This window comes from Henckelia pumila, chromosome 2, assembly GCF_033568475.1.
Source record: "Henckelia pumila isolate YLH828 chromosome 2, ASM3356847v2, whole genome shotgun sequence".
NCBI lineage: Eukaryota > Viridiplantae > Streptophyta > Magnoliopsida > Lamiales > Gesneriaceae > Henckelia > Henckelia pumila.
In genome coordinates this window covers 21014824-21159002 of record NC_133121.1, presented here as the reverse complement: position 1 = coordinate 21159002, position 144179 = coordinate 21014824, and the positions used below count along the sequence as shown (strand labels likewise).

At 35.3% G+C, this 144179-nt stretch overlaps 6 protein-coding genes across 21 annotated transcripts in view; 3 read left to right on the top strand and 3 right to left on the bottom strand.

The window, feature by feature from the left end:
* LOC140883716 (chromatin modification-related protein EAF1 A-like) overlaps window positions 1–7188 on the bottom strand; it is a 19404-nt gene extending 12216 nt beyond the window's left edge. For 4 of the 6 annotated variants that reach the window (XM_073290296.1, XM_073290291.1, XM_073290290.1 and 1 more), the window contains exons 1-5: window positions 6941–7188; window positions 1512–1704; window positions 1369–1423; window positions 1189–1283; window positions 1–1108 (exon numbers count right to left, since the gene is read on the bottom strand). The exon at window positions 1–1108 is cut by the window's left edge and continues 300 nt beyond it. In XM_073290296.1, the coding sequence (XP_073146397.1) occupies window positions 1–1108; window positions 1189–1283; window positions 1369–1423; window positions 1512–1600 (1347 nt within the window). In that variant the 5' untranslated portion in view covers window positions 1601–1704; window positions 6941–7188. Of the gene's footprint in view, window positions 1109–1170; window positions 1284–1368; window positions 1424–1511; window positions 1705–6940 lie in introns of all 6 variants that reach the window. The other 2 variants (XM_073290293.1, XM_073290294.1) reach the window with 2 other exon arrangements.
* Window positions 7189–96838: 89650 nt separating this feature from the next.
* LOC140877346 (uncharacterized) lies at window positions 96839–97786 on the top strand. The gene has a single exon (XM_073280882.1). It carries the CDS (start codon window positions 96839–96841, stop codon window positions 97784–97786), a length of 948 nt encoding a protein of 315 aa, XP_073136983.1.
* Window positions 97787–115140: 17354 nt separating this feature from the next.
* Window positions 115141–117323, bottom strand: LOC140883715 (chloroplast envelope quinone oxidoreductase homolog). The gene is made up of 4 exons (XM_073290289.1): window positions 117083–117323; window positions 116255–116396; window positions 116045–116136; window positions 115141–115907 (listed from the first exon to the last, which is right to left on the bottom strand). Exons 1-4 carry the CDS (start codon window positions 117146–117148, stop codon window positions 115218–115220), a joined length of 990 nt encoding a protein of 329 aa, XP_073146390.1. The 5' UTR covers window positions 117149–117323; the 3' UTR covers window positions 115141–115217.
* A 4538-nt stretch (window positions 117324–121861) lies between these two features.
* LOC140881861 (ubiquitin-like-conjugating enzyme ATG10) lies at window positions 121862–124989 on the top strand. Its single transcript, XM_073287493.1, has 6 exons — window positions 121862–122047; window positions 122129–122179; window positions 122268–122339; window positions 123233–123332; window positions 123810–123907; window positions 124752–124989. The coding sequence occupies exons 1-6, from the start codon at window positions 121901–121903 to the stop codon at window positions 124938–124940; spliced, it is 657 nt and encodes a 218-aa protein (XP_073143594.1). The 5' UTR covers window positions 121862–121900; the 3' UTR covers window positions 124941–124989.
* A 10-nt stretch (window positions 124990–124999) lies between these two features.
* Window positions 125000–129836, bottom strand: LOC140881859 (uncharacterized). Of its 11 annotated transcripts, none has more exons than XM_073287491.1 (10): window positions 129684–129836; window positions 129130–129252; window positions 128746–128850; window positions 128550–128636; window positions 128334–128372; window positions 128101–128194; window positions 127921–128005; window positions 126726–126787; window positions 126530–126610; window positions 125000–125713 (listed from the first exon to the last, which is right to left on the bottom strand). In XM_073287491.1, exons 1-10 carry the CDS (start codon window positions 129729–129731, stop codon window positions 125700–125702), a joined length of 738 nt encoding a protein of 245 aa, XP_073143592.1. In that variant the 5' UTR covers window positions 129732–129836; the 3' UTR covers window positions 125000–125699. The 11 variants fall into 11 exon arrangements, 4 of the variants coding, with proteins under 4 accessions (XP_073143592.1, XP_073143590.1, XP_073143591.1 ...); XM_073287489.1 differs by having other exon boundaries at window positions 128322–128372; window positions 129684–129834; XR_012150071.1 differs by lacking the exons at window positions 126530–126610; window positions 126726–126787 and having other exon boundaries at window positions 125000–125428; window positions 125490–125713; window positions 128322–128372; window positions 129684–129834.
* An 11059-nt stretch (window positions 129837–140895) lies between these two features.
* On the top strand, window positions 140896–143394 carry LOC140882328 (U-box domain-containing protein 9-like). The gene is made up of 2 exons (XM_073288271.1): window positions 140896–141462; window positions 142112–143394. Exons 1-2 carry the CDS (start codon window positions 141163–141165, stop codon window positions 143195–143197), a joined length of 1386 nt encoding a protein of 461 aa, XP_073144372.1. The 5' UTR covers window positions 140896–141162; the 3' UTR covers window positions 143198–143394.
* Window positions 143395–144179: the final 785 nt, after the last annotated feature.

Below are 144179 nucleotides of genomic sequence, written 5' to 3'. Positions count from 1 at the left end.
TGTTTCTTCCTTAGGCTGGGCAGGGGGACCATTTTGCCCATGACTTAGACATGCAGAGGCACTCTCTTCGTTACCAGAAAAATTATCAATAAGCTTGGCCTCTTTAGTTTCTCTCGCCCCTACTACCAAGTCTTCTGGCATTAAATTTTGACTGTCTACGTCTCCATTTGAGTCAATGGTACTGATTTTAGTACCTATTTCGGTATCATTATTTCTATCAACATCTAGGTTGGTTTGGGAACAGGACCCGGAATCGAAGGCATTTCCGTGACGTGCTGCATTGCCATTATAAGCATCATTTGTTATCGCATCACCCTTTTTATTGACAAAACCATTCATCTGACAAGAACTATGATTCTCAACTTTTCCAGCAGCTGCTCTTGGCTCATGCTCAACTACCGCAGAAGCCATCTCTTCCATTGATTGCAACGCAGCAGGTTCGTTACAATCCATTTTCATGGGAGTTTTTACAGCATTCGAGAATGATGGTTTATCAAGTCCTTGGGGATTTTTTGAAGCAGTAGCATCTAAAGCAGAGTGGCTAGAAACACCTTGGATCAGATCCTTAGTTGATCCCACAGCCTTTGCATCATTCAACTCCACAAACTGATGATCATCTACACATACATCTGGACAGAGGGTACCATCTACTGGCCTTCCAGGCTTTGAATTACAGTTTGAGGATACATCTAGGTTTTCTACATCAGACAACGGTCCTACTACATTTCCGAGGCCGTGGTGTGAAGGTAAAGAAGATCCATGAGAGCCAAGCGCTGGATTTACATCACTCGAGCCAGACCTAGCCCCATCACGATTTGAGCGTGATCTATAACGTCTCTTGTATGCTTTTCTAGGGAGCCCAAAAGCAGATGAATCCCCATGTTCCCTGGTTTTATGGCTCCTTTCCGATGATTGCTCTGGTGGCACAACATTACCCCTAGTGGGATGAAAAGAATTTCGATCACCTTCAGAATATTCATGTTCAGCATCAAATAACATGAGATTATCAGCACTATTCGGTTCACAGAGAGCAGCTGCAAGTCTACCACTACTTTCCACAGAGTCTCCATAAAGCGATGCGGTAAATGCAAAACTATCCTTTGGTTCACTAAAATATCATTGAAAAGAATTAAAGAAATCCAGATTCATAGAAACGTGAGAACATCTTACCATACAAATTCACAATACCTGGTCACAAGATCAGGTTGCAAGTTTGTAAACGAAGTTGATTGCACACTAACTGAAGCAGCATTCCCAAGCTTAAAATCTAGAGGATCTCCACCCTATTTAAAAAAGAAAAAAGAAAATCAATCATGGCAAAAAGTTCAACATTCATTCAGAAAAGGCAAGCGACCGACGGTTACATACTTTTTCAAGAAATTCCAATTCTCTTTTTCTTTCCTCCCGAACATCATACTCTTTCCTGTTAACACAGACAATGTAAATACCTATGACAATAAAATAAAACCGACCTGTTATATTGTAAAAGGTTGGGAGCATAAGAACGTTACCTAAGCTCTGCTTGAACTTTCTCAATTGATGCTCGATACGGAGAAGATTTGTTAGCAATACCAACTCCGCCTTCGAGAATGCCTCCCATAGAATCAACCTCGGCGCTGACTACGAGAACTGGCTTGAAGAACAATATGCACTCCTAAATCAACAGCTACAGATTATCTACACCATGTACTCAAGAATAAAATCCTGTGAAACAGGTAAAAAAAACCTTATTACAAGCAAACAAGAGGAGAAGAGATACAAAAACAGAAGAGACTTCATTTATCGAGAAGGGGAATGAGCGGAGACCACACCAAAAACTGTAAGATGATTCCGCTAAAGCATAGGGTTCACCAACATAACAAACTTACATTCAAAAGCCCGACTAACTTTAAAACAGCAATAAAGAAAACTAGCAAATGGAAAAACAAAAGTTCTTCGCCTTTTGACTTGCATAACCCTTCCATATTTTGTTTCCATGACTTGCCTTGTTTACAGAACCCAGCTCAAGTTGTCATTTTTCCTACTAAAACCAATTTCACACACGTAAAGCACTTCTGGAACACCAATTGTCAACAACCAAAGATGGCAACACAGCTAAAAGGAGCAACTTCATAATCAGTTCAAAAGGTGTTAATCCTCTAAGGAAAGTAAAAGTAACGTGAGGGCAACATTTACTGGTATTCAGCTGTCCAGTGTAAGATAAGACCATACATTCATCACAATTCAAGCACTACCATGGTGAGGAATGGTCTAAAAAGTATCAACACAAAATAGATAAAATGAACTGCTACAATTAATTCAATTTCTTTAAACCAGAAAAAAAAAAATCAAACTCAAAGAGAAAAGCATCCTTTTGAAAACCCTAACCAAACCCAACTATCTCTACAAAATGAAGGGAATAATTCATGACAAGGTGTGAAAACAAATCAAGATAGAGCATTTCAAGCAGGCTCAATTAAAGTTTCACTTGATATCCCTACATTCGAACATAATTTATTTTGTTTAATAGCTAGTGTGTAATCCTTGTTCCATAACGGTTGAAGATGAGTTAAAAATAGCTTATAATGAGATACAATGTACTCTCATAGCTACTTGAGTTAACCATTTTCTTAAAGCGAAGACGGATACAAAGTTGCTATAAGATCCAATTGAAGGAGTTGGGCATGGCGTGGTTTGGGTAACTCTGAGGTCAACGAAGGACTTATTCCATTCTGATCTTGGACGTGACCTTGGAAGGAGGGGTAGAATTTTTCGGACGGTGGTGGTTCATTGCATTTGCTGGTCGGTTTGGTTGGAGAGGAATAGCAAGAGTTTTGACAATATAACAAAGTTGGTTGAAGGATGTTGGGAGAAGATTAAGAATCGGACTTCTGCATAGATAAGCGGAAGGATTTTAAGACATTCTCGGTTTCAAATTTATTAAGGGATTGGAGTTTAATATGTTGTTGAGATGATCCGACCTTTTGTCTAGACTCTAGAGCGCGGACCTCCTGTCCACCTTTTGTAATTAATAACTATTTATAATTTAATATAACATGTTTCCTATAAAAAAAACAAAAAAACACAAAAAAAAAGAGTCTCTTGTGCAGTCGTGTTTGCGCGGACCTGAGACATAAGCATGACAAAGTGGTATCAGAGACGGTTGTCAGTAGGAACTCCGTGATATAAGTGCAAGGTAAAGTGCTAAGTGTGTGTGAGCCATCTCTTGAACATGTGAACATGCGGGGCAAAGCTCTACATGCCAAGGGCGGAACCACATTATAGCTCACCCGGGCTTTAGCCCGGGCGGGCCCGAATTTTTTTTGAATTTTGCATATAAAAATTTTGAATAATTTTGGCTTAATTTGGTGGTAGCCCGGGTAGTTCAATTCAAAATATTAAAGGATACCAGGGCTTATAATTTTAGCCCGGGTAGACTAAAAATCCTGGGTCCGCCATTGCTGAGTACATGCACAGGAGCCACCTCTTCAACACGTAAGAGTCACTTCTAGATTCCTAGAACTGGTGGATCAAGGGTTCAGGGCTCATCAAGGACGTCGCATTCTAAAGGAGGGGTAATTGTGATACCCTTGCCCCACATTGGTTGAAGATAAGTTAAAATGGTTTATAATGAGATGTACTGTACTTTTATAGCAGCTTGTGTTTACTATTTTCTTAAAACAAGGCGGAACATGAAATAGTTGTTATAGAAGCTCATTTTGCAGTCATTCTTGCGTGGTCTGGGCCCAAGGTGTGATAGTTAATGAGCCAAGGACAAACATCAAATATTACAAGCTTAAGCATGGATAACTAAAACTCAAGCATAAAGATGTGCATCTGACTTTTAATATAATTTTAATAACCTCGAGCCAAATATATATATAAAATGTAAAGATACAAAAAGTTAAAGATTAAATGCATAAGATTTACATTGGCCAAAATTAACGAGCCCTGAAGATTCTTCGCGAGCAAAGTTTTCAAATTGTACAAAAATCAACAAAAAGGTTTGATATTTTATTTTATTAAAAGTATTTGATTGTTGTGATATAATAATACCGTAGGAAAGCTCACTCTTTTTTGCGCACTAAGCAAGTTCAATACGATCAACTATGACTTTGGGTGCTCTTTCCATGTGTTCAACCGAAACATTGTGTTTTACTCACCTTTCACGCTTAACCTCGCTTTTCTATTACAATGCTAATTTACTATTTTTTTTAACTTAAATGCCACAGAGAAATAAAGGGCATGTGTACAAAATCCATTACATTACTCTAAGGCATAATTTCGAAGTATAAAAAAGTGGAGTCTGAAATAGCATGATGTGAGATGAATTGTTATCAAAATGATCTCAAGTTCAACTACTAATTTGAGCACGATCAAACTCAAAAAATTAGCCCTTTTGATATTCGAATCAAGCTTGGACTGGAGCTTAAAATTTTGCACATTTTTGGCGTAAATTGGTTTGCTTGTACCACTATGAATGACAAAACTAAAATGGACATTTTGCACCCGTATATTGAATTTCATGCAATTATCAAACTTTGTAAATCTAGCAGAGATTCTATTTTCATTCTAGTTCTATACATTATATGTAACAATCAAATTTTCATAAGACAACTCAATATTTAATAAATATATATCCCTTATTTTAACAATTGGATTATGGGATTGGATGATTGCTATTATAGCAAAAATAAGAGACAATGCTAACGATGCAACTCAAATACATTGAATTTTACAGCAGCTTAAATATTACATTTCAACCATCATCCACATGGATTGCCACTAAAAAAGTCAAGGTCAATTTATGATACACATAATCCTCCTCCAGACTTCTTCTCTAACTTGCAAAATTTTCCTAACGCACAAGTCATTCTCATGACTTGCTTCAACACTAATCAAAAACCAGGTGTATGTTGCTATACTGAAAACTACTGAATATGCCAATAATACAACTAAAAATATTCTAAATTGTACAACTACCTCAAAGTTAAGTTTCAACCTTTTTGATTCTACAAAAAAAGTTTCATCCTTTGTGAGGATGGAAATGAAGGCACCCCAACATTACATATTTCATCAAATTGTAGAACAACAACACCACAAAAACCTTTATCTCTTATGTGGGATCGGCTATGTGGTTCCTCCTGCACCATTGTATTCTATCTCCTATTATATCTTCATCTATGTATTTAGATAATGCATACCATGCTTAATCGTTATTATCCAAGTCTATTTTGAATTCCCTATTTGTTTATTAATATGGGTACTAGTCTTGGTCTCGCATCTCCTAACTGGAGCTTCTATTGGTCATCTTTGTACGAGTCAATACCATCTCAAGCGTGTCTCCGTCAAATAGTAGAAAATAATTCAAATTCTAAATTTCCTATTTTTTTCCCACTGGTCATTGCTCAACGTAACAACTGATTACACTATAAGTGAGGGTCAATACGAATCTATATTTTATCAATTCATTTAGAAACATCAGTTGAATATCACACTAATTTAAACTATGCAATTTTCTAAGTGGTTTAATTTATAAATATAAAAAAGAAAACTATTCCAAATAAGTGTGAATTAAAACATGAACTAAAATACAACAAAATCAACACATTGAGGGTTGAATTACCATTAAACAACATATCATTAGAATTTATCCATGATTCCATAAAAGTGCTGTGAAAGAAACAGAAGGTATTTCTGTCATTTGGAAAAAAACATGGCTATGTGTAATTGTTTCTAAAAACTGCTCTCTAATCTTTAAAAACAAAAAACATTAGTACCAGATCTTTTTTTCATTTCTACCACACGGCCATAAATTTAACTTAAACTTTCATCCCTCGTAAAAAAAAACACCAGATTATTATTTCGTGACGCAAGATGTCAATGCATATTTTCAAATTGTAGTAATCCATGTCTCATTAACTATAAAAATCAAATGTCAGACAAAAAACTTAAAAACAATATTATAGTCACAGTAATTTTTTCCCCGAAAGGAAACAAAACATAAACCTCATTCCACAACACATTTTTAAAATCTCACTTTTTCAAAGTACACTGTAAATATAAACAAGTGTCCTATGAATGTTTAATCAGAGTTTCCTCCACAAATATTTTAGAAAAATGAAAGGCTAAGTGTCAAAATGCGATGGTATGGGGAAGGTGAGAAAGGAAATACTCATCCTAAAATGTATTGATTCAACTAATTACAGATTATAATAATTTAAGAAATGCACTGCAGAAGCTTAATACATATAAAAAACCATGAAGCAAGCAGACTATTCATGACCCTGTTGCACCAATTGAGATGGGTGAAGACAAAATAGGAATTCTAACCTACGGTCCTGCTAATGAAAGACAAAAGCAAAAACATTTTTTCGTGTGAGATGAAGCATGAAATGAACACAATGGAATTGTATTTGACTTCTCTCCTACTAAGTAAATTATGGCTTCTGTAATTTCTGGATCTTATAACATAATGTACATCACTTATCATCGTCTATGACCTAAAAAAACAAGTCAGAGTTTGTTCAAGCCGTCTGGGGATGAGCAGCCTAAGTAGCACACTCGTGAAGAGTGAGTTCGTGACTATCATCTTAAGCTAATCAACAAAAACGTTCTGAAAGAAGAGAATTCAAGTCAATCAACATGCAACCAAATGAAATTCCCAAACAACTCAAATGCCACAACAGGGAAGCTCACATGCACCACACAACTCGACACCATGAGAACACGTAGCAGCTCAGCCAAAACGCATAAGACGCATTGCGTTAGAAACAGTTTCGTGTTGTTTCCCCCCAAAAACAAACCCTAAATTCGATTTTAAAAAAACGCGCGGAATAAGAATCTAGGGTTAGCGCACATTTTGAGCAGAGCTCCAAATTCTAGGGTTTCAAGAACTGATAATGTGATAATATTACCAGAATAGCAAATAAAATCAAATGAAATGAAATCAGAAGGGCACCTGAGTTGGCTAGGGTTTTTGCTTCTGGCGCACAAGGTACCTCAAGAGGGGTGAAAATTTACCCCAGAATTCCCAAAAATAATCAGGAAAACCCCCAAAACACGAATATGGAGGTGTATTCATACATACAGATACTTGTATGCGTATGTAACTGTGTGTTCTTCGTGTAATTCCTCGTACAAAATGCTGCTCCCCCCCTTCGTGTTCGTCAATTTTTCTCCCTCCGTCTCTTAAAAACTCATTTCGGGTTGTTGAGTCTGTCGTGTATGAATATGGGCTGGGCCTGCAATTTAGAAAAGGACCTTTTCAGATTATCCAGTTACCATCAATTCCAGTGACTTTTGTTCACCTAATTAAAATATTTATTAACGTTTTTTTCTTTTTTAAAATTTTAAATTTAAATTTTAAAATATTATTTATATATATATACATATATCACTTGATATAAGATGGAATATAGGTATATGTGTGTGTGTATATATATATGAAGAAACTAGAAAGTAGTAATCTAGTGTTTTTTTTGAAGTTAATACCTTTTATTTACAAGAAAACAAAACATATATATTTCATTCACCTATAAACATCTTCTTACATAAAATTAAGGATCCCATCCTAGAAATCAAAATATGTCTAGGAGTGTTCACGGTTCGGATAACTTCCCAAACCGAACCAAAATCGAAAATTCAGTTTGAACCGAAAACCGAACCGTTAATTCGGTTTGGTTTTCAATTTTTGGATTTTCAATTTTCGGTTCGGTTTGATTTTTTCTTGCGGTTAACCGAACCGAACCGAAAAACCATTTTTTATATATATTTGAATTTTTTTATTAATCAATTAATATTTGGAATGAATCAATGGCTGATCAGAAAATTAATTGCGTGAGAAAATGAATTGAGCAAAAGCCATCATTCGTTCTTTTAAAAAAAAGACATAGTTGATTTAATTACTCATCTAATTAGTCAAACATGCATGACTCGAATTATGGATTCAACTTGAAAAATGTATTGATTTTAAATTGCATTCATAAACTCCAAGTAGAATCGGGTGACTGGGCTTCGGAGGACAATGAGATGGCCAATATTGCGGTAAATTATTTCCAATCTCTATTTTTATCTAATCACCCTTCGTCTCAGGATATTAGTGAAGCTATCGAGTTGATACAGCCACGAGTTACATCCGAGGTGAACAATTTCCTAATGGCACCATTCATGGCTAAGGATGTCTGTAGAGCTGTGTTTGATATGCACCAATCGAAAGCTCTGGGACCTGACGATTATACGGCGTTATTCTATCAGAAATCGTGGGAGTTTATTGGAGAGGATATTACTGATGTTGCCCTTCGAATTTTGAATGACCAGGGGGATCTCACATTGTGGAATACAACTCTTATCATCCTTATTTCGAAGATTGTTGATCCAATATCTCTCAATGATTATAGGCCTATCAGTTTGTGCAACGTGTGTTACAAGATTGTGTCCCGAGCTCTAATTAACAGATTTCGATCAGTGCTGGATAAGTTGATCGATCAAACTCAAAGTGCATTTTTGTCGGGACGGTTAATCACAGACAATGTGGTAATAGGATTTGAATGTATGCATTGGATACGACATCACACCAAGAGGAAAATCGGGTATGGAGCGCTAAAACTCGATATGAGCAAGGCGTACGATAGAGTTGAATGGTGTTTTTGAGAATCGCTTATGCTGAAAATGGGCTTCCATCATGATTGGGTCAGCCTCATTATACGGTGTGTATCCACAGTATCATTTTTAGTTCGAATTAATCAAGACATATTCGGGGAGTTCAAACCTGAATGTGGGCTACGACAGGGGGACCCTTTATCTCCATACATATTCACAATATGTGCTCAAGGGCTCTCTATTATCTTGAATTGTGCGGCGGAGAGAAGGCTGTTCAAAGGCGTCCAAATTGCTCAAAACAGTCTCATGGTGTCCCATTTATTATTCGCCGATGGTAGTCTCATTTTCTTCTGAGTTACTTTTCAGGATTGTTTGCAGATAAAAAATTTCTCCAACGATATGAAAAGGCATCGGGACAGGCGGTTAACTATGAGAAATCTGCCATTACCTTTTGCCCAAGCTCAACATCAGATCTCATAGACAGTATTACAAATATTCTAGGCATGCCGATTGTCAGGAGACATGAGCTATATTTAGGTCTACCCACATTATCTCTTCGGAGCAAGAGGATACCATTTACATCGCTTTAGGACAAAATATTTAAGCGCATTAATGGTTAGGCTTCCAAACTCTTCTCGGCAGGAGGAAAGGAGACTCTTATCAAGGCATTTCTTAAAGCAGTACCATCTTATGCGATGTCTTTTTTTAAGATGGCTATTAGTCAAACATGCATGACTCCTAGAAAACGGGGTCTCTTTTCGTTTTGAGCCGCTATGGAGGAATGAGAATAATTTTACACAAATATTACATGCGTGTTGGACACAAAATGATGGGGTGATTGGGTGTAGTATTGCTAGGATGAAGGAAAAACTGGCTCATTGTGGACAGTACATTTCCCGATGGGGTCGTCAAACTTTTAAACATATTCCAACAGAGATACGAAAACTCCAGCAAACTATAACTCATATGAATTCACAAACATATGACCCAATGTTTACTGCAGAGGCGAGGATATTAGAAAACAAATTGGACCAACTCTTGTCCATACAAGAGTACTATTGGAAACATAAATCTAGGGCAGACTGGTTGGCGGGTGGGGATCGCAACACTAAATTTTTCCTTCATAAAGATATTATTCGGAGAAAAAAAATTATATCAAGGGTATTTTCTCAGATGAAAATGTTTGGATGATAGATCACAGTGGGTTGGACTGCATACTTGAAAATTATTTTGGTAACTCTTCTCTAAGTTATATCCATCAATGGAGAGCGTGACTAATGGACTTTCAGGACTAGAGGGCCGAATTAGCGAGAACATGCGGAGCCTTTTAGATGCTTCATACTCTCCAGAGGAGGTCTACACTGCTCTGTTTGCTATGAACCCGTGGAAATCCCCCAGACCGATTGTTTTCATGCTGGATTTTTCCAAGAAAATTAGGATTTGGTGAGGGAGCAGATTACTAATGTATGCTTAGACATATTAAAATGGCCGCATTTTTATTGGGTGATGAATGAAACTTATATTGCCCTTATACCGAAAATAAAGCATCCTAAAACTGCAGTAATTTTTAGGCCCATCAGCCTTTGCAACGTATTGTTGAAAATTGTGGCAAAATATATGGCTGACCGTCTTAAGAGTTGTATCCATAATATTATATCCCCAGAACAAAGCGCTTACGTGTCGAGTCGCCTCGTCACTGATAATAACTTAGTTTCCTTCGAGTGTCTTCATACTCTAAGACGATACACAAAGGGTAGGACGAGTCTCATGGTTTGAAGTTAGATATGAGCAAGGAATATGATCGTGTGGAATGGTCTTTCCTAATTGCAGTTATAGCTTGTATTGGATTTTCCAGACAATGGATAGATAGGGTTATGGACTATCTTTAAAATTTTCAATATTGATTAATGGCAAATAGTCCAGCACCATTCGACCTACTCGGGGTCTTCGACAAGGATGTCCATTATCTCCATATCTGTTCTTATTATGTTTTGAGGGATTTTCAAGTTTGCTTCATAGTTGAGCACTCTTGGGCTGCTTACAAGGAATCTGGTGTTCCATAAATTCACCAGATATTACACACCTCTTTTTTGCTGATGACACACTTATATTTGGGCATAATGATCAGGATAGTTGTGAGTTGATTTGTAATATTCTTCAGATTTATGAAGCTTTCTCAGAAAAATGGTTAATCTTCAGAAGCCAAGTATCAATTTGAGTCCAAACGTCACATTAGGAACAAAAGCTCAGGTGTTCTCGACTTTAGGCATGAGCTACAATGAATTCCATGAGGTTTATCTTGGTCTTCCAGCTTTTGTGGGAAGAAGTAAAAACAGAATTTTTGATGGTATTCGTGAATGAGTTTGGAACAAATTTCAAGCCTGGGAAGGGAATTTATTTTCAGTCGGTGGTTGCGAAATATTAATCAAGCCTGTTGCACAAGCCATTCCTACATACACAATGAGTGTCTTCAAACTCTCTCATGTTTTATGTAGTAAGGTCCAGGCTATGATTGTAAATTGTTGGTGGAGCTCTACAAAAGGAGAGAAATGCATTCACTGGCTCAAATGGTGTTTCATATACCGACCAAAATTTCACTGGAAGTATGGGTTTTAAGGATCTGATTGCTTTTAATCAGGTGCTTATAACAAATCAAGTTTGGCATTTGCTTACTCTCCCAGACTCTATTGTTGGTTGTGTTTTTGCAGCAATATATTCCCCCCAGGTGATTTCCTTGAAGCTTAGCTTGGCTTTAACCCATCATATATTTATTATGGGGACGCGATTTATTATTGAAATGATTACGTTGGCATATTTGATCGGGAAGTACAGTCTCAGTTTTCAAAGACCCTTGGCTTTTGCGTCCTCATTCTTTCAAACCTATCACAACTCTTTTTCCAAGTCAAGCACCTTTAAAGGTTAGTGATTTGATGACGACTTTTGGAGAGTGGGATTGGGATGTTATTGCTATTTGCTAGTACTTTATGGAATATTGATCACAATTAATTACGTCGAATACCAATTCACTTTCAATCACCAAACATCCTCATTTAACATTACTCAAATACTGGAAAATATACGGTGAAGTTTGGTTATAAGGTGGCCACAACTAGTATCGAGCATGGAAGAAATGAATCTGCTCATGGGCTACATTTGGGGATCTGAAAATTATGGAATTTGAATTTACCACAAAAAATGAAAATACATCAGTGGAGGGTATTATTCAACGCTCTTTCCGTTCGTGTTAATCTTATTGGGAGGCAAATTCAGGTACCACTTGATTGCCCTTTATGTAATTTATCTTATGAAGATTGCTTTCATATATTTCGGTATTGCAAATAGGTTTGTGAGGTTTGGAAATTATCAGTTATATGGCATCTGTTGGATCAGTTTCGTAGAGGTAGCGTGGTGGAACTTTTTTGTAAGGTGATGTATTTTGTCAAAGGAGATTATCTTGGTTGTTTGTTATGGTTTCTTTGAGAACTTGGGTAGCCTGCAACAAGATGGTTTTTTTTGGAAATGTTGCACCGTGTCGAGAAGTATTTGATCGTCCAAGATGGATTTGGGGAGATTTTTTGATGTTTTCCCACCTACAGGTACACAGATTTCCCCAAAGAAATCTGCATCACTCATGGATTCCACCGTCTATTGGGCATATCAAGATAAATGTATACATCGATGTTATTCCGTCCTTACAATATTTCAGTGTGGGGGTTGTGGCGAGAGATCATATAGTGACCCTTACCGAGATTACCTACTAATCAGAAACTTAAGCATGCAATTAACTTAATTAAAACAGTAAACCAGAATAAACTGCGGAAGCAATAAACATTAAAAAATCACAAGGAAAAAAATCTGTAAATACCCAAATAATTATACAACTTGTTATAAATCATAATAGAAACAGAGAGATGAGTAGAGAGAATTTATGACATGAGAGAGAATTCATATGAGTCAATACTCAGGTGCAATTATTATTGAACTCAATCACCCTATTTATAGGAAAAGATTACAAGATACAAATCTTTACAAATATTATCTTTACATATTTATCTTGATCACACATCTTTAATAAGATAATCATCTATAATAATAATATATTTATAACACTCCCCCTTAGATGATTATTTGCACAAGCAATCGATTCTTCAAAATCTCCATTTGGCAAGATGTATGTCTGAGAACTTCATCGGGACTCAAGTGCTGCCTCATTAAAACCTTGACAGTAAAACCCCGTGGGAAAAATCTGAACGAAGGAAAAAGAGTACATCAACATATACTTTGTTTGGATGTCTTTCCAATGATAGATGCGCCTCATTAAAACCTTATCAGGAAAAACACAATGGGACAAAATCCTAATGAAGGAAAAAGAGTACGACATCTCGCGATACTTGTTAATTGCCTCATTAAAAACCTTGTTATGAAAAACCACGTGGAAAAAATCATATACAAGGAAAAAAAGTACAACTTTAATTATTCCCCCTCTTGCAAGCATCACTTTAAATTATTAACTCTTAATATTTCAATCTTATACACTGATTTTCCAAAAATTGATTCAGATGCTGATTTTGTTATATATATGGTACTTCAATACCACATATCTTTTCTTCTTCTTCAAGTTGGTAAAAACAATATTTTGAGCATCGAATCATTCGAGGATGTTTCTATATGTATCACCACCAAATCAGTGCATCCGTGATAAGTGCAAATATTTTCTCATAATCCGCTTGAAATACTTTGAGAAACTTTGCTAATATTTGCTCATATTGCCACATATCATTGTTATTGAAAGTTCAACAAATTGCAGTTTAAAATAATCATCATTTTGCATAATAGCAAAACACATGAATGATTATATCATTTCGATCCCAAATAATTTGCGAAATCTCATATTTTGATATACTTGTTATTCTTTATGAATAACATAATCCAAATTGGATTCATTGAAATAATTGGTCGTTCACGCTTCTAGTGTGCTTTTTCATTTACTTGCAAGTAATATAAAATATGGTCCTGCAGGACGTCGATTTATTTCGTAACGACCAGCCTCCATTGTTCTTTTTACATTGAGATGTTCACTCATTTTCTTTAAAGGGGTTCTTTGTCACTAAAGATGATTTAAATTATTCATCTTGAACATAAATGAAGCTAAATGATCTTATACACAAGATCAAATAATGTATTTGAGATTTAAACTTTGAACATCATGTTCACTTTATATTTCATTGGGATCGATCTCAAATATTATTGTAGCTTTTATTTCCTCCCCCTCAATGTTGGAAACATTGTTTTACAAGAATAATAAATGAGAATGTCGCGTCATAAAATCTCATTTCTCAAGATAATTGATCATAAGATTCAATATATTTCCAACATATTTACAATCCCTTCAAGAGATTTATTGTAGTGCATTTCTCGCACAAATATTAACTTTCAGTACATAAGCATTTGGCATAATATTTATAATATATCTTTCAGATATCCCCAAATATGACGTATTTATTCTCATGGTTTAATAGTTGATTGGAGGCAAAATAAATCAACTAAACCAATGTATTTATAATCATGAAATTGATATGCATATCCTCTTTTGATCAAGCTTGTCTTGATTACATATTCTGGAAATTTTCTCAATACGTATTTTGCGCTTCGTGGGCCCACGTTATTTATTCATTCCAGATAATATGGGGATTCTCTACCGATTTGAGCTAATGATAGTGATATCAAATTTGATAAGCCAATAAGAATTCATAAAATCTTCTGGATCTTTGATTAAAAAACATCCATATTTATCGATCCAGGAACTTTTGGCTTGTTCATTAACAACTTTGTGCACTATCAATAGTTTTTCAACTATTTATATAATTTTAATGCTCAATTCAGTCCATTATGCCGAACTCTGAAAGTATTTATATCAATGATATTTTTGGAGCTCTTTAGCTCTTTTAGAAATATTGATTTGTAATATACTATTTAAACCAAATCAATATCTACTAGATTCAAAAATACATATACGTCATTATTGTGAATCACTATTTTATAATATCAAGCACATCATCTTTTTTCATCGTCAATCAAGCGATCTTATAGATCTTTCAAACATTCAATCAACATACGATGAAACATATGATTTGGATAGACATCAATGGTCTCCACAAACTTTTATATCTTGCTTGATAGATAACAATAAATTTCTTTTACGTACTTCAAGTACGACATCATTTAAATAGTGATATGAGATAACAATGTACATTTAGTACAATAATTGATTATGACGTATATCTCAATATTTTGTGCCGAATTTATAATTCATGTCTCGCTTTATACGAGATGACATATTCTTCCTTGAAGAATTAAACTACAGTGTATCAACTGTGTTCATTGGCACTGTCACATTCACTTAAAAGAATGGACCACATTAATCAGACAACTTTCATAATTGTCTTTCTTTGAACAAAATACTATAAATAAGATATTGTAATTAAAAAATAAAAAATCGAACGTACCTTTTCAAATACCTGTATGCATCAAGTAGATCGTTTACCTTCAAAAGTAACATTCGATCTACCACGAATATCGTTTTACATTAAATTCATGTTCCTACATGTAAGATAATAACATGTGATAAAAATACTCTATCATTCATTTAAAAAATGATAGCTTAATCAAATGATTGAAAAAATTCAAAATTTATATCCACAATCAAAATTGAGGAATTTAAAATCCATAATCAAAATTTTATGAAATAAAGATGTAACAACCCAATATATCCTTAAAATATAAAATTTCTCAAATAAGAAAATTTATCACCAAATTGCATAATCAATATCTCATGCAATATATTGACTAATAGATTCACAAAATTTGTAGTTCTTATTTTATATCATCAAAATAATTTATGTGAATCAAAACACATGCTAGAGTTTTTCAAAATTTAGTTTAAACATAAATAAAAACTCAATTTGTCAAAAATAAATTAGTTCAATATATAAATAAAATGACTTGAAGTTAGTCATATATTAACCCCTTAATATAATCATGCATAGACTACCATCAATCTATCGTCGTCGTTGCCCAATATAGATGATGATCCAATTCATTGGGTTTAACGTTTATTTTTCTTTTTCGATTGATAGTGTTGCGATCTTACTACCGCACATTCATAATCGTCAATCAATAGCCTATGCAGTTCATCATTAAACATCAAGTCGCTATTCATAAAAATAGTGACAAATAATATATCATGCTTCTTCTAGAGCATTAAAAACAAATATATGATTTGAATCGATATCAAGTCAATATCTTTTGATATATATATCTCACATATATCTTTAATAATATTTTCTTATGAATATTGACAATTTTAGATCATATATCGATATTCATTGAGAAATTGTACTAAATTTTAGATCTTATATTAATATTCTTCATGAATATTATCAAATCTTGCATCTTTTTATCAATATTTCAATATTGATATATTATGACATGAGAACAATTTCTTCAATGATATTTATAGATATTTGATATCATATCAGATATCAATCACGATTTATTCACTTTCTCAATATACGAAATCATATATCTCATCTTTATCATGAATCTATTCAGATTCTTAATATATTATATTATAACTAGGAATCTCTTTAGATTCTCAATATATTTGATCTTATGTCAGATCTTAATCTTGAATATCTCAATATTCAATATATTATATCATGAATTCATGAATATCTTTTGATATATCAAAATTGTAATCAGGAATCTCTCAAAATTCTCAATATATTATATCATGATCATGAATTTCTTCAAATTCTCAATATAAAATCATGTTGTGATACTTTATAGCCATCAACATATTCATGATATTTCATGGACACCAATATATCAATTATTTTCATTATGCTACTTCTAGAGCACCAATGAATATCTCTCATAAATTTGAGTATTGACAACACGTTGTGCTATTCCAATAACACCAATAAAACAAGAATTATTTTCATTCTCAGTTGGTTACAACATCGTGCTGATAACGTGCTATAAATTATAATAGAAACATAGAGATGAGTAGAGAGAATTTATTACATGAGAGAGAATTCGTATGAGTCAATACTCAGATGCAATTATTATTGAACTCAATCACCCTATTTATAGGAAAAGATTACAAGATACAAATCTTTACAAATATTATCTTGATCACATATCTTTAATAAGATAATCATCTATAATAATAATATATTTATAACACAACCAAATCGAATAATTTATTATCCCAAATACATCAGAAAAATAAGGACCAAGGCAAAAATCCCAGCTGGCCATCCACTGCCTAGTCCCTCCTGGATCAGCCCGCCTCATCCAATCGCAAACATGCCCCCATGGAATAGGGTGTCCAGATACACAAAGTACGAGACATGAGCATAAAACGCTCAGCACGAGAGTATGAGTATACCGTATTATATAGATGCATGAATGCAAGTGTATCTCCTACTAAAACTAGAGGTCAAGGATCATATAACAAAGACAGACCGGGCCCTGATATGTAGCACGTTGTGCCGTCGCTTCAAGAGATGGCTCCCATACCAATACCAGTGGATACTCCGGACCCAAATCGATGAAAGTCCATCCACTAATCGAATAGGGTAAAACCCTATAATATCCCAAGGATATAGCTTGAAGTATAATATGCATGCAGCATACAATCATGTCATAAAATATGCACATAAAATCATGCAAGCACATAATACATGCATACTCAATCAGGATATCTCGAACTGTACTTTCGTACCTTACACTAGTCAAGCTCTACTAGCTCTAGGTCCACGCCTATAGTCCTCACTACACAGCGAAATGATACTAATATCATTATATTACTCCAAAAGCCTTAACTAAGCTATTGCATACTCCTAAATATTTTTAGGAAGCAAAAACTATATTTGTGTCCATCGTCAGCCTGTTGCTGTCGCTTGCCTCAAAACTAGGCCACAGCTTCGCTACGACGCCTGGACCGCTATGCCACTTCCGGATTCCAAATGGGACGCCTAGAATTCCCTAGATCTAAGTTAGAAGGCTAAGAAATCGAGAGAGAAGAGAGGAAAATGCAAATTGCAAATGAGCCTCGGCACCTCCATTTATAGACGGAGTTCGGATCGTCCGAACCCCACTTCGGAGCATCCGAAGTCCCATCCACACGTCAGCCATGACATCATTTTGCTGACGTAGCCAATGACTTAATATCCAGCCCTGTTCGGATCGTCCGATCCTTGACGACGGACCGTCCGAACCAGTTCGGAGCCTCCAAAGCCTCATCGGATCATCCGAACTCTTTCGGACCGTCCGATCTCCTTCTTCGAGCCATCCGATCTTAGGATGTTTAATTGTGATTAGTTCCTTAATCACCTTACTTGGTTACGGGCTACTGCAGATCATTTTGGAATTGTATTTTATGCTAAGATTAGATGTATTGAGGGAAAATTATCTTCAAAACTTGCAGAAACTTATGTCGTTTATGAAGGGATACTCACTGTTGAGCAATGCCAATGACATAATTGGGTTATTGAAACTGATGTAACAACTATTCTTCAAGTTTTTCATCAACCATCTATTTCCTCTATGAAAGCACCACTACTTTCTGAGATCCAAAATGCTTGCGACCAAGTTTCAGGGGCTTTAATTCTTTTTTTTTTCCAACAAGCAAATCGAGTGGCGTACTCTCTAGCCCAGAGGGGCACACAAGTTAATGGAAATATCGAATATAAATTACCGATCCCTTTATTTTTGCATGCGGTTGTAAAAGAGGACCTTCACTCTATTTAATGAAATCTTTGTTATTTTAAAAATATGTCTTCAGACTTCTCTTTCAAAGATTGAAGCAAATCTGTTATCTCTATAATATTGTGCATCAAATATAAGATAAATACAAAATCAAATTATCTAAAAGCAATCAAATAACATGTAGCTTCTCCCCACATAGATTTAAAGATGTTTCTCTACCATGTGCTCAAGCACAATAATCACAGAGTTGTACTTATCTATCATACTACAAATTCGCTCAAAATGAAAACTGTAAACTCCAAAATTTCACAAAACCCGCTCACGGGGATTTAAGTAATTATTAATGAAAATTATGTGTTTAAATGTTTAGATTATGAATTTTTATGCAAAATTTAGTTTTTGAATTTTTTTAGATATAGGTTTAATTACGATGACGAAAGGAATCGGGGCTAGCCCATGGACAATGTTTAAGAAATTTTAAGTCAAATATGTTTATGTGCAGATTTTTATTTTTTTTAAAAAAATTTATGGACGATATTTAATTTTAAAAGTTTAGAAAGAAATATTTTTTAAGGAGGTATTTTATGTTTAATGGGCCAGCTTTTGGCCCATAAGTTTTATATAAAAAAACTTTGCGTCAAAGTTCCTCTTTCTTTCTCACGTTAGCAGTTGCCACTCTCCCCTCACATTTTCAAAAATAAAATGAAATTTTTGGGTGAAAGAACTCCCATTCGTTGTGTGAAGACTAGATCTCATCTCCAAAGTTCGGATTATTCCATAACGTCGAAAAAAGGTAAGTTTATTCAATTTGAACTATCATCCAAGTGATAATATATATTTCTGATATGATTGTGTGTATTATAATCATATGATGTTTTCTTTCCAAGAATTCTCACGTTTTATAAAAAAAAATGATGTATGATGTCATGTTTTCATGAAGCATAAGCCGTCCTCAACAATTTGGAACGTGAGTTTTGGGTTGCAAGAGGGGATGAAAACCTAGTTTGAATCATAAAAGTATATTTTCATGTGATTTTGAATTCAAAGTTGGAGATAAATCGTTAGAAGGGTTCTATGTTGTGTTTTTTTGAGGTTTATTCAATGGGAGATGTCGATTCTTAGGCCATAGGCGGCTCCAAGGAGAGGCCATCTAGGCAGCCGCCCAGGGCCTCTCCATGGCGGGGGCCTCAATTTTTTCAAAATATATTATTGTTTTTTTTGTTGTTTTTATTGTTGTTATTGTTGTTGTTGTTTTCCTATTAAAACCTTGGAGATTTTCGTACTTATTTTTCAAAAAATTGAAATGATGGCTAATTTTTTGTATTATTTTTTTTTTAAAAAAAACCATCTTTATTCGTTAAATTGCTCCACTCATGTGAATTAAGTTGTGTTAAGTAATTTAGTTTTGGTGATGATAATCAGTAGCAGTAGACACCTTCAGTAGACAAACAAAATCAGTAGTAATAACTAATAAAGCACATAAAACTAATCAGCAGGCTAAGTTCGCATATCTAGGTATATCAGAAACCAGTAATAAAGTAAACTTAACATCATTACAATTTCAGTAGACATTGTCCAGCCATCCAGAACATAGTTTCAGAAGGCTTACTTAAGTTAAATCTTGTTGACTACTATGCAGTAGACACCTAATTTATTTAGTCATTCTAAACTCATAGTACACTTCATTTAATGCCGCAAACTAGAATTAAATAACACATTTATTGCACATCTCTTTTGAGTATGAGATATGTGATATACTAAGAAAACACATTCCCTACTTTACAGGTATAATAAATGAAGGAGTTAATAGAGCTATTTATTAACGTTAGACCAAATCAATATATAAAGATCATCGGCACTTTTGAGAAGTAGAGAGAGTGAGAGAGAGAGAGAGAGAGTCCGTTTTCAAGCAAATATACATCAGCCTCAAATACTCTACACTCAAAGAAAAAAACTCTTGCACACTCTACATAGATATATCAAATCTGTTAAGATCATTTGTGTACTCTGATTCATTGTGTTGTAAATCAGAATTTATGCATTGCAAACTTTTGGAAGAAGTTCTTTCAAAATGTGTGAGTTGTAAAAGTGTTGAGAGTACTAGGAGTTTCAGTAGGCAGGAGATAAGCCCTACTGAAACGGGTTTGTGCCAAAGTTAGTGTATAAATCAAATCTTCTAGTGATACTTTTTGGAAACAAAAGAAGGAGAGACGTAGAAAGTTTTATCCTTCGAACTTCCATAAACAAATCTCGTGTTGTTACTGCTTTACTTTATCACTCAATCTTCAACAATTTTCAGTAGCCTGTTTTTGCACTTTACAAGTAGACTACTGTTTGCCATCCAGAATGAGATTCGCCTGCAAAGCTTTTAATTCAAGTTTCAGGCCTTGGAGAAAAAGAATTATTGGAGTGTTCATTCACTTCCCTCTAAACACTCCGCACCGATCCTAACAAGTTGTTCAAATTGGGTCAACTATCTGTCATTTTTTTTAATTGAATATGATTTTCTTATCTAGTTGTGTATTTTTGTTGTTCAAATTGGCTAAACTTAGAGCATCTCCAATGATGAACCCAAAAAATGGGTTCATTTTTGTCACCTGTACTGCCACATCAAAAGTTTAAAACTCATTACTTTTTAAATCTTTCATCCTCAATCATAAACCCAAAAATACAACTGTTGATAGTCTCACTAACCAATCACACATTCAATCTTTCATTTTAATTTACTACTTATTTAAAATAATAATTTTTATTCATGTAATTAGTTAATGAATCATATATATTTATTTTTTAAATAATTTATTAATATTTTTAAAATTATAAAAATAATACTAAAACGACGAGACTATCAAAATTTTATTTATAACTTCAATAAAAAAGAGTAGACTAAAAAAATAAAAAAACAACTCATAAAATAAAATATAAAGATAATTAATTGTTGGTGTAGTGTTCCCATATGTATTCAAGTAAGTCAGATCGAAGTTGGTGATGTATTTCTCTATCACGTATGTCACTATTTGTGGGGCCTCGGGTTGCTAATCTCATTTTTAGGGTAATTAGTAATTAAACATCATTAATTAAACAAAGGAAGGAAGAAGATCAAACAAAAAAAATTTTCAAATGGGGGTGCGCGGGGTCCGTCAAAAACAGCGGACCGAGTGCCCTCCTCTAGCCCAACTCTCGGGTTGGGAAAAATTGGGATGCGCTCGGTCTGCTAAAAAGAGCAGACCGAGCCCAACTTTGGGCAGTCTTGTGCTCTGGTTTTCCTCAGCTGATTTTGATCCTTCCAATCATTTCTAATCCATCAAATTTAAGTCTAAAACATGAAGAATCATACAGAACAAAGTCTAAGCATGATAACAAGAATTTGATACATCAAACTAGTTGCTTAAAGTCGATCAAAATTTGCCAACTATACACAACGTTTGCTAAGTTCTTCAAGAACCACACGCATATGTTTTCTAACATACATAACAACTTTCAAGTACATCGATTCGACTTCTACAACCCGAGTCCACGTCTAATCTTCTCTCGGGAGCTACCCACGTCGACTTTGGCCAGCTCCTGCCCCATCTGTTGTCATGCACACATACAAAACAAGACAACAGCAGGATAAACTCCGGTGAGAAATCATTCCCAGTATAATCGACATATAAAAAGTTAAATAAATCATATCAACTCTACTCATAATCGACTCAAAAATAGAGTAACTAACGCATATATCGATTAAGAATTGATTCATAAAACATCGTTGTCATCAAGAATCGTAAACGATCTTGACATGGATATCCATCTATCGTAGTAATTCTGGACTAGAAAATAAGGTCACCTCAGACCTCTGCATAGAATCAATTCAATAGCATATCATATCGTAATCATGTCGACTCAAACTCAAAGATCCACTACCTGAGATGGATCGACAACATCAAAATCAAATCAAAACAATAAACAAGTATGTGATTTTGGCGGGACAACTAAAGAAGTTTCATTCTCGAATTTCAAATCCCTGACTTGCGATGTCGGCTTATACCTTCTCGTTTTGTCGGTTCTTGTAGCTTCAAATTTGAAACATAACAATAAGAACACATATATTAAACTCTAACCAACTTCCCAACTCCATCATCATTCATTCTTCACAATCAAACAACTTCAAACCTAGCTCAACTTCTTCGTCGGTTCGAAAGCGTCAATCTCGAGTTGTCAAGCTCATATAAAATCTGAAATGACATATATTCAAGCTACATACATCAGTAACGACTCAATTCCAATTCAGCTCAATCATAGGCTATCAAAACGGCCTCAAATCATAAACCGACGGCATAGCGATTGAAAATCGATAACCGAAACGATATCGACTTCGAGCCAACAATCATACACCGCATATATCAGCATATTAACAGCATAAACCAGAATAACAGAGGCTATTTAGTTTCAAACACATGCTGGAAATCATATTAAACTCATACGATGCTCGTTCTTCGATTCGATTTCGATACGATACAATACATAATCTCAAGAACACGTGCATAGAAGAAAATTCTGATCTCTACCATATTTAAATCTTCAAAACATGCTGAAATAAATAAATACTTACACCAAATCGAAGCCCTTGTCGCAAGGATTCCGGAACTATGCTCGAAATTAAATTCGGACAACCAGATCAAAAGATACGAAGGTTTGAAAATCAAGTTCACAAAAGAAAATGAAGATATCGGCTTTTCCTCTGAAGTTTCTGAATGAAATCTCATATTTACACGTATACAAGCTGATAAATCACATAATAATCGGATAACTTCCATTATAATTGCAATTTAACCCCTAGAACTTCATAAATTTCAATTTAGTCCTCGACCCTCTTTTTAATTCAATTTCAATCCTAAATAATTTAAGAATATTATAATTTAAATCTAAACTCTAAAAATTCTTAAATTAAATATTCCTGGATTAAAATTAAATAATCTCTGATTAAATCAAATAATCCCGGGCCTTACATTTCTCCCCCACTAAGACATGAGTTCGTCTTCGAATTCATAAGCAATCTAAAAATGCAGTCTGTATCCACATAAGAATAAAGAATAACAAAAAACTGAATAAGACTCACATCAATGAAAGAGATAGGGAAATCTCTGTCTCATATCATCTTTAACTTCCCAAGTAGCCTCTTAACTCCATGCCGATTCCACTGAATTTTCACCAATGGAATGGTCTTGTTTCGGAGTTGCTTTTCCTTTCGATCAAGTATCTGAATTGATTTCTCAAAGTAACTAAGAGTTTCATCGAGTTCAGCTTCATCAGGTTGCAAGATATGAGATTCATCAGGTTGATACTTTCAAAGCATCGTTACATGAAATACATCGTGTATACCAGATAAAGATGTAGGAAGAGCGAGTCGATAAGCAAGATTGCCTATCTTCTCGAGTATCTCATACGGCCCAATAAATCGCGGAGATAATTTTCCTCGCTTGCCAAATCTGATTGTGCCCCTGAATGGTAAAATCTTCAAGAACACTCTATCACTCTGTTCAAAAGATAACGGCCATCGTCGAACAATCGCATATCTGGCTTGTCTATGCTGTGCTGTTCTCATTCTCTGCTGAATCAACTTTACTTTCTCAGTCATCTGTCTGATCATATCCGGTCCCAATTTAGGCACCTCTGACACATCTTCCCAATACAATGGCGATCGACACTTCTTTCCATATAACGCTTCGAATGGAGCCATCTCTATACTCGTCTGATAACTGTTGTTATAAAAAAATTCCACAAGTGGTATAGAATCTTGCCATGTAATACCAAAATCAAGTATCACAGCTCTAAGCATATCCTCGAGAGTCTGAATAGTTTGTTCAGATTGACCGTCAGTTTGAGGATGGTAAGCGGTACTCAATAGTAACCGCGTACCTAGAGCTTGCTGTAGGCTATACCAAAAGTGCGAAGTAAATATAGGATCTCGATCAGATACAATCAACTTTGGCACACCGTGTAGTCTTACCACTTCTCGAATATAGAGATATGCCATCTGATCATGAAGATAAGTCATTCGATATAGAATAAAACATGAAGATTTCGTCAACCTGTCAATGATCACCCAAATAGAATCGCATCCTCGGGATGATCGTGGCAATTTCATCACAAAGTCCATGGAAATGTGGTCCCATTTCCATTCAGGAACAGATAGACTCTGTAATAAGCCACCTGGTTTCTTTCTCTCAGTCTTCACCTGCTGGAAATTCAGACATTTTGATACAAATTCAGTCACACCGAACTTCATTTGTTTCCACCAATACTGATTCTTCAAGTCGTTATACATTTTTCTGCCTCCAGGGTGAATACTGAATCGACTACAATGGGCTTCTTTCAAAATGTTCTATCTCAAATCTGAAATATCGGGAACGACAACTCGGTTATTCACATATAAAACATAATCGGTACTAACCTGATATTCAGATTGATGTCCAGATTTAATCATTTCAATCGACTTCTGAACACTTAAGTCTGCTTTATGTGCTTCTTTGATTTGAATCAATAATTCAGGCTCAACACTGATAGCACAAATTCTCATTGGTCTTCTATCTGTCTCAAATACATATCCAGAAATACAACAATCTTCAATCAAATTAGATACACATATAGTAGACAAGGATAAAACACATACCTTCCTACTTAGGGCATCTGCTGCTGCATTTGACTTCCCTGGATAACATTTGATTTCACAATCGAAATCTTTCAGTAAATTGAGTCATCTTCTTTGTCGCATATTCAGTTCAGATTGTGAAAACAGATACGTCAAACTCTTAAGATTTCAAACTTTTCACCATACAGATAATGTCGCTAGATCTTTAATGCAAAGACGATAGCTGCCAATTCAAGATCATGAATTGGATATTTGACTTCATGTGGTTTCAGTTTTCGAGAAGCATAAGCAACAACATGTCCTTTCTGCATCAAAATACAACCCAAACCTTGGTAAGAAGCATCACAATACACAACAAAATCACCCGTACCTGAAGGGATTGTCAAGACTGGTGTTGTAGTCAATCTTTTATTCAGCTCAAGAAAACTAACTTCATAGGCTTCTCAACAAAAAAATGGTGCATTCTTCTGTGTAAGCCGAGTAATAGGCTTTTCAATAGACGAGAAGTCTTTGATAAATCGACGGTAATAACCTGCTAAGCCCATAAAACTTCGAATTTTTGGCACAGATGTCGGTCTCTGCTAACTGATCACTGCTTCAACTTTGCTTGGATCAACTAAAATACCATCTACTGATATAATATGACCGAGAAAAACCACATGTCTCAACGAAAACTCACATTTCGATAGTTTAGCATACAACTTCTCCTCTCTCAATGTCTTCAAAACTATTCTCAAGTGGTCAGCATGATCACACAAGTTCTTAGAGTATATCAAAATATCATTGATAAAGATAATAACAAAATCATCTAGATACTTTTGAAATACTCTGTTCATCAATCCCATAAAGACAGTTGGTGCATTCGTTAGACCAAAAGGCATGACTATAAATTCTTAATGGCCATACCTGGTTCTAAATGTAGTCTTAGGGATATCTTCATCTCTTACCCTCAGTTGATGATAGCCAGATCGTAAATAAATTTTCTAATATACTGATGAACCCTGCAATTGATCAAATAAATCATCGATACGAGGTAAAGGATAGCGATTCTTTACCGTTGCTTTATTCAACTGCCGGTAGTCAATACATAGCCTCATTGATCCGTCTTTCTTTCTAACAAACAAAACCGGAGCGCCCCAAGGAGAAACACTCGGTCTGATATATCCTTTGGCTAACAAATCTTCAAGCTGCTCTTTCAGTTCTTTCAATTCAATTGGTGCCATACGGTAAGGTGCTTTCGATATAGGCTGTGTACCTGATATCAATTCTATACTGAAGTCTACCTCTCGAAATGGAGGCAATCCCGGAATCTCGTCAGGAAAAACATCAGCGAATTCACTAACCACTGGCAAGTCAACCAATTTTGGGCTAGTATTCAGTACATCAATTGCATAAATCAGAAATCCCTCTGCTCCTTTCTGCAACAAATCAGTCATAACAAGAACATATATCAAAGAAATTCTGGCTCGTGAACCCTTACCATAGAATTTTCATTCGTCAGCCATCTCAGGTCTGAATCTTACAATCTTCTGAAAGCAGTCAACTGTAGCTCTGTACTTGGTTAGCATATCGATACCGATTATACAATCAAAATCAGAGAAACCAATCACAATACAATCCAACTCAATCTCACTACCATCATACTGTAGCACACAATTTCTGACAGGCTTTACAGATACTATACATTTTCCCAACGGTGAAGATATAGACACTACAGTAGCTAACAGTTCAACAGGTAATTCATGTAATGCAACATATTGCTCAGATATAAATGTGTGTGAGGCACCTGTATCGACTAACACTTAAGCAAGATAACCATAAATAGAGCAGTTACCTGCAATCACATCATCAGGTGCGGCTTGTGCTTGCTCCTCGGTCAATGCAAACACTCGAGCTTGTTGCCTTGGAGGTTGATTCACTGACTGACCTCCTCCTCCTCCTCTACCTTGTGCTGCTGGTTGTGGTTGAAATGAATGAACAGAAGATCCTTGTCTCTCACCATGTGCTACTGGTCTAGACGATCCAGTACCCTGTGCATTTCCAGAACCTCGCTGCAGGCACACTCTCGCAAAATGACCGGTTTGGTTGCAAATATGGCTTCTTCCAAACACTCCTTTGCACTATTCGCTGATATGGCGACCACCGCATTTAGTACAGTAAACATCAGACCTCTGTCCAACTCTCGACTGTTTGGATCCACTTGAACTAGAAGAACTACCACCTGGATGATTAAACTGTTTTCTTTTTTCCTTTAAAGAAATTTTTCTTACCACCACTGCTACCTCCAGCATCAAATCGAGGTGGTGGTAGAATCTGTGGTTGCTCTTGTGGTTGTCTCACCGGCTGTGACACAAACTATGCTCCTCGTTGCCTCAATATACCTGCTTCAGCTCCTTTTGCACGATTCAGAGCATCGGCAAAGGTATTTGGTCGTCCAAAATTTACAAGAGTGAAAACATCTGGATTCAAGCCATTTATAAATTGATCGGCTTGAGCTTCATCACTGGCAGCAATATGTGGAGCAAACTTCAGTAGACTAGTGAACTTTGCAACATATTCTTCGATATTTAACTATCCCTGTTGCAAACTTGCAAACTCTGCTCCTTTGTCCTTTCGATAAGAAATAGGAAAGAACCTTTGATAGAAAACAGTTCGAAATAAAAACCAGGTAATAACAATACCTTGATTTTCAAATGCTCTCTTCGTCGCTATCCACCAACTTTTGGCAAGGCCATGTAGTTGATGAATCACCAGTCTTACCCGACGATCATCTGTATAGTCAAGGGATTCAAATAATTGCTCAATATCCTCTAGCCAATTCTCACAATCAACAGAGTTCTAAGTGCCTTGTAGTTTTGGCGGATTGAAGGACTGAAATCTTTTCAGCAGTTTTTCCATCGGATTGGCATCACCACTCATCGTATCAACAGAAGTACTACCCTGTCCTAGTTCAGGTGTTGTTACCGGTACCTGTGGCACTGTCTGTGCAACATTAGTCTGCTCTGGCTAATTCATTGCCAATGTCTGTCTAGTGGTCGGTACTTGACGGGGAGACATATCTGATAATAAAACAGATTAGTGCACAATTCATCAATATATCATATACACAATTCTATCTCAGTCCCTCCTATGATTAGCACGATAATGCCTTCTCAAGAGATCGAATTTTGATTCAGTCTCAGTCCAACATGCTTCCAATCATATCAGATAATAGAAAACATGCAATTCTTAAAGTTGTAAATCAATTAAGATAATAAACATGCCTCAAGAATAAATAAATCAGAATAAAAGACTCGATCTACCCCGCTCATCTATTCTCACTCCGAGAAACTTAAGCTCTGATACCACCTGTTGTGGGGCGTCGGGTTGCTAATCTCATTCTTAGGGCAATTAGTAATTAAACATCATTAATTAAACAAAGAAAGGAAGAAGATCAAACAAAAAAAAAATTCAAAGGGGGGTGCGCGGGTTCCGTCAAAAACAGCGGACCGAGCACAGAGGGGTGCGCGGGGTCGGTCAAAAACAGTGGACCGAGCGCCCTCCTCTAACCCAAATCTCGGGTTGGGATAAATTGGGCTGTGCTCGGTCTGCTAAAAAGAGCAGACCGAGCACAACTCTGGGCAGTCTTGTGCTCTAGTTTTCCTCAGCTGATTTTGATCCTTCCAATAATTTCTAATCCATCAAATTTAAGTCTAAAACATGAAGAATCATACAGAACAAAGTCTAAGCATGATAACAAGAATTTGATACATCAAACTAGTTGCTTAAAGTCGATCAAAAGTTGCCAACTATACACAGCGTTTGCTAAGTTCTTCAAGAACCACACTCATATGTTTTCTAACATACATAACAACTTTCAATTACATCAATTCGACTTCTACAACCCGAGTCCACATCTAATCTTCTCTCGTGAGCTACCCACGTCGACTTTGGCCAGCTCCTGCCCCATCTGTTGTCATGCACACATACAAAACAAGACAACAGCCAGATAAACTCCGGTGAGAAATCATTCCCAGTATAATCGATATATAAAGCGTTAAATAAACCATATCAACTCTACACATAATCGACTCAACAATAGAGTAAACTAACGCATATATCGATTAAGAATTGATTCATAAAACATTGTTGCCATCAAGATTCGTAAACGATCTTGACATGGATATTCATCTATCGTAGTCATTCTAGACTAGAAAATAAGGTCACCTCAGACCTCGACATAGAATCAATTCAATAGCATATCATATCGTAATCATGTCGACTCAAACTCAAAGATCCCCTATGTGAGACCTCGATTCTAAACATCTAATCTCGGAAAAAACAATTACAAGCAAACAAGATCCAAGATTTAACAAGTAAGGAAATTTTTTTTATGAATAGTGCAGAGCGGGTGCACCGTCCTATAGCGCGGGTGCGCCCTGGCCAAACCACCACACTTGCGGTTTGGGCGCGGGTGCGCCCTGGGCGAACCAACTTTCTGGAGGTTTTGGCGCAGGTGCGCCCTCAGGGCGGCGTGGGTGCGCCCTCTGGTCTCTCAAGACAAAAATAAATATTTAAAACCCGCAGCGGTTCCATCTCGATACCTCAATCAAAAACTACAATAACAAGGAGTTTGAATAACATCAAACGAGTCGAAAACAACAAGAATCGCTAATTTCCAAAGTTCAACGCAATCAAAACAAGTTCAATATTCAACAACATGTACGATAATATAGTTCTTAATTCAACATCAAAACCCAATCTAAACAATACAAGGTAGTTCTAGGGTTCATACAGTCACAAAATAGTAGAACATGCATCAGTCTAGCTTATTCAGTACAAAACATAACGAGTTCGAATACAATCTAAGTTCGATTACATAATCGACTTTTACAACAACAAGGCCTCACTCTATCAACTCGACCACCTAGCCATGCAATCTCTGTCTCGGTCCTGCCCCACATGTTGCCAAGCCACATACAAAGAAAAGACAACAGCCGGATAATCCGGTGAGAATAACATTCCCAGTAAAAGAGACTAACATGCAATATCAGATAAGCATCTCAAAACGAAATACATCCATTTCCAAATATTGAAATATCAACCATGAAATTCCAAGAGAAATCAAAATGAAATGCATGTCTTAAAACTCTGGGATTATCAAGTCCGGATAATCAAGAAATTGATGCTCTGCTTTTGGGATCCCGAGGATGAGATCACATAAACAACTCACCGACTCTCCCAATTGAGGTGGTGCTACGTATCTCCATCCTCTAGATTTTGGTGTGACTATAAGGAGTATGCTGACACTAGGCAAACCTCTACGCCTAGGCCACTCGCTTAAAAGCCCCCAAAACGTCTAACATAAAAGGGTCGTCTTGCCCGCTAAAAACAAGGATTCTTGGCTCAAGATGAATGCAATGCAAAACATAACTCATTCAATAAATTCAAGTAATTCAATTAACATGCAAGTATGTGATTTCTTCGCAACACTCGAATCAAGTCGGATTCGAGTCACTCGTTTCATTCCAGTCTAAGTCGTCTTATACCTCTTTCAAACGTCGATGCTCCAACCTGGAAACAACAACAATATTGTAAGGCCCAAAAATATTAAGTTCTTAATGACGGAATTTAATAGTTAAATTCCGAATAAGAGTAAAAAGATGAATTTAAGAATTTATGGAAATTAGAGATTTTAATTTCGGATCAAAAATATTTAATTTGAGGATTTTTGGATTTTAAGATTTTAATATCCGAAATACTTAAATTAAAAGATTAAAAATATTTGAATTGATATTTATGAAATTTAAGATGTAAATTCCAAGATTATAAATATCAAGGATTTAATTTGAGGATGAAATCCGAGCAAGGGTCAATTTGCAATTAGTGAGAAATTCAAAGACTAAAATGCGATAAGGTTCGAAATGATTGAATTTTAAATTTGAGAATATTTAGTTTGAGAATATGCTGAGTTTAGAATTAAATTCTACTATTCTTAAATTATTTAGGATTGAAATTGAATTAAATCGCTTGTCCGAGGACTAGTTTGCAAATATGCCAAAGTTCAGGGGCTAAAATGCAAATAGGCCAATATATATCCAAATTTCACATATTTACTAGTCCTTTTCACGTGAATCAGAAGCAACAAGGGGGAAAGAAGTTTGAAAACTTTTCAACGCCATTTTTCTTCCTTTCAAGCTCTGTTAAAAATTGATCCGCCCGGTAGAATTTTCGATTGAGCATATATTTGCGATCACAGCTCCGAGTGCTACGTTTTGACGTAATTTTTATGAAGTTCTATCATGTTTGAATTTTAAGATGTTGTTATAATTAAGATTTGATTGTATAAACATGTTCTAGCATATACGACGATAGCATATCTAAGACGGATCGAGAAAAGATCGTCGTTTGAACATGATTTTGATTTTTGAAAGAATTTTCGTAATTCTGAATTTTTAGGGCTGATGATTTCGAGATTGTGCTGCTAATTTGGTGATGCTATCATGTTGAGATCATAGTATTGATGATATTCATGTGTTTATAATTTCCGATTTTGATCCGTTATGCCGTCGGTTTGAATTCCAGTCACGGGATCAAGTTGTTAGATTGGTTGATCCTAAATAAGAATGAAAGGATATTGAAAGCTCTTATTGAATTATATATCAATGCATTTCAGATTTGAATTGCAAGAGATTGAGTTCGAGTCGGCGAGCTCGAGAAGTTAGTCGTTGAACCGAGAAAGACTGAAGAAGGTATGAATAGACATTAATAAGATGGGCAGAATAACTCGAGATTGTTTCTGATTATCGAGTTGCCTAAAATCACATACATGCATGTTTAATATATGTTATTGTTTACGTTTGCATAAATGAGATAGATTATTCAAGATAGATATCTTCTTGAATTCCCAGAATATTTATGTAAATGTTTACTTGTCTTCTTTGATTTATATTATTTTCCGTATTAAACATGTTTTACGTATTCCATGTGATGCTTACAGATTTGTCGGTATTATTGAGTGATTATATGATCATATGATTATATGATTTATGTGTTCAAGATGTTGTTTTAGCTTATGTATGATTTGATGCATCCAGATTATGTTGCATTCATCTTGAACTCCAGCCTAAAAAGCACAGAGGGTTGAAAGGCCTAGAGTGCAGATGACGTTTGGAGAACTGTAGTTGAGTGGCATAGAATGTAGATTTACTTCCAGAGTCAGATGACTCATGGCACGGAATATAGATTTATTTCCAGAGCTAGATGACTCACTATAGTTGCACCAAATTCAGGGGAATTGAGATATTTAACACCACCTCGATTGGGAGAGTCGGTGGTTAGTTAAAGATTTTATTTCCCCGGGATCCTAGAACTATGATTTATTGATATCAGATTTGATAGCCTATTCCTTGGCACATGCATTGCATTTATGCATTAACCTAGAGATTTCTATGGTTTAGAATATGCGTTTATAAATGCTTGCATGTTATGTTATGACGTTCAAGATTTGAATGAGTTTATATGATTGGTATTATTTTATTATAGATGAACGAATATACTATCATGTTTTACCTGTTATTACATGATTTGAGATTTAAGATTCATTTGGCATATAGATTTAATATGCTTAAATGATATATATGCATGTCGTTCATACTGAGATTTATTTTCACCGGAGTTATCCGGCTGTTGTTTTGTTTGTATGTGTGCATTGCATCAGGTTGGGGCATAAGCAAGTCAGATTTGGCTTGGATTGAAAGATTAGAAGTGGAGACTCGGGTTTTAAGCAGATGACATGTAGTTTATAAATTTGGTAATCATGTTAGAACAACAAGCACTTTTGTATATATTGTTGTTGAGTATTGATTTATACTGGAGATTTCATGTACTACAGATATGTAGATTGATGTTTAAATGCATGTCAATTATGTAGAATCATGTTGAATAGCTTATATGATAGATTATATCATTTTTCAGACTTGATAGCTTAAGAAGACTGAATTTTAGGCGCAGGGCACGGACCCCGTGCATGCCATGTGCCTAGGTCCGGATGGACTCTGTCCCAAAAATGTTTTGAGAAAAGGAGGCACGGACCCCGTGCAAGCCTCCGTGCAAGGGTCCGTGTGTCCTCTGTTCCGCAATTCTTTTGATTTCAATTTTTGCATGGGCACGGACCCAAATCCAGAACAGGCACAGACCCTGTGCCCTGGTCCGTGCAAGGGTCCGTGTGTGAGCTGAATTTTTTTTTGTTACAAAAAAATTCAGTCTTTAATTTTATTCGTTCAAGTGTGATTCCTTTATGATTAAATGTTAATTTTCCCCTTAAGATGAGATTAGCACCCGAGGTCCCCACAACAGGTGGTATCAGAGCATAAAGTCTTGGACTAAGATATAGTTGAGCGGGGTAGATTGAGTCGCATGCATTTATAGTATTGCATGATTATGCTTTACTTGAATTGAAAAATTGTATGCAAACATGATATATTGATTGAACACTGCTTGCTTTACTGAGATGAGAATTACATCCTTATATGCTGATAAGTATGCCCGATTTCTTGAATTCATTAGAATAAATGAATTCGTTGCAAGCATGTATTATTTGAAAAGCATGAGAATTTGCAAGCATGTGTTCTATTCAGAAGCATGAGATTATATGTATGTTATACTGAAATTGTATTTTATCATCTCTGTCATATATATTGCTTCTGTTATCGAATAAGACAGATTGTGCAGATAGCATGAGAACCTCAGACAGAACAGAACCGCAGACAAAACAAAACAGTGTTGAGGTACGTTTTTGAGCCGATCAATATGATGATTGCACTGAGGAGTATGTTAGTTGAACAACTCCAAAGCTATTAATCATCAACTCAGAAAGATACAGAATATGCTATGTATAGAAAGGGGTTGATTTGAAGAACTGGATCAGTTGTTCAAGAGAAGAATATTCAGATGAACATAGAATCAGCTTGATTTTATATCAACTCCAGGACTTAGCAAGAAGTTGGTGAAGTTGCCAGAAGAAGTATTGAAATGTTTGGCAGGTAAGTAAACAGAATTGTTTCTTTTCGTATATGATAAAGAAGATAGAAAAGCAGACTTTGCAGAATAGAAGCATAACAACTTTAATGAGTTGATTTCAAGCCAGTAATAGAATAACAAAATCACGAACCGATAGTACGAGGCAGAGTTGAATTTTTATTCACGCCTCTATAATTGTGAAAACCTATGATCATCACCTTCACTATAACTTTCATAGCAGTATAGCTATGAAGCAAGAGATAGTGACAATAGCAGCAAAGATCGATTTAGCCTAAACTCCAGCAGATGAAGAAATATAAGCATAGCTTCCATAGCTGAAATAGATCAAGAGAACATTTGAATGACAGATAATTTCATAGGCAATAAGCCAATACAAAAAATAAGGCTCAAGTTGTATCACATAAGAATATTACAGGTAAGTGAGTTAATTATATTTAACCGCAATATATTGATTGCATAGCATACATTTATAGATCAGTGATTTGTTATGCTACAATCCGTATCCGATGAGCCTTTATTCATCGTATTTGCTGAGATTTTTCCTTTGAGTAGATGGAAAAAATTTGCAAGATTAGTCATAGAAGATGAAATACAAAATTGAGGAAATAAGATTGAATGTGCTGATATCAGGCGTGAGATATTAAGCTAGAATGCATTATCGATATGAATGCAATAATTGAGTATCAGATAAGAATTAAATTGATCCTGTGCAGTGATTCAGTTAGATCAGCAATAGAAATGAGTATTGATCTATTTGATATGAGTTTTAGAAAATAAACTTTATATTATTTCGGTACTGGTTATACCAAGAGGAAAACGTCGGAAGAATTTTAGTCGATGTACTGAATTAGTATAGAACTAACCTAGAAGTGACAGATATGTCAGTAGTTAGAATATATAGAAATATTCAGAAGACATATTCCAACTTTTCTACGAAATGAAAGGAGTTCTACAGAAAGTGATGTCTAGTATGAAAATCTGATGACAACTCGTATAGAAGAGCATTACTTGAACTGAAGAACTCCAGAAACAGCTAGAAGATTGAGTAGAAAAGAGTTATTTAGTACCGAAATGATGATTAATTCTATGACAATAAGTTAAGTTGAAAATATTATATTCGACTATTATCAGCTGATAATTAATAAATGAACTCATGTCAATAGAGAATAAGAAAAACCAGTTACAATTGAGCTTTCTCTTCAATTTTGCTGAAGCTATTACATCATAGAAATCATGATTCTTGAATTTCTTGCTATCGATTCTGAGGTTTTTGTATTCGACCTCGATCGAGTTTGATTGACTCTTATTCTTTGCTAGAGTCTGATTTGATTTACTCGCTTTAAGTTTTGATATGCAAGTGAGTTGTTTTCACTGTGCAGATTTTGTCATTCAGAATATTTGATTTTGGGTGACCTTGACTTGAGCGAGTTCCTTTGATTTGACATTTGAGAATTATTGATTATTTGATGTGTCTATTCAGTGTATGTTGAAGTTTTTGGCTTGTAACTGATAGAAATTAAGATTCATAAGTTGATTTTGTGATGTATCGAGTGAATATTATGCGTATTTGTTGTTGTTTTTGTGAGTTGCAAGGATTTGAAGAAAAGTAGCAAGAAGAAGCGGAAAGCCGAATTAGGGGACAGCAAACTTCAGAAAATTACTGGGAATGTTACAGTTAACAAAATCCTATCTTCACCGTTCAAATTGAAGTTTAGGATGTTTTAAAGTTTCTGTCCAAATTTCAGCTTGATCCGACGGCTAGAACTTAAGTTATGATTTTTACAAAAATGCTGTGCAGATGGTGAAATGGAAGAACAAGTAGCGCCCCAGCTCTAGTTTTCCAGCACTCCAGCGCCCGTAAATTCATGTCCAGAGTGACCCAAAGCCTTCTTTTGAGTGCTCCAGTGCTAGACGTCCGTCATTGAAAAATAAAATACGAAACTTGAGCGCCCCAGCGCCGAATTATTAGCGCTCCAGCGCTGCGCAATCTCCAAAAATATGGAAAGTCTTTAATCGAGTTTTAAAAGGGATTTTATTACTTATTATTGAGGATACGAGGGTTTAGAGAGTTTTCAGAGCATAAGACGGCTATTGAGAGTTTTGAAGTGCACAAGAGCTCGAGATTCCGGTACGAAGACTGAAGACGGCGGCATCCGACGACGGAGAAGCTTCATTCTAATTCTTCTAGTTTCTCTTTGAACTCTAATTTTCTAAGTTTTATGGATTGTTGAAAAAACATGTTTTATTTGATTTTGAATTGCGTTATGAACTAATTTCTTAGTCTAGAGGTAGATGGATCTTGACTGAAAACCATGATTGACATATTTTGATTTATATATTTAAATTTCTTCGCACAGTTTATTTGTGTTTTCCTAATTTTAATGCTTTCAATTTACTGGCCATAAATTGAATGATATTTTGTTTGGAATCTATCACTCGAGAGAGGAGATTTTGAATACGACATAGGAAAATACATCTATGGTGTTTATACTGTTCGAGAGGCATATAACTCCATAGAAATTATTAGAAGAATTCTTGTGCTTTTTATCGGATTTAATAATTGAACTTTGATAGAGATATTGAGTTTGTTATTGAATACGAATTTCTGCTTGACACTCGAGAGAGGTAGTAGAAAATAATAGAGATTCTTGGCTAATAAACTAGAAGAATTGATAATTGAACAATCATTAGAAATAAATTGTGGTGAACAATCAAGTGAAGTCGAACCTCTAGCATTCTTCGCTTATTGAATTTTTCTCTCGTGAACTCGTGGTTATTTAGTTTTGTTTCTTGAAAATTTTAGTTTTATAAAAATCAAACCATTTTCGTAGCTCTACATAGGATTAGGATTTTATTAGTTGCAAATATTTGATATAATATCATTTATTCATTCTCCGTGAAATCGACTTGGACTTAATTCCTATATTATAACTTGACATCGTGCGCTTGCGAGCAAAAAACACGCAACATTTTGCGATTTATATTGTAGTAGATTGCGAAAGATTCAAGAATATGTTGTATTAGGCATGATATAAACATACAGAGATACATGTTACAAAGTTAGCAAGATGATCAGATTACAGGAATTATTGAAATCTATTGTTGATATAGAGACTTTAGATTTGTTTTCTAGATTGTGGCATTGATTGTCAGATGTTCTGAGTGTTTGGTTGTATGAGATTTCATTATACCATCCTCCGATTAGTGGATTATCAGATGTGATTTTCCAGATTTTCGAGGATATGCTCAGAACTATAGTACTAGATTCGGTACTAATTGATTGATTATGTGCCATTTGATTACCATAATTCCTGTGACAGCTATCTGATAGATATAGAGATAGTCTTTTGGGTTTAGATGATAAGAAAAGCAGAATTGTCTTTATATTGAAATGATATGTCAGAAGTATCAGCTATCAGACGAGATATGAGTCAAGAAAAGATAGAGAATGTGAAGATTGATTTGAACAGAATGAGAATAGAGCAGCATTGACAGAGCTAGCAAATGAGTAATAGATATAGATCTGAAGCCTGAACAGAATGATCAGCAAAGAAGTTCTTTCCCAAGCATCATTAGGTTCAGAAAGAGATTTCATAAGCTATGAGTATTTGATCTAGCTTATTGATTAATACTCAATCTCGAATTGTCAGACAGATGACTTGTTATCCATAAGTATCGGCTGAAGAATATCAGCTAGAATATGTATCTGAATTCCAGTCAGATAAAACAGAAGCCGATAAGATTGTAAGCAAGGCAGACTAACTGATGCAGAGTTAGATCACGAGAAAGAGCAACTGAGAGATAAGTTGACTCCGTGATTATAAGTTAATGAGAATAGATATGATTGCAGAAGTGATCAGAAAGAAGAATAAGATACTATATAAGAGAAGATATCAGAATAGATATCTAAATCTTACCGAATTGAAGTAAGTATTACTTCAGTCAGCTATACCGCTGACGAGAATCAGCAGTAAGATCGAATGCGATTTCGAGGACGAAATCATTCCTTAGAGGAGAGGAATTGTAAGTTCTGAAAATATTAAGTTCTTAATGACGAGATTTATGATTTGAATTCCGAATAAGAGTGAAAAGATGAATTTAAGAATTTATGGAAATTAGAGATTTTAATTTCGGGTCAAAAATATTTAATTTGAAGATTTTCGGGTTTAATATCCGGAATACTTAAATTAAAAGATTAAAAATATTTGAATTGATATTTATGGAATTTAAGATGTAAATTCCAAGATTATAAATATCAAGGATTTAATTTGAGGATAAAATCCGAGCAAGGGTCAATTTGCAATTAGTAAGAAATTCAAGGACTAAAATGCGAGAAGGTTCTAAATGATTTAATTTTAATCCGAGAATATTTAATTTGAGAATATGCTGAGTTTAGAATTAAATTTTACTATTCTTAAATTATTTAGGATTGAAATTGAATTAAATCGCTTGTCCGAGAACTAGTTTGCAAATATGCCAAAGTTCAGGGGCTAAACTGCAAATAGGCTAATATATATCCAAATTTCACATATTTCCTAGTCCTTTTCACGTGAATCAGCAGCAACAAGTGGGAAAAAACTTTGAAAACTTTTCAACGCCATTTTTCTTCCTTTCAAGCTCCGTTAAAAATTGATCCGCCCGGTAGAATTTTTGATTGAGCATATATTTGCGATCACAGCTCCGAGTGCTACGTTTTGACGTAAGTTTTATGAAGTTCTACCATGTTTAAATTTTAATATGTTGTTAGAATTAAGATTTGATTGTATAAACATGTTCTAGCATATACGACGATAGCATATCTAAGACGGATCGAGAAAAGATCGTCGTTTGTACATGATTTCGGTTTTTTAAAGAATTTTTGTAATTCTGAATTTTTAGGGCTGATGATTTTGAGATTGTGCTGCTAATTTGGTGATGCTATCATGTTGAGATCATAGTATTGATGATATTCATGTGTTTAGAATTTCCGGTTTTGATCCGTTACGCCGTCGATTTGAATTCCGGTCACGGGATCAAGTTGTTAGATTGGTTGATCCTAAATAAGAATGAAAGGATATTGAAAGCTCTTATTGAATTATATATCAATGCATTTCAGATTTGAATTGCAAGAGATCGAGTTCGAGTCGGCGAGCTCGAGAAGTTAGCCATTGAACAGAGAAAGATTGAAGAAGGTATGAATAGACATTAATAAGATGGGCAGAATAACTCGAGATTGTTTCTGATTATCGAGTTGCCTAAAATCACATACATGCATGTTTAATATATGTTATTGTTTACGTTTGAATAAATGGGATAGATTATTCAAGATAGATATCTTCTTGAATTCCCAGAATATTTATTAAAATATTTACTTGTCTTCTTTGATTTATATTATTTTTTGTATTAAACATGTTTTACGTATTTCATGTGATGCTTACAGATTTGTTACTAGGAAAACCGAGTAACCTAAAACACATCATGTACTCTGGCCAGAGATTCGTCACACTAATATCTCCTCAGATCGCATAGGATATCCACACTCGCAAGTATGTGGTGAATCCTTGAAACAAAGCATCGACTCCTATATGTGTCGTAACTGTACCCAATCCCGACACCTGATGACCCCAATAGAGTCGGTAAACGAGTCAAAGTACAGTACTAGCATATAGAGTCTCAATGATGTTTCAAGTAGTAAGGACTAATGGTGTACAACCAAAACCGCGGACTTTATCCACTCGATAAGTGATAACCACTTGGAATGTCCGAATAGGGTAGTTCGATCATTCATCATATGAATATCAATTTGCATGCTTTGAACATCTCCATGTCCATTACCAATGAAACGTGGTACTTGGCATCATAAATGCTAGTCTCAATCTCGAGCGATCCTTATCCTTATTAGCGGACGGCTCAATTGACTAGGAACTGTTTAGAATATACAGTGACTATAAGATGTGTTTCATAATAGTGATCTCTCTTTATTCACTATCTCATCTTACTTACACTATAGTATATTCAAGGTCTTTATCAAAACATCAATAGTATATCACAATATAACAATATGAAGAAAGACAAAGAAAATGCCATTAATGAATGTAAATTATATTAAATAAAGATTGTTTATACATAGAGTCACAAAAGCCCTTAGCCACAAGTTGGCTAACCGGGCACCCACTCTTTCAATCTCCCACTTGCCCTAAAGCCAACTAGTCACACTACGCAATTCCATTGCTTCGCGATGTTTGTCAAAAAATGGTTCTGGCAAGGGCTTAGTAAGTGGATCAACGATATTGTCTGTAGAGGCCACTCTCTCGACAGTGATGTCTCCTCTTTCCATAATCTCCCGGATGATGTGGTATTTCCTCAGTACGTGTTTGGATCTTTGATGAGACCTTGGTTCCTTTGCCTGAGCAATGGCACCAGTGTTGTTGCAGTACACCGGAACTGGACCAACAGCTTCAGGAATTACGCCCAACTCTTGGACGAAATTCCTCATCCAAACGGCCTCTTTAGCAGCAGCTGATGCTGCAATGTATTCTGCCTCAGTGGTGGAATCCGCTGTGGTGTCTTACTTAGAACTCTTCCAAGAGACAGCACCGCCATTGAGCATGAATACAAATCCAGAGGTTGACTTTGAGTCATCCACGTCGCTTTGGAAGCTAGAGTCGGTATAGACTTCCAATTTCAATTCTCTTCCTCCATAAACCATGAATATATTCTTAGTCCTTCTCAAGTACTTAAGAATATCCTTCACGGCTTTCCAATGCATTTGACCGGGGTTGGCCTGATATCTGCTCGTGACACTCAGAGCAAAGGCTACATCCAGTCTGATAGATATCATCCCATACATAATACTACCTATGGCTGATGCATATGGTATGTGTGTCATTTTCTCTATCTCTTCGTCAGTCTTGGGACACATAGACTTGGATAGAAAAACTCCATGACACATAGGTAGATGTCCTCTCTTGGACTCATCCATAGAAAACCTTTTCAATATGGTGTCGATGTAGGTTGTTTGAGTGAGTCCTATCATTCTCTTAGATCTATCTCTATAGATCTGTATCCCTAGAATATAGGAGGCCTCACCCAAATCCTTCATCGAGAATCTACCTGATAACCATATCTTTGTTGACTGCAACATCCCTACGTCATTCCCAATGAGTAGGATGTCATCAACATAAAGCACTAAGAACGTCACCGCATCCTTAACTACTTTCTTGTACACGCACGGTTCCTCCGGGTTTTTGATGAAACCAAAGTCCTTTATTGTTTCATCAAATTTCTGGTTCCAACTTCTTGATGCTTTTTTGAGACCATAAATTGATCTTTGAAGCTTGCATACCTTATGCTCGCTTCCCATGGATGTGAATCCCTCGGGCTGCATCATATGGATTTCTTCCTTAATGTTTCCATTAAGAAATGCAGTCTTCACATCCATTTGTCTTATCTCATAGTCATACCATGCTGCTATGACAATAAGGATTCTTATGGACTTGAACATTGCGACTGGTGAAAATGTTTCATCATAGTCAACTCCTTGTCTTTGAGTATAACCTTTTGCTACCAATCGTGCCTTGTAGGTTAGTACCTTGCCATCAGGCCCAAGTTTTCTTTTGTAGATCCATTTACACCCTATTGAAACAATTCCATCGGGAGGATCTACTAAAGACCAAACTTGGTTTGTATGCATCGAGTCTATTTCCGACTGCATAGCATCAAACCATAAATTCGAATCCGCATTAGAAATTGATTCCTTGAAGTTTCTTGGATCACATCCAATGTCGGGTTCACTTTGATCCCCTTCAAGAAGAAGACCATATCAAATAGGAGGTCTAGAAGTCCTCTCGGATCTCCTAGTAATAAGCGTGTCTTGTGATGATTCTTGAGGTGTAGGATCGCTATTTTGTATCTCGGGTTCTTCTCGAATTTCTTCGAGTTCCATCATCTTGCCTTTCTTATCCAATAAGAACTCCTTCTCCAAGAAGGTGACATTCCTTGAAACAAACACTTTTGTTTCAGTGGGATGATAGAAATAATATCCGATTGAATTCTTCGGATATCCTACAAAATAACATAAGGTGGATCGACTATCCAACTTATCTCCCACTATCTACTTCACGTAAGCAGGACATCCCCAAATCCTCAAGTACGAATACTTAGGAGCTTTGCCATTCCATAACTCGTATGGAGTTTTATTCACTCCTTTGGTGTGAACATTATTCAACAACAATACCGCCGTTTCAAGTGCATAGCGCCAAAACAAAGGAGGGAGCTCAGTGAAGCTTATCATAAATCGAACCATGTCCAACAAAGTTTGATTGCGATGCTCCGAGACACCATTAAGCTGAGGTGTCATAGGAGGAGTCCACTGAGAGAGAATCTCATTCTCTTTTAGATAGCTCAAAAACTCGGTACTTAAGTATTCTCCACCTCGATCCGATCGAAGTGCTTTAATACTTCTACCTTGTTTGTTTTCTACTTCAGTTTTGAATTCTTTGAACTTTTCAAATGATTCAGACTTATATTTCATTAAATATAAATACCCATACCTAGAATAATCATCAGTAAAGGTAATGAAGTAAGTGTGATCAAATTTAGTACCGATACTAAATGGTCCGCAAACATCTGTATGGATCAAATCCAATAGATTTTGACTACACTCAGGCTTCCCTTTGAAAGGAGATTTAGTCATTTTTCCTTTTAGGCAGGACTCACAAGTAGGTAGAGAGTTAATATCAGACATATCAAACATGCCCTCTCCCACTAGCTTGTTCATCCTCCTTGAGGAAATATGACCTAGACTAGCATGCCAAAGGTTTGCTGGGTTTTGACTATCCTTTTTCCTTTTATTTTTTGTTACCGGTTTATCAACATAATTAATTGGAATGTCTTTTAATTTTAAGTTATATATATTGTTTTCAAGTTTTCCATTTTCAATCAAACATTCATTCTTGTAAATATTGCAAATCCCATTTATAAAATTACAAGAAAAACCATCTCTATCAAGCATAGAAACAGAAATAATGTTTTTAACTAAATCTGGCACAAATAAAAACATCTCTCTCAAAATATAGCTTAAAATCGTTTTTCAAAATTAAACGAATGTTTCCTATAGCTTTGGATTCAACTCTGGAACCATTCCTAAGCCTTAACTGAGTCTCACCCATCCTTAGCCTATTAATTCTTGTCATCATCTGCAACTCATTGCAAATGTGAGATCTACATCTGGTATCCAATACTCAAGAAGTATTATTAAGTGAAACATTTATAAAATATATCCTCTGTAGTTCGTAACTACTCGATATATATTCTTTGCAGTTGCGCTTCCAGTAATCGGGTTTCTTGCAGTGATGGCAAACTTCTTTAGACTTGTCTAGTTTTGCATGTAACATTTGGCCTTGAGATCATGGTCCAACCATTTCTCTAGTTTGGCCATCCTTTCCAAAGTTACATCAGCCGGGGCTGTTTTTCAGAGTAGCCTTTTCTAACACTTAGAAAATCTTTTCCGAATTCAGGACAATCTTAACTCATGGAACCTTTCCGTATAGTTTGCGCCAAAAAATTTATTTTGTTCGAGAATTGAAACATGTGGATTACGAAGATTCATCATAATGATATACTGAGATGAAACAGACAATAACCGATGATTGTTTAATTAATTTACTAAGACATAAAATATGGCGGAATTTATTTTATGAATTTCACTCCCACTATTTTAACGGTTTCACTACCCTCTAGTGAAAACGGGAAACTAGTTTCCTTAGTGGGAACATGGAGTCCAATTGACAAACTATAGTCCCGAATAATATCAGATAACCATAATTTTCAAAAGGTACAGACCAATTGCTTCCAAAGCAACCCCCATGTTTTTACCTCATGTCCAATAAGGGCCCAATAATATGACGCCGTTTATTGTGACATGTCAAGATTACCCATCAATATTAAGTTGTGATGGATGGTCGCCATGTGGATCCCCAATAATATGAGCCAATACCATGGGAGTTCCATCCAACTTACAACATGTGTCGATCCAATGTACAACTTTCCGACGAACGGGCCCCCCATTAATATGAGCCGGACCATGCCCGCGGGTAGCATCTCATACATTGATCTTTGATGGAAGGTAGGAACATTTAAACAATATTTAAATTCTCTTTTGTTTATCTTGATATCAATTTTAAATCATATTTAAAATGAGAGATTTTTTAATTTTGAAAATTGTCTCATCATGCAATATTTGTATGCTTGCGGGATTCATACAATTTAGTCTAAACATGCATACAACAATAATATCATATATTATTTAAAGGATGATCGATCCCAATCACTAATCGACCCGTGGTTGCCAATCACGAGTCTAAGTCCAATCCTAGGTGATATGTAAGTATGCAATGCAATCCTATTACAGTGAGCTTTCAATTTACATTTCTTCGGTCTTTATTGTCTGCTGGGCCCACCTTTGTCTTCAAATCTTTATCTTCCACTAAGTCTAATAAATTTACAATAAATTTCGATGACAAGTAGGGGATACATATTTAAGGGTGGGAACGGGCCATAAACCAGGCCCACTTTTTATTATAAATGACAATTCAAATTGGGCTATAAACCAAGCTCATTAATAAAACTCAACAACAATAAAACCAAATGTAAATAACCTAACATACACCTACCAATTTGGTCATGGCACTCGATCATCCTTTTATCCAATAATTAATTCAATAATTAAATAATTGGATAACATGCAATGGCATCATAATTAAAAAGATAAAATCAAATTTTATCTTATCCTTTCATAAGATCATATCTTATCATCAATTGTACCAAAATAATTAATTTTATAAAATCTAATTTAACGGACAAAATTTATAAATTTTTCAAAAATTCAAATTTATCCAAAAATCAATTTTAAAAATTTCGGACTCAAACAATTTGATCCGATGCCTCGTGGACCAATAAAAAACAATTTTCCATCGGACCAAAAACTAAAATTTCAAAAATTCAAAATTTTAAATTTCCTGACTGCCCGGGACATTCCCGGGCAGCCCCGCCTCCACGTGGGACAGGGCTGCCCACGTGGAGGTGGGCAGCGACGATCGCTGCCCGATTGCCCTTGTTTCAAATTTAATTTTTAAAAATTTTCGTTTTGTTTCAAAAACCGAGGCTAAAAATTTTGTACAATCGATTAATTTTAATCGTTTGATCAAAGATTACGACCTGTCTCTGATACCACTGTTGGAAAAACGTGTTCAGATCAATTAAGAATTGATACCCGGTGCAGCGGAAGTTTAAAAAATTTATTTTTATATATGGAACGATTCCATATCATGGGTATCAAAACTTTTACGATTAAATTATGCAAGTAAAAATAAAATCACAATTAAATTTTTACCTATTCAAGTAACGGCTTGATTATGGACACCAACAGAATTTAATCTGCTCTTCTTGTATATCCCGGGAACCGATGACTTGCTCGATCAATCTCCGGAATTAGGTCCACGAACAGAAAACAGAAACCCTCTGATTGATTGCACTAGAAATCAATCAGATGTTTATCGAAGAGAATAAACAGATTTGATCTGTTAATTCGGAATGTAATTTTTCACAAAAATCACAGACCGAATTTTCTCAAAAGGGACAGAGGATTTCGAAAATACCCTTGAAATAATATGAGTGATTTTCGAAAATTTCTAGAATTAATTCTTGTGATTTTCGAATACTACTCATCTATTTATAGATAATTTCTAGAGTAGATTAAGTTATGATTGTATTAAGACTCTAACTCCTTAGGGCTCACAATCCATAACTTAAGCCCAACAAGCCAAGCCCGTTATTATAGAAATTAATATAAAATTCATCATGACTCCGATTGATAAACTGATTTCACCAATGTGCACAGGAAACCATTTCTGCAGCTTTTAAAGTCAAGATAATTTTTCTGAATTCGAATTCAGTAATTTCCAAAAATGCCCATCCCTATGTCATTTTAGGAAATTTCACTCCCTTTTAGTTAAGAAGTCCAACTTCTCTTTCATTAAATTTAACTCTTTAAATTTAACTATCTCAACGGGGTTTAGTAATCCATTACTTGTATGACCCTCAATGGTTCAGGGATACAGCTAGCCGTGGGCTCACAACTCCTTGTGACTCGGAACAACAATTTCCGACTTGCCCAACGAATCATGGTAAGAGCGTCTAGCAACATCGCCCCATGATTCCCTAGGTATCACTGATAGTGCCTGCAAGAACCAGTAGATTTTGGTTAGCGTACAGTACGGTCCCTTCATCCATATATCCCGATCGAATCAACAACCATTGGTGCATCGAGAGTCGTTCGAGATTCGATAACTATGCATTACATCTTGGAAATCAAATAGTGACATCGCATGTGTCACTAGGAAAACCGAGTAACCTAAAACACATCATGTAATCTGGCCAGAGATTCGTCACATTAATATCTCCTCAGATCGCATAGGATATCCACACTCACAAGTATGTGGTGAATCCTTGATAACAAAGCATCGACTCCTATATGTGTCGTAACTGTACCCAATCTTGACACCTGATGACCCCAATAGAGTCGGTAAATGAGTCAAAGTACAGTACTAGCATATAGAGTCTCAATGATGTTTCAAGTAGTAAGGACTAATGGTGTACAACCAAAACCGCGTAATTTATCCTCGATAAGTGATAACCACTTGAAAAGTCCGAATAGGGTAGTTCGATCATTCATCATATGAATATCCATTTGCATGCTTTGAACATCTCCATGTCCATTACCTATGAAATGTGGTACTTGGCATCACAAATGCTAGTCTCAATCTCGAGCGATCCTTATCCTTATTAGCGGACGGCTCAATTGACTAGGAACTGTTTAGAATATACAGTGACTATAAGATGTGTTTCATAATAGTGATCTCTCTTTATTCACTATCTCATCTTACTTACACTATATTATATTCAAGGTCTTTATCAAAACATCAATAGTATATCACAATATAACAATATGAAGAAAGACAAAGAAAATGCCATTAATGAATGTAAATTATATTAAACAAAGATTGTTTATACATAGAGTCACAAAAGCCCTTAGCCACAAGTTGGCTAACCGGGCACCCACTCTTTCACCGGCTACAACTCCTGCGACCTCGCAACTCAACAACCTTTAAACGAATCTGCAAAAGAAAGTAATGAAGTCCCGAGATCACTATCGACATTCAAACACAACTGAAAACGGCTCAAATCAATTCAAACCAAACTATAGCCCAAAAACTCAAACCGGCAGCATAACGGCTAGATTTTGATCAAACCGAAAATGCAGACAACATAATATCAATCCCATAAACTCAAATCAACCAACATTCAACCATAACAATCTGATTCCAACAAATCACAAAACTCAAACTTTCGAATAATCTTCCAAAAATCATAACAAATCCGAACGACGCTCTATTTCGAAACCGACAGAGAATAAACGATCAGAACTCTGCCAGGAACAACATACTCGAAACTCAATCAATTCTAATGACATCCAAATATAGAAGTCTATCTGATCGAAGAAAAACTTACTATAGAACAAAGCTCTCGCTGCAGTGATCGCTAATCTGCCTTCAGAAATAAATTCTAACGGACGGATCGAGCTCGGACTGAAATCCCAAAGCTTGAAGTCACGTTGGGGAGTCTTAAATGGAGGGAGAGGCGATGGAGGAGGAGAATGGGGGAGGAAGAAGAGTCAAAGCCCTCTTAAATATCTAACAAATCCCATTTTTGCAGTTTAGTCCCTGAAATTTCCAAAATTTGCAAAATAGATCATGATCAAAATCAAGTCAGCTCTTGAACTTTGTAAACTCTGATGATCTCAAATAAAGTCAATTAAGATAAATTCGGGGCGTTACAATTCTCCCCCTCTTAGAAAAGATTTCATCCTCGAAATCAAACATGGTTTCAACACGAACTGTGTCTCTCAAATTACTCCTTCAAGTCCGTCAATCAAAAGTCGACTCATCCGCTTCAGAATAATCTTCCTCTCCTTAGTCGCAATCCAAATTGTCTCTGGCTCCAACTCATGCGACACAGAAAGTCAGTTCTAATAACGAAAATCTTCCTCTCTTCTCGTACAACTCTTCGAAAGATGTCATCAAGATAACCACCTGTTAGCTGATGATAGTACGAAATCTCCACAAGAATCAAGAATTCTGCCAACTAGTTCTAAGTCCAGCCCTAATATTCATGGCATATCCTCCAAAATTGACTCATATGATATGGCTGTCCGTCGTTCTGAGGATATCAAACTGAAAAAGTTGCAATCAGACAACAAAATCTCATTGAAATCTATGCCGAAAGAATGAGTGCATCAAGGATCTCTGTCTAAACTGACAGAATTTGGCAAAACATTCAATCTGACAAACTTTCTGACAAAAATCTAACATCTGATCATGTCTGAGAATCACTCTGTAGGAAAAACACGGCAGATCCATCAAACGATCAATCAAAACAGATAGTAGATAAAATAAGAACAGCTCAAAACATCAGTTGTTGCATACAATTCCTCAGATAAAGATTCGCAGTCAGAAATCTCATACAATCTAATCCTCTTCTCTGCATCCAAATCAGTTCCGTCTGCGAAAACAATTACTCCAACTCTTAAGATTAGAAAAGATCACGGAAATCTCCTCATAAGACAATAGATAACAGATCTACTAATCAATAAGATCGCTGCGAGCTCAAAGTCCAGATTCAGACATTGAGTCTCGAGCGTCTTCAGCTGTCTCGATGTCTAGACTAGAGCGTGATTCCTCTGAATAAGAATACATCCCAAAATCTCGATAAGAAGAATGCCAAGTAGTGAAAGATCATCAATATCTAAAATCAGTATACTGGAGCGTTGATCGACAGAAATTCCATTACCAGATCATAAAATCGAGGAAGACGACTCGATCCAAATAGAATTCATACATTGAAGAATAGCATACGACTGCTCGGCACCAAAATCTGCTATACGATTCTCCAAAAGCTTTGAATGATCAGTACCATTCTCATTCCAAAAGATAAGAAATCATCGATAAGAATTCCTAACTTCAACTAATATTCTGAAAGATCCGGTTAATAGAAAGATTAACAACACTACTGGAGTGTTCGTCAATTCAACCGACTCAACCAAAGTTAAAGAGCACGATAAACATTAAACAGATTCTTCAATAATAAGGTAAGAGTCTCACCAGTATCTAACAGTCCAATAAGAGTAGGAAAACCAAAATTGAAAGTTCACCTGATAAGTCATTCTCTGGTGCAGTTTGAGTCTGCGGATCCTCAGACAAAGCAAAAAATCGTGTCTGCTGTCTGGGAGGCTGGCTCGCATACTGATTACCTTCCTGTATATTCTGCTGCTGAGGTTGGAAAGAGTGGACAATAGGTGCTTGCCTCTGAGGCTGAGCTGACTGTCTCGAAGAACTTCCACTCTGTGCTTGCTCAGGGACACGCTGAGGACACGCTCTGGCAAAGTGCCCTGCCTGGTTACAGATATAGCAGCTTCCAAAAATACCTCTACACTGATCACTGGAGTGACGACCTCCGCAATTGGCACAAGACATGCCTGATTGACCAGAACTCTGTCCCGATCCAAACTGCCTCGAGCCACTAGAGCTCGAAGAACTGCTTCCATGCTTCTTAAACTGCTTCCCCTTCGGATGATAGTAATCCTTCTTATTACCTTCACTACTACCACCTTCAGAACTCGGTGGTTGATTCTGAAACTGAAAAGATTGATTCTGGTATTGGGACGGTTGGTTATGATATTGAGAAGGTTGTGCCTGGAACTGTCCTTGCTACTGCTGAGGCACAAACTGACCTCCTCTCTGTCTCCGCAAACCTGCTTCAGCTCCTTTTGCATGATTCATGACATGCGCTAAATTATCAGGTCTAGCAGTGTTTACCAACGTGAAGATATCAGGGTTCAAACCATTAATGAACTGGTCGGCTTTTGCTTCTTCGTTGTCGGCAATGTGCGGTGCAAGTCTCAGCAAACTATCAAACTTGGCCACATATTCCTCAATATTCAAATTCCCCTGCCTCATATTTTCAAACTCGGCTCCCTTGTCCTTTCGGTACGAAACTGGGAAAAACCTCTTATAAAACTCAAATTTAAACAGATTCCAGTTAATAGTTGTACCTCGGTTTTCCATAGATCTCTTCGTCGTGATCCACCAGTTTTTAGCAACACCACGAAGCTGATGAATGGCCAACCTGGTTCTGCGGTCATCAGAATAGTCAAGGGAATCGAACAACTGATCAACAACGTCCAACCAGCTCTCACAATCAACAGGATTCTCTATACCTAGCAACAACAGTGGATTAAACGACTGAAACCTCTTCAGCAAGGTTTTCATAGGCATCGCTGTGACATCCAACTGATCGACTTCTGTACTAGCTTGCTCATTCGGAGGAGTAACTGGCGGTGGGTTCTTATTAATAACTCGACGAGGACCCATATGATAAACAAAGGTTAGGAGACAAGATATCTCATCGCTGCAATTCGGTGTCCTTTACAACCTCTCAGAATACCAGATACCAGTCGATCACAAAAACAGTTTTATCTCAAGTATATCATGCTTTATAAATTTAAATCACATAATCATGTATCTCAAATAATTCTCAATCAATAAAGCATGCTTGCATCGTATTTAATAAATCAATTAAATAACTCAAACACATGCGAGAATTCAATTCATGTGGACTCGATCTACCCCGCTCACTCTAATTCAGTCCAAGAAACTTATCGCTCTGATACCACTTAATGTGAGACCTTGATTCTAAACATCTAATCTCGAGAAAAACAATTACAAGCAAACAAGATCCAAGATTTTAACAAGGAATTTTTTTTTTATGAATAGTGCAGCGCGGGTGCACCGTCCTATAGCGCGGGTGCGCCCTGGCCAAACCACCACACTGGCGGATTGGGCGCGGGTGCGCCCTGGGTGAACCAACTTTCTGGAGGTTTTGGCGCCAGTGCGCCCTCTGGCCTCTCAAGACAAAAATAAATATTTAAAACCGGCAACGGTTTCATCTCGATACCTCAATCAAAAACTACAATAACAAGGAGTTCGAATAACATCAGACGAGTCAAAAACAACAAGATTCGCTAATTTCCAAAGTTCGACTCAATCAAAACAAGTTCAAGATTCAACAACATGTACGATAATATAGTTCTTAATTCAACATCAAAACCCAATCTAAACAATACAAGGTAGTTCTAGGGTTCATACAGTCACAAAATAGTAGAACATGCATCAGTCTAGCTTATTCAATACAAAACATAACGAGTTCGAATACAATCTAAGTTTGATTACATAATCGACTTTTACAACAACAAGGCCTCACTCTATCAACTCGACCACCTAGCCATGCGATCTCTGACTCGGTCCTGCCCCACCTGTCGCCAAGCACACATACAAAGACAAGACAACAACCGGATAATCCGGTGAGAATAACATTCCCAATAAAAGAGACTAACATGCAATATCAGATAAGCATCTCAAAACAAAATACATCAATTTCCAAATATTCAAATATCAACCATGCAATTCCAAGAGAAATCAAAATGAAATGCATGTCTTAAAACTCTGGGATTATCAAGTTTGGATAATCAAGAAATTGATGCTCTGCTTTTGGGATCCCGAGGATAAGATCACGTAAACAACTCACCGACTCTCCCAATCGAGGTTGTGCTACGTATCTCCATCCTCTAGACTTTGGTGCGAATATAAGGAGTATGGTGACACTAGGCGAACCTCTACGCCTAGGCCACTCGCTTAAAAGCCCCCAAAACGTCTAACATAAAAGGGTCATCTTGCTCGCTAAAAACAAGGATTCTTGGCTCAAGATGAATGCAATGAAAAACATAACTCATTCAATAAATTCAAGTAATTCAATTAACATGCAAGTATGTGATTTCTTCGGAACACTCGAATCAAGTCAGATTCGAGTCACTCATTCCATTCCAATCTAAGTCGTCTTATACCTCTTTCAAACGTCGATGCTCCAACCTGGAAACAACAACAATATATTCATTCAAGATTCAATCAAACTTCCTAGTCGATAATAAGAGAATCGATACTATACCGGCTACAATATCTAAAATGATACAACTCTTGCGACCTCGCAACTCAGCGGCCTTTAAACAAATCTGCAAAAGAAAGTAATGAAGGCCCGAGATCACTATCGACATTCAAACACAACTAAAAATGGCTCAAATCAATTCAAACCAAACTATAGCCCAAAAACTCAAACCGGCGGCATAACGGCTAGATTCTGATCAAACCGAAAACGCAGACAGCATAATATCAATCCAATAAACTCAAATCAACCAACATTCAACCATAACAATCTGATTCCAACAAATCACAAAACTCAAACTTTCGAATAATCTTCCAAAAATCATAACAAATCCGAACGATGCTCTATTTCGAAACCGACAGAGAATAAACGATCAGAACTCTGCCAGGAACAACATACTCGAAACTCAATCAATTATAACGATATCCGAAAATATAAGTCTATCTGATCGAAGAAAAACTTACTATAAAACAAAGCTCTCGCTGCAGTGATCGCTTATCTGCCTTCATAAATAAATTCTAACGGATCGAGCTCGGACTGAAATCCCAAAGCTTGAAGTCACGTTGGGGAGTCTTAAATGGAGGGATAGGCGATGGAGGAGGAGAATTGGGGAGGAAGAAGAGTCAAAGCCCTCTTAAATATCTAACAAATCCCTTTTTTCACTTTAGTCCTTGAAATTTATGAAATTTTCAAAATAGACCTTGATCAAAATCAAGTCGGCTCTTGAACTCTGTAAACTCTGATTATCTCAAATGAAGTAAATTAAGATAAATTCGGGGCGTTACACACTACCTAAAACCGATCGACAACATTAAAATCAAATCAAAACAATAAACAAGTATGTGATTTTGGCGGGACAACTCAAGAAGTTTCATTCTCGAGTTTCAAATCCCTAACTTGCGATGTCGGCTTATACCTTCTCGTTTTGTCGGTTCTTGTAGCTTCAAATCTGAAACAGAACAATAAGAACACATATATTAAACTCTAACCAACTTCCCAACTCCATCATCATTCATTCTTCACAATCAAACAACTTCAAACCTAGCTCAACTTCTTCGTCGGTTCGAAAGCGTCAATCTCGAGTTGTCAAGCTCCTATAAAATTTGAAATTACATATATTCAAGCTACATATATCAGTAACGACTCAATTCCAATTCAGCTCAATCATAGGCTATCAAAATGTCCTCAAATCATAAACCGACGGCGTAGCGATTGAAAATCGATAACCGAAACGATACCGACTTTGAGCCAACAATCATACACCGCATATATCAGCATATTAACAGCATAAACCAGCATAACAGAGGCTATTTAGTTTCAAACACGTGTTGGAAATCATATTAAACTCATACGATGCTCGTTATTCGATTCGATTTCGATACGATACAATACATAATATCAAGAACACGTGCATAACAGCAAATTCTGATCTCTACCATATTTAAATATTCAAAACATGCTGAAATAAATAAAGACTTACACCAGATCGAAGCCCTTGTCGCAAGGATTCCGGAACTATGCTCGAAATTAAATTCGGACAACCGGATCAAAAGATACGAAGGTTTGAAAATCAAGTTCACAAAAGAAAATGAAGATCTCGGCTTTTCCTCTGAAGTTTCTAAATGAAATCTCATATTTACACGTATACAAGCTGATAAATCACATAATAATCGGATAACTTCCATTATAATTGCAATTTAACCCCTAGAACTTCATAAATTGCAATTTAGCCCTCGATCCTCTTTTTAATTCAATTTCAATCCTAAATAATTTAAGAATATTAGAATTTAAATCTAAACTCTAAAAATTCCCAAATTAAATATTCCCGGATTAAAATTAAATAATCTCGGATTAAATCAAATAATCCCGGGCCTTACACTATTTCTCTTGATATATTCGTTAAATTATCCGACCGCACCGTGGATTATCTCTGGAGACGTACGATGTGTTCATCCGACCAATTTGGGTGATGTATCTTCCTCGCTCTCAACAATCATGTTATGCAACACGTGTACATGATATCTTTCAAGTTATTCTTGTACAAAAATCTCCTTGGACCTCTGATTATTGCCCAACGAGATTGTAGAACCCCAAATGACCGCTTGACATCCTTTCGTGCAGCCTCCTGTATTTCTTTATACTTCTTTCTGTTAGGATCCTGAGGGCATGAAAAGCTCTTGACAAACACTGTCCACTCCGGATAGATTTCATCTGTTAAGTAGTATCCCTGTGTATATTGTGTGCCATTTACCGTAAAGGTTATCTCGGGTGCATTTTCTTGCAGCACGTCATTATACAAAGGTGATTGGTTAAGCACGTTAATATCATTATTTGATCACGCGACACAAAAAAATTCCAAATCAACTAGTCTGCAGACGCGACTGCTTCAAGCATTATTATGAGGACTCCATTGTCACCTCGTGTAAATTGACCTTTCCAAGCGATTAGATAGTTTTTCCATTCCCAATGCATGAAATCGAAGCTACCCAACATGCCAGGGAATCCATGTCTCTACAGGTGCATTTCAAGAAAACGTTGTTTATCATCAACATTGGGTCTTCGAAGGTGTCGCTCACCAAATACTTCAACCACACATCGACAAAAGTTGAACAAGAAATCGATGGCTATTGTTCAGCAACCCTTAAGTACTCATCATAATTGTAGCGACCCAACCTGGATTCACTACTAATCAAAGATTAAAGCTTAATTAAGCATGAAATTTAACATAATCAGAGATATGCTATGGAAACCCAAATATATACTGGACCGACAAAATACAACCGGCTAAATAAATTCAAAAAATACAACCCAATCGAATGAGACTGAATAAAATAAAACCCAACAGCTACTCCCACTGTCACGTTCTGGTCACCACTCCAAAATCCCTGGAAGAACTACTTGCAACTGCCCTGTCGAATGGGGTGTACAGAAAACAGAAAACACTAGGCGTGAGCGACTACGCTCAATATGGAAGCAATGATATATAAACAAATATGATGCATACAGATGAATTTAAAACCAAGTAAAATCAGTCTGCTCAGGGGCTCCAACGAATATATAGTACCGGCTAGAGAGCGACTCTGCGGGGTACTCGTATACTCCCCTATCACCGTAGCATCAGTATCCATCGTCGCGACGTCTCCTGGTGATAGACAAAACCATACGGGGCTGAGCCTCTCCACTTGACCCACATCTCACGAGATGCTGTCGAATATAAATCATGTATGTGCAAAAGCAGTAAAACATGGTATATACAAAGCACATACAAATGCAAACATATAAGATCATATATTATGTCGGCTATCTCGGTCAGTACTTACGTACCTTTTTAAGGAAGTCCTAGAAGTCCCATTTAGGTTCCAAGCCTATGGTCCACGCTACTGCGTCTACAATGCAGAATACCCATGTATCACTATTTAATCTCTAAAAGTCTTAACTAAGCTAATAGATAATCTCTAATATTTTTAGGAAGCCAAAGCTATACCTACGTTCGTCTTCAGCCCGCTGATTGCGACTGCCCCACAACTTGGGCACAGCTCCGCTACGACCCTGGAACGTCTTTCTATCGCCCAGCACTGGGGTACTATGGCTAAAAAGACCCTAAAAAGCCTCAAGAATGAAAAGGAAAGGGATTGTAAGTGAGCAAGAATGGCTCTCATCGACCCCATATTTATAGGTCGAGATCGGAGCTTCCGATCTCCCTCCAGTTGCCACGTGTAATGAGCTCTTGACAAGTGTCCCTGTAGCAGATCGAAACTTCCGATCTAGGATCAGAGCTTCCGATCTCCTTCGTGACATCATCATGATGATGTCACCCTTTGTACACCTGGATGTGCACGATCGGAGCTTTCGATCTGTGTTCGGAGCTTCCTATCCGGGTTCGGAGCTTCCTAACTGCCCAAATTCTTGGGACCCTCCGGGTTATTTTCGAGTGTTCTGAACCCATTTTTGAACTCCCTGGACCCATTTGAAAACTCCTTAATCATGTTTTTTTTTTCATTCTAAACATGATTACTTGATTAATTACCATTAAATATTTAATTCTGAATACGGGTCACTACATTCTCCCCCCCTTAAAAGATTTCGTCCTCAAAATCTAAGGTAATCCGAGAACGTAACATAGATCCAACTCATCGTCTACACTTGTAGATCTAATTTGAGACATCTAGTCGAATAACTCTCAACAATTCAGACCTCGCTATAACCTGCATGGTCAATCTTTTCCTGAGTCACATCACGTTTTCTATAGTCATCTTAGAACTCCGTTCCAGTTCTGATCTCACCGCATTGTCAATAATCCAAGTTCACTCTGAATTTTACCTTCAGACTAATGCTTTATTATTCGGAATCCCGCTGGAAATGCGAAACACCATTGACTACCGTAAGAAATTCTCTCTCTACTACAAATGGTACAATACCATCATCGGACAATTTCCTCACAATTTTCATGCACGACAAGCGGATAGAAGAATCCTTCTTCCGAGTCGCAACATCTATCTTACTCTAACATGAACTAGTCATGCTCCCCAAATTATACCAAATCTTGGTACCTTCATGCCACGAGTTAGAAACGTTGTTGGCTACGCAATATTTTGAAATCCTGGTCCATCTTACCGACTTCACATGATCATTTAAACTTTTATCAGATCACACCGGAGTTTATCGAGAACTCACTGTTCAACTAACTTATACGATCTCAGTAGCTGTCTGAGTCGTAATAGCTATTAACTGGCTATTAACGCAATCCATCTGATATATAACCCAAATATCACGAGTTTATTGTAGTCTCCTGACTACTTATCGAATATCTACTCTAACTGAAATAACAACAATTACTGTGAATCTTAGCGACGACACTTCATGCTAAAACTGCAACTAGTCATCAACTATTTCCAGATACGCACGATCTTCCCGATATCATCCGTCCGAAATAAATTAGTCGAAAGGATACATGCACACTGTATCACTAAATTGCCTGACACTGACATTGTATCTCCGATGTCACTGCAAGACGTTAACCAATCGTTCCCCCGATTCTAATATTAGTGTCAATCACTAGAGATTCTCTTGGAGTATACATCTGAGAAAATTTACCTTGCTGTGGACGAAGTCTTAGTTCTCAAACATAGCAACCTTTGTGAAAAAAATGGCCGAACCTTGCCACTTACTCGCAAAGCGACAACATTACCACACACCACCTTTCCTATATGACAGACTCAGATTAAACCTCTAGTGGTATGATCACAACTTGTGAAAAACTCCGACTGATCACAATTCATCTTGATCTCACTATCGGAGATAGCATCCAAGCGATTTCCTCTGGTCATCTTATCACAGATAACCGCAAGTTCTGAAACTCCATAGCATCAGAATATGTACCTTTCGTACTTATCCCGTTTGATGCTAAATTACATCCTTAAATATGGTATCAACTATGAAAACAGATGACAACTCTTTGCCAACTCAAAACATATTGCGACAACACGTTGTCCACAATATGATATAACATTCTCAGGTCATCACTTCCGAAAAGACACTACCATTACGCCGAACACTTAGATGGCTAACACCATCCTTGGCACTGGTAATTTGTATCGCATGAGTATAGCTATCTCGTCCCTTGGGAAAACACTTGAACTCACAACACCGGTTGTCCAACCATGGATAACAACAACCCTTGTCAACTTGAATCACTACTGGGATGAACAAAACTGGTTTGCCTCGATCCTACGCCAAATCCTCAATACTTTTGGCAATCCAGCTAACTTTTAGATCGATCCCGATTGATTCTATTATTTCAATGGCACATCACATCAGAAACATAATGGGAGATCAGTGACAACAACCCCGCTGAACCCTCTCAGCTATTGTCTCATCCCACGACCAAACAACTGATGTTAGTCTGCTAATGCTCATCAAAATCCACAACACTCGTCGGATCTCAACTCAACTGCATACTCTAAAATGATCTCTGGAAACACCTAAACAAAGTATTCGGCTAACAGTTCTCGAAAACTGTGGTTCACCAACAACCTGGGATAACCACTTAATCCCATCTCCACGTACTGAATCACCCATTGCTAATACCAATTAATGTTTAGATCAACTTTGTTCCTCCTTAACAAGGAAATACTCGTCTTAAATATCACTGATAACCTCATCAATGTTATCAGGCTAGCCATGACCACAAAAGTCAAACTGCAACCACTTTTCGTGATCAACAAAAACCCAAAAAGTTTCGTCTCTTGAATTCTTAGAGTTCTCTAACGACAACAGAATTCCTGAATGCACCTGAATCGCTTTAACCCTTTGAGGCATTCCCAAGGACCAAACTCCTAAGCATACCAGCTTATTGTATCATCCCAAGTACCTTCTGATTCCCTACATCCCCAATCAATCACTGATTGGACTAAACTTAAGTGATCACGTTGATCCACTGCAGCTCACATTTAGCCTAACAGTATCAATAACTAAGAGTAGTAACTGGTACCAATCCTGCACCAACCTGATCCTACTACCAAATATCTCGTTCATTCGAGATGAATACCAAGACTAGCTAAATCCAATACATAAAACAATTTGAAAGATTCCAACTATTGTTGACATGCTCCGTGTAATTATATCCCTCGCTAAGACTATGCAACAAATCAAGACTAAGGTAGCCTTTCCCCCAATAGCCTATCCGGAACAACCTTCTAGAGAACACTGGTGTAGGTTACATTTCCCTCCCGTTTCAAATAATTCAGTACATTCCTTAGCATCCGACATAATCCACTACTGATGAAGTCTATCATCACTGAGAAATACCCCTATCTGGGTCCAAGTCCCAAACATTTTACGATTCGATAACCCGGATTAATCCTATCACAAAGAATCCCAACTATATCTCTAATTAAATCAGACGACACTCTTAATCATCATTGGTAGAATTTCTTCTATCTACTAGATCTATCCATCTAGTGATATCCCAATATCGAAGGTAAAAACCTATCTGCTCGGAACAATCACTTGTCAAGGAAGATCCTTCCGAAGACTAATTCTGACAGCAGAAATCCAAAACCTGCATCTCTGACAAAAGCCAGACGATAACTATCCCTCAATACCAAACTTGGTATCTATCAAAGGCCATATCCCGCTGCGACTGTTGTCAAACCCCTAGACTGAGTAGCCTCCCCTGACAGCCGCTCCTTAAGCACGAAGTCTTCGAGGAAACCTCTGAAGCACAAAATATTCTCAGAGTAACACTGGCATAGGGTCGTACCTCCTCACGTCTCGTCCTGGTCACAGTCCATAAATCTTGGTATTACTTGACCTGGTACCCTGATGAAAAACCCATCATCAAATGACAACAACGTGAAGAGGTCAAAACAGCCAACTGTTATAAGGAAAACAACCTAGAACAACTCATAAGCCTCTGATGAACCACCTCATCAACGGTACTACCTCAGAGTCAACCAACTATCCATGTTATCCTAGGAAATCACCTAGAACCAACCAGTTGGAAACATGCATAACTAGAAAACCTTTCATGCAACCCTAGCCCAAATTACTGGAATTGAATACTAACCAAGCACTGGTTTCAAAATAGTCAAACTTAATTTAATAATTCTTGTTCTGAAAAATCTTTATTACAATCCCAAGTAATAATCAACTAATCCAGAGTTACACGGAAAAAGATGTACAATTTGAAACAATAACTGGTACATCAAATATCTGGAATAATTAATACATATGATTCAAATAATTACAACTGTAATACTGTTTACAACAAAACTTAAATACAGTATTTAAACCCAAATGCAAGCATCTCATATGCATCATGTCATGTCTTTAACATGAAGTTTTTCGTCTGCCTGCCAAAAGCATCGACACAAGCATACTGACATCAACTTCTACATGAGTTTAAAGACCTTACACAATTTACCAGTCATGCCTTAATTACACGAGGCATTTCTTGGTCAAGGTATTTATGACAATCTCTCCAACTTATTGTGGAGATTCTTCAAAGGAGTGCCACTCTTGGTTGAAGTCAAAAAGACGCAAACATCAAGTGCGTTCCAGCCAATCCTCTGCCACTGCCTCCAACATCTGGTACTCAATCCAAATCTAGGATCCACATGAGTCGAAATCTTGGTGTTTTGGACATGATCCTTCTCTCATGCCCGATCTTGCCGGAATCCCATAAGTCAAATCTTTAAAGATCCTATCGATGATGATAGTTTTCGGGCAACCTAATTGCATCATCATCATCACATTTAAGGTCTCATCATTTTTACAAGGATCACCAAATAGTCTTAGAATTATGTCCCAAAAATCTTATTGCATGCTCTGATAACAATAAAATGTAGCTGCCCAACCAAGATCCACTACTAATCAGAGATTAAAGATGAATTAAGCATGTAATTTAACATAATCAGAGATATGCTATGGAAACCCAAATATATAATGGACCGGCAGAATAAAATTGGCTAAATAAATTCAATAAATACAACCCAATCGAATGAGACTGAATAAAATAAAACCTAACAGCTACTCCTGCTGTCACGTTCTGGTCACCACTCCCAAATCCCTAGAAGAACTACCTGCAACTGCCCCGTCGAATGGGGTGTACAAAAAACACTGGACGTGAGCGACTACGCTCAATACGGAAACGATGATATATAAACAAATATGATGCATACAGATGAATTTAAAACCAAGTAAAACCAGTCTGCTCAGGGGCGCCAACAAATATACAGTACCGGCTAGAGAGCGACTCCGCGGGGTACTCGTATGCTCCCTTATGACCGTAGCGTCAGTCTCCACCAACGCAGCATCTCCTGGTGATAGACAAAACCATACGAGGTTGAGCCTCCACACCTGACCCACATCTCACGAGATGCTGTCGGATATAAATCATGCATGTGCTAAAACAGTAAAACATGGTATATACTAAGCACATACAAATGAAAACATATAAGATCATATATGAAGCCGGATATCTCGGTCAGTACTTACGTACCTTTCTAAGGCAGTCCTAGAAGTCCCGCCTAGGTTCCAAGCCTACGGTCCACGCTACTGCGTCTACAATTCAAAATACCCATGCATCACTATTTAAGATCTAAAAGCCTTAACTAAGCTAATAGATACTCCCTAATATTTTTATGAAGCCAAGGCTATACATGCGTCCGTCGTCAGCCCACTGATGACGACTGCCCCACAACTTGGGCACAGCTCCGCTACGACCCTGGAACACTTTCCTATCGCCCGAACCTCGGGTAATATGGCTAAAAAGCCCATAAAATCCTCAATAATGGAAAGGAATGGGATTGGAAGTGAGCAAGAATGGCTCCCATCGACCCCATATTTATAGGCCGAGACTGGAACTTTCGATCTTAGGATCGGAGCTTCCGATCTCCCTCCGGTTGCCACGTGTAATGAGCTCTTTACAAGTGTCCCTGCAGCAGATCGGAACTTCCGATTTGGGATCGGAGCTTCCGATCTCCTCCATGACGTCATCATGATGATGTCACCCTTTGGACACATAGATGTGCACGATCGGAACTTTCGATCTGGGTTCGGAGCATCCGATCATGATCAAAGCTTTCTATCCAAGTTCGGAGATTCCTAACTGCCCAAATTCTTGGACCGTAGGCTTGGACCCATTTTTGAATTCCTTGGACCCATTTGGAAACTTCTTAATCATGTTTTTCTCATTCTAAACATGATTACTTGATTAATTAACATTAAATCTTTAATTTTGAATACGGGTCACTACAATAATGATATGCAGGGCCTCCATATTCCAGTTGACGTATAGAAACCATGCATTTTTTAAGTGGAGAAAAGTATTTTCTTGACGTTGCATCAACTCTCCAGTGAAAATATTCATCATGACTTTCCAATGCATTGACTGTGCGCAAGAATAACTCTTTTTGCATCTGAAAACATCGGTAGAATACTTTGTTGCTCCATACCGGTTTTTCTGTGAAATAATCATTCATAAGACGAGCGTATGCGGCTTTGCGGTCTCATTTCACATACTTTCTCCTCTTCGATCCACTAAAATAACTTTGTGCTGCCACAAGAAGCATTTGTTGTTGCTGGAGTATCATTTTCATCATTCGTTCATCTGTATTATCGTTCATCGCTACTTCAAAGAATTCATCATCACTATCGGAGGTGGGGAATGAATTGTGATATGCAAACATTTTTTTAAATATGAATGTATCAATTTTTTGTATTATCAGAATATGAAGTATGCCCTTGATTATATAATCTATTCTTAAGCCGTTGGTTTGCATCAATTATTATATTATATGTCAGTCAATGTTATTGTCATATTCAAATTGATTTTAATTTGTCAGATGTTAGGCCAGATTCACGTTTCAATGTTTATGTGTCAATTCAATGTCAGATTGAATTTCATTTCTCTGAAAAAAATATTTATAACCAAATACTTGATTTAAATTATTAGCATGCACTCGATTGTTATATTAGATGTCAGTCAATGTCATTGTCAGATTCAAATTGATTTCAATTTGTCAGATGTTAGGCCAGATTCACATCGAATTCAATGTTTAGGTATCAATTCAATGTCAAATTGAATTTCATCTCTCTGAACAAAAATAGTTGTGACCAACTATTTGATTTAAATTATTAACATGCGCTCAATTATTAATTAGATGTCAGTCAATGTAATTGTCATATTCAAAGTGATTTTCAATTTGACAGATGTTAGGCCAGAATCACTTTGAATTCATTGTTTATGTATCAATTCAATGTCAGATTCAATTTCATTTCTCTGAACAAACAATAGATGTGACCAACTACTCGATTTAAATTATTAGCATGCGTTCAATTATTATATTAGATGCCAGTCTTGGATTATTTAAGTATTATATGTCTTTCATTTTAAAATATTCTAAATTAAATTAGAACAATAAAAATTGTAGAAAAAAAATATATTACAAGAATTTAGAACATAACATTATATTATCTGAAAATTAAAGGCACAAAAAACACATACAAGCAAATAAAAAACACAAACAACAAAAAATTGCAAGAATATAAAAACAAAATAAAAAAAAAAGGTAATTAGTGACCCATTTCTTTTTAATTTCGTCACATATATGAACATGAATACAAAGTTGCACTCGTGTTATTCCAGTAGTATCTTTCATAAGGATTTGATACTCACGTGTTCGGTTGTGAGATCTAATTTCATCCAATTTTTTTTGTGTGTAGGGTGTAAATTTCTCCATGTTTTTGTCAATTTTTTCTTTCAGCACTTCGTATGCAGCAGATTTGCCTTTGCCCTTTTTTTCATGGCTTTTTGACCTATTGGTAGACTGTGGTTCTCTTTTCATCCTCATCGACACTCGTTTCCTGATTTGAAGAGGACTTATGTGTCCCTGAAGCAGAAGTTTTTGACTTCTTCATTCCACAATGATGAATTGATTGTGGAGCAAACTTCTGGCACTCTGCAAGAATCCTCCACACATGCTCGTACTTGAATGGTTTGTTTTTGTTCTTTGGTTCCGTCAACCATTCTTCATGCACCTTTACAAGTATATCAGTGTCGTTGCAACCACTCTCCATTGGATACGAACTTTATTGTATATTCCGTTAACGACGACACCATTTTTTGCATATGATAGAAATATGATTTTAGTAATTGTGATCACCGTCTCTCAATATTTCTGGCAGGACAATTTTTGTTATACTCCACTGTGATCCTCACCTACAATTGTTCCATATTCTGAGAATTTCCAATTCTCGGATCAGTGCTAATACAGATCCATTGTGAAACCCCGGATTTTTAGAATTTATATTTCAATTCGTGATATAATTATATATTCCGAGATAATTTTAGAGATCGAGTATATATTCAGATTTTATTAATTTGATATAATTAGTATACAATAAGGTAAGTGATCTAGATTTAGAAGAAATCAAATCTCGAGAAATGAAAATTTCAATCAAACTTGGAATATCAAGATTTTGTTCTATTTTTAAACTTATTTTGTTGTGCCTATAAATATAAGAGCAATGTTTAAGAAAAATCACTCATTCTTTCTTTTCCTCTCCATAGTTTCGAGAGCAGCAAACCACAATTATTTTGCCCATGTTTGAGCGAAGCTACCAAGTTTCTTTCATTGGTTTTCGTGAATTAGGTTGCCATCTTCTATTGTTTCTTTTCAATATGAAAGTTGCCATTTTGTCAGAGCCACTCGAGAGTTAGGATTAGATTAGAAAAATTAAGTTTTTAAGGTGGGTTTAAGGATGCAAATTCGAAGATTCCAGCAAGGAAATTTCGAAAATTCAATTCTGAATTTTCGAGAGACTTGTATTTTATTTCTGATCAAAGTTTTGTCGGTTGATTTTCACGTGCGTCATCGGTAAGTGGGCTTTGTTTTAAAATATTATGTATGATTTAAAATTCAATCGTTCATGATAATCTTTGGAATGTAATTTTTATTCATGATAAGATTTGTTAAGAGTATGTTTTGACACTGTTATGACTCAAATTATGAGTGGAAAGAAACCATGATATGTTATGGCCCTGATGCGGTGGGTAATAATAACCGTTCTATGACCTCACCCCTTAGAGGGATTACATATAGGAAACTGATCAGTTAGCCACGAATAATGAGAGGAATTTCAGTGTCTGGTCAAAGTTATGTTATGCTATGTTATGTTATGATGATGTTCATGCTATGCTATGTTAAGACATGATATGAAATGTTTACGATTTGAAATATGCTATGAGTTTTTGAAATAATATATATATGTATATATTTTGATATGATCGATCGGTCCCCACTTGCTGAGTGTTTCCCAAAACACTCATCCCTTACTTTTCCTCCCAGATGATATCGAAGAACAATTAGAGAAAAAAGAACAAAACATGCTTTGGAGATGGTGATGAAGATAATTTTTGAGCTTTTATTCTTATTTTTAAGTTGTAAGACGCTTCTGTAAGTTTATTCCATTTTTAAGAATTTTGAGTTGTACAGAATATTTATTTTGGAATTTTTATTCATGAAATAGACTGGTTTTAGTTAAATTCTGTACTAAGAGCCTGATTGTTTTTGAATTTTATTTGAAAGCAACGGCGATGTCACCCGACTCCGGGCGCGGGGCGTGACAGAAATGGTATCAAAGCAAAACCAGATTCATGGTCATGATGGGAAATTAGAATTAAGAATTTATGATCTTGATGGGAAGGAACCACTTGGGTGTAGTATTTATATTGCATAGGCAATATAAAATTTGAGATTGATTTTGTTGGTGAATTTTTGGTTTAAGTTAGATTGAATTATTTAAGTCATTATTTTTGGGATTCATATGAAATCATTTGGGAATTAGATTAAGTTTTGATTTTTGAGATTTAAGTTGACATTTGGAATTTAAGTTTGACTTTGATATTAGGACTTATATACTAAGTTTTAAATTTTTAGATTTAAGTTTTATTTTTGTACTGATAAATTAAGTTAAAATTTTGGGATTTATTCTAGAATTAACGATAATGAGATTTTAGTTTCAACTAAGTTAAATCAAGTTTCGAGGACGAAACTTTCAATAAGGTGGGAGGGATGTGAAACCCCGGATTTTTAGAATTTATATTTCAATTCGTGATATAATTATATATTCCGAGATAATTTTGGAGATCGAGTATATATTCAGATTTTATTAATTTGATATAATTAGTATACAATAAGGTAAGTGATCTAGATTTAGAAGGAATCAAATCTCGAGAAATGAAAATTCAATCAAACTTGGAATATCAAGATTTTGTTCTATTTTTAAACTTATTTTGTTGTGCCTATAAATATAAGAGCAATGTTTAAGAAAAATCACTCATTCTTTCTTTTCCTCTCCATAGTTTCGAGAGCAGCAAACCACAATTATTTTGCCCATGTTTTGAGTGAAGCTACCAAGTTTTTTCATTGGTTTTCGTGAATTAGGTTGCCATCTTCTATTGTTTCTTTTCAATATGAAAGTTGCCATTTTGTCAGAGCCACTCGAGAGTTAGGATTAGATTAGAAAAATTAAGTTTTTAAGGTGGGTTTAAGGATGCAAATTCGAAGATTCCAGCAAGGAAATTTTGAAAATTCAATTCTGAATTTTCGAGAGACTTGTATTTTATTTTCGATCAAAGTTTTGTCGGTTGATTTTCACGCGCGTCATCGGTAAGTGGGCTTTGTTTTAAAATATTATATATGATTTAAAATTCGATCGTTCATGATAATCTTTGGAATGTAATTCTTATTCATGATAAGATTTGTTAAGAGTATGTTTTGACACTGTTATGACTCAAATTATGAGTGGAAAGGAAATTTCCGAACCATGTTATGTTATGACCCTGATGCGATGGGTAATAATAACCGTTCTATGACCTCACCCCTTAGAGGGATTACATATAGGAGACTGATCAGTTAGCCACGAATAATGAGAGAAATTTCAGTGTCTGGTCAAAGTTATGTTATGCTATGTTATGTCATGATGATGTTCATGCTATGCTATGTTAAGACATGATATGAAATGTTTACGGTTTGAATTATGCTATGAGTTTTTGAAATAATATATATATGTATATATTTTGATATGATCGATCGGTCCCCACTTGCTGAGTGTTTCTCAAAACACTCACCCCTTACTTTTCCTCCCAGATGGTACCGAAGAACAATTAGAGAAGAAAGAACAAAACATGCTTTGGAGATGGTGATGAAGATAATTTTTGAGCTTTTATTCTTATTTTTAAGTTGTAAGACGCTTCCGTAAGTTTATTCCATTTTTAGGAATTTTGAGTTGTACAGAATATTTATTTTGGAATTTTTATTCATGAAATAGACTGGTTTTAGTTAAATTCTGTACTAAGAGTCTGATTGTTTTTGAATTTTATTTGAAAGCAACGGCGATGTCACCCGACTCCGAGCGCGGGGCGTGACATCCATGACGTTGCAAGGACATTCTTTTCTTGGGCTGACCAAGAAACCTTCTTTGATAGTGGTGCATTGTTCTCATTGCCGGAATATGTATCCGTATCGAATGTAATATTCTCGAGTCCAAGTGGCGATGAATTTGCGAGCAAATGAGACTTGGTTAGAAGTCGGTGTCGTGGACTCTTTTTCCGTGCCAGTTCCCAATGTACTATCCCTTCTTGATTCATCTTAACCAATAACCACTTCTACTGGAGGAGGACACCCATAAGAATAGGGTGGCATGAAAGGATATTGAAAATATTCCGGTGGAGATATACGATATGGAGGTCCATGGATATTGTTCGAAATCATTGGTAAATTTGAAGGATATTGAAAATTATGAGGAAGAATATTTGGATAGTTTGGATTCTTTGAAGATAAATTTTCTTGTGAGTTGGAATAACCCGACCAATTCATCCAATGTTGATTGTAATTTTTATCCATTGTTGGATAGAAGAAAAAAAGATTAGTTGGAATTTGAATTGAAAAAATGATAGAAACCGAGTGAGTATATGTGTATATATAATTATATATAGTTGAGAATAGATAGATTTTTCGAAAAAAAATATTAAAAAAATCACATTTACAATTGTCAATTTACATTATTATATATATATTTTTTAAAAAAATGAATGGTATAGTCTTTTAATAATCGTAATTTTTCTAATAAATTGAAATTTTTTAAATAAAAATACTCTTTTATATAAATATATTAATTAAAATCTTTTAAATTTGATATAGAGTATTATGTTATATTTTAAAAATTCAAAAATTTTGTTAAAAAAATACTTAAATGAAAAGGATGTGCTACTAAGGGTAGTGGCATTCACATATAATAAAACACACTACAAACATTAAATTTTAATTTTAAAAAAATCGTAATTTTTATACTAAAAATTAATCTTTTAACTAAATGCCAGTTAAAATCTTTTAAATTTGATATAAATTATTATGTGATATATTTTAAAAATTCAAATTTTTTGTTAAAAAAACTACTTAAATGAAAAGGGTGTGCTACTAAGGATAGTAGAATGGATATATAATAAAACACACTACAAATTAACTTCAAATTTCAAGTTTAAAAAAATCGTAATTTTTTTAATAAAAAATGATCTTTAAACTAAATGTTAATTAATATCTTTTAAATTTAATATAGAGTACTATATTATATTTTAAAAATTCAAAACTTTATTTAAAAAACAATTGAAATGAAAAGGATGTGCTACTAAAGGTAGTATGATTCACATATAAATAAACACACAACAAGCTTCAAATTTCAACTTAAAAAAATCACATTGAATTGTTTATATAATAAATTTAAATTATATAACTAAATTATAAATGTTTATGATAATAATTTTAATTTATATAATTTAATTAATCATATATCAATTTTTAATAATTTATAAATTTTATTATCCAATTTTTTTAAAATAAAATTTAAAACCAAAAATATGAAGGCAACGTAAGTAAAATTGTTATCAAAATTTTACAAAAAACTAAAAGTGTTTTAAAAAAAAATATTAAAAAACAAAAGAAGATAAAAGCAGCTCACACATGCGTGGCGCACAGAAATTAGAGTTTCCGTGTGTTTTGAGGAGAGTGTTGTCACTCTCCCCCAAACTTTTTTAGAAAGTACAAATTTGAACATGGTTCATATATTTAAACCATGTTTTTTTTTGAACCACGAACCCACTATCCATAATGGTAGTGTGTTTATTTTTTTGGTTCAAAATTTGAACCTTGAATTTTGAACCTCTATTGGAGGTCCCCTAAGGGCATCTCCAATGGTGAATCCAAAAAATGGATTCATTTTTACTACTTATACTATCACATCAAAAGTTTAAAACTCGTTACTTTTTAAACATTTCATCCACAATCATAAACCCAAAAAAACACGTCTGTTGGGGATTTCGCTATCCAATCACACATACATTCCTTCATTTTAAAAAACACGTCTGTTGGGGGTTTCGCTATCCAATCACACATACATTCCTTCATTTTAATTTACTATTTTTATTTATAAATTTTGCACAAACATATTTAACTAAATATATATTTAAAGTAATAATTTTTATTCATGTAGTTAGTTAATTAATTTACAAACATCAAATTTCAAGTTAAAAAATCGTAATTTTTATAATAAAAAATAATATTTTAACTAAAGGTTAATTAAAATATTTTAAATATGATACATAGTGTTATGTTATATTTTAAAAATTCAAAAATTTTGTTAAAAAAACTACTTAAATGAAAAAGACATGATATTAAGGGTAGTAGCATGCACATATAAATAAAACACATTACCAACTTCAAATTTCAAGTTTAAAAAAAATCTTAATTTTTATAATAACAAATAATCTTTTAACTAAATGTTAACTAAAATAATTTAAATTTGATATAGTAATAATTAAACACACTACAAACTTCAAATTGCAAGTTAAAAAAAATCGAATTGAATTGTTTATAGTAATATATTTAAAGTATATAACTAAATAAATGTTTATGATAATAATTTTAATTTATATAATTTAATTAATCATATATCATTTTTTAGTAATTTAGTAAATTTTATTATAAAAAAATAATTTTAATAAAATTTTAAAATTTAAAACAAAAAATATTGAGATAACGTAAGTTTCAATTGTGAACAAAATTTTACAAAAAAAATAATAATAAATTGTGTTTAAAATTTTTTTTTTTTTTTTAAAAAGAAAGAGAATGAATTTCCGTGTGCACTTCCCCAAAATTTTTCAGAAAGTACAATTTTGAACATGGTTCATATATTTGAACCATGTTTTTAATTTGAACCATAAACTCACTACCCACAATGGTAGTGGGTTCATTTTTTTGGTTAAAAATTTGAACCATCAATTTTAAACCTCCATTGGAGGTGCTCTAAGAAAATACATATGTGCAGAGACAGACCAATAGTAGGCCCAGTTTAGCCCTAACCATTAGCCCACACACACACACACAAATATATATATATATGCGTATATTTTTAAAGTCCAATAGACTAATTTTTTTATTTTTTTGGGTTCCTTCAATTTTTTTTTTATTTTGGGCTCTATCAAATATATTTTTCTGTTTTGGGCTCTTTCAATATTTAATATGAGCTAACTAAGATTTCAATGGAGATTGAGGAATTTGAATTATATTATACTTATAGTAAATTATACTATAAAGATAATTAATTAAAAAATTAAACAAGCATACACCTGTACATTAGATTTCAAAAATACAAATGCTTTATTTTTTTCAAAATTTTTTTTGTTGTGATATAATCTAATATTTATGTTAAGTTTAAGAGAACTAATATAATAAAAAAAATTATATCATTATTATGATATTGATATTTAATAAATTAAAAAAATTACGAAAAGACTAAATGATATATAAATTTAGAGAGTTAGGTTTTATATATATATATAGTAGGTAGGTTGGAATATTTGTTGTCTACAAATTTTTTGCACATAAAATTTTGCCCCCTTTGAGAAAAAATTTTAGTTCTGTCCCTGCATATGTGAAATATTTCTTGCAAAAGAAAACAAAAAACGGATAATGCAAAGAGAGGAAGAGCCTTATGCAAACTTTGAATTCTGAATGAATTCAAGGCTAAAAGAGGGAAATGCATGGAGTTGAATTATATCGGATGAAAAATCTTATTATGGAAAATACATGTTGATCATTGTTCTCTCTTTCTTGATAGCTCACACCTTGACCCCATTACAAGGTGCTCAATTTCTTTCGAATACTTTTAACTTCCGACCTAACTGATCAAACTGATTTCTAGTCAACCTTGTGAGATCGCTTCTACATTGAGCCAACGCCTCTGGAAGACCTGGATTACCATTTTTCCTAGTCTATATTTGATTGAAGTAAATCTAGAAAGTCATTTTTTAACAACCATTTATGCTCAAAGGTGAATCATTTTGGAAATCGAGCAATTTCTGTCATATGTTTTGTTGTGAAAGACAATGAGAATAGTCTATGATCGGAACCAAAGAACTTCAAATGTTCAATATCCACAGAAGGAAAGTTACAACTCCACTCGAAATCACACAAGATTCTGTCCAATCTAGCCAAAATAAGATCTTCGCCACGCCTTCTATTCCACCAAGTATATGGATCCCTTAAAAACAGAAGATCTTGGAATCCACATTCATCAATGGTTCTTGCAAAGTTTGACACTTGTAAAATATTTGTTGGTATCCCTCCAAAATTTTCTAAATCATATAAGGTATTCTTAAAACCTTGGGAGGTCAAAATTTTCAAGCACCATTAATGAATGTGGATTCCAATATCTTGCGTTTTTAGGTGATCCATATACTAAGTAGAATAGAAGGCGTGGCGAAGATCTTGTTTTTGCTCGATTGGATAGAATCTCGTGTAATTTCGAGTGGAATTGTAGCTTTCCTTAAGTGGATATTGAACATTTGGACTTCTCTGGTTCTGATCATAGACTAGTCTCATTGTGTAGTAACCTAAATTCTGTTTCAAGAAATTAAAAATGACCAATTTTTTTTAATTAATGTTAAAAAATGATTAAAGTGTCGTCGTTTGGGAAAAATAAGTAAAAACAATCATCTTCAGTATGCCCGAAAATGGTCAAAAGGACCCTAGAGCCCGAATAGTTCGAAACATTCGAACTGAGAGCATGGTAGGTTCGGAGGATCCGAACCGTTTGGAAGAGGAAAGGGAGATCGGAATGTTCGAACTCCGTTGGACACGCAGTGTGTAGTGACCTGTCCCAGAATCACTAAATATGCAAAGTTTAAGCATGTCTTAAAATGAAATAATCAAATAATCTAGAAGAAACTTAATGAGTTCAACTAAAATTACCGACATGAATACAACCGGCCCAAAACAAATATCGATAAATGTATACAACCGGCCCAAAACAAATATCGATAAATGTATTACAACCCCATCAAAAATAATGCTAAACTCCACAAAAAGAAACCTGGTACAGTACAATCTACCATGCTGCTGCTCAACAACCGCTACCTTCTGGTCCGTCCAACCTAAGTCCTGCCCCATAAAATGGGATGTACAGAACCAAATCCGAGGATGTGAGCTAACAACACTCAGTACGAATTATGAGTATACACATGCTATGAATGCAAATGCAAATGAACGGGTACCAAAAACCTATCATGGTAGAAACTCTTGCTCAAAAAATGGTGTCATAGTATGTAGCACATTGGGTCGTCGCATCAGGAGGTATTCTCATACCATAAGGAATGCGTGGAATATCCGGACCCTAATCCATGGAATCCATCAACTAAACTTCGGGGTTGATAAACACATCTACATGCAATATTAAGGTGTAGGCTCAACGTGATAATTTATATGGAACAAGCATATTCAACCAGGGTATCTCGGATAATACGTTTGTACCTCAGAATAAGCAACCTAGCGATATTGACTCTCTAGTCCAAGCCTATAAGCAGACAATCATCGTATCACTAGACGTCTACTAAAAACCTTAACTAAACTAATAGCTACTCACTGGAGTTAATCAGACTCTAGCGATATACATGTGTCCGTAGTTAGTCATTTGATGGCGATGACCTCAAAACCGAGGCACAACTCCGTTACGATCCCCGTAGTGGCTCGCTATCAACTGGCATCTGAAACGACACCTATAATCCACTAGAAACTAGCAAGAAATGAGAGAGAGGAGAGGACAATGAGCAAGGAATAATGAGCTCCCGACCCCTATTTATAGACCACGATCAGAATGTCCGATCCCTAGTTCAGAGCTTCCGAACGCACTTCGAAACTTCCGATCTTCCTTTCAAACTTCCTTTACCAAACGCGTGTCTCTGATTGGACAACGCACTGCTGCCAACACAGTTTGGATCTACCAAACTCAAGTTCGGAGTTTCCAAACTTTCTCAAGTCTAATCTTCCAATCAAAACCCATATCCTATCTGATTGTTATGAGATCGGAGCTTCTGAACTACTCGGTACTTTTGATCACCAACACTGGCTTCCAAACCAGTTCGGTGCTTTCGAACTGCTCTTCGGAGCTTTTGAACTATCTCAATTGAAACCCTCGGAACCATTTTTGATCGTTTTGAATCCGATTTTCAACTCCTTAATTCAGGTTTAGGCAGTAGATTATATTAATTAGGAGTCGGGCAATTACACAGTGTTTGATTTGTCAAAAGATTATTGATGCGTGGTAGATATTGGACCGTCCGAAGTGACAGATCCGTGTTGTTACCATGGAAACCCCATTCGACGGGGCAGTTGCTGATTTCTCGGGAGTTGAACCTGTGTGTAGTTGTTCTTTAGGTATTTATTTTGATTTGATCGGGTTGTATATTAATTACTTGGGTTCCAGTCAATGGTTACATATGCATTATGACGCATTGTCATCTATTTAATTTCCACAATTAACTCTGATTAAGTTTCTTGTATTAAGTTTAATTGCATGCTAAGTCTCTGTTAGTGTATGATCTGGGTCGGGTCACTACACATTGTCTTTCAAAACAGAACATATGGTAGAAATAAATCAATTTCCAAAATGATTCACCTTTGAGCATAAATGGTTATTAGAAAAAGACTTTCCAGATTACTTCAATTAGAGATGGACTAGGAACAATGATAATCCAAGCCTTCCAGAAGTGTTAGCACAATGTAGAAGCGATCTCACAAGGTGGGCTAGAAATTAGTTTGATCAATTAGGTCGAAACATTAAAAATATTTGGAAGGAATTGAGCAGAATCACGAGATCAAATGCCATCAAAGATAATCTACCATGTATGCATAGTCGGAAGGAGAGATTGAGAAATTATTGCAGCAGGATGAAAATCATTGGGGCCAACAATCACGTGTCAATTGGTTGAAAAATGAGAATCGTAACACGAAATATATCCACGCTATGGATTCTACACGTCGTAGCCCGTAGGTCAAACTTTATCGAGGGTTCGTTAAATTCAAGGGGATAATGGTGCACAGAGGAACAAAGTTTGGCGAATATTACGACATAATATTTTTCCAGCTTATTCTCATCTTCGAGCCCTTCGATTTTGGATATTGAGGCAGTTACTGAAGGCATATAATCGGTGGTGAGTGAGCAGATGAATGCAACATTATGTTCTCCGTTTACTAATAATGGTGTTAGAAGCAGTGTTTTCATAAAGGGACCGGTGATCAAACTGTCGAACACTAAAAAATGGTTCAAACAGTTCGATCGGTTCGACCGGATGGTTCAACCGAATTAATAAAATTAATATTCTATTCATTTTATATAGTAAATAAAGTTTTAATATATTTATTATTAATTACTTCATAGGTTTTATTAAAATTTTAAAGTGAAAATTTAAACAAATATCCAATTAAAAATCACATTTCAAATTCTAAAGTCCAAAAACCCAAATTACACATAACATGTAAACAAATGCTAATCACCAAATTTAAATTTCCAACAAAACAAGTTTAATTATACAAGTTACAAAAAGTCTCAAACATAAATCATAATAAATATATATATGTCACTTAATTTCTTTCAACTTTCAAGTTGCTTCCCTTGCCACCCATGCCACATCCAATTCTTGAAGTGTTCTTTCATAGTCATTAATATCTTCATCAACACCATCAAAAAGTTCATCCAATTCCAAAGAAGAAGCTTCTTGTATTTCACCAACAACTTTATCTAAATCTATGAAAAAATAATAAAATAAGTGCTTAGGAAAAAGAAAGTAAAAAATATTTTAAAAAATTCACCTTCTTGACAATTAAGATATTAGCCAAGAAATAATTATATTTTTAGACTACTTAACAAAAATAAAGTAAACAAAATTCACCTTCTTCTACATGAGCATTTATTGGAAGAGTTTCATCACCATAAAGCATGTCATCAAACTCATCTATGTCTAGAATAGGTGAAGAATTTCCTTCTTCTTCCATAAACCAAAAGTCGGTTTTATCATTACTCTCATAATCATTGTGATCTTGAAATTTTTTTTGGTTATCAAGCCTGTAACATTAATTAAAAAACAAAACAAACAAAAATTATAAATTTTAAGAATTCAAACCAAAACTTGAAAGAATAAGTTTGGGTAAAAACAAAAACTATCACCTTTCTTTTAAACACAAGTTGTAATAGACAAATACAAGATTATTTAATATTTGATGCTCCAATATATTCCTTTTCTTTGTATGTATTATCTCGAACACACTCCAATTTCTTTCGCATCCCGAAGAAGAAGAAGTTTGTCTTAAAATATTAATAGCCAAATTTTGTATATTTGGAGCACTACATCCAAAAACTCTCCACCATTCATCTACAATAAAGTTTAAAACAATCTAAGAAGTATCACATAAATAACATTTAAAATAAATAATACATACCCGATTGCATAATCTTTGATGAATCTAAAGCAAGTTTTTGAGCAAATCTTCCTAATCTATCTTGATAAACAGACACTTCATCGATGCACTTTCTTTGAATAGTTATGTCCCTAATTAAGGTAGTGGCCATCTCCATAAAGCTATCCATTATCTCTTTTTAATGCACATATTAAACATTTTCATATGCAAAAGCAGAGTTCAAGAGATATGTTGCTGCATGAATATCTCGTCGAAGTTGTCTGTCCCATATTGTCTTGATAATACTTGTGAAAGGTTTGTACAATTTCCTTTTATTCTTAAAGATATTATTTATTGCTTTCTTTTCCATGTACATTTCGTTGTAGACATAACCAATCGAAGCCTTCGATCCGTATCCATTATACGCAACATGCATATTAGTGGAACAATAACTCCAATTATGATCGTACAATCACTCCCAAATCTTGAATCAAAAACAACCGCCACAATAGCACTTGCTTTTTTGTCTTTAAAATATTGAGAATCCTTAAATATCTTATTAGTGAAAAAGACTTTCAAATCATGTTGATGTTCAAAGATACTCTTCCATGTAATGAAGGTGGTAGAAAAACGAGTTGGTCCTGGACGTACAATCTTAGTCCATCCTTCTCTCTTTCTCAACCATGCCAACAGAAAGCCATGATTATAAACGAATTTTGTTACTAAAGAAGCTTTTTTTGAAAGATTACTAACAAACTCCATTTTACCAATATCACCAAGAATCAAATTCAAACAATGTGTAGCACAAAGTGACCATTTGATAGAGGGATACTTATCATGAAGCAAAACACCGACAACTTTATAGTTGACTCCATTATCACTTACCAAATGAACGACATTATTTGATCCAACACATTCAACTAACTCAAATAGATAACAAATTATGGTTGCATCTTTCACAATATTAGAAGCATCAATCAATCTCACAAATGTTGTTCCCCTCTTGCAATACACTAGAAAGTTTATAAGTTGTCTATTTGACTGATCGTGCCAACCATCAGCCATAATAGTGCAACCCTTTTCTTCTCAAATACTTCGATAACTATTAACTACTAGCTGAACTTTATTTTTCATGCTTCCTAATAAATTTGTTTGCAATTGATTATATGTAGGTGCTTTATAACCAGGACAAACTACAACAATAACATCCACCATTTTTTTAAAAAAACAAACAGAATTCACAGCATTGATAGGAATGCAAGTATCATAGAAAAATCTTGTTATGTCCATATGAACATTAAGTAAAGCTTATTTACTTAATAGAGCACTTTTGATAGAACGTTGAGCACCGGTAGTATCTCTTGGTGCAAAATATTTGGTCGTCTTCTCATCTGTCTTTCTTTCTCTATTTTGAGAAGTTGCACCAAAAACATATTTATCTTTCCCTTTTGTTTGAGTAAATAGTGGATGTGTTTCTATTTTGAGACACTCCAAATTCCAAATTCTAAATTTTAATTGATAACTAAGAAAAAAAACTGTATGCCAAATAAACAAATAAAGACTCGTATGCCATCCATACCTCAAAATCATCAATATAAATTCATAAATTATATTTATCGATTTCTTACAAGATTCAACATATAAATTGAAGAAAAGATAGGTTACAAAAGTTATCTTTGTCAAATCAGGGTTTGAGAGATATCCAATAGATGGTAGCGATAGAAATTAGGCATCAAAATCTGTCCAAATATGATGTCAATTTACCATCCTGATCGACAGACGGCGGTGTATCTGGCGGCAAAAGTGGCGGTCTTGAAGTGCATAGTTGGGGATCGAGAGAAATAGAAAAAAAAAAAGAAGACGACTGAAATTTGGATGTTTAAATCCCCTGTGTCCCTACCCTTTTTTTAGTTTTTTATTTTTTTAAAAAAAATATAAAAATCGGACGGTTATTACTAACCGACCGGTTTTCTGGTTTTGGCCGATTTAACCAATCCAATCCGATTTTTATTGGTTTAACCATTTTTTAGAGTTTTTTTAATATGTCCGGACTGACCAGGCCACCGTTTCCCTGTTGAACCGGCCGGACCGTTCGGTTTTGTAAACACTGATTAGAAGAGTTGTGTTTGATATACACCCATAAAAAGCACCAGGTCCTAATGGGGATCTTTTAGAGTGGAAATAAACTCTATTGAAATTTATTCCCAAAATTAAAGATCCAAAATCGTTGCAAGAATTTAGGCCTGTAAGCCTTTGCAATACTTTCTGCAAGATTGTAGCGCGAGCAATCATGAACAAATTTAGGCCTATTCTTGCATAAATTATAGATCCACACCAGAGTGTGTTTATCCCATGCAAAATTATTTTGGATAATATCACGAAAGGATTTGTATGTATGCACTCGATCAGAAGTAAACGGAAGGAAAAATTGGGATTTCTGGCATTGAAATTAGACATATGAGTAAAACTCACGACAGAGTTGAGTGGACTTTCTTGGAGACGATGTTGGTTAAATTATGGTTTAATGCGGCTTGGGTCGGATTGATTATGAGGAGCGTAACTTTATTTTATTATTCTTTTCGAATCAATCAAGATATTTATAGCACTCTCAAACCTACACTGGGTTAATGAAGGGAGATCCTCTTTATCCCTATCTTTTCATCATTTGTGCTCAAGGATTATCTCATATTATAACAAAAGCGGTGGAGAAAAGATTAATTAGGGGAGTAAAAGTGGCGAACGTGTGTCCAACAATTTCACATTTATTATTCGCCGATGATAGCTTGGTCTTTTCCAGGGCATCAGTGGAGGATTGCTTCCAAGTTCAAAATTGTTTCCAACTCTATGAAAAGGCTTCGGGGCCAAATGATTAATTATGAGAAATCAGTCTTAACATTTAGTCCAAGCACTCAGACACAAAACATCAAAGATATTCAGAATCTTCTTTCAACCCTATGGCTAAAAGTAATGATGTATATTTATGCATGCCTACATTTTATTTACGTAATAAAAGTCTCTGATTCAAATATTTGCGGGAAAGAATATGCAAAAAAAGGAGTGATGGAACTCCAAACTCTTTTCAATGGGCGGTTGAGAACTTCTAATCAAATCATTTCTACAAGCTATTCGATCGTATGCAATGTCTTGCTTCAATATTCTTTTTTCGTTGTGCAGGAAAGTGGAACAAGAATGTTCCAAATTCTGGTGGAACAACAAGAAAGAAAGAAAAAAAAGGAATGCACTTGACGAAATGGGTTGCCCTTTGTCAGTCTAGATCTATGTGAGGCATGGTCTTTAGGAATTTTGTTTTTTTCAACAAGGCACTCTTAGAAAAGCAAGTGTGGTGTATAATACATACGCCAAACTCCCTTATGGAAAGATTACTAAAAGGACGATATTTCAAACACAATGATATTATGGAAGAAAAATTGGGTTCTAATCCGTCTTATGTTTGACATTCACTTATTTGAAGTCGCGATCTCATCAAGAAAAGGTTGTGTTAGAGAGTGGGAATGGTAAGAACATACTGGCACATCATGATCGTTGGATTCGGGCATTTCTAAAATCAAAAGACATTCAACTGTGCAATCGAATAGTGAAATCAAAGTGTCAAGTTTTAGTAAATATAATGGGGAGTGGAATGATTTGGTGGCAAGGAAATCGTGTACTATTCATGCAGCGGAGGAAATTATTAATATTCCGTTGAATCATAGGGGATATGAATATTTTCTGTATTGGCAGGAAGTAAGGATGAGAAATAATGTAGTTGCCCAAATTCTGTTTTACATGATTAATTAGCTAAACATGTTTAAAATGATAAAACATGATTAATAGATTTTAATTAGATCAAACCAAGTGGAAAAACAACTCCGGGATAATGTAAGGATGAGAAATAATGTAGTAGTCCATTCATCACGTTTGCATGCATCATATTTGTATGTTTACTCATGTTTACCTACTGAGCGTTAATCGCTCACGTTCTTGGTATAATATTGGACACCCCATTCGACGGGACATGTTTCAGGTTGAACGGAGCAGAGGGTTCGAGGCAGGACTAGAGAACAGGAGTTATCAGAGGGTATATTATACAGCAGGATTTGAAATAGCTGTATAATAATACATTTTAGTTTTATTGCTTACATTTCAATATGGTTGTATCACTATATTTTGGGTCTAGTACCGATTGTGTTCTGTCGGTTTATGTCTATTATGGGATATGTGTAGTAACCCACACCCAATTAAGGTAATTAAGATGAATAATTAACAAAAATAAGCAAATTAGGCCAGAGCAGATCGGACGCTCCGAAGTGGAGATCGGATGCTCCGATCGTGATCGGACGTTCCGTCGGCAGCACCGGACGGTCCGATCAGGGCCAGGGCTTATGTCATCATTTACGTCAGCAAGGTGACATTATGGCTTATGTGCGGATGGGGCATTGGACGCTCCAATGTTGGTATCGGACGCTCCGATAGGGGAATGAACGGTCTGAACTCCGTTTATAAATAGAGGTGCCGAGCTTCATTTTCAAGCGCACCTAGTTCCTCTCTTCTCTCATATATTTAGCCTTCTAGCTTAGATCTAGGGAATTCTAGGCGTCTTATTGGGAATCCGAAAGTAGCGAAGTGATCCAGGCGTCGTAGCGGAGGTGTGGCATAGTTTTGAGGAAAGCAACAGCAAAGGGCTGACGATGAATGTTGTGAAAAATACTCGCAAGCGTATGAGTGTCAAGTTTTAATATAGTGATAAAGAGAGTGTCGATCCCACGAGAAGTAAATTAAAAATATTCAATACTTATAATTAAAATAGTCTTAATTTAATTTAGAAAATTAAACTTTAGAGATTTGCTGACAAATTAAATAAATAATGAAGTTTGTAAAGCGCGCGCACACACAATCCTTAAGAGATTATCAATCAACTAGAAATAGTCTAAAGGTTTTGACTTCACCTCGTCTCGACAATGTTCATTCCTAATTAATCTATTTTCATGAGTTCATTTCAATTAATAACCAAGAACACATAGATTATACTATTTCCCTCTCCCGAGTATCAAATAGAATGTATCAATTACATATCAATTCTAATATCCCTATTAAGAATCTACTTGTAATGATATGTGTAAGACAATGTTCTTTTAGACTCTATTAAAGTTATAAACTCTCCCGAGACATATAAACAATTAATAGTGTGAATTCTATTGATCATATTCTAAATCCCCTCTCCCGAGTGCCGGATTCTGAATAAATATGACAAATCAATTTATGACCAGTAAATTGAAAAGACTTTCAAAACTAGAATCATAATTAATTTAGAAGAACTCAATTCAATAAAATCAAAAATTCATAAACATGTCTTGACTAGGCTACATCAACCTCTAGACTTAAAAAGTTTAGTTCATAATCAAAAATAGTTGAAACCAATTCATATTCATGAAACTAGACATCAAATCAATACTATAAATTCAAGAGAAAGAAAACAAATCCAAATATTCGATCTTCCGTGTCCGGACGATCTATCTTCGTCTTTGTTCTTTGATGTTCTTCCAACTTGTGCAGAATTTTCTCTTTCAAAGTCTCCAAAATCTTCTCTTGATTGATCCTTAATGTGTTTCTCTCTATACGGCGGCTTCTCTCTCAATTGTGTGCAAACAAATCCCTTTTATATGTGCATCAAATCCAATAAATAAAAGCCCACGAAAGTTCAAATGTTTCCTTCCCGAAAAACCCAAAAAACTTACTTTCGCGATGGCGCGCCCGCGCCTGAAGAGAAGGGCTTCTGCGCATGTGATTTTGTCTCCTGGATGCTCAAAATTTCTCATCAAGCACGCCCGCGCGTGAGGTTAGGCGCGCCCATGCATGCCTCTTGTGTATGAAAATCTGCATCACGCGACAATTTTTAAAAAATTATATCTCAAAATCTAAGCGTCAGATTGAGCTGAAATTTTGAAAGTAGCTTTAAAACATCCTAAAATTTATTATGAATGGTGAAGATCGGATTTTGATGCTCCAATAATTCTTAGTAATTTTCTTCCTACTTTTGCGTCAATCCTTTCAACTCACAAAAATAACAACTAACATGCAAAAAATCCACTCGATACATCACAAAAGTCAATTCAAATTATATATAAATTAAGTGCATAAATTGCATTTATCAAATTCCCCCAAACTTATACTTTTTCTAGTCCCGAGCAAAACAATAATGAGTAATCTATCGGCCTCCGAATTTTTATATTCCAAGATTAAATACACATGTAAGATAATTTTCTCAAGAGTTCTCGTGTGTGTGTGTGTGATTTTCCAATCTCATCTACCCACCAAACTTTCGATAAAATCATGCAATCCGTAAGCTTCACAGATTCATTAATCCCTCCCTCAAGTTTCAAGACACTCTCCACCAAGTTCAACTTCTAATTGCACAGATCAACAGAAATTTTTTGGTTAACATTAGGCTCAATTATAATTAGCAGGAGATAAACATCTATGTGTATATCAATGTAAACAAAGAATCGGAATTCAAAGCAAAGGGAATTGAATATTTTCAATTTGTGCAGGATGATGAGTAGCTAAAATTTTTTATTTTCATTGCTAGACATTAGTCTTGGCTTTCTTCTACTCCATACATCTCCATCTTTATGCCTTGTATTTGGACTAGAATTTTAATCCATTTTTTTTTCTCAAGGCCTCCCCTCACCTTACTTTCTCCGCCATTACTTTTCTTTGAACTTTTTAGCTACTCAGTTTGTTTTGGATTTTTCATGATTTATATGACTAACAAATGAATAATGGCTAAAAAGGCCCAACGAATTCAAAAATGCCTAAATCACTTCTGTGCTCTTAAAAATCTGCCTCAGTTTCAAGTAAAAATCACAAGAGTTAAGAATCAAATCCTCTAATCCACATCACAAATCCACATAATTTCTCTAATTGCTAGAAGTATCGAAAATCATGGAATTCGTGCATGTAAGTGAGAACTCAAGATTAAATATCGCTAATATGAACTTTTCAGCACAAAAAATTATTTTTATCATAGGCCAACACAAATACACATCACTTTTAACTCAAACCACTCAACAAAATTTTCAAATTTTCACACACCCCCCAAACTTAAATTGTGCATTGTCCTCAATGTACAGTAGTAAATCAAAACAAGGACACATACCTTGGGCACCGAGCGTCAGTACTTGGCACCATCTTAATCACTTCAAAGCTCTTAATGCAGGGGTGACGTCTAAACTTTCACCGCTTCAACGTTTTTACCTACACAAATCAAAATTATTATTGATGTCTAGTCTCAACATGCACAAAAGATAAAAAAAAATAAAACAAAAAAAAACAACTAAAGAATAAAAATAAAACAAATAAAAAAAACTAGCTTGGGTTGCCTCCCAAGAAGCACTTAGTTTATAGTCCATAGCCCGACTATATGCTCATTTTAGCTTGGTTCCTCTTTATTGGAGGATTTTCCCTTTTCCTTCACCCTCCAAATATATTCTACAACCCGCTTGATCTTTGGTTTTTTTTCTCTTTTTTTTCTTCTTTTTTAGCACCGGTGGATCCTTCTCTCTTGACACTTTTATAGCACTAACATCTGCACGACAGCTTTCCATCTTCTTTGATTCTTTAATCATGAACGCATTTTCCGTGGATGAATTGTTAGCCACTTTGAACACATGAAAGATCACTTTCTCACCATCAACTCCCATCGACAGCTCTCCTTTCTTAACATCAATCTTGGCTTCAGCAGTAGCCAAGAACGGTCTCCCCAATATCAATGACATATTTTCATCTTCCTCCATATCCAACACCACAAAATCCGTATGAAAAATAAACTTATCTATTTTTACCTGAACATCCTCGATGATTCCACGCGGATATGTGAGATATCTATCAGCTAGCTGTAATGAGATCGTCGGGCTTCATCTCGCCAAGTCCTAAGTTTCTGAAAACAGACAAAGACATCAAATTAATGCTAGCTCCTAAATCGCAAAGTGCATTATTAAAATGAGAAGACCCAATAATGCAAGGAATCGTTAAACTCCTTGGATCTTTTAATTTTTGTGGTAGCTTCTTTTGCAGGATAACACTACACTCTTCAGTCACACAGTCTCGAACTCCTCCAACTTCCTCTTCCTCGACATCACTTCCTTCAAGAATTTGGCATAATTTGGAATTTGCATCCAAGCATCGGAAAACGGAATATTGATGTGAAGTTTCTTGAAGATCTCAAGAAATTTGGCAAATTGTTCATCCAACACTTTTTTCTTGAATCTCTGCGGGTACGAGAGTTTCGGCTTAAACATTGGTTTCTCTTCAAGTTCACTCTTTTTATCAACAGTGTTCTCATCAACCATATTCTCCTTCTCTACTTCAGTTGCAGGTTCTTGGACTCCAACTTCTTTTCCACTCCTCAACTCTATGGCTTTAAAGTGTTCCATGGGATTCACCTCAGTATTTCTTGAGAACTGACCGCGGTTGTTATCTTTGAGTGCGTTCGCCAACTGCCCAATGCTAGTCTCCATGGATTGCAACACAGCGCCATGTTAGCCACATGCGTCTCTAAGCTGTCCAGACGAGTCTCAGTCCTCGCCATACTCTTACTCAATTCCTGCACGAAGGTACTAACAACATCCTTTAAAGATGACTTACCCTCACCCTTATTAGTAATGAACCCCGGAGGATTCAACACATTATTATTGTTAGCATAATAAAAATTTTCATGATTCCTCAAACCTGGGTGATAAGTATTTGGAATAGGATTACCTCTGTAGCCTCCATAACCTCTTTGATTCATGTAATGCACTTGTTCAGGATGATGAGATTTGTCCATAGCACCCGACACACCTGTTGATTCTACAATATTCACTTTATTCAACGCGGCCACTTGTGTAGTCGGTGCAGATAATTGGGCAGTGATAGAAGTGATAGGATCCACTGCATACACTCCAGCAGGATTCTTGACACACATACGATGGTCATTGAAAACTATTGATCGTCATCTATTCCAGCATATCGTAGGTCTGAGCAGGGTCTTTTGCAAAAATGGTGCCTCCAAAAGCAGAATCCACCGAAAATCAAGTAGGTGCGTTCAGACCATTATAGAACAACTCGATTTGCTCCCAATCTGCAAATTTATGGTTATGACAACGTCTAAGTAACTCTTTATACCTTTCACACGCCTCGTAGAGCTGTTCAGCGTCCATCTGCCTGAAGGTACTGATTTCAATTTTCAACTGGGTGAACTTTGCAGGTGGAAAATATTTTGCAAGAAATTTTTCTGTCATCTTCTCCCATGTAGTAATGCTCCCTAGCGGCAGTGATTGTAGCCAACTTCTCGCTTGGTCCCTGAGAGAAAAAGAAAATAACCGTAAACGTATAATATCTTCAGAAACACCATTAAATTTTACCGTGTCAGTTATCTTCAGGAAAGTGCGCAGGTGTAGGTGAGGATCATTAGTTGCACTCCCATTAAACTGGTTCTGCTGAACCATGTTGATCAATGCAGGCTTTAGCTCAAAATTGTTAGCATTGATAGTTCCACGAGCTATCTAGAGTAGTGAGCCTGGATTACTGGCCTGAAGTGCTCCCTAATTGGCACCAAGGTAGCTTGATTCTCTTTAGCCATTCTATTAACTTCTTCTCTTCTCTCTTTTCTCAAAGCACGTGCAGTTCGTTCGATCTCTGGATCAAAGATTAAAGAATTCGCACTTTGAGATCTTCGCATAAACTGCAGTCAAGACAACAGAAGTCAATTAGTAAATTAAAATCAAATAAATAAAAGCTCTAAATTAAAACTTATACTAATTGGTAACAACACTAAACAAAATCAAAAATTACTCCCCGACAACGGCGCCAAAAACTTGTTGTGAAAAATACTCGCAAGCGTACGAGTGTCAAGTTTTAATATAGTGATAAAGAGAGTGTCGATCCCACGAGAGGTAAATTAAAAATATTCAATACTTGTAATTAGAATAGTCTTAATTTTATTTAGAAAATTAAACTTTAGATATTTCCTGACAAATTAAATAAATAATGAAATTTGTAAAGCGCGCGCACACACAATCCTTAAGAGATTATCTGTGGGGACCTCGGGTTTCTAATCTCATCTTAGGGCAATTAATGAACAATTAACATTCATTAAACATCAATTAATAAACCAAGAGCCAAGTAAAAAAAAAAAAAATTTAAAATTTCAGTGTCTCGCTCGATCGGTGAAAAACACCCGATCGAGCGAGCACAATTGCTCAACTCTCGGATGGAACAAAATTTGGCTTCGCTCGATCCGTCAACTTCTGCGGATCGAGCGAGCCAAAAACTGAATTCTCTGTTTTGCAAAATACAGGGCTCGCTCGATCCGTCAACTTCTGCGGATCGAGCGGGCTTCAATTTCCAGAAAATCTGCAGATCACATTTTGCTGTCAAACTCGAGCACTATCACTTCCAATCACCAAATTCGATCCAAAACATGATATATCAACTCCAAAACATGCATCTACATATAAACAAGGTCATAAGCATTTATACATGCATTTATTTACATCCAACAAGTCGCTAAAGATCGTAAACGACATCAACTATATCAAGTTTCATACATGTATTCCAAAACCAACATAACTAAGGTTTAGTGCTTCTAAAGTTCAAGACATCATCTACAACTAGAGTCCTCACGTGCTAGACTTTCTCCCAGCTGTCAATGACATCGATGACTAGCTCCTGCCCCTTCTGTTGTCATGCACACATACAAAACAAGACAACAGTCGGATAAACTCCGGTGAAAAAACATTCTCAGTATAACCAACATATAGAAAGCGTTAAATAAATCATCTTGACTCTATTTAAACTCGACTCAACAAATAGAGTACGTAAACTCTTTACAAATGAATTGATTCACATAACTTCAAAGCCATCAAGATTCATAACTGATATTGACATGGATATCCATCTAACGAGTTCGTGACCGACTCGCAAATAAGGTTAACAGCAACCTTGGCATAGAATCAATTTAATATAGCATCATATCAACTCAAATATAAAGATCCACTACCTGTGATGGATCGACAACATCACAATCAAATCAAAAACATAACAAGTATGTGGTTTTTGCGGGCCAACTCAAGATTAGTCGTTCTTGAGTTTCAAAGTCCCTACTTCGCGATGTCGTCATTATACCTTCGTTTATCTCGATTCTGAACTCTTCAAATCTGAAATATACAACCAAAATACATATATCAACTTCATTTCAATCTATCATATCAAAAACGAGTCGAAAACAACATAAGATCATCGATCAAACTCATTTCAAACCTCAATCCAACTTCTTCGGTTCAAAGTTGTTGTCTCAAGTCGTTGGCCTTCCAAACTCGACTGAAATGGAAGAATAAAATTCCATACCATTCACATCATCAAGATAAGTGTTTCAGCTTAGCTATCGAATAACAAAACAGTCCAAAAACTCGATTAAACGGCATAGCGATTCAAAATCGGTAACCGACGTAATCCCGAAACCATTTCTAACTTCAAAACCCAATCATACGTATATTCAAGTCAATAACCAGCTGATAAATCATTCAAATCCTCATCTCAATAGCTATAAAAATCGATTAACATGCTGGAATCAAGATTGGATACAAATAACACAAAATCATCAATCCGGTTTCGATATAGAATCGCATAAACGTCGATAAACATAATCGAAAACTCAACATCTGATATCTGCCCTTTATTGATTTCTAAATCCATATAACACAACATAAAACTTACACGAGATCGAAGCCCTCGTTGTAAGGATTCCAGAACAATTTACGGAATCAAAATCGGATAACCGGTTCAAAAGTTACGGCAAATCGAAAATCGAACTTTCAAAGAAAAACGATGAAGGAAGGGCTTTGTTCTGAAAATCTGCATTCATTCCTCAATATACACGTTGCAAGCTGAGTGATCAAGTAATAATCTGATAACTTAAATCAAAATTGCACTTTAGTCCCTCAACTCTTCAATAATTGCAATTTGGTCCTCAACCCTTATTTTAATTCAATTTAAATCCTAAATAATTTAAGAATATTATAATTTAAATCAAAACTCTAAATATTCCCAAATTAAATATACGCGGATTAAAATCAAATTAAATTCGGATTAATTTCTAATTAATCTCGGGCCTTACATTTCTCCCCCACTAAAATATGAGTTCGTCCTCGAATTCATAAACAGTATAGATATGCAGACTGCATGCTCATAAGAATAAAGAATAACTGAAAACTGAATAAGAACTCACATCAGTGAAATAGATAAGGAAATCGTTGCTTCATATCTTCTTCGGCTTCCCACGTCGCTTCTTCAACTCCGTGTCGACTCCATTGAATCTTCACCAATGGAATAGTCTTCGTTCGGAGTTGCTTTGTCTTCCTATCAAGAATCTGTATAGGTCATTCGAAATAGCAAAGAGTATCATCCAACTCAGCTTCATCAGATCGAATCACATGAGACGCATCAAATATATACTTCCTCAACATCGATACATGAAAGACATCATGTATCCCAGATAAAGACATAGGAAGAGCGAGTCGATAAGCAAGATTGCCTATCTTCTCGAGAATCTCATACGGCCCAATATACCTCAGAGATAATTTTTCTCGTTTGCCAAATCGAACTGTGCCCCTGAACGGTGAAATCTTCAGAAACTTTCTATCTCCCTGATCAAAAGATAACGGCCGTCGTCGTACATTTGCATATCTCATCTGTCTATGCTGCGCTGTTCTCATTCTCTGCTGTATCAATTTCACTTTCTCAATCATCTGTCTGATCATATCTGGCCCTAACTCAGGTACCTAAGAAACATCATCCCAATAAAAAGGCGATCGACACTTCTTCCCATATAATGCTTCAAATGGTGCCATCTCTATACTCGTCTGATAACTGTTGTTATAAGAAAATTCCACAAGTGGTATAGAATTTTGCCATGTAACACAAAAATCAAGTACTATAGCTCTAAGCATATCCTCAAGCGTCTGAATAGTTCGTTCAGATTGACCGTCAGTTTGAGGATGGTAAGCAGTACTCAAATGTAAACGCGTACCTAAAGCTTCCTGTAGGCTATGCAAAAAATGCGAAGTAAACCTCGGATCTCGGTCAGATACAATCGACTTTGGCACACCGTGTAGTCTTACCACTTCTCGAATATAGAGATCTGCCATTTGATCATGACGATAAGTCATTCGGTAGGAAATAAAGCACGCAGATTTCGTCAATCTGTCGATGATCACCCAAACAGCATCGCATCCTTGAGTTGATCGTGGCAACTTCGTTACAAAGTCCATGGAAATATGGTCTCATTTCCATTCAGGAATCGATAAACTCTGTAATAAGCCACCTGGTTTCTTTCTTTCAGCTTTCACCTGTTGGCAATTCAAACATTTAGATACAAATTCAGTCACATCAGACTTCATTTGTTTCCACCAGTACTGACTCTTCAAGTCATTGTACATCTTTCTGCCTCCAGGGTGAACACTGAAGCGACTACAATGGGCTTCTTTCAACATATTCTGTCTCAAGTCTGCAGTATTGGGAACAACTATTCGGTCATTCACATACAAGGTATCATCATCACTAACCTTGTACTCAGACTGATGTCCTGATCGAATCATTTCAATCGATTTCTGCACATTCTGGTCGGCTTTTTGTGCTTCTTTGATACGAATCAATAACTATGGCTCAGCACTGATTGCATACACTCTCATCGGCCTTCTATCTGTCTCAAATACATACCCCGAAATACAACAATCTTCAATCAAATTAGATACACCTATCGTAGACAAGGATAAAGCACATACCTTTCTACTTAGGGCATCCGCTGCTGCATTAGATTTTCCCGGATAGTATTTGATTTCACAATCGAAATCCTTCAACAAATCAAGCCATCGTCGTTGTCTCATATTCAATTCAGATTGTGAGAACAGATACTTCAGACTTTTGTGATCAGAAAAGATTTCAAACTTCTCGCCATATAAATAATGTCTCCAGATTTTCAATGCAAAGATGATTGCAGCCAATTCAAGATCATGAATCGGATATCTGACTTCATGTGGTTTCAATTGTCGAGAAGCATAAGCGACAACATGTCCTTTCTGCATTAAAATACATCCCAAACTCTGGTGAGAAGCATCACAATAAACAACAAAATCACCAGTACCTGTAGGGATTATTAGAACAGGCGTTGTAGTCAATCTCTTCTTTAGCTCGATAAAACTCCTTTCACCAGCCTTAGACCAAACAAATGGTGCATTCTTCTGTGTAAGCTGTGTAATAGGCTTCGCTATATATGAAAAATCTCGAATGAAACGACGGTAATAACCAGCTAAGCCCATAAAACTTTGAATTTTTGGCACAGATGTCGGTCTCTGCCAACTGATCACAGCTTCAACCTTACTCGGATCCACTGAAATATCATCTCCTGAAATTACATGACAAAGAAAAACAACTCGCTGCAACCAAAACTCACATTTGGACAACTTGGCATACAATTTCTCTTCTCTTAATATTCTCAATACAGTTCGGAGATGATCAGTATGTTCGCACAGATTCTTAGATTATATCAAAATATCATCGATAAAGATAATCACAAATTCATCTAAATATCTCTGAAATACTCTATTCATCAATCCCATAAAAACTGTCGGTGCATTCGTTAGACCAAAAGGCATGACTATGAATTCATAATGTCCATACCTGGTTCTAAATGCAGTCTTAGGAATGTCTTCGTCTCTAACCCTCAACTGATGATATCCGGATCGTAAGTCAATCTTCGAATATACTGACGATCCCTGCAATTGATCAAATAAATCATCGATACGAGGTAAAGGATAGCGATTCTTTACTGTTACTTTGTTCAATTGCCGGTAGTCAATACATAATCTCATTGATCCGTCTTTCTTTTGAACAAATAATACCGGAGCACCCCAAGGGTAAACACTCGGTCTGATATATCCCTTAGCCAACAAATCTTCGAGTTGGTCTTTTAATTTTTTTCAGTTCAATCGGTGCCATACGGTACGGTGCTTTCGATATCGGTTGTGTACCTGGAATCAATTCAATACCGAAATCTACCTCTCTGTACGGTGGCAATCCTGGAATCTCGTCAGGGAATACATCTGCAAACTCGCTCACCACCGGTATATCAGTCAATGTCGGACTAGTCTTCAGTATATCGACTGCATAAATAAGGAATCCTTCCGCCCCTTTATGTAACAAGTCAGTCATAGAAAGAACAGATATCAAAGGAATTCTGGCTCGTGATCCCTTACCATAGAATTTCCACTCATCAGTCATATCAGGCCTGAACTTCACAATCTTCTGAAAACAGTCAACTGTGGCTCTGTACTTGGTTAGCATATCGATACCGATTATGCAATCAAAATCAGATAAACCAAGAACAATACAGTCAAGCTCAACTTCATTACCTTCATACTGTAGTACACAATTTCTTACAGACTTCACTGATACTATACCTTTTCCCAACGGTGAAGATATAGACACTACAGTATCTAATGACTCAACAGGCAATTAATACAATGTAACAAATTGCTCAGAGATGAAGGTATGTGACGCACCAGTATCGAATAAGACATAAGCAGGATAACCAGAAAGAAAATAGTTACCTGCAATCACATCGTCCGGTGCTGCTTGTGCTTGCTCTTCTGTCAATGCAAACACTCGTGCTTGTTGCCTGGGAGGTTGATTTACTGACTGACCTCCTCCTCTACTCGGTGCTGCAGGCTGTGGTTGAAAAGAGTGAACAGAAGATGTAGGTTGACCTACCGGTCTCGATGATCCTGCATCATGTGCACCTTCAGAACCTCGTTGTGGACACACCCTCGCAAAGTGTCACATCTTGTTGCAAATGTGGCAGTTTCCAAATACGCCTCGGCATTGGTCATTGGTATGGCGACCACCATACTTGGTGCAATATACATCAGACTTCTGTCCAGCCCTAGACTGTCGGGAACTACCTGAACTCGAAGAGCTACTACCCCCAGATCTCTTGAACTGTTTACTCTTGCCCTTGAAGAAGTTCTTTTTTCCACTGCTGCTACCTCCAGCTTCAAATCGAGGTGGCGGTGGAATTTGTGACTGTTCTTGAGACTGTCTCACTGGTTGTGGAACAAACTGTGCTCCTCGTTGTTTCAGTATTCCTGCTTCCGCACCCTTTGCTCGATTCAGAGCATCAGCAAAGGTATTCGGTCTTCCCAAATTCACAAGTGTAAACACATCAGGATTCAAGTCATTGATAAATTGATCGGCTTGATCTTCATCATTAACAGCGATATGTGGAGCAAACTTCAACAAGCTAGTGAATTTGGCAACATAGTCCTCGATATTTAACTGTCCCTGTTGCAAACTCGCAAACTCTGCTCCTTTGTCCTTGCGATAAGACACAGGAAAGAAACGCTGATAGAAAGCAGTTCAAAATACAGACCAGGTAATAACAGTACCTTGGTTCTCCAATGCTTTCTTCATCGTTATCCACCAACTCTTGGCAAGGCCATGCAGTTGATGAATAATCAGTCTCACACGACGATCATCTGAATAATCAATGGACTCAAATAACTGCTCAATATCTTCCAGCCAGTTCTCACATTCCACAGCATTCTCAGTTCCTTGCAACTTCGGTGGTTGGAATGACTGGAATCGTTTCAGAAGTTTCTCCATCGAATTAGCATCACTAAACTCATCAGTAGAAGTACTACCCTGTCCATGTTCAGACACTGTCACCAGTACCTGTGCAGCATTTGTCTGTTCAGGCTGATTCGTAGCCAACGTCTGTCTAACTCTCGGTGCTGGTCGGGGAGGCATATCTGATAATCAAACAGATTAGTGTACAGTTCAATCTCAATTACAACAAGTCTGTTACAGTCCACATTGCCTTCATAAAAGATCGAGTTTTGATTCATCCTCATAATACATGCTAGTACTTCAATCAAATAACCAGATAGCATGTAATTCAACCCATTGTATAGCATATTCTTCGCAAATTATCACAGCATCATGTGACAATTTAATATCTGTAATCAATCAATCATATATCATACAATTATGAAAGCAATAATTAAATCAGAATAGAAGACTCGATCTACCCCGCTCATCTAATCTCAGTCCAAGAAACTTATGCTCTGATACCACCTGTTGTGGGGACCTCAGGTTGCTAATCTCATCTTAGGGCAATTAATGAACAATTAACATTCATTAAACATCAATTAATAAACCAAGAGCCAAGTAAAAAAAAATTTAAAATTTCAGTGTCTCGCTCGATCGGTGAAAAACACCCGATCGAGCGAGCACAATTGCTCAACTCTCGGATGGAACAAAATTTGGCCTCGCTCGATCCGTCAACTTCTGCGGATCGAGCGAGCCAAAAACTAAATTCTCTGTTTTGCAAAATACAGGGCTCGCTCGATCCGTCAACTTCTGCGGATCGAGCGGGCTTCAATTTCCAAAAAATCTGCAGATCACATTTTGCTGTCAAACTCGAGCACTATCACTATCAATCACCAAATTCGATCCAAAACATGATATATCAACTCCAAAACATGCATCTACATATAAACAAGGTCATAAGCATTTATATATGCATTTATTTACATCCAACAAGTCGCTAAAGATCGTAAAAGACATCAACTATATCAAGTTTCATACATGTATTCCAAAACCAACATAACTAAGGTTTAGTGCTTCTAAAGTTCAAGACATCATCTACAACCCGAGTCCTCATATGCTAGACTCTCTCCCAGCTGTCAATGACGTCGATGACTAGCTCCTGCCCCTTCTGTTGTCATGCACACATACAAAACAAGACAACAGCCGGATAAACTCCGATGAGAAAACATTCTCAGTATAACCAACATATAGAAAGTGTTAAATAAATCATCTTGACTCTATTTAAACTCGACTCAACAAATAGAGTACGTAAACGATTTACAAACGAATTGATTCACATAACTTCAAAGCCATCAAGATTCATAACTGATCTTGACATGGATATCCATCTAACGAATTTGTAACCAACTCGCAAATAAGGTTAACAGCAACCTTGGCATAGAATCAATTCAATATAGCATCATATCAAATCGAATATAAAGATCCACTACCTGTGATGGATCGACAACATCACAATCAAATCAAAAATATAACAAGTATGTGGTTTTTGCGGGCCAAACTTCATTTCAATCTATCATATCAAAAAAGAGTCGAAAACAACATAAGATCATCGATCAAACTCATTTCAAACCTCAATCCAACTTCTTCGGTTCAAAGTTGTTGTCTCGAGTCGTTGGACTTCCAAACTCGACTGAAACGAAAGAATAAAATTCCATAACATTCACATCATCAATATAAGTGTTTCAGCTTAGCTATCGAATAACAAAACAGTCCAAAACTTGATTAAACGGCGTAGCGATTCAAAATCGGTAACCGACGTAACCCGAAACCATTTCTAACTTCAAAACTCAATCATACGTATATTCAAGTCAATAACCAGCTGATAAATCATTCAAATTCTCATCTCAATAGCTATAAAAATCGATTAACATGCTGGAATCAAGATTGGATACAAATAACACAAACTCATCAATCCGGTTTCGATATAGAATCGCATAAATGTCGATAAACATAATCGAAAACTCAACATCTGATATCTGACCTTTATTGATTTATAAATCCATATAACACAACATAAAACTTACACGAGATCGAAGCCCTTGTCGTAAGGATTCCAGAACAATTTACGGAATCAAAATCGGATAACCGGTTCAAAAGTTACGGCAAATCGAAAATCAAACTTTCAAAGAAAAACGATGAAGGAAGGGCTTTGTTCTGAAAATCTGCATTCATTCCTCAATATACACGTTGCAAGCTGAGTGATCAAGTAATAATCTGATAACTTCAATCAAAATTGCACTTTAGTCCCTCAACTCTTCAATAATTGCAATTTGGTCCTCGACCCTTATTTTAATTCAATTTAAATCCTAAATAATTTAAGAATATTAGAATTTAAATCAAAACTCTAAATATTTCTAAATTAAATATACGCGAATTAAATTTAAAATTAAATTAGGATTAATTTCTAATTAATCCCGGGCCTTACATTATCAATCAAAGAGAAATAGTCTAGAGGTTTTGACTTCACCTGGTCTCGACAATGTTCATTCCTAATTAATCTATTTTCATGAGTTCATTTCAATTAATAACCAAGAACACATAGATTATACTATTTCCCTCTCCCGAGTATCAAATAGAATGTATCAATTACAAATCAATTCTAATATTCATATTAAGAATCTACTTGTAATGATATGTGTAAGACAATGTTCTTTTTAGGCTCTATTAAAGTTATAAGATCTCCCGAGACATATAAACAATTAATAGTGTGAATTCTATTGATCCTATTCTAAATCCCCTCTCCCGAGTGCCGGATTCTGAATAAATATGACAAATCAATTTATGGCCAGTAAATTGAAAAGACTTTCAAAACTAGAATCACAATTAATTTAAAAGAACTCAATTCAATAAAATCAAAAATTCATAAACATGTCTTGACCAGGCTATATCAACCTCTATTCGATCTTCCGTGTCCGGACGATCTATCTTCGTCTTTGTTCTTTGATGTTCTTCCAACTTGTGCAGAATTTTCTCTTCCAAAGTCTCCAAAATCTTCTCTCGATCGATCTTTGATGTGTTTCTCTCTATGCGGCGGTTTCTCTCTCAATTGTGTGCAAAAGAAATCCAATAAATAAAAGCCCACGAAAGTCCAAAGGTTTCCTTCCCGAAAAACGCAAAAAACTGACTTTCGCAATGGCGCGCCCGCGCCTGAAGAGAGGGGCGCCCGCGCATGTGATTCTGTCTCCTGGATGCTCAAAATTTCTCATCAGGCGCGCCCGCGCGTGAGGTTAGGCACGCCCGCGCATGCCTCTCGGGTATGAAAATCTGCATCGCGCGACAATATTCAAAAAATCATATCTCACAATATAACCGTCGGATTGAGCTAAAATTTTGACAGTAGCTTCAAAACATCCTAAACTTTATTATGAATAGTGGAGATAGGATTTTGATGCTTCAATAATTCTCAGTAATTTTCTGAAGTTGATACTCCATAATGCCTCCTTCCGCTTCTTCTTGCTACTTTTGCGTCAATCCATTCAACTCACAAAAACAACAACTAACATGCATAAAATCCACTCGATAAATCACAAAAGTTAATTCAAATCATATATAAATTAAGTGCATAAATTGCACTTATCAACGGACGCAGAAGCCGTAGTGTGGACTTGTAGGCGTGGGATATAGACCCAGTGGTGTTAGGATTTGCCCGCAGTGTTAGAGGTACGTAAGTACTGATCGAGATAATCGGAATGATATATATGCTTATATGTTGCATGAGTATGTGCTATATGTTTTCCATGATTTATTGCTTTAGCACATGCATGTTTTATACTTGACTACATCTTGTGAGATGTGAGTCATTGACAGTTTCAATAGGGTGCTTGTAACTCATCATGGACTCGATTCAGGTATTGTTAGTTTCCATGTGAGCCTTGTGTCCTGTTTTGGATTCGGGTCAGATTTTGGGGAGGCTCAGCCCCTGGTTTTGCTATCACTAGGAGCGACCACGACGGTGGAGTAGACGCTATAGTTGATAGGGTGAATATACGAGTACCCCCGCGGAGGCACTCTCTGGCAAGGTACTGTATATTCGGTGGCGCCCTGAGCAGACTGTTTTACCCAGGATTTTAAAGTCATTTATTTGCTGCATATTTGTTTATATATCATTGCTTTCGTATTGAGCGTTGTCTCTCACGCCCATGTGTTTGGTGTTCTTGGGATACCTTGTGGCGGGGCAGGTTTGAGGCTAAATGGTCCAGGAGGCTCGCACCAGGAGTGAGACCGGTGCCGGTGGCAACGAGATTTTATTGGTAGGGTTGTGACCCCAAGAATTTCGATTTGGTTGTATAAGTATTATACACTTTAGTTTTTTCGTCGGTTGTATTCTGCCGATCAGATTTGTTGTATTTTGAATTATCCGCTATTCACGCTTTTAAATATTATTGCATGCGCTTTATTACTCTGATTAGGTAGTGGATCCAGGTAGGGTAGCTACATTTGTTGGTATCAGAGCGCATTGCAACCGGGGAATTAATAAAAGCGGATTGAAATACTTTTTGTTATTGAACATATGGCAGATTACGACGAGAGTCAAGATAGTGGAGGCGATCGAGATGGTCGTAGGCGGGAACGGCGCAGGAACCGTGAGGATCTGGATCATTTTAGTATGCACCGATTTAGTGGATAGAAGTGGAACCGTTGTCAGCAGTGCAGGCGGAGACATACTGCAGGACAGTGTCCTCGAGTAAACAGCGCATGTTTTCAGTGCGAACAGGAGGGCCACTTGAAAAGGGACTGCCCTACTCTGATGGGAGCATCGAGTGGATCCATAGGCACTCAGGCATCTGTGCAGCAGCAGCAGCACTCTCAGCAGCAGCACCAGCAATCGCAGTCGTCACCGCGACATACTTATTCTCGAGGTCATTCTTCCTTACGGCCACGTGTTCAGGAGCAGGTCTTTGCACTGAACCAGGAGCAGGCGGAGGCAGACAGTGATCGGATGATCGCATGTACATGTAGTTTGTGTGGTATTTTTTATTATGTCTTGATTGACACTGGTGCATCATACTCATTCATCTCAGCATGTTTTGCTAAGAGGTATAGATTACCGTTTATCTCTTTAGACGTATTGCTAAAAGTATCAACTTCGATGAGTCAAGAGGTCTTGGCCAAGCGTCTAGTCTTGGGTTGCATTTTTGATTTCGAAGGGCATCAGCTTAGTGCTAACCAGATGGTTTTAGCCATGGAGGATTTCGACTGTTTTATTGGGATTGATCTCCTGACTACTTACAGAGCCATAGTTGATTGCTATCATCGGTTTGTTCAGTTTCATCCCAAGGATGGCAATGCATGGTATTTCTATGGTGAGGGAGCACGACCTCCGATGTCAGTATTTTATGCTCTGAAAGCCCGGTGTGATTTAGAGTCTGGCAGGGAAGGCTACCTTATCTATGCCATCGATGCATCCTTGGAGGGAGCAGACATCCAGGAGATACCCGTAGTCCGTGAGTTTCCCGATGTGTTTCTGGAGGATATTCCAGGTTTACCACCAGTGAGGGAGATCGAGTTTGGCATTGAGTTAATGCCAGGGACAACACCAATTTCCAGAGCTCCGTACCGATTAGCACCTTTAGAAATGCGAGAATTGCAGAAGCAACTGCAAGATCTTCTTGATAAGGGCTACATACGGGCGAGTGTTTCGCCATGGGGAGCCCCAATCTTATTTGTTAAGAAGAAATATGGATCGATTGCATAGATTATCAACAACTTAACCAAGCAATGGTGAAGAATAAGTATCCTCTTCCGCGGATAGATGATTTGTTTGATCAGTTGTAGGATACTTTCGTTTATTCGAAGATCGATTTGCGATCGGGATATCACCAGTTGAGGGTTAGAGAGGAGGATATCTCTAAGACAGCCTTTCGCACACGGTATGGTCACTACGAGTTCTTAGTGATGCCATTTGGTTTAACGAATTCTCCAACTGTCTTCATGGATTTGATGAACAGAGTGTTCCGTGACTTTCTGGATAAGTTTGTGGTAGTGTTCATCGACGATATCTTGGTATATTCTCGCAGTGTTTACGAGCACGTTTTCCATCTCTGTACAGTATTGCAGATACTGAGAAAGAGGCAGTTGTATGCTAAGTTGAGCAAGTGGGATTTCTGGATTGACTGAGTTGTTTTTCTTGGTCATGTGATTTCATGAGACGGAGTTTCAGTTTATCCTAACAAGACGGAAGCCATTTTGAATTAGTCACGACCGACGACAGTTTCAGAGATTCGTAGTTTTCTTGGGATGACAGGTTACTACCGAAGATTCGTGGAGAACTTTTCTCAGATTGCTAAGTCTTTGAGCAGCTGACGAGGAAGGATGTGCCATTCGTTTGGATTTCAGAGTGCGAGGAGAGTTTTCACGAGTTGCGACACCGTCTGAATACAACTCTAGTGTTGGCACTACCGTCTAGATCAGGTGGATTTGTAGTTCACACCGATGCTTCTCTCCAGGGATTGGAATGTGTTTTATCGTAGAGAGGTCATGTGATTGCCTATGCCTCTAGGCAATTGAAGATTCATGAGGAGAACTATCCCATACACGATTTAGAGCTTGCGGCCATTGTCTTTGCTCTTAAGATATTGCGTCATTATTTGTACGGTGAGAGGTTCGAGATATTCACTGACCATAAGAGTTTGAAATATTTGTTCACTCAGGCAGAGTTGAACATGAGGCAGCGACGCTGGATAGAATTATTGAAGGACTATGACTGCGAGATTAAGTACCATCCAGGCTCTTCCAATCCAGTTGCGGATGCTCTTAGCCGCAAGGTGTATGTGAGTTCCTTTCATACCAGCTCAGTTTCACGAGGGGTAGAAGAATGTTGTTCCTTGGGTTTTACTTTTCGACATAAGAAAGAACAATAAGTAGTTCGCGTTTCGTCAGTACTTTCCGAACCAGCGTTGTATATGCGTATACGTGAGTCGCAGGTCGTTGACCTGAAGACGCAGAAGTTAGCCCGATTGGCTCAGGATGGGAATACTTCTGGTTTTTATTTGCATGAGGATGATCTGTTGTGTCTTTTCAAACGTGTGGTGGTTCCTGATGATTCCACACTACGAGAGGAGATTCTGTCACAGAAGGATGATCTGTTGTGTGTTTATTTGCAGAAGGAAGATCCCCAATGTCATAAGAGTTGATTTCCACTCTAAAAGATCCCCGTAATTTTAAGGAAGATGATATTTTTAAGTTCATGATTCATGCATGTATTTTATGTTAATATTAAGGAAATGTAAAGAAAATATTTTTTGGAAGTTGATGTGAATTGTGGCAATTATGTTCAGAAGCCTACGGATCTCCGTGTTAAGATTGGGTAAAGTGGCATAAAAGGCGTAGGAAATCCCCGTGTTAAGGTTGGGTGAACCTCGCCGTCGCGTATGTTGGTTTATAGATTGATCAATCGCTTATGTTTATGATCACACTTCACTGATATGGCCCATAGAAAATGATTTTTATGTTTATGACATGTGAATGCTTATGTTATTTATTTATGTTACGTATTATGACCATGATCAAGATTACGATGATGTTTATGTTTACGTTTCAGCATTATGTGAAGGTTTTTTTTTTACGATCATGCATGCATAAGATACCTCAAGATATTTTATATGATATGTGATTGCATGCGACCTTATTATTTAGTATTTTCTATTAAAGGGTAGAGCATGCTGAGCCTCTAGGCTCATTAGATCTATGGTGTGCAGGTGAGTTTAATGTTAGTCAGGAGATTGTGGTCCCGGCTGGCGGTGAAGATTTCTGTGCATCCGTGGCGAGCTAGCACACCCGTGACCTTCGCCAGCTCATGTTTCAGTCGATTTAGTTATGATGAGATATTTTATGTATTGAGCTATTTTCTGCACATGATTAATATTTCTCACCATTTTGTATATTTTTTTAGATTCTAGTCATTTGCATGGATTTTAATATGTTAGAGTTTTTAGACTTTTATCATGCAATCGATTTTTATTATGTATTAAATTTTATGAAAATATATTTTCAGTGTAATTGCATATATGTATGGGCATATATGTAATATATTTAAAAATAAAAATTTCCTTCGAGTTTGGGTCGTTTCATTTGGTATCAGAGCAAGGTTCTTGGAGGGTTAGCTAGCCCGTTACGTGGAGCTCAGAAGTCGCACTGCCAGTCTGTAAGTTTAAATGATTTTAATTATGTTTTAAGAATGGGACCATGAGTTAGATTTTTTTTCACTGAATTTTTGTTATATTGGATTTAAATTAAAATACCTAGTTATACCATACGGTTGCGTGGGGGATTGATGGAAATTACAGTATGCCTTCGAGACGCGTAGTTTTCGATGCGGGTAATCAGGATCCACCTTAGCCTCTACCTTCACCTATAGCTCTATCACTCTTAGCTTTTGAGAGAACCAACATGGGCATGCTAGCTGGTATAGCGAGGTTACTTGAGAATCACGTGGGCAGCTTAGGAGGACGTACGAGGAGGACATCGCCGAGAGGTTAGTAGAGACCGAAGGAGTTCGCGGGGACCAGTGACCCAATTGTGGCTGAGGAGTGGATTCGAGCGTTGGAATCTCGGATGGTGATCAATTTAGATGCACAAACTACATGCTGAAAGATGAGGCAACTCTCTTGTGGGAGGACGCAGTGACTGGTCTTGACCTAGCTAGGACGACGTGGAGGGATTTTAATACGGTTTTCTTTAAGAAGCACTCCACGGAGGATGTGCGAGGCCAGCTGATTTGTGATATCATGAGTCTTTGACAGGGAGACAGGACCGTGGCTGAGTTTGTGAGGCACTTCTAGCGGGAGTTTCACTTCGTGCCAACGATTGATACAATGGAGAGAGGCTGCGACATTTCACTGGAAACTTGAGGTCGGAAATCAAGAATATGTTTCCATAAAAGATGTGACGAACCACAAGGTAGCGGTTAGTCGAGCGTGCTGTTCTGAGAAGCAGAGATAGGAGATGCAGGCTGACTTCTAGAAGCAGAGGCAGGTCCATCAGTCATCTAGAGGACATTCTTAGCAGCAGCCAGTGAAGAAGTATTATCTTGGGTCGTCTAAGGGCTCAGATTCTCCTGGACCGCATCAGCAGCAATAGAGGCCACAGGGCCAGTAGAGACAACAGCGGTAGGGGTAGTTGCCCCTAGATCTGGAGGTGTATCTTCCTGCAGACAGTGTCAGAGGCCTCATACTGGGAAGGGTTTGATCGGCTCAGGAACGTGCTACCATTGCGAGGAGCCGCAACATATTTCAAGAACTGACCCAGGAAGAGGCAGACCACGAGACGCTTGTTTGTGATGCAGGCCTAGGAGGCAGATCATGATACTTCTCTTATCACGGATAGTCTTAATTTGTGTTCTTAAATTTCAGTTAGTGAGATGCTTAGTTAAGATTTTCATTGAAAATTGCTTGATTTTTGTACTTGTGTTTTAGTAATGCATGTGTAGGATGAAAATTGTGAATTTGTGAAATTAGCATGCTAGGAGTGAATTTTAGATGCTAATTTGTTGCTCTAGAAAAATGATTTATATCTGTTGGAAAGTATTTTGCGTGCAGGGAAAGTTAGCATTAGATGTATTGCTACGTTGTGTTTTTAGATTCTGGAGCTACGCATTCTTTTATCTCTCAGTCGTTTTTTAGAATTTTTTAGTAATTGTTTGATATATGTTTAGATGCGAATATTGGGTCGGAGAGAATGTTTTGAGAATTCTCTTAGAGATTTGACTGATTGTTATTGAGAAATTTAGTTTTCATTTTTCTCAGGATTCGTTAAGCCAGATTGCTCGATATATGAGTACTCTTTAGAGATGAATTAATTTGCTGCATATATGAAATTTGGAAATTTTGTGGTAGTCCTAATTGAGTAATTAAGTATTGATTTATGCTTAGTTGATTTTGTGGGGAATTGGAAAATTGCTTTTGGGATAGCGGAAAACCAGTTACTTGAGCCATTTTATCGATCCTTTCTGGAAATATTGGAATTCTTCTTGTAGTTCATGCATTCTTTGATTCGCATGACATTGAACAATGAAGATTCAGTCAAATTTGACATCGATTGATATTTTGATTATGAATTTCGGAAATTCATATTTATTGATAACTTGAATTCTAAATCTGGACATGGATATTGATTTGGGTGAGTATTGTTATTCTATTCCATTGCGATCTCGATTATATTTTGTTGACATCCGATTATGCCTTGAGACTTTATTTCTTTTTCGATGAGTGCGTGCGGATTTATTCGTGGGTGAGGCCACTCTGACAGCCCTGATTTTGATTTTTCTTGATGATTGGCATGATTTCATACCCGTTGACGGGTGATCACCTGATTTGATATTGATTAATTGGATCGTATTCCTTGTTCATGGAGCCTTGAGTTGATTTGCTCACCCCTTGTATTAAACTGCAAACGAGTCTTTCCTTTTAGGAGATTTGTCTTCCAGACTATTTTATTTTGATATTGTTCTGAACCATGTCCCTTTGATTTTCGATTCGATAATGGCCCAGCAAGTTATTTATTGAGCTGAGTTATACTGAATGTCGTCTTGACATTTTTTTTGGCTCGTAAGTGATAGTGATTGATAACACCATTAGAATTTAGTATTTGATGGATACCATATAGAATTGTGAGACTGTTGATATCAAGGATTTGTTGAGAGCCTGTGTGATTGAATTTCAGGGCTCTTGGGAGTCGAGGCTACCTTTAGTAGAATTCACCTATAACATCAGTTATCACACGTTTATAGATATGGCTCCATACGAGACTTTTTGCGGGAGAAGGAATAGACCTCCCGTGCTTTGGGACAAGGTTGGCGAGAGGACTTTCCTAGGTTTCGAGTTAGTTTAGCAGACTGCAGGTATCATGATTTGGATTCGAGATTAGATGCGGACCGCGCAGAGTTGCAGAATAATTATGTTGAACGACGTCTTCGAGACCTCGAGTTTGCCTTTGGAGACCATGTCCTTGCGAGAATTGACCCCATGAATGGCGTGATGCGTTTTGTCGGAGAGGCAAGCTCAATCCGAGGTTTATTGGTCCGTTCAAGATTCTAGAAAGGGTTGGTACGTTGGCCTACCGAATACCACTATCGCCTAGTCTCACGGTTGTTCACAATGTGTTCCATGTATTGATGTTGAGGAAGCATATCTCCAATCCATCACACAAAATGGATATGAGTCTCTGCAGTTGGCGTCAGACTTGTCGTCTGAGGAATGAACAGAACATATCTTAGCACAAAAAGAGCAGAGACTTAAAACGCAAGTTCTTCCCATGGTCAAGGTCCGGTGGTAGAATCAGTCAGAGGAGGAGGCTCCCTGGGAGGCCGAGGTCGTTATGCACATGTATTGTCCAGAGCTTTTCGGTGTGTGCTTCAATATCGAGGACGAAATTCCATTTAAGGGGCGAGAGTTGTAACGCCCCAAAATTTATTTACCGAATTAATAAGCTATTAAAATAATTATTGAGTGATAAAATAATTAGTGCGGCCAACTAAATTATAGAGTGTATTTATAAAATACACATGCCAGTTAGTCAATGGGTTTGACTATTTTTGGATATCTGGTAATATTAGCATTTTGAAATAATTATTGAGATATAAAAATAAAAATAATTATTTATGCAGATAATTTAATTTAGAAGAATATTTGACTGAGTTGACTGGTAAAATTCTTGGTTGACTGGTCATGGTCTAAGTGTGACTCAATAATTAATTTGAGAAATTTTGAGTCTAATTGACTGGTCAAAGTCAATAATTTTTGAAAATTGTGTTAATAGATGTTGGGTGTGTGTACCAGAAAATATTAGAATGGAGACCAAGTTTACTAGTTGGATATCAGATAAATTAGTCCGGATCAGAAAATTATCGATTTTCTATAAATAGCAAAACACACACTGAAACATACTAAAGAAAACACATATCAAATATTTTTGCCCCGAATTTCCCAGAATTTTTGACATCACTGCGGCAGTCCACGTTTTTGCTTTGCCGGCTGTTCGTCGGAGCTCCGATAAAAAATCTGAACAATCAAGTTGTAGCTAAGATCAAAATGAATCTATTGGTATAAAGAAATCGAATATCGGACGGTTGGATTGACGGAAAAACGATGAAGAACAGACGAGTTTGCGCAAGTACTGTTCACCGTCTTCTTCGCTGAGTTTTCGCGATTTCAAGCTTGTTTTTGTTGGTTTTAGAGATATTAAACGATGTTATGAGGTTTTTAGAACAATTACCGAGCTTAGGATTGTCTCGCCGTTGCCGCCTTGTTTTTCTCCGATTGCCGCCGCACCGGAGCTCCGTTCCGACTGATTTTGGTATGGTTGTGTTCATCTTTAGGAGATCTACAAATTTGGAAAATTTGATAATTTTTTAAGAATGTTTGGATCGCCGCCTCCGCCTTCTCTGGCGAGCCACTGACCTCCGACGTGTTAACCATTTTTGACCGGTTCGACGTGATAGATCCAAATAATCAAGTTTCGAGTCGAGATTCGAAACCCTGAAGCGGTGAGAACGCATTAAAGTTCAAAAATTTTTGGTCAAAGTTTGACCAGGGTTAAATTTTGACCATTGTGTGATTTTTCGCATATCGGAAGCCTGTTGAGGATAATTAGAGGCAAAAATCAGCAGTTTAGGGATTTGAGCTTCCAGAATTGGATAATTATGAGATTCCCGAGTCCCGATAAATGCAAACGCAACTGTATAAGTTTTTCGTGCGTTTTAAACGCAAAGGCATGTTATACGCTTTCTTGCTCACCCATTTAGATCAGTATATTCATTGTTTAATGATTAAAATTGTGTTATTCCATTTGTATGTGGATATGGTAGCTCAAGTTTTAATTTATGCATCATATACGTTTTATGCATTGTGACTTGGTATTGGATAATTTTTCTATCATGGATGTGTCTTAGTTGTTGTTCACAGGTTTGATGGCTGAGTTAGGTCCCTTTGGGTCTTGGTTTAAGATGTCTTGTACTAGTGTCGGTTAGGTGAATTTCCGGGTTATTTTATTTCGGGTCGGATAATTTATTTAGCAGTCCAAGTGTTAAGTTTATTTTATTGGGCCGAATTTATTTTATTGGGCTAAGTCTGTTTATTGGGCCGAGTTTATTTTATTGGGCCAAGTCTGTATTTTGGGCCAAGTTCGTTTGATGTGACAAGTTTGTTTATTGAACCGAGTTTATTTTATTGGGGCCAAGTCTGTTTATTGAGCAGAGTTTAATTTATTGGGTCAAGTCTGTTTATTGAACCAAGTCTGTTTGATGGGTCAAGTTTGTTTATTGGGTCAAGATTGTTGGGCTTAAGATATTAATTGGACTTAATTTATTAATTGGGCTAAATTTGTTAATGGGCCTAAGTTGTTTAAATTTATTTGATTGAGTCATTTTAAGTGTGATTGAGCTAGTCTAAGTATTTCTGGGCCAATATAAATGTCAATTAGCCAGTCTAAGTTTATGAGATTTAGTTAAGGGGCATCAACTCAAACTAGTCAGTGGAAAATAAAATAGTCCGTAAATATATTTTTATAGATATATATATGTATATTTTGATATAAGTATGATTTTTATGAAAAATAAATTAAATATATATTTACGGGCATATTTTTAAGGAAGATGATATTTTTAAGTTCATGATTCATGCATGTATTTTATGTTAATATTAAGGGAATTTAAAGAAAATATTTTTGGAAAGTTGATGTGAATTGTGACAATTATGTTCAGGAGCCTACGGATCCCCGTGTTAAGATTGGGTGAAGTGGCATAAGAGGCATAGAGAATCCCCATGTTAAGGTTGGGTGAACCTTGCCGCCACGTATGTTGGTTTATAGATTGATCAATCGCTTATGTTTATGGTCACACTTCACTGATATGACCCGTAGGAAATGATTTTTATGTTTATGGCATGTTAATGCTTATGTTATTTATTTACGTTACGTATTATAACCATGATCAAGATTATGATGATGTTTATGTTTACGTTTCAGCATTATGCGAAGGTTTTTTTTTACGATCGTGCATGCATAAGATACCTCAAGATATTTTATATGTGCATGCGACCTTATTATTTAGTATTTGTTATTAAAGGGTAGAGCATGCTGAGCTTCTAGGCTCATTAGATCTAATTGGTGTGCAGGTAAGTTTAATGTTAGTCAGGAGATTGTGGTCCCGACTGGCGGTGAAGACTTCTGTGCATCCGTGGCGAGCTAGCACACCCATGACCTTCGCCAGCTCATGTTTCTGTAGATTTAGTTATGATGAGATATTTTATGTATTGAGCTATTTTTCGCACATGATTACTATTTCTCACCATTTTGTATATTTTTGAGATTCTAGTCATTTGCATGGATTTTAATCTGTTCGAGTTTTTATACTTTTATCATGCAATCGATTTTTATTATGTATTAAATTTTATGAAAATATATTTTCAGTGTAGTTGTATATATGTATGGGCATATATGTAATATATTTAAAAATAAAAATTTCCTTCGAGTTTGGGTCGTAGTGGAGCTGTGGCCTAGTTTTGAGGCAAGCGACAGCAAAGGGATGACGACGGACGCAGACGCCATAGTGTGGACTTGTAGGCGTGGGATCTAGACCAGTGGTGCTAGGATTTGCCCGCAGTGATAGAGGTACGTAAGTACTGACCGAGATAGCCGGCATGATATATATGCTTATATGTTGCATGAGTATGTGCTATATGTTTTCCATGATTTACTGCTTTAGCACATGCATGTTTTATACTGGACTGCATCTTGTGAGATGTGAGTTATTGACAGTTTCCATAGGGAGCTTGTAACTCATCATGGACTCGAGTCAGGTATTTTCAGTTTTCATGTGAGCTTTGTGTCCTATTTTGGATTCGGGTCAGGTTTTGGGGAGGCTCAGCCCATGGTTTTTCTATCACTAGGAGCGACCACGACGTTGGAGTAGACGCTATAGTTGATAGGGTGAATATACGAGTACCCTCGCGGAGTCGCTCTTTGGCAAGGTGCTGTATATTTGGTGGCTCCCTAAGCAGACTGTTTTACCCAGGATTTTAAATTTATTTATTTGTTGCATATTTGTTTATATATCATTGCTTTCTTATTGAGCGTTGTCGCTCACGCCCCTGTGTTTGGTGTTCTTGGGATACCTTGTGGCGGAACAGGTTTGAGGCTAGACGGTCCAGGAGGCTCGCACAAGGAGTGAGGCCGGTGCCGGTGGCAACGAGAGTTTAGTGGTAGGGTTGTGACCCTAAGACTTTCGATTTGGTTGTCTAAGTATTATACACTTTAGTTTTTTCGTCGGTTGTATTCTGCCGATCAGATTTTTTGTATTTTGAATTATCTGCTATTCACGCTTTTAAATATTATTGCATGTGCTTTATTACTCTGATTAGGTAGTGGATCTGGGTAGGGTCGCTATAATATGTTTCTGCAAGTTTTACTCTGTTAATTAAGTATTTTAAATTAAGCTACTTGCATGCTTAAGACTGCTAGTTAGTAGGTGATCCGTGCGGGTAACTACAGGTGTCATGTTATGTAGAACACTGGGTCGTCGCATCAGGAGGTGGCTCACACACCAAAAAATATTCCATGGATATTGGTGACCAGATCCCGTACCAACGGGTTCAACCATCCACTCAAGAACTCGGGACTGAGAGACCCCTCTACGAGTTATATCAAGGTACATGTAATGGGTTGGGCCGTCACCCTTGCTCTCGGGCGTCCCAGGCCCATACTCATGGCCTTCTCCCCACCTGGTTAGGGGAGTTTTTGCCCACCCCAAGGTTCGAACCTTGTACCACCAGGCTTATATACAAGTTCAACTCACCCCTCGTACCACTTGAGAGCAGGCCGCTCGAGAGCAATGTTGAGGGCCCAGCCCATTGCATAAAAGGCTGTTGTGGGGACCTCGGGTCCTAATCTCAATTCTTAAACTCATTCAATATTAATCTAATAATTAAGCAACCAAAATAGGTAAGCTTTAAATTTTTTATATATAAAATGGACTCGCTCGAACGCGCCTACATGCGCTCGAGCGTGCACCACTCGGGTTGAGCCTTGCTCAGCCTCGCTCGAGCACGCAAAGTATGTGCTCGAGCGAGCCCTGTGCTGCCCGAAAAAACTGAAACTTGCTCTTTTGTTGTCCTATGCAGTTTCAAACATAATTTCAACATTCAATCATCCCAAATCAATTCTATAATTATTTAACTACATGATACAAGGCAGAATATGAATCTCTCGACATAGCCATAATCTCATACATGTTTCTACAAGTGCAAAACAACAACTACAAGTCTAAAATCATTTCTCATTTCTATCCAAGACTACTGATACACAAATTTTACAGCAAATCTACTTCTTAACCCGAAATCTCCACTTCTATGAATTCTTTTCGAACACTCATGGCCTCCTATAACTTGGCCCTGAATCACCCGTTGCAGTGCACACACAAAACAAAGCAAAAGCCGGACAAATCGATAATTATAAAACTTAGTATGAATGACACAAACATATGAAATATTCATTTATAGCCATAACAATGCATTTCAAATCATAAATGACATCTTATGAAATGCGAGAAACATAAATGGCTAGAAAGAAATAAAGCTCAAAGGCGACACCAGCTTAGATGCTAGAACGCATCAAGTCATCATCAATGCTTGAACTCATCATTGATGTTGTACCCAGAGTCTAAGTATCAATACTAGAATATCACCACTGATACTCGATATCGATGCTTATAACTCATCAACGATATCAGCACAACTCTGAAAGAAAGGTTAGGATCAAAATGCACAATGAGATGATGCAATACACAATCACCCCATACCATAATCTAACAACCAGGGGCGGATCCAGGAGTTTACATTAGGAGGGGCCGGTCAGTATTTAGAATAATAAAAATAATTATTATATTTTATATATAACTCTCAATAATTTTTTTAAAAAACTTATTACTCTCAATAATACGAATACAATAAATAAAAATAAATATAATATCTAAAGTTAATATTAATATATTACCAAAAGATAAAGATCAATTTTTTTTTTACAAAATATACCTGATGAAATATCAAATTATATTATTGTATCAATTAGATGTTATTGTCTCATTAAATTAGTTTTTCTGTATAGTTAGTAAAGACATGTTAAGCAAGAGTCTTAAACTTAATTCTAAAAAAAAAATTATTTATATATATAATGAAAAGAATTAAAGAATGTAACTATCATTAAATAAATTAAGTTTTGATTGCATTTTAAAAAAAAAATTGGAAAAACAAGTGTATACGAGTTTGTTTTTTGTGCAAGTCGATTAATACATTTTTCATATAGAAAAAACTGTAACTTTCAAGTAATTAAACAAGATCCGAAATCAAAACACAATAAAAAAATAAAATTCATCATAATAGGAAAAAAAAAAGTAACTAAAAAGGTTAACATAAGTCACATTAACCAAATGAAAAATTACCAAGTCACGCACTGACCCAATTTTAATAGTAAGATAAAACAAAAACTTATTAATCTTGGTTTTAAAATAGTGAAATTATTAACGACAAAAAAATCCAAAATCTCAAATCTTAAAATCACATCAAACATATTAAAATTTTTTAAGGTATTGTGCATTGAAGCCGAGTAAACTATGAACTTTAAAAAATTAAAAAAGTTCTCACGTTTTAATTTTTTTTCAAATAAAAGATGTTAATTTTTCAAATAATAAAAAATAAAAGGTTATAAGAGAGTTTTAAATAAAGGTGTTAATTTTTCAGATAAAAAAAATTTAAAAGTGATAAATTGATTTTAAATAAAATAGGTTAAAAGAGTAATATAAAAATTAAAGGTGCTATGTAAGTGAAAGGAATCGAACATGTATCTTTGACAAAAATGAAGAAAAGCCCAACCACTAGACCAAATGCATAAACACAGTTGATTTCGGGCCAAATATTTATATAATATTGTTTCAGAAAATATATACATATATACTAAAAAAAGTTTTCAAATTTTTGGGGGGGGGGGGGGGGGGGGGGGGGGTCGCCCACCTTCGCCCTATGGTGGATCCGTTCCTGCTAACAACATTATTTGATTCCTAACATATCATGAATAGAAGCATCAAATATAATCGAGCATGTAGCAACACAATTCATACCATAAATCTCATGAATCAAATAATTCATACAAAACACATAAACATATAAAGAAATTCATTGTGTGATTTTAAGGGATCGAGAAGGCAAACTCGTCTCGACGTTGTTCCCCAATTCGATCATCGTCGAATCATACATGTCTGTCAATCTTGATAGCTAAGTAGCTCCAATCCTCAAGCTACAACACACAAAGCTCGTATCAACTCACTAGCTAGAATGATAGCAATCTCAAGGCTAGAAACTCAAACATTGATCAATATTCAATTGATTTGAATCGGTGCGAACTCGAACTCGATGTGCTCTTGCTCAATCTGAAATTAATAACAAATCATTCAATATAGCATTCTAACTCATCAAGAACACTAATCAGCTCAAACCAATGCTCAACAACTCAAGGCTTGATAATTTGATCGGAATTCAAACTGACGGCATAACGATCCAAAACCTATAACTCTATCAACTCACACATCATATAAACATTGATATATAACTCATATCAATATCATTTCATCACAAGAATATCAAAATCAACAACATACATTTCCAGATATTCATCAAACTTAATTCGACGGCGTAACGACTCGATTTCGGTATTTCCAATTGCATAGATATCATCAATACTACAATCCAAGACTCATAACATCATCAAATATATCTAATTCCCACGACATCAGCAGCCAATATTTTCATTTCTAAAAAATATTCAAAAATTCATAAACATGTTCAAACGACAATATTTTCTCGATCCGTCTTAGATACGATATCGTCGTATATACTAGAATATATTTATACAATCAAATCTTAATTCTAACCACATATTAAAAATTAAACTGATAGAACTTAATCATACTTACATCAAAACGTAGCACTCGAAACCGTTATCGCAAATATACAATCAATTTGAAATTCTACCGGGCAGATAGAAAAAACCGAGCTTGAAAGACCAAGAAAATGGCGTTGGAAGCTTTTCCTCCCTCTTTCCTTCTTCTTCTCGGCTGAATGAATAGATACATACACGTACAAAGCATATGTTACAAGCTTTAATCTAGTCAAGACATGTGTATGCCACTAACCCAAGGAATTTCCACTTTAATCCCTGAGCTCTTCAAATTTTGCAAATTGGTCCTTAATCAATCTTCAACTTCTAATTAAGAGAGTGTTTGACTAAATTTATTAAAAAAAACTTATAAGCTCCTAGTACTTAAAAGCTGTTTTACGAGCTTATAAGTTGTTAGAACTTATTTTAAAAATAAGTTGTTAAAGTGTTTGGGTAAACTTATTTTAAACAACTTAAAGATGTTGATATGTTTGGTATTATAAGATCTTTTTATTGTCAAAATTACCAAAAAGGGTATAATTCTATGAAAATAAAATTTTGAGTTATATACATACGAAAATAGTTTTAGAATAAACATATATTAAAAAATAAAATTGTTTTAATATTTTACTTTAGAAAAATTTATGTGATTTGTAATTTTTTTTAAAATCATATTTAATATTTAATGGGTGGAGGATATAATGGAGATTTATGAAAATATTCAAGGATATTTTAGAGAGATAGAATATTAAAATAAGATCTTTTTGAAAAAAGTACCTCCCCTCTTACTTTTTTAAAAATAGCTTATAAGGTGTCAAACAACTTATTTTGACAGCTTATAAGCTGTTTTTAAAAAAATTTGCCAAACAAAATTTGAGAGCTTAAAAGCTCTCAAACAGCTTATAAGCTGTTTGAAAGAGCTTTTAAGCTCTCCCAAACACCCTCTAAGTCCTTTTTATTCTCAAACTCAACATTTAAATCTTAAATCCCATAAATAATCAATTTAAATATTTTATTCTTTTAATTAAGAATTTCGGAATTTAAGTCTTAATATCCGTAAACTCTCAAATTAAATATTTTCGACTCGAAATTTAAATCTCTAATTCCATAACTTCTCCAATTAGTATTTTTCCAAATTCTGAATTTAAATCTCAAATTTCGTAATTAATAACTTAATATTTTCGGGCCTTACAATACATGTTCAACATGATAATATATTCAGCATAATAATCATGACATAATATATGCACATAAAACATGACATATAAACATTCAAACATAGAATATGCATAGTCAACCAGGATATCACGGATAGTAAGTACGTACCTCTACTCAAGCAACCTAACAAGTCGAGTTCTCAAATCCAAGTCTATAAACAAATAATAACCATATCACTCTTTGCGTACTAAAACCTTTAACTATACTAATAGCTACTCCCAGAAGCTAATCAGAGTCTGGAATTATATTTGGGTCTGTCGTCATCCCTTTGATGGCGATGACTCCAAATTCTAGGCACAGCTCCGCTACGATCTCGATAGCGCTTCGCTATTGTCCGACCCTCGAACCGACGCCTAGAAACCCTTAGATTCAAACTATAATAGGAGAGAGAATAGGGAAATTGGCAATTCAAATGGTTGTCTTGACCCCATATTTATAAGCATCTATCGAAACTTTTGATAAATGCGTTCGGGGCTTCCGTGGGTTGAGTACCTTAGATGGACAACATATTAAAATTATAATATATATAATATGTATATACAGTATACATATTCATACATATATATTAATATATATATATATAGGACTTTTTAGTTGCCCAACAATATTTTTCCACCTCGTTCCCTTTTTTTATTTTTCGTATAAATAAAACACGATACCCAAGTTTGGAATGTTCGAACTATACAAGCACAGTGGGTTGTCCAATCACAGGACACACGTTCGGTGGACAGATATCGGAAGCTCCAATTGAGAGATCGAAAACTCCAAAATGCGGTCGAAAGCTCCGAACCAGGGATTGGAAGGTCTGAACTTTACCTATAAATAGGGAGTCCGATCTCATTTCTTCTTGCTAATTTCTCACTTTTCTCTCTCGGTTCTAGCCTAAATTTGAGAGATTCTAGGCCTCGATTCGGGGGCCGGACGATAGCGAGGTGCCACCGAGATTGTGGCAGAGTTTTGCCTAGAGTTTGGGGACATCACCATAAAATGGCTGACGACGGTGTATAATTCTAGAATCTGACACTCACCTATTGGATGTACAATCTATCATATCCAATAGGTGAGTACCACCTCAACGATGGATATGATAAGTGGACACAGTAGGTGGACAATATTTTAAAATTGTACATATATAATGTGTATATGATGGATCGTTTAGTGCGTGTAGCGGGTGAATACACTGCTTCTAATTTTTATTCTCGAATAATAAGCTCAGTTGTGATGACAACTGAACTACCAGTTCTTTCTTGACTGTCGATGTCAATCAACCAACAAAGTTTGTGCGAAAGGAGGTTAACTGGCAGATTGAACACAAATATAATATCTTGACTGAAATAAAGATGGCACACGATATGTTTCTGAATGTTCGGAGATTAAAGACTCCTAATTCACCGTTTCTTCTTTTTTAGAATCTTTCACTATAAGATTTGAGTATTATAAGTAATATGCATGACCCCGATTCAGGAAGGACTTAACACTGCCTCGACTGAAGCTCCTAGTACTTAACTTCACAATACAATACATAGTCGTCGTCTGGTTTTACAAGTATGAACTTTTGTACTTTGAAAAACTTGGCACAATATGATCCTAATTGATCAGATATATAACTTGAGTGAGTGTACTATATCAGTTACTGTAAACTTGTGATATTGAATGTGTTACTGAAAACTTGACAACAAATATAACTTTGAATGCGTAGAAAATTGGAGAGAGTTCTTCAACTGATCTTCAAGCCTATTTATAAGCATTGATTGCAACGGTCATAAATGCATACAAAAATATATGATCCTCTCAATAAATATATGTTGCCTTGAGTTGTAAATCTTGGGGACAATTTTTGAAAGGTAGTGCAACTCTATCCACTAACACTGGTGTGGCGTCTACGGTGTATTATTGTCTTTTCCGAAAATGGCTAAAAACCAATTCTAAAGATTTTTAATATTGTTGGGAATGTTTAAGGATCAGTTACTCACAATCTAGAATATACTTGTTATGTGTCAGTCGTCCTTAACTTCAATTGAGCAGCCTTGACTAGTCTTAAGTGTCCTACAGTCATGGTTCAGTCACGGTGCTTAGATCATTCGTAGTCTCTTAGTCGTCAAGTTCTCTAACTCCGGTCTTGGATTCCTTGAAGGATTAAGTTGTCTAGTCTAGTTGAGTAAATACAGTTGTGGTTCAAAGACTAGTCTACTGACTTATCCAGTTGAGTAATTCAGTTCAGTTGTCTAACATTGTCCAGTTGAGTTACTTGACTTAGTCTCTTTATTTTTGTCTTAAGAGAATTTTGTTTTAACGCCAAAACTTGATAATTGGTTTCCCAATAGTATATAAGATGTCACATCAGCGGTGCTCACAGAAGTGCTCACGGTGGTTGCTCACCATAGCAAAACTGTATATATATATATATATGTGTGTGTGTGTGTGTGTGTCTACATATATTATATATGTGTGTGTGTGTGTGTGTGTGTGTGTGTGTGTGTGTGTCCATATATTGCATATTGTATATATTATATATATATATACATAAATGATATATTATATTAAATATATATACACACAATATATACCTGATTCTTGATGCAACGAGGAAAATTTTTTGCCATTTGATGACTCTGCTGCGCTTAGTTACTAATACTAGGGCATAGGCGATTTGTCGATTTGTTGAAAGTCATCCTAGATGATTAAACTGTTAAATAAAAGATACAATGGTAGTATGTGGAGCCTTCCATATTTTTTTTTCACCTGATACAGCATGATTAATGGGTCACATTGATTTTTCATACTTCATATTTCATCTGCATGTGGGGTACAATGGAGGAATATCATTCTAGAAGCATTGGCAGTATAATCAACACTCGGGGGGGAAAAAGAAAAAGAAAAAGAAAAAGAAAAAGAAAAACACCAGAATTCCAAGAAGAGAGAATTATAGAATAATTGTTAAATTAACAATTTCATGGAATAAAAGATGCATCTTTTTAAAACATGTACATTTATGGTTCCACAATGATCTTCCCAGTAGCATGGCCCTCAATACTCTTGGACCAAGCATCTTCAGCTTTGCTCAAACTATACTTCGAATCGATTATCGTCTTGATCTTCCCTTGTTTCACCAACTCAACAAGATACTTCAGGTTCTCACCTTTCGGGATAAGAAGCAATGGCACAAGTTTCTTTTTGGAGAAGGTAAGTTTCTTCACAGCAAAAGTCCACATTGCGCTAGCCCCGGGAGTGATGTCGATGACCTTCCCATTCTCACTCAAATTTGGCTCAAAAACAGACCAAGGAAAGGCCCGTGCACAGTGAATGACCGCATCATATTTTTTGCCCGATGGACTCTTAAGGGCTGCTCCTTCTGGAGTCTGATAATCAAGAACTTCATCTGCCCCAAGGCTTCTCACGAAGTCGACGTTTCGGGCACCACAAGTGGCTGTGATGTGCGTCTTTCCAAGTTTTGCCAGCTGAACAGCGTAATGACCAACACCACCAGAGGCAGCAGTGATGAGAATGTTCTTGTGCGGTCCACTTCCATCAAGCTTAACCTCAGCCGACTGAGTGAGGGCCATGTGAGCTGTAAGGGCGGCAACTGGAAGACTCGCAGCATCAGCAGCTGATACTTCAGGGGGCCTAGGAACCGTCAGATTTTCCTTTGCCACTGCATATTCAGACAAACCACCTCCTGACTGTCTCATAAAGATTCAAGAATGAAGAAATGCTTTGATTAGAAACAGAAGAATGTGACATCTTCTTTGCGTGAAGTTTGAGTGATAATCGATTTTTCCAGATGATGCGGTCAAGTAAACAAGTTTCTAACACTTACGAGATGGCTCAGCATTGCAACTACTTTATCACCAGGCTTGAAGTTTTTGGTGCCTGGTCCAACCTCCACTACCTCTCCAGCTACATCAGTAGCTGCTCCATAAAGAGACAGAAAGATACACATGAATAGCAAGGCTACAGAGTGCTGATACATGAGTTTTAAAACAGAACAATCAGCATCGATTTTCTGAAGTAGAGGTAGTATGCTTACCCGGTATAAAAGGAAATTTCCCAGGAAAAAGAGGCCGAAGCATGCCTTTCTGTGTTTTCCAATCAACCGGATTTAGGCTTGTGGCCTCCAATTTCAGTAGCACCTCACTTTTACCAGGTGTAGGAACAGGAACTTCAACATGCTGAAAGTGGAGGTGTCAAATTCACAAATGTATGCACAAATATCAGCTGACACAAACCGTTTCGCACTACAAAAACCACAACTTCGCAGTCTATTTTAACTAATAATAAGCAAGTGAAACATGCCTTCTCGGCGGGCAAGAACACCCAACACAGACGCCAAAGACAAATAAAGGGTTCTTCAAATTTCAGCAAAAAATAACTAATACACGCCCTCGCAAATACATTATGTAGTGTATTAAAAAAACACAAAGAAACATAAGTTGAATAAATGATCCAAAAAACAATCACAAACTATTCCCCGAGACACCGTTCACTGACAAATTAATCAGACAACATTTTGCCATACATGGGAGTTGCTAAAAGCACATTTCCTGAGAATTAACAGATTGTGCCACGAATACTTCTCTACAAAAAAAAAATCGATTTCACACTCGAAACTTTTCAAAAATCTCTCTTCAAATCCAGGTTGTTTCCACAAAGAAACTAGCTTTCATTCATCACCTCGGCCAAATTTACAGCCTTGTGTGATCCTCGAATTTTCCGAAACAACACTTTCGTTAAACGGTGACTTAAATTTCGATAATTCAACTAAAAATCAAACCTGGGATTCATTCAAATACTTCGAAACAACACATGTTAAAGAAAAATCTCTACAAAACTGAGGGGGCAAAAAACCAAGAATTACCTTCAAACCAGATGCCCCACCGCCATATCTGTCATACTGAACCGCATGCATAAGCTTTTCCGCCATACCCAAATTCACAAACAGTGATTCAATTTCAATGATTTATCAAACAACCCAGAAAAAATAATTATTGTGCTGTGCGTGTAATTTTGGATCGATTAGAGGTTTGTCGTGGCAAAAACATCACCAAAGAAGAATGCATTTATGGATCTTAAATTTCGCTGTGAAATGACTGCTTTAGTGATAGTGCTATGGTCTATGCCATTTCATTTCTCATCTGGCATAATTTTAAACGGTGCACAATTTTATTTATTTATTATTTTTTTAATATATTGAAGTTTTTTTTTTAACAATATATTGAAGTTAAAGTATTTTTAAAGTTAATATTTGGACTTGGTTTGAATATGTATTTATAACACGTTTTTATAAAAGTGTTTTTAAATATTTTTTTTTTATAAAATGTTTTAAAAGTTGTTTTAAGAATAAATATGTGTTTGAACAATTATTCTATAAAAATATTTTGACATTTCAAAACTAATGTTGTTTATCGTTGTCTTTCATAGTTTTATTATAAAAACATCTAAAAAACACATATCAAGTGTTCTTTAAAAACTATACATGAAGAATATTTTTTTAAAAATATTTTTCAAAAACATTTTATAAAAATTTTATCTTAAAACATGTTTTAAGTTTTTCCACTTATAAAGCAGTGAAAACGTTTTTAATCCAAACGAAACCTTGATGTTTTATTTCTTTTTAACTGTATTTTGTTTCAATAATCAATATCATCTAACTCCTGAAAAAAACTATAGATAGATTAAAATTATATTTCTTTTATATTTCAGTATGATAATTACTTGATTTGTCAACGAGATTATGGGTAAAATTGTGATTACGAAAAATAGGTGTGATCTGACTACCACCGATGGGGACATTCCAAACTACCAAATTCGTCTCGATTAAATTTGTGTTAGAGATGGAATTTTTTCTTGTCGGTTCCGGACACTACGGAGAAACCGAAACTAGAAAATTGGAGATACGTTTTTGGGCATGAGTTCCGGTTTTTGGATTTTAAAAAATCTCGAATAAAATTGGTATGAGACGCTTATGCTATACCTATCCCAAAAATGTATCAGAGATTCCGATAATAATAATAATCATCATCATAATATAATCATAATAATGATTTTCCTAACAATTAAAAAAAGGGTAATTTATAATTCAGTCCTTATATCTAAACTTAAATTGGTAATCAGTCTCTGTCAGAAAAAAACTTTGTTTAAACTCCCTGGGCCCATATGTTTTGTTTCGGATGAAATTTGGTACAAAACATGAAAAATATGGTACAAATACATGATATTTGAGTATCAAATGTGTTAGATCTAGTATTAATATATGATTTTCGAGTACTAAAAAATATTGATATTAATAACACATTTATCTTATTTGGATGAAAATCGGTACAAAACATTGAAAATATGGTACGCATATGTGATTTTTGAGTACCCAATGTGTTAGATCTGGTACAAATATATGATTTTTTAGTACTCAAACACATGTTGCAAGTTCACATTAATAAAAATGTTTAGATTTTATACTCAAAATTGTATTTTTTGTACTCGATCTTGAACAATTAGTGCTCAAATATCTTGTATTTGTACCATATTTTCAATGTTTTGTACTTAATTTTATCCGAGAAAAATAATATGGGCCCAGGGAGTGCAAACAATTTTTTCTGACAAGGGACTGATTCTTAATTTGCTTTTGGATTTAGGGACTGAACACCAATTCACCCTAAAATCAAAACCTGTCATCCTAATGATAACGATGTGATTTCATATTTTTTTGTTTATTAAACGATGTTGTTTTACTAATTTTATTAAAAACAACAGGTTTTATTTTTAAAATAAGTTTTTAAAGTGTTTGAATTAACTTATTTTAAACAATTAAAAATGTTGATGTGTTTGGTATTATAAATTTTTTTTATAATCAAAAATACCAAAAAAAATATAATATTAGAAATGTAATGTAAATAGTTATATATAATTATATATATATATATACACACAATAGTTTTAGGTTATCATAAATGTTAAACATATAGTAAAAAAATAAAGTATTTTATATTTTAATTTAGAAAAAAATGATAAATATTCGAAAAATGTATGGAGAGTATGGTGGGTGTTTAAGAATATATGTATACTATTATATAAAAGATGAGCACTATATAATAACTACCTTGAGGGCACTAAAATTACTTATTTTATAATTATCCTTTTCTATTAAATTAACATATTTTCTAAAAAAAAAAAGGGTGATCTTACTTTTTTAAAAATGATTTATCTTGAGAGTTTATAATCTGTTTTTTTAAAAAAAAATCATTGAAAAAATTTAAAGAGTGTATAAGCTCTATCAAACACCATTTATGTATTATCAATGTTCTTATTTTTAAATAATATTAGTATTTATTTATATAATTGGATTATTTGAAGCGACGTAGATATGATGATTAATAACTTCTTTAGATTTTTTTTCGTAGACATTAATTTTTCATTGGAAAAATTTACGACTAAACAAAAGTATGTTTTCATTATGACTCAATTGTTATATATTATCATCAATATACATTTTAAAAAAAATGAACTAGCATTGACCACAAAACGGAGGAGGAGCCAAAAGTTAGCATAAATTTGAAAAAAAAAAAAGAAGCAACATTTAACAAGAATTGACCGTGAAATTCAAGTGTGTTTTTTCGTCGATATGAGCAAGCAAGAGTGAATTTATGTGAGATAATTTTTAGATGTGCGAGATCAAACTTTGTAAATTGATTAGAATAAAAGTGTAAATCAATTGATTGAACCAATAAAAATCGTGTTCTTGATTTTTGCAATTTGTTCATTGTCAGACTTGATTTTAAATCGAGGAGTTGATAGATGAGATGAGGTTTGGAGGAGTTCGAAATTCAATTGTGACAATCATATCTCTCAACTAAAAAAATAAAAAGAACAATATAGATACACGTGGTGATCGAGACTATGTCGGTATTTACAAGGTTAATTTTGTTGACGGTCTCTATGTTCTTGATCTTTTCTTATATTTTCCTGTTTTGGTGTTTTTAGTTTTTCAAATCCAGTGTAAAATATAAACAAATGTTGTTGCTTTTTGAATTTATAAAATTCATGTCACTCCATGGATACAATTTGCTGAAGGGGTGATGAGAAATATAGCTCGGTTGGGGATATGGTTGAATTATCGATTCGAGAAATCAGATGATAGCTGTCCGAGTTTGTTCCTTCGTCAAATTCGCTGTGAATTAGGGGTGTTCATTCGGGCAGTTTGGACCGAACTAAACCGAAATTTCGGTTATACCGCCCAGTTCGGTTCGGTTTTCGGTTCCGAACCGCACTGGGCGGTTCGGTTCGGTTTTTAACCGAAATTATTTCGGTTTTTCAGTTCGGTTTTTCGGTTTTTCGGTTTTTTTTTTTAAAAAAAAAAATTTGAACTTTTTTTTTTCTAAAAATCGGTTTTTTGAAAAAAAATATTAAAATATTTTTTTTAAAAAAAACTAAATATTTTTAGTTATTCGAATAATTTTTTGGAAAAAATTAATGGTTAAATCAAATATTTGTGATTTAATACTTCGAAAAATATATTTGAAAATAACTGCATTTAAAACAAAAAAAATTGCTAACGTTTTTAATTTCAATAATAATAATTTTTGAATTTATAAAAATAATGTAATATATAATGCAAATATTTGTATATATAATATAATAAAATAACTTCATTAATTTTTAATTATTTTTATTTCAAAAATCAATATTTTTTAAAATTACTAAATCAATACATTTTTCAAGTTGAATCCACAATTCAAATATGTTTGAATAATTAGATAACTAATTAAACCAATTATGTTTTTTTTTAAAAAAAAGAACGAAGGATGACTTTTGTTATTTCAGTTTTTCAATAAAATTAATTTTATGGGCACACAATATTGATGTACATATTAATTGATTGGTAAAAAAATTCAAATTCAAAAACAAAAAAAAAACAAAAAAAAGCAAAAAAAAAAATAACGGTTTTTCGGTTCGGTTCGGTTAACCGCGAAAAAAAACCGAACCGAACCGAAAAACCGAAAATCCGAAAATCCGAAAACCGAAAACCGAACCGAATTTTTGGTTTCAGTTCGGATTGGGCGGTTATCCGAACCGTGAACACCCCTATGAATATAAACATAAACTCGACTTTTCATTGATTCTTTAAAAAATCGTCTCTCTTTTCCGAATATATTTGTGTTTAACTTAAAACTTTATTTTATAAAAAGTAGCATAACCTTATGAATATATATATATATACACACACACTAACTTTTGGAGAAATTTTTTTAAGTTTCGAAATTACCTTAACGCATTTGATTATAATATATATTTTTGTTCTTTCAAATTTTAAAATATAGACAAAGATATATTAAATATTTAACTTTTGCAAAAAAAATTAATTATGTTTTATTTATTAATTTTTAGATTAATATATTATTTTTAATTATTATGAAAAACCATTAATCTGAAAATTAAAAAAATTATCATGCTTAGATAATAATTATAAGCACGTGTAGCGAAACGTTAATACATATAGTCATATACATACGAAAAAAATATAAATTCCCTTGTTTTAACTTAATATATATATATATAAATAAATTGAGATGTAATTATAAGTTAAAAACAGTAGGTTAATTTACCTCAAAAAAAAAAAACAAAACACAATAGGTTAATGAAATTGAGGGAAAAATCGCCCATAGAATAGAATTTGATAAAAATGGAGTCTGGGGATGGAACCCTTTCTGCTACAGAATTCCGCGTCGCTGCTTGTGCTTTCTCCGAGCTATGGAAAAGATTCAATTCCTCTTGTCCGCAATGGTCATGGATTCCTTCTCCAAAACGATCTTGGGTTCACGATCACAATGTAAATAATCTGTTCTGTGTCGTGAAATACATCAGTTGCAATGTTTCTTTATCCTGATGTGTTTCTTTCTTGTTTTCGTAGACGGAAGGATATTTATCTCTGGAAAATATGATTCCTCCCAGGTTATTTCAGGTGGGTTTTTTTTTATTTGGTCATATTTTATGCCATTTTAGGCAAGTGTTGCAAAAAAAAAAAATTGAATCTTTGTGTCTTTTAGTAGAAATATGATGTGATGGAGGAAGAAGATGGTAGTTCTGCTGAAGAAGATGACTTTATTGACACGGCTAAATTAGTATGCATCTAATTCCTTACTGTTTCCTCTGTTTTTCTACTTTGAACATTGTAGATTTGTTGATATATACCCTATCTAACTATCTGGATTAGCCGATTAACCGAAATGTATCGAACTTAGTATCATCTGCTTTTTGTAATTCACGCATGAGCTTGGAAGTTTTTAGCCATCTAGAAGCAGGTATGGGTGCTCAGAAATTGAGCTAGATTTAGCTTAACTTCGGTTTGGCTTAGAGTTAGAATCCAACTTGTTTTGTTTGGATCCAACTGCGGCATCAAGCTTTATTGAGCAAAAGTTCGAATTGCAGCTTGAGCTAGTTAGCTATGCGTTTGAAACCATCAATAAGTTTGTTAAATTTGTGAGCAGCTTGCTAATCGTCAGACACATTAATTTGACCATATATGAGATCTCTAATTTTGTGGTCTCAAATATAACTCGAATAATCTTTGAGTTGGTTCGAAAGCTCGCAAAAAATCTTGATTCATTTGTAATCAGAGGCTTGATAATTGGCATTTTAAGGGTTTTAATTTAATTAACTAATGCTTACTTATTTTTGGAGATTCCAATAGCAATATAAAATGCATTCTGGAATTCTTGAGTTAGCTTGCCCTTTCATGGTATTTAACTCGTTTTTACTTTTAGATAGATTAAAATATTATTTCGTATTAATACACTATTACATGATACCCTGTATCATGTAGCCATTTAACTTATTAGTGGGTCAACATTAGAAATCTCTGCTTATCCCAAATTTTATGTAGATTAAAAATATCACACTCTTATAACTGATTGGTTTTATTTTCATTATCTTTCTTGATCATCAGGCTTATCTTTTTCATTGAGTGGCTTCATTTTTGAACTCATCGCCTTTTTTGTCTTCTTTTTCCTGCTAGGTTCGAAATCATGATCCTGAAGTTCATCACTACAACTTCCACATAGTCTACAGCCTTTCTTACAGGGTTCCGGTGCTTTATTTTCATGCTTACTGCAGTGGTTAGTTGATTTTTTGTTCCTTATGATATCCTCAATGTTATAAACACATATGATCTCATGGAGTTTACTACTCAAATAAAAGCTACAAATTTGTGCAAGTCATTTTTAGTTGCAACCTTTGAACTTAAATCCATTGGGAAAGTTAATCCCAGTGGGAGGATAAAGGAGGGAGGGAGTGTATTGCTTTATCGGCTGAATGGCCTGTACTGCGATTTTTTATTCTTGATAGTTAAAACTTTAGACATGAGAAAACATACGTGAGTTCATTCTAGAAATTTGAACTATTTGGCTTTATGTATATCCTCAAATTAGTCTTGGATTACCGATGGAGGAGGTTAGCACGAATTTAATATCGACAGATACTGTTAACTATCTGAATGAAATAATATATATAACAGCCACCATATGCCGAAACTGTGATGTTCCATACATACATCTGATGTAGGGAAATGTATACTGACTCTGGAAAGTCTACAGATGGACAACCTCTGGCTTTAGAAGACATCGAAAAAGATATTCCAGTTAACTCTGCACAGTTGCTAACCAAATCCAAGTGGACATTTCTTACTCAGGAGGTAAGCTTCGCCTTTGAGCATCAACTTGATCTTCTCACCTTTCTTTCCCCAAATTATGTCATGCATGAAGCCCTGAGCTTAAATCTTTTGAAAATATTTGTCTTTATTGATTTACTCAGGATGATCCTAATCATGTCAGGATTTTACATTGCTTTGCTCCATTATTGCTTTTGGATCTATCTATTATTTCAGAACGTTGTTAGGCCTTGTATATTAAATGGTATCGTGTCAAATGACTGCATTGTCAGTTAGTGAATGCTGAAGCTTTAGGCAGTTATCACTGAGAAATTTATCAAGCAACAGTAGTTCATTTCAGGAAAAGAATGAATGGATGTTTGTGCTTCATATTTATCCTTGCTTGAAGCAGGTTGATGGTTGAAAATTATATCATTCATAATTCTGATTGATTAGTCTTTATTATGATTCTGTCTTTTATGTTGTGATTTAAATTTTGGATTGATTTACTTCTCTATAGATTTAGGTATCTCAACCTCTTAAAGGTTTTTTGACTTGCATCTTTCATCTCTTCATACTAAGAGATTGCAACAAACCAATGACATACTTCTCCAAACTTGTCACTATCATGACTGTTTCGAAAGGTTTGGTGTTTTCTTGACTGCGTGCGTGGATTCACTTCTGTTTGTATGTAATTTCCGTCAACATATAATTTCCGGTTCCCAAAATATATGAAGTCACCCTTCCAACTAAAATCGTGGGTATGCTAGTGCTTCTCAGTTTTCACTTGTTATTTTGAATATAGAAGAAACCAATCTGTTCAAAACCATTATATTTTATTCGCCATCATTGGTTTATAAGCTGAATATTTGGTGTTTATGAACTGTAGGAGCATCCCATATTGAATCGGCCGTGGTATACATTACATCCCTGTGGGACAATGGAATGGATGAAGCTGCTCTTAGGTAACAAAACTTGTATTGATAAAGACGGCCTACCAGTAGATAAATATCTGGTCTCTTGGTTTTCAGTTGTTGGACAAATATTTGGGCTTAAAATTCCTTTTGAAATGGTGTAAGCATTGATATGATATATCGTCCCTTGTTAGGTGTAAGCTCCATTTGGTACTCAAATATCTCATCTAATCAAATACAAAATCACACATCCACCAAATATGGGTAGTTCGGTCACTGTGATACATCAACTATATTCCATTAGATATAATACGCCCTTTGAAGGGTCATATTAGCCTTTGAAAACAAAAAAAACTAAAAAAATGTAATTAAATATACATGGAAATGTCGAATTAAAATCAAACATCTCATGAGGTAAATACTTGAACTTGCAATACAAACAAAGAAAATCTCAAATCTTGAGGGCCATAAAGAGCTCAGCAAGAGGGGATCTTAATGTAGCTGCGGCAGCAATCATAAAGGGCACAAGTTGCACATGAAAACGCCATAGGCTCCAAAAACTGAAGAGTCTGGCTCTTCAGTAAGGCCGTAACTAATGTGTGATACTGCGCGTAGCACACTACGCTGATGTAATTGTGTCTTGACTCTTGAGCTACAAATTCAGCTTTTAGCAAACAACTGTTACACTGATTCTCCAATCACAACAAACGTACCTTGTGTATGGAGTGAACCACAGTTTATGCTCCATCTCCTCTTTCACCCATTGTTGGTGGCATTTCTTCAGTGAGGTTAGAGAGCATCCGAAACAATCTCGACCAACTGAATGTTTCCACTCAACCTTGATGCCTTGTGGGAGGGCATGAACGAGAACCCGTCAACAAGCTTGGTGCACTTCAAACCCCATTTCACCATCAAAAACTCAATTAAGTGATGCCCACTGCAATAAGTCATAAAAAGAAGTCAACCCATTTTCCATTTAAAAAGGAACTTTGAGAGGACTATATCAATGGATTTCATGCCGCTGGGGGAAGAAGAAACACATCTGACATCTCCCCCTCCCTCAGTTTTATCTTCATGAACGAGGCACTGAAGCAGAATCCTTGTACAAATTATTTTTAAAAAAAAATCCTTACAAAAACAAAAGTCCAACCCTGATGACAACCCTAACATTGAAGTTGAAGCTTATTTGGAGAAGTATCGTTGTCATGTTGAACTTCTCAATTCATAACTCTATGTATTATTCTTTGAGGGGGAAATCAGAGATCATATGCATTTGTATGTAGGATATTTAGTATTGGAGATAAAATTTGATTTTGTTTGGTATGTTATTTTATGTTAAGGATAAAATTGTGTCTAATTTTTTATATGACAAAAGTACCCCTCTTTTATATGATTTGTCTCACCCCACAGTACCCCACCACCGCCTTATTTATTCACCCTCTAGCCCCATTGCTTCTTCTCCGTTCACCGCTTCTTCTGCCCCAAGAAAACACGCACAATACGCTCACTTTGTTGCATTTTTAGCTTGATTTCTTCATGTTTTCTCCACCTTCAAACACCCCATGTCTTGGTTTAACTCTCTTGCACAATACGCTCACTTCTACAGAGCTTTAGTTAAGTGTATGTGGAAATTTGTGGGTTTTCTTCAATTCAATGCTTTTTCGTGAGTGATGGAGCAGCTGTGCCAGACACGACCAGCAATCAGTGAGCTTGAATTTCGGAATTGCTTGTCAAGTAAAGTAAGACACTTAACTAAAGCTCTGCAGAAGTCCTTTGAATCCCCATACAGCGACGAGTTGTTCCCTGCTGAAGAAACCTAGATCTCGAGTTGATGCTGCTCGATGGAAACAAAGTGGAGGCAATGTAAAAGAGATTTTGTTAGGGGAAGGAGTAAAAGGGTCAATGGATCTTGTAATCTCTAGTACTGTAGATGTCAAGATTCACAATACCTTCTCTCACATTGGATTTTTTCTCCAACGTTTTCAAGCTTACACAGTAATTTAATCCCGGGCTGCAGGTTATCAGTCGAAATCTTAAAAACCAGACAAACCACGAACTAAATCATAATCCTAGCCTAATCACCCCTACCAAACGAGTTAATATAAAGCAACATAAAATTGTCATTTGGTTTTAATTGTGGTTTGGTTGGAGTAAATTTCTCCATTAATATCAAGTATATTTGTTCACACACATGATAGAGCAATGAATGCTTTCAGATTAGGAGACAAAAAGATAATTATCGCCTATGAGGCTACATGAAGGGAGTTATAATAACCCTCTCGACAACAAAGCTTCACAAAACATCATTTAGCACGATTTTTAAATATTATACAAAGCTTCTTGGTTAGAAACGAAAAACATTTGACATTGATCTCCCAAAGTATGGTTTATTTTGTATTGGTCACAGTGATCATGCAAAAATTTGTCTTGGTGGTACCTTTTGTCCAACAAAATGTCAACTTTGTCAAGAAATAGACCGAGTACTTCTTATAACACAAATTATATGGTTCGCATATGGATTATTTTAAGTTTATCTAATTGTGCACTACATATACAATAATCGTTTATCAAAGCTCAAGAGCAAGCCATCTTCATAGAAAGAAAATAAGCTTTCCAACCTATTTAACAAACTTCCGTTTCTCAGTTGATTTCTACTTTAAAGTCGTTTGGAAAACAGATAAATTATATCTTACATGTACAAACACCGCCCTAAGGAGCATCTAAAGTGGAGATTTATCAATACATTCAGTAAACCCCACATATTGATAAATTTTCACCTTAGATGCATTATCAAAGCACTGGCTGCACAAGTAGAGTGAAATTTTCCTGGAAAACATCTCAAACTTTTCAACTCTTTTTCACTTTCCCAGAAGACAACTTTTCTCCATAAGCACAATGTATTAAACGGGATCAAAATACAAAAATATCAAGTTTTATCCCTCAACTTATTAATGTTTCTTCTCACTACTGTTCTGAGTGTCCGCTTTAACAAACACAGTTGATATTAAAACATCCCACCCTACATAGAATAACATTACTATTCTCTTCCCCCCAAAATCCTAGCTCTGCCACTACACAAACCTGAGTACAGCAGCCAATGTTCTGTAGCTAAGAAAAAGAAATGAACATTGAAGAAGTAGTTACCTTCTGTTGTGATAGGTTGTGATGAAAACAGAATCCGAATGTTTGTGGAGTAGAAATGAGACAGTTGCAAAAAGATCATCGAATGCTTAGCGCCAATATGCAATACAAAAACAGTATTCAATTCACTAATACGGAAAATATAATTTACCTACAACCCAGAGAGGAAGGCGTCAAACTTACAAGTAGAATCATAGAGAACATCGGCTCCAAGAATGATATTTGGCTGCAAAGTGAATACAGGAGCATCCCATACACCCCATGTTAGCCCCATAACCTACATCAAAAGAACCTTGGTTTCTGAAAGATGCATCAATCTACGACTACCTTTGTCATCAAATTCCATGACTAGGAAAAGCACGAGGGTAGGATAACAAATCTTTTTTAAAAAGATTGAAATTTACTTTACACTTAACATCATTCAATTCACACACCCTCCTCATGTTATCCAACACCTGCACATTGAGAACAAAAATCAATAACAAAATTTAGCTCAAAAAATTATTTACTGATGAACAAGGATACAAAAAAGGAGTATGGAGATAACATTTGATGTAGTACTACAAATTACACGGTTATTTTCAAGATGTGAAACAAACTAAAGTAGGACACTTGGTGTTCCAAAATAATACCTCCGATCTATTTGAGTCATCGGTAAGTGTTACATCTGCACCCACTTTCACAGCAACCAATCCAGGCAAAGAAGTTCCAGCACCCAGCTGCGGAAAAAAATTAAAGAAACATGTTAGCAAAATAAATTAAACTTAAGCAGAATTAGTTCTAAACAAAATGTGTTCGAGAGAAACTGCAGCCGACAATTTCACTTACCTCAACAACATTAGCCCCAGAAAATCGTGACTTCTGCTGCCAAATGTACTCAGCTAGAATAATACTACACGGCCATACATACAACCCATAATCTTCTTTCATGTTCTGAGATGAAAGTCAATAAATATAGGGAGTCAAAGTATTCAACTTCAAGTTTAGATTTTCATTTGTCAAGAATTTGTATAGAGGAAAAGTTTTGTAGCAGCGTACTCAGATGAATTAAGTAAAAGGAATTAGCTCAAATTAGCTCCTAAATCAAAATAATTAAAACAAGTGCAACAAGTTGTTATAACTTGAAACTAATAAGCCATGGACCCTGCAAAACCAAACACATCCCCAGCTTCACTTTCCGTCAAATCATGTGCCTCTGATGGGGTTAATTACCTCAATGATGCTGATGGAGAAACCATCCTCAGTTTCGCCAAAATGATGTTCAGATATCGTGGTCATGTCATGGTCAAGCAATGATTCAGCCGAAAGCACTTCATCGTTCTCCGTAGATGGTTCCTGAAAGGGAAGCAAAACCTCAAAGATGGTTAAGCAACTCTTAACTGAGAGTTAAGAAGAAGTAGTCTATGGTTCCATGCTGACACCACAATCTTGAGATACAAGTTTCCAAACCATATCATTTTTATTTTTGTCAATCTTAACTTTGTTTCTTAATCAAACACTTCAGCCACTGATGTACAGCATTTTGAACAATAATGAGTATTTTCTTCACCTATGAACTATGATGAAATTAAAAAAAAAAAAAAATTCCTAGCATCTAGATGATCACACGCAAATCCTACAAAACAAAGATACCGCAGATTCTGCTAAAATCTCTATAAACAAGACCTAGCTTTTTCGCAAGTAAATGTATATCTCACACTCCTTGAAGTACCAACACGCTAGGAATTCAGCATTATATCACTAAAATCAGCATAAACCCTAATTACCTCACTCTCCTCTTCTTCTTCTTCTTCCGACTGAGTATTCGAATCCATACTCGTTCTTCTTCGCCCCGCAACTGGAAATGCTACGCATTTTTGGCCAACCACGCAAATTGGACTTTAGAGGAAATGAAAAACGGGCTTCTGAGTTTTGGGCTTTCCCCAATCAGCCCCACATTTCCAATACTAGGCCCATCATATTTTTCTGTTTTTTTTTTCCATATCTAACAAATAGATACTAGTATACACTACTGATAAAATTGAAAATGTCTCCAACAGTCGTCACAGCATGTATAACGAAATAGTGGGGGCGGAGTGATGGGGAGATGTCATGTAATAATATTACAGGCACACCTGGGCTGGCTCCTTTTGTATTCTCCCCAAATGACAATTCCACTCCATTCACACGTCACCATTGACGTCGACAATCTGGGACCTTTTTTTTTTAATAATAATAATTTACAGATCGATGGATAAACGAATTCAGAAGTTGGGGAGAAAAATTATCCACATCACTCACTCTCCAGATCCCGTATTCTTGTTGTGTCACTAATACAGTTCATCATAACATATGTGACAACATTGGCATAAATAAGCATGGATTTGCACTCTTGTACTTTTGTTTTTGCTTGTGCATCAACGAATCAGACAGATCATAAGTTAGCTCTAACGGCTGGTTTTTTAACTTTTTTGCGTCATTAGTGATCGGAGCTGAGTTCATAGAAAGAAAAGTTCTTAGATTGATGGATTTTATGTTTATGATTTCAATTTCTTGGCGTGTTACTTAAAAAAATTTTCAAATATATATAATCAAAATGAAGGTTATTTCAAATTTATTGCATAACTAGCTAGTTTGTGCAAGGAGAAGTGGTGTGGTGTGGTATGCCACGGTGAACACAAGTATACTTTTGTTTGTTTGTGGGAATTTGATAGTGCAGTGAAAGTAAACGTGGAACATAATTTAATAAAAAGAACCCGTGTTGTCCCAGCTGGCGATCATCCATTAATTAATACGGGAATTTTCTAACAATGCCGACAGCCGACTACTCCCGCCAAGTATATGCCGTCAAACCAAATTATTACATTTAGGTTTTATGTATGTCATATTCAAAAAACGTCCAGAGGTAAGCGGACGGCCACCCACAGTCCATTGTGTAGGGGTGTTAATTTAGATGAGTTTGGGTCGGATGACACAATATACCCATAAAAAATTATTGAACTGAACACAAATCAACTCGAAAATGGTCAACATGAAGACGAGTAATTCGATCAACCCGATCAACTCAAACCAATCCGATTTTATTTTTTATTTATTTTTATTTTTTAATAATTTTAAGTTCTACATTAAAAATAATAATAACAAGATTTGTGGGTCATCTCGGGTCAAACCGGGGTTGACCCGAACCCAACCCGAATCCGATTATTTTTTCGGGTTAGCTTTCTGGTCCAATCCGATCTGACACAAACCCGAAAACTCACAACTCTAACATGATATTTTTTGGATTGATTCGTGTCGAATTAGTGAGTTTTGTTCAATTTTGACACTCATACTAGTGAGTAGGTATCTAAGCGGCCGTCGAGACGGCTCTTAGAATTTTTAAAAATATATATTTTATAATTTATTATGTTCAATATTTTCATTAATATTTTTTCAATCATGCTTATTAATGTGAATAAAATTTTATGTGGATATACTTCATAAAAAATATACTAACTTTGTTCAACTATTTAAAAAAAATTCCAAGTTTTTTTAAAAAAAATTGAACCGTCTAGATTATTTGTTATCTGTCTGCCTACGTGGGTTTTGAACCGTCTGGGCAGTCGATTTTTCCAATACCACTTGTAACCATCAATTTTTTTAAAAATCGAGACGGTTTGTCAATGTCCAGCCTAAAAAATCCTTATAGGTGATGATCTTCAGAACATAGTGTACAAAACATTTAGACCCCCTAAATATTGTTACTTAAATGCTACTTTTTTTATTTTTTCCATCATTTGAATAGTAAATTTACACTGTTAAAAAATATTTGGAGTGCTATGATTCTTTATTAATCAGTAAAGTAATCCAACCTCTAGGTAGCTGTGTGGTTTAAAATGTTATAGTTACGTCATTATCATGTATTACAGCTTTCGGTAAAACGATATTATATGATCAATCCATAAAGAAAATATATCAACTATTTCGAATATTTCGATTTTGGTTGAGAAAATGCCATGAGAGCAGAGAGACGTGGTCGGGAAATTAATTCAAATGAAATTTTAGTTACTATAAACTACAATGTTTGATTGATGTGTAATGTTGTAGTATGCTCAAAATGTCTAAACTTGTAATAAAAGAAAGAATTGGAGATATAGATTAAGAGGAGTGTACTTTTCGAGAATATAAATTGATCATTCTTCCCTCAAGGATATATATGTCGAAATCTTGGATAAATGATAAAAAGTATGATAGAGCCAGACTACATTTTTACTTTAGTATGACTACGTACGGTTTGTATTTTTCTGCAATTCTATATTTTTGCTACTAATTTATTTGGAAAAATTGTTGACATTATTTCTTTTTAACCACTTGATTATTATATTTGGTAGGAATATATTTTAAAAGGTTCACGTACTATGAACTGTGGGCGTTTAATTCTTAAGGCACAATAATTAATGGGATCACGTTATTCATCCAGATTAGAAATATCCATCGGTTCATATTTGATTAATTTCGACAATAAATGTATGTATCTAGTATTAAGTGTAGTACTGATAGAAAATTAAATATTGAGTTATTTTAAAATTATTAGTACTTATATGTCCATGTTATATTTATCACAATTAGCATTCATTCTTAATATTTTATTTCCTATAGTTAAATTATTATTCATGTTGTCGTAGTGAGTTGTTTTCAAAATAAATAAAAGCGATCAGATATACCGGTTTACAATTTTTCGGATTTTCTGTTTTTGGTTCGGTTCGATTCGATTTTTTTCCCTCGGTTAGTACCGAAAACCGTTTTTTTTTAATTTTTTGCATAAATTTTTTAATTGTTTTTTAATATTTTAATTCAGTTTTTATTTTTTTCATTAATAAATATAAATTAATTAAATAAATAGAAATTCGGTTAAACCAAATCAAAAAATCGAAAATATTTCGATTTTTAACCGAATCGAATCGTGAAATTCGGTTTAGTCCAAATGAACGCCCCTAATATAAGTGTAAGTTTTACATTCATCTCCATCAATGTACACATATGTCAATGGGTTATAGGTACGATATTTCACTAATATTTGAAGGTCGAGATAAATTTTCGGATTCGAGATTCGAGTGTAACAAAATAAATCACAAATCATGTGGTTAAACAAGTACAGTCGACAAACCTGAGGAACTACTAGTGAAATCTTAGAAATTTTGAAATTGGAATAAAGTAAGTAGCCGCCCAAGATGAATTAAATTATAGAAATAATGAAATTGAACAAGTTAAGCCATCAAAGTTCAAATTTTTAAAGCATAAAAAAAACACGTGGATTTCCAATTTAATAAGTAATTAAATACGAATTCTTGGAAGATTTATTTGGATAAAGAATTAATATAAGTTAATTAAATTGAATAAATTTTGTTCGGTCTCGAATAACGCCAACCCTACAATCTAATATATGTTAATAGAGTAGCTAGGCAATAAATGAAAATGTATGGGAGACAATAACGTTGACTTATATCACTACCTTTTAATATCATATACTATACTATGAGTTAGACTTTCTTCTATGCATAAATTTTTTGTAATTAATATTCTTTTTTTACATCCACTAAGAGAGGCATGTGACGTTTAGAACAGACGAGGGCGAATGGTCGTCGATGTTAAGAGAAATAAAAAAAAAAAAAAAAAGTAGCTTTTAAGGAGGGTTTAAGTTGGTGGAGTAGGTGAATTTTTGGTCAAAGGTCAGGAGTTCGATTATCCCTAGTCCCTACCAACACATTTTTGGATTAGCTTGTCACATATGACTTTTCTAGTGTGGTTTACCTGAATAACGTAGTTTGCAGACTATTGTGTTAGTTCGATGGTTATCCAATGAGCACCGAAAATAGCGGCCGCGGGTTCTCACGTCAAAAATAAATAAATAAATAAAATAAAAAGTATCTCATCGGAGACTTCTAAGCAAAGAAAAAAAAATGAATAAATTGATTTGACATTCGAAATAAGAAGGATTTTAATATTGCGTATATGATCGGGTATTGTCCAGTTGAAAATGAATTAAAATATTTTACAGGAACTACTTAAATCAACAAAATACATATTCTTTGATATTTTGTAACTTAAAAACTCCAAAAGTATGTAGGATGTTTAATCTAATTAGAGAAATTATCAAATTTCAAAAAAAAAAAAATTGAAATAAAATAATATTTTAAAAAGGGGGATTTGAAAGTCTTGCACCGTGGCACCAATGACTTCTTGGAGATTTCAACTGTTATACTTTTAGTTTTTGTATTTGCTTCATCAACCTTCACTGCCAAAAGTTTTTCTTTTACATATGTTCAAAAATTTATTTGTGAAAATCATACATCAAATAAAAAATATTATACTTTGACCACTTTACATTACAGATAGTTTGTTCATCAATAATCTTTGTCTCAATAATTACATTATTTTATAATTTTTAAAACTGGAATTCTAATACCAAATTTAGAACTGAAAACTTTTCGTTCAATCAAAATATCACGTCGTGATCTGCTTGCCAATAAAAACCGTTGTCGTAAATTCACCACCATCAAGATGAGCACCAAATTGTTCTCTTTTTGTATACAAAGTGTCGGTTAAACAGATCATGTGATAATATATTGCACATAAACCATGCGCACCAATTAAGCAAAACTATTACAAGTTGCATGTATGTAGACATGCACTCAATGGGAATTTGACCTTTAATGACCAAAGAACCAATTGACCACTTAACCACCAAGCTACCCATTATTAAAATCAAATTCATTAAAATATATAAATCCACCATGGTTACAATTAAGTTTTTATCAGAGACTTTTAAATAAAAGAAAATTTTACTAAAACAATCGAAATTTATCTTTCAAATGTACTAATGATATTTTATTACATGATCAATAAATTACAAAAGATTTTCCATCTTAATTAATAATACCAACGTAAAAATTGCTTTGTATATTTGTCTCTCTATAATTTTGGTTCTTGTGTTATCAAAGTTCGATATTGTTCCGCGCTATCTTTGTTATTTTTGAAATTTTAGTCTTGTTTCCAATGTGACTTATGTAACACATCTATGTGTCCTATATTACATTGATGTGTGCAATTTTATATCAACAATTTCAATAAAAATGATTACATTGAAATGTGCCAAATTAAAACTAAAATTAGACAATATATAAAACTAAAATTACAAATAAACCAAGAGATATGACCAAAATTTCAGTATTTTCCTTTTTCACATTCAACAAATTGTGGGTCACTTTTCAATGTTATTACGTAAAATGCGGCAATGAAATTAAACGTCAAATTTAAAGCAAACTCCACTAACCACAATTCATAACCCACTTGCAAATTCGTAAGATTCCTATCTTAAAAATTTGGACACTCTACCAATACTTTATTAATGTTTTTTTTACCTTATAAATCGGTGGATTAATTAAAGGATAAGAAAGCAACAAAACTAGTCTAAAGCTAATTTTTGACCTCTCAAATCAATTGATTTAATAGGCATAATAATGTAGGCAATTTTTGTCGGGCTCGATCGATAAATATACGTGAACTTCGTATAAAAATATTTTCGAAATTATTTGAATTTGACATGTTATTGAATAATGGGAAGTGACATTTAATGCGTTTCGTTAAAAACTTATATATTAGATATTATTCTACACAAAAAAAGACAGTCTTAATGTCCAATATTGTGAGATCGATTTTCTGAGCCCTTCGAACTAATGAAAAATATTATTTTTATATATCAAATATGTTACTTTTGAATATAGATAAAAATTGAATCGACTTATCTCACAAATATAAATCTGTGATATCGTTTCATATAACATCTTTTCAACAATAATATAATCGAGTCTTTGAAAATTTGCTGTTTATATAATAATAATAATAATAATAATAATAATAATAATAATAATACATCATCATCATCAAGGATGAGAAATAAAAAATATAAATATTGACGGACATTCTAATAATTTGAAAACAGACATTTTAGTCGGATAAATAGAAAACATGGTTATTTTTAAAAAGAAAAAACAAAAATCCTATAATATTATATCTTAAGAAATTACTAACATATGATAAAATCTTCTTTTATAATAATTTGGATGATACAAAAAAAAAAAAAAAAAAAAAGCAAGCAAGCAAGCATCACATGATATTATATTATATCTTTAAAGTACCGTTTGGTACATGAGATGAAAGTGATAAAAGACATAAATTTTTACTCATTTCATTTTTCTCTCATTTTTTTGTTAACTCAATGATATCTCATGGCCCGGTATAACATTAGATGTAGGCTTGATGACAAATACCTCTCAACCCATGGTATTAGTGGATGATGAGTGTCATATAAGTTAAATTGTGTGAAATTGATAATGATAATTAAGAGAATAAACACAATAATCCTACAAAATCAAAAACATACAAAACAATATATTATTCATATCTATGTATTGCTTATCCACATCTCATCATGTTTTTATTCATCTATTGTACATCTCATTCATGATACCAAACGATATCTAAAAATTTACTAACATCCGATAAAATCTTGTATAAGAAGTTGGATGATAGTTGGATGATACCTCGACAGATGTACAGGTTCTCCTTAGACCTAAGGCGGGAAGGATAACCTGGGAAATCGGGTAGAACAAAGCCCGAGTAGCCGAGTAGGTGGGGCTCTGGGGAGACAAGGTTTGAAAGAGCTCGAATGCTCGGGGAGTAATCTTCCTTAGTCGGGTGGGGCAAAAAGACTAAATCAACATATCATGGGTCAGTATTGTCGTCGATAATCTGAGGACACGTTCTCTCCCACATCCATCAATCTGGGCACAATTAGAACCTGCTCCACGACACTATATCGTAGAACACTACTCGAGAGATCTACAAGGGCCATCGACTTCGAGACCCTATAAATACCCCTATCATAGGGTAAAAAAAAGAGTTCAATTTATTTTATATAAACTCTCTCTACATTATTTTCTTTCATTTTCTTGTATGATAATCATGCTGACTTGAGCCTTGAAGTGACCACACCAGAAACTTTTCCGGCACACCACTAACATTTCTTGTTTGTGTGTGTAGACGCCAGCAAGAGAGGTTATCAACTATTCGATCACTGAGTCAGACATGGAATATTCTCGCTATATCCGAGAAGTTGCCTACCCCGACTACCCAAACTTACCCTGGTCAGTCGGTCTACATCATTGGATAATATCAATCACTATTATATGTTGGATTCAGAATAACAAATTCACATATTATCATATCCCAAATTATTTTCAAATACAATCTGCCTCCTGATTTTTATTTATTTTTTATTTTTTTAGATATCGGCCAGAGTTGTATTAACTAAAATATTTTAAACACAAATGATTAAGTTACCGTAGCAAACTCACCAGGTTTATAGTATTTCACCACAACACTCACATATTTGAAACAAAAAATAAAAAAACAAAGAAGCTGAAGTTGGAATTTATAAGTAAGATAAATTTATGTCACACACGTTGCTATAATGAATACGAAAATAGTTTCTTGGTATGCAGCTTATATATTGTGATAAAAGAAGCCCATCGAAATAGTTTGGATAACGAAATTTAGATGTATTTACAACTTTCTGTTGTGAACCAAATGAAATCAATATGCAATACTGGACGAAAATATATATATTCTAAATTTTTTGAGTTGTGATCGATCTAGAGACATATGATATATTTATACTTTCCAAGAATTGTTGAGGTATTGTCACGAATATTTATGTGTCTTGGGTTAGGTTCGACATGATATATTAGATCTTGATACAATGATGTTGATTGCATCACATCATATGTGCCAATTCTTTCATATCATATTGAATCCAATGTATTCATTTCCATATCAACGATCTATATTGCACATCTTCCGCATGATCACAACCATTCAAGACATCCCTTAAATTTGTTGGATTTGAATCTAGGAATCCAGATCGCATCCCTCACAATGGTGTACAACAATTCATGTGCACCTTTTTTTTTCTCTAAATCGATCTGACCCACCCATTCGCGATGACTCTCAACTTCCCTCGGCCCTAAGTGTCCTAGTGGCGTCTAATCACCTACAATATCATATGACTCTGCCATGTGGTCACTGATTGGACATGTCATGTCATCGAACATGATTTCAATTTCTTATAATGAAAAGACTCCTCGTTATTTGCGACGACTTGTATATGTGAAATGCATCAGTTGCGCACGTGTATGAATGCACCTGAATCGCCCTCGACATTTGCATAAGCACAACTCGGCTTTGTCTCGACCTTGACCACGAGCTCATGTGCATGCACGGGCTCGGGCTCGGGCTCAGTTTCGATTGTTGTGTTGCACTTCCCTCTTCGAGTTGACTTGGACAAACTTGACTTGAATCTAAATAATAATCCAATATAAAATGAATTACATGCGAAGAGGTTTATATTCCTTTTCCATTATAATTAGAGGTGCAAACGAACCGAATCGAGCCGAATAATGATAAATTTTAAGGCTCAAATTCGGCTCGATAAGAGTATATTCGAGTTTGAACTCGATTCGAAGTTCGATAATTTCAAATATTTTGGCTCGAACTCGACTCGAAATGAAGTTCGAGTTCGAGTTCGGCTCGAAATATTCGAACCTATTCGTGAACTATTCGGATCTTACGGTTCGAAAAGCTCGAAATGTTCGAAAAAGTTCGAAATGTTTATTTATTTATTATATAATAATTATATTATATTAATTAAATATTAAGGCTCGCGAACTATCGAACAGAATAATTTCGGCTCGAGCTCGGCTCGAAAAAAAGTTCGAACATGTTCGAGTTCGATAAGCTCGAATACGAATCAAATATTTATCGAGCGGACTCGTAAAGCTCACGAACAGGTTCAGTTCGTTTGCACTTCTAATTATAATGTGAGATACATTTTCACCATTTCATTTATAACATGAATAATTGAATTTTATCGACAAACTTTAATAATTAATTTCTCAATCACTAGAAAACCTTATAAATTAATATTTCAAACGTATATGCTCATAATATAGATTCTAATTTTCAAGTTAATATGCGCAATTATGATACCAATAACATTCAAATTATTTTTCAAACATACTCACTAATCACTATAGAATTGGCATGTGTAACAAATCTGAAAAATAATATTAATAATGATATATAATTATATTTTAAATTTTTAAGGTTATATTTTTAACGACTAGTATTTCGTGTGGCTAATACATCATTTTATTTTATTTTTTTGAATGAGCTAATACAAAAATTTTATAACAAGGGTAAATTTTAAATGCTTCAAGGTTGTATTTGAAATGATGGATTTCAAAAACCATGAATTTAATTACTTTGTCAGTTCAGAATTTAGATCGATAAAATTGAAGTGAATTTGAAAATCAAAGTACATTATGCCTCAAAAGTTTAATGTCATGAAATAATATTGATGATGAATTTAGCCAAAATATATATTTACGTGGCAATACTATAATTGAGATCATTAAATTTGCTATATAAACACACAATGACATGCCAATAATCACAATCGAAGTAGGAAAAAAAATAACAGCAATTTGAAAATAATCACGATTAACATATATACTATATATAAACCTTTAGACACTTATATTGACCGATTTGCTCTGTTAATGCGATACTAACGACAAATTACGAGTGCGCTTGGTTTAAGAAGCCAAAAGAGAAAAAAAAATTAAAATTTTTTTATTGTTTCAAATGTGTTTGAATATTTGAAGTGTTTTTAAAATACTTAATTGAGCTAAAATAAGTATTTTTTTTAAAAGCTCATATTTATAGTTTTTCAATTTTTTTTATAACTCAACTTTAAAAAAAGTACTTTAAATCTATTTATCCAAACATAAAATTATTTTAGTTTATTTATATATATATATATATATTTAAAAATGTGCTTTTAAAAGCCAACTTAAAAAAATACTTATTTTTTTAAAAAAAACTTTTGAAAGCAAACAGGCTCTATTTATCTAGCCTATTAAAATACACATTCACTTTAATTAATAAGGTGCAAAGATGTCGAAATTAAAATTACAACATCTTTATAATCTGATAAAATTTATTACCATTTGTAATTTAAAATTAAAATACCGATTATCAATTTCGTTCTATTCAATGTATTTGTGTATTGTTCATCTTCCTCAATTTTTATTTACATGATTTTTATTTATTATGATGCACATATATCGTGTGTCTCAATAACTAATAATAATAATAATAATAATAATAATAATAATAATAATAATAATCACAACATAATGTCTACTTTTACCAATCAGAAACTCCTAATTATACGCCGCAAATGCACATAATCTTGTCTCCTCCCTTCTAAAAGTAAAAAGTAAACTGACACAAGAATACATTCGCCTATAATTACTGCACTAATTATACAATATCAACATAATATATTTCTTTGAATGAATTTAACGATGGAATAATAGCTTTTACTCAAGATAAGATAATTGACTCACTCATACAAATTATTATTTTTTATTATAAAAATGGACAAAGGTGATCCGTAGAATAAAGATACATCAGATATCGTCTCAATTTACTCAACCTTTGGCTAGTACTTAACATAAATAATTATATAATCTTAATGTAAAATGTGCAAAGTTGTAATATTGATTATATATATTTTGTGATTTTGGTAATTTGTGCTTTAAAAAATAATTAAATATTTAAAAGATGAAGAGATTATTTGTAATAGTTTAAAGATAACAGTTTTAAAAGATCAAAATCATTACGTTAAGTTTTTCTGTTTCGGTTTCAGTTACAATTTGATAAGTACAAAAATAAAAAAAGTTAACCCCCAAAAAAAATCAACTGCCATTTTGGAATATTAAACAAAAATTGTCGTTTTTCTTTTAAAAAATATATTTTAAAATAATAATAATAATATTAAAATATATATAGGTATGTCTGTATATACAAGAAGGGAGTTCGCAGTTTGCAGTGAATTTTGAGCTGAATTTGATTTAACCCTTTGTATTCGTTCATTCATTCATTCATTGATTCATCTTCCGCGTAGATTCACTCTTCACATAAACTCCATTCTTGTTCTTCACTTCACTCAACCCAACGCCCATATCTTTCGTCACCGCGTGCGAATTTGAAGGAAACTTCAAGAATTTCCTTCGAATAAATGATATTGGCGAGATATTTCCAAGAAAAGGAGATAATACGTTCGGATTTTGTTGTACAGAACTGGGTTTTCGTTGGGAATTGATGGCGAATAATGGGGTGTCCGAAGGGGATTCTGATATGGCGGCGAAGGCCATGGAATTGAAAACGGAGCTCCAGAAACTGGTGAAGGCTATTGTTGACGCGGATGATGTCGATTTTGAGGCGACTGGAAGAGCTCTGCAAATGCTCCATGAATTGAAGGAATTGAGGTTGAAGAAATCCATGTCCTTGAAGCTTCGTAGCGGTGGTAATAATAATAATCAAGAGACGGCGCCGGAGGAGTTCAGATGCCCGCTCTCGAAGGAGCTCATGAGGGATCCTGTGATTGTTGCCAATGGGCAGGTAAATGATATTCTGGTTTCTGTGTTTTCTTTATTGATAATCTTTGTTTATGCGATTTCGAGTTCTTGGATTCTAGATGTGTGTTTCTTGGAATTGAGCTGATTGTTTTATACAGGATTTCTTGGTTAACTGTGTGAAAAAAATTGGAGGGATTTTGATTTTTGGTTGCTGTTGGAAGTAATGATTTTAATTGATTTGGTGCTTTTTTTTAAAAAAAAAAAAAAGAGAAAAAAGATTTGAAGTTGTTTTTAGATGAAAAACGTTATTTCTAATCGTTTTATTCATAAATAATGGCCATTTTTAAACTGTTGATTGAAATAATAATGGCATGGTGAATAACACTTTAAAAAAAAAAAATCGGAGGTGAAAGAAAATATTTGGTGCTCAAGTATGCTTGTTATCTGCTGCCTGTACTTTAATTGGCATTGAAATCAGTTTTCTTTGTTTTTTAAAGGCCATTTAAGAACTCATCAATCAAGAACCAGTTATGGCTTTGAAAATTGCTTGTATTTTGATCTATATAACCTAAGGACTAAATTCTTGTGTAAATCTTGGATAAGGTGTTATTGGGAATCCGATGACTGCTGAAAATTGAACCTATATTTTATTATTGTCGATCCTATTGAAATTTCCGACATTTATTATGCAGACTTATGATAGGCCTTTCATTCAGAAATGGTTAAAATCTGGGAACAGGACGTGCCCTAGAACACAACAAGTACTCACACACACTATTCTTACACCGAATCAATTGATACGGCATATGATAGTACAATGGTGCAAGAATCGTGAGATCACATTATCTGAATCTCTTCAGCATAGCAGTGAAGAAGGCTTGATGGAGGCGGATAGGGACCATTTTCTTTCTTTGCTTGGTAAAATGTCTTCCACTTTACAGAATCAAAAGGAAGCAGCAAAAGAATTGCGTCAACTGACAAAAAAAATCCCTTCATTTCGAGCACTTTTCGGTGAATCCGTCAATGCCATACCACAGTTGCTCTCTCCACTCTTTCAGAGCAAGTGTCTCAGTGAGGTTCATCCCAGCCTCCAAGAAGACATAATAACTACGCTTTTAAATCTCTCTATTCACGACAATAACAAGAAGCTTGTTGCTGAGACACCAGAGGTCATTCCTCTTCTTATGGATGCATTACGATCCGGAACAATAGAAACGAGAAGCAATGCAGCGGCGACCCTTTTCACTTTATCCGCTGTAGACTCGAACAAATCAATTATTGGTGAATCAGGAGCCTTGAAGCCTCTAGTCGACCTGTTGGATGAAGGGCATCCTCTAGCCATGAAAGACGCTGCAACTGCAATTTTCAATCTATGCATCATTCACGATAATAAGGATAGAGCGGTTGGAGATGGTGCCGTGAGAGTGATTTTTAAAAAGATCGCCAGTAGAATTCATGTTGACGAGTTACTTTCCATTCTTGCTATGCTTTCAACCAACCAAAAAGCTGTGGAGGAAATGGGAGAGCTTGGTGGGGTTTCATGCTTGCTTAGTTTAATGAGGGAGACATCTTTGGATCGAATCAAAGAGAATTGTGTTGCCATCTTGTATAGTATCTGCTTTTCTGATAGATCTAAGTTGAGCGAGATGAGGGAAGAGGAAAATACGTATGGTACACTATCTCAGCTCACACAAGACGGCACTACTAGAGCCAAGCGGAAAGCAGCCGGCATTCTTGAGAGACTGAATCGGCCTCTTATTCTCACCCACACTGCGTGACAGAGTACTTTGGTCTCATAGTCTGTATATTTTGCCCGAAATCTTTTCTTCTGGTTAAAAAAAAGGTATTTTGTTGTCTTTTTCTCAAGCTTGTGTATATTCCATTTCTGAGCGAGTACTTGATCTCAATTTGACAGCATATAGTTACTGTGAATAGTAGTCATGCAAAGATTTTTAACATGGAAACTCTCTTAAATAATGTTCAATACGGGTGCACGATATTTTTGATCGTTGGTTAGTTCATCGATAATGTTTGATTGTTACTTGTTTTTAGGATGAGCTAGATAACCGTGTCTTGTAAATCTCCTAATAGCTTGCTCACAGGTTGCTCAAATATCCCTCGACACTCGCAGAAGATGTTGAGAAAGCAAATTTTTGAGTCGAATTCCAACTTAAGATAGCCTCGAAACCTGATGTTAAAATTAGTTTGGTTCTTTTGCAAGTTTATGGCATGCAGATTGATCTATTATTGCACTTCAAATTGCAATTCTTGGTATCCCTCCATTGATAGTTGACAGTCTTGTCCTGTGCATGAGACCAAAATCCAAAGGGAAAGATGAAAATAATTGAATGAGTGATTCCCAATAGTGTTGGGCAATATTCAATGGTGGTGAGATTTCTTCTGTGGTCCATCCAAATTGATACCAATGCTTTTCATAGGAAACTATTCAAATTATATTTCTATTTATTATGTCTGTTTACCATATCAAGCAAACTTTTTTTTTTTCTTGGTTTTACCCCTCTATATATACGTCAATTCTTGAAAATGGTTAAAGTATCCAAAATTTAATCTATTATGTCAAACATAAAATTATTTAATTTTATTCGATACTCTTTCGCATCTTTCTCATATATTGTAATCGATACTACGTCGTATGAAAAACTTCAAAACTGTTTTTCATGATGATTATATACTAATGTCGAGATTTGCATGGGAGCTTATAAACAATGAACAAAATTATTATATTCGATAATTTTTTTA

Coding starts and splice junctions, on each gene's coding strand:
- LOC140877346 (XM_073280882.1), top strand. CDS start 96,839: ATGGGAGCATCGAGTGGATCCATAGGCACTCAGGCATCTGTGCAGCAG.
- LOC140883715 (XM_073290289.1), bottom strand. CDS start 117,148: ATGGCGGAAAAGCTTATGCATGCGGTTCAGTATGACAGATATGGCGGT. Junction 116,397..117,082: donor GTGGGGCATCTGGTTTGAAG/GTAATTCTTGGT, acceptor CTCCACTTTCAG/CATGTTGAAGTTCCTGTTCC. Junction 115,908..116,044: donor TTGCAATGCTGAGCCATCTC/GTAAGTGTTAGA, acceptor TTTATGAGACAG/TCAGGAGGTGGTTTGTCTGA.
- LOC140881861 (XM_073287493.1), top strand. CDS start 121,901: ATGGAGTCTGGGGATGGAACCCTTTCTGCTACAGAATTCCGCGTCGCT. Junction 122,340..123,232: donor TTATTGACACGGCTAAATTA/GTATGCATCTAA, acceptor TTTTCCTGCTAG/GTTCGAAATCATGATCCTGA. Junction 123,333..123,809: donor TTTTCATGCTTACTGCAGTG/GTTAGTTGATTT, acceptor GAAAGTCTACAG/ATGGACAACCTCTGGCTTTA.
- LOC140881859 (XM_073287489.1), bottom strand. CDS start 129,731: ATGGATTCGAATACTCAGTCGGAAGAAGAAGAAGAAGAGGAGAGTGAG. Junction 128,373..128,549: donor ATGACTCAAATAGATCGGAG/GTATTATTTTGG, acceptor CTCAATGTGCAG/GTGTTGGATAACATGAGGAG. Junction 126,611..126,725: donor AAAATCCAATGTGAGAGAAG/GTATTGTGAATC, acceptor TCCATCGAGCAG/CATCAACTCGAGATCTAGGT.
- LOC140882328 (XM_073288271.1), top strand. CDS start 141,163: ATGGCGAATAATGGGGTGTCCGAAGGGGATTCTGATATGGCGGCGAAG. Junction 141,463..142,111: donor TGATTGTTGCCAATGGGCAG/GTAAATGATATT, acceptor TTTATTATGCAG/ACTTATGATAGGCCTTTCAT.